The sequence below is a fragment of the Boleophthalmus pectinirostris genome, unplaced genomic scaffold (assembly GCF_026225935.1).
Source record: "Boleophthalmus pectinirostris isolate CB_2022bp ecotype Guang Dong unplaced genomic scaffold, ASM2622593v1 HiC_scaffold_8, whole genome shotgun sequence".
Taxonomy (NCBI): domain Eukaryota; kingdom Metazoa; phylum Chordata; class Actinopteri; order Gobiiformes; family Gobiidae; genus Boleophthalmus; species Boleophthalmus pectinirostris.
Window position 1 is genome coordinate 13,606,278 of NW_026571515.1, and position 144,179 is coordinate 13,750,456.

At 39.8% G+C, this 144,179-nt stretch overlaps 3 protein-coding genes across 3 annotated transcripts; 2 read left to right on the forward strand and 1 right to left on the reverse strand.

Moving 5' to 3' along the window:
* Positions 1–19,705: 19,705 nt before the first annotated feature.
* prdm16 (PR domain containing 16) lies at positions 19,706–85,645 on the forward strand. The gene is made up of 13 exons (XM_055166050.1): positions 19,706–19,830; positions 38,272–38,374; positions 57,331–57,523; positions 58,969–59,116; positions 60,745–60,898; positions 62,364–63,990; positions 65,358–65,445; positions 73,077–73,249; positions 74,974–75,051; positions 76,094–76,263; positions 77,932–78,103; positions 82,586–82,891; positions 85,513–85,645. The coding sequence occupies exons 1-13, from the start codon at positions 19,801–19,803 to the stop codon at positions 85,523–85,525; spliced, it is 3,255 nt and encodes a 1,084-aa protein (XP_055022025.1). The 5' UTR covers positions 19,706–19,800; the 3' UTR covers positions 85,526–85,645.
* A 4,436-nt stretch (positions 85,646–90,081) lies between these two features.
* Positions 90,082–91,415, reverse strand: LOC110174743 (lamin-A-like). The gene is made up of 3 exons (XM_020940844.2): positions 90,674–91,415; positions 90,454–90,572; positions 90,082–90,311 (listed from the first exon to the last, which is right to left on the reverse strand). The coding sequence occupies exons 1-3, from the start codon at positions 91,382–91,384 to the stop codon at positions 90,224–90,226; spliced, it is 918 nt and encodes a 305-aa protein (XP_020796503.2). The 5' UTR covers positions 91,385–91,415; the 3' UTR covers positions 90,082–90,223.
* Positions 91,416–93,013: 1,598 nt separating this feature from the next.
* LOC110174744 (low molecular weight neuronal intermediate filament-like) lies at positions 93,014–94,217 on the forward strand. Its single transcript, XM_020940845.2, has 3 exons — positions 93,014–93,727; positions 93,841–93,965; positions 94,039–94,217. Exons 1-3 carry the CDS (start codon positions 93,014–93,016, stop codon positions 94,121–94,123), a joined length of 924 nt encoding a protein of 307 aa, XP_020796504.2. The 3' UTR covers positions 94,124–94,217.
* Positions 94,218–144,179: the final 49,962 nt, after the last annotated feature.

The window sequence follows — 144,179 nt, forward strand, 5'->3', positions numbered from 1 at the left end:
CTATCTATCTAGTCTATCTATCTATCTATCTATCTATCTATCTAGTATTGATCTATCTAGTATCTATCTATCTATCTATCTATCTATCTATCTATCTATCTATCTATCTATCTATCTATCTAGTATTGATCTATCTAGTCTATCTATCTATCTATCTATCTATCTATCTATCTAGTATTGATCTATCTATCTATCTATCTATCTATCTATCTATCTATCTATCTATCTATCTATGTATTGATCTATCTAGTCTATCTATCTATCTATCTATCTATCTATCTATCTAGTCTATCTATCTATCTATCTATCTATCTGTATTGATCTATCTAGTCTGTCTAGTCTATCTATCTATCTATCTATCTATCTAGTATTGATCTATCTATCTATCTATCTATCTATCTATCTAGTATTGATCTATCTAGTCTATCTATCTATCTATCTATCTATCTATCTATCTATCTAGTATTGATCTATCTAGTCTATCTAGTCTATCTATCTATCTATCTATCTATCTATCTATCTATCTATCTATCTATCTATCTATCTAGTATTGATCTATCTAGTCTGTCTATCTATCTATCTATCTATCTATCTATCTATCTATCTAGTATTGATCTATCTATCTATCTATCTATCTATCTATCTATCTATCTATCTATCTATCTATCTAGTCTATCTATCTATCTATCTAGTATTGATCTATCTATTCTATCTATATCTATCTAGTATTGATCTATCTAGTCTATCTATATCTATCTAGTATTGATCTATCTAGTCTATCTATATCTATCTATCTATCGACTGTAAGGGCCCCAATGTCCTGTACAGTTTGAAGATTATGTTGTCGTTATTAGAGATTAAAGGAGACAAGGCAAATACTTCGATCGATTTTTTCAGAGCTTTTAACAAATACTTTCACTTTCTCATTTATTGTCTCGAAGTTATATTTGAAGTGATTTGCGCAGGTTTGAGCAAACTTTAATCCCTTCTTTTCAAGACGCCTTAAAATTAAATAAGTGATTTAGACTCCTCCGACTCCCCTCAAAAAGACTGTCTCTGCCTTTTGCACTTTTGCACTTTTGCATTTGAGTGAAAAAACACATCATTTTTACCTCAGATTAAGAGAGTTTAGTAGTTTTGTTTATTTGTTTTGGTTTGTTTTGTCGCAGATGAACCATGCGTGCTCCTGATTGGCTAATCCACCTGTCAATCACACCCACCTGACCAGACTCTAGTACGAGATATTAGTAAAGTACTGACGAAGTGTGTATTCTGGATCCCAGTCAGAAAATGGTGTATAGTAGCGTGATGGGGATTGCCTGTTTAAAGAGCATAGGTGCGCTTTGTCATTAGAGAGCCGGCCGACATTCTCACACTCGCACACCAGACCAGACCAGGCGCGCTGCACATGGTTTTTATAAGGCCCTACGTAGTCCTGGTCTGGTCCCGGTCTGGTCCTGGTCTGGTCTCGTCTACTGCTGCTGCTGCTGCTGCTGCTGCTTTTTAATTATGTCCATGAGCAGCCTGGGACCAAACGGGTCACACTCAACATGGCTCCCCTCACCTCCGCACACACACAAAGACACACACATGGACACACACACACACACACACACACACACACACACCCTCTTATTATGGGATAGATTTATTGGACTAGAACTAGACACACTGCAAATACTTGGTGTTTTAACTGTGGACTATGCTCTCTAACAAAAAAAACTAACAAAAACAAAACGGAATTTATCTTGTTTTTTGATATTTAAAAAAGACATATTGTGTTTGTGTTTGCTTTATAGTTAGAATTTATTAAACCTGTGGATAGTTATGTTATATTTAGCATGTTTTAAATCGCAATATCGTTTCAAAATGGTTTAAGTTCTGCGATTTCCATTAGAAAACTGAGGAGCCCAATGGGAACTATTAAACTAACTCAAAACTACCTTGAAAAACAACATTCTGACTGTGAGCGGGGTCGCCTCTCCACAGATCTGACCTGTAACTTGGTCTGGTTTAGTCTCCATGAAGGTAGAAAGGTTCAGTGCTATACTGTGAAAAAACATCACAACAAAGAGCAGTGTAGCTGTCTGCACCTCAGATGGACAGCTGTAGATTTTTTCATTTGTACCAAAATGAATATGCAACGATGCTGAATCAAAAAACTAGTCGTAAACTAGTCAGGCCACCTAGTTCCTCCGCTTTACGCATGACTTAAATTAAGAAGCTTTTACTTTATTTGAGTAGATTAAACTTGGCAAATAAAATTATCTACCAATGGAATAAGTGTGTTTTTCTTAACTCAAGCAACATTACATTTTGTTTCTTAGTAGTTTTTCTTATCTTTAGTGTAGTAAAAGATGTATTTTCATATTTTAAGTACAAAAAGTCGCAGATAATTTTACTTGTCAAGTGAAATTTACTTACCTAGTGTCTCCGCTCAATTTCATTTCTCTCCAGCGACCTAGGTCAGGAATCAGAATACACTAGACGGTTCGCAAGAATCCCGGAAGTTGTAGTAGACCACACACCGGCCAGTCAGTGAAGAGCTGTGAAGCCATGACGTCAAACTCATCGCGTCTGTCTGGGTCCATTTTGTGGAACAGCACAACAGTAAACAAAGCGTCGAGATGGATGTAGACGAAGACAGACATTCTGTGTTGGCGACAATTCCCAAGATCGAGGATTTAAAGCCGGAACAAAGAGAATGTTTGGTGAATTTTATCAAGAGGAAAGAGATTATTGTCCTTCTTCCTACGGGATTTGGCGCATTACATACGTCACGACCAAATAGCAGCGATTGGTTAAATAAAAAAAGTATCCACCTTTCGTCGAGCGAACGAATCCTAATGCTGCGAGGTCGGACGGTTTCCACAAAGTGAAACCGGCAGATGAATCAGACGATCATTTTGGTTCAAATGAAAAAATCTGCACTTGTCCATTGGAGGTGCAGACGGCTACACTGCTCTTTGCTGTGATGTTAGTGTAAGTGTGTGTAGAAGCTTTGGACAATATCTGGAACCGGCGAGCCAAATTTATAAAACTAGTCTGAGTTACTTGCCACAGAACGACGATAAAATAACAAATTCTCATGTCTAAAATCCGCACAAATTCACCACAGAGTACAAGAACGCTTTAAAAGGTTCATCCAGTTGGTTAAAAATCATTAAAGTTGCATTGTTTTATTTTATGCTGTTCATGTTTTTGATGCGTCTTGAATGTTTCACAGTATGGCATTAAAGTTTTCTATCTTCATGGAGACCAAACCGGACCAAGTTACAGGTCAGATCTGTGGAGAGGCGACCCCGCTCACAGTCAGAATGTTGTTTTTTAAAGTTTTTTTGAGCTATAAAACCACCTGTAATTGAATGAATGCAAAGTAAATGTGTTTAATGTCACACTGTGGAACATTCCAGGCAGAGTGATGACGTATCCGTAGAAACAAGCAGGTATTAATTGTCACGGTGGAGTTTTCTCGAACATTTACCCCTCTCTGTGTGTGTGTGTGTGTGTGTCTGTAGGTATGTGTGTGTGTGTTTAGAGCAGTGTTAGAGCGGCAGTGTCAGGGCCTGGACTCCGTTTCCCAGAATCCCGTTTCCTCACACGACGACGCACACGTCTTTATTTCTCCTTCCACAGACTTCATTTGCGACACCTTTAACAAGCCGCTCTGCACTCGTCCACTCACACACTCTATCTGTCACTGACGCCCGCCACATGTCCAGAGAGAAGAGAAGGAGGGAGAAGAGAAGAGAGGAAATGGAAAGAGAGAGAAGGGGAGGGAAAGGATGGGGGGGGGGTAGAGAGAGAGAGAGAGAGGAGGGGGGAAAGAAGAAGGAGAGAGAGAGAAAGAGAGGAGGTGATCAGAGAGAAGAGGAAGAAAGGGGGAGAGAAGGAGGGAGAGGGGGGTGTCGACAGAGAGAAGGAAAGAGAGAGGGAGAAGGGGGGCTGGAGAAGAGAGAGGGAGAGGAAAGGAGAGAGAGAAAGGGGGGAAGAGAGAGAGAGAAAAAGAGAGAGAGGAGGGGGCAGAGAGAGAGAGAAAGAGAGAGAGAGAGGAGGAGGAGCAGAGAGAGAGAGAGAGAGAGAGAGAGGGGCAGAGAGAGAGAAGAGAGAGAGAGAGAGAGAGAGAGGAGAGGGCAGAGAGAGAGAGAGAGAGAGAGAGAGAGAGGAGGAGAGCAGAGAGAGAGAGAAGAGAGAGAGAGAGAGAGGGGCAGAGAGAGAGAGGAGAGAGAGGAGGGGAGGTAGAGAGAGAGAGAGAGAGAGAGGGGCAGAGAGAGAGAGAAAGAGAGAGAGAGGAGAGGGGCAGAGAGAAGAGAAAGAGAGAGAGGGAGAGGGGAGAGAGAGAGAAAGAGAGAGAGAGAGAGAGAGAGCAGAGAGAGAGAAAGAGAGAGAGAAGAGGGGGCAGAGAGAAAGAGAGAGAGAGAGGAGGGGGCAGAGAAAGAGAGAGTGGAGGGGGTAGAGAGAGAAGAGAGAGAGGAGGAGGGGGCAAAGAGAGAGAAGAGAGAGGAGAGAGGAGAGGAGAGAGAGAGAAGAGAGAGAGAGGGGGGGCAGAGAGAGAAGAAAGAGAGAGAGAGGAGGGGAGAGAGAGAGAGAAAGAGAGAGAGAGGAGGGGGCAGAGAGAGAGAAAGAGAGAGAGAGGAGGGGCAGAGAGAAAGAGAGAGAGAGGAGGGTGGCAGAAGAAAAGAAGAAGAGAGAAAGAGGGAGAGAAGGGAAGGCAGAGGAAAAGAGAGGGGAGCAAGAGAGGACAGAAAGAAAGAAAGAAAGAAAGAAAGAGAGAGAGTGGGCAGAGAGAAAAGGAGAGAAAAATAGAGAGAGAATTAGAGAGGGAGCGAGAGGGGACAGAAAGCAGGAGAGAGAGAGTCGGATGAGAAAGAGAGCAACGAACGGGGGCTAAAGAGACACGAAAAAGGTTAGAATGATAAAAGGAGAGAAACGGAGGGAGAGAGAAAAGGAGCGCGGGGAAGAGAGAACAAACACTGGCATTAGAGGGGTTTGCATTTCCTTTAATTCTCTTCTGTACCTGCGGAGCTCTCGTGCCACACTGCCCCCTACCTCCACCACGAGTAACTGCAGTCTGCAAACTCCACACGTTTTTATTTTAAATCGTTTCTCGTTTTTAATGATTACTTCAAATTTAAAGGTGCACTATGTAACATTTTCGGGTTATGGCATCTGTCACCTTCTTGTTTCTATGGATACATCACTGCTCGGCTTTAAATGTTCCGCAGCATGACTTTAAACAGCACTACTTTACTACTTTACTTTACTTTTTATTCATATATTTTGGTTTTATAGCTCAAAAATACCTACAAAAACAACATTCTGACTGCGAGCGGCGTCGCCTTTCCATAGATTTGACCTGTAACTTTTGCCCTGGTTTGGTCTCCATGATGATAGAAAGGATTAATGCCATATTGTGGAACATTTTAGACAAAGCCAAAACTTGAAAACTATCAAAAATAGTGCAACTTTAACAATTTTTAACAAACTGGATGGAAACTTTTAAAATTATTTTGTAATTTATAGTGAATTTGTGCTGATTTTAGACATTATTTTATCAGTTTATTGTCGTTCCGTGGCAAGAAACTCAGACTAGTTTTATAAATGTGGCTTTTCGTGTCATTTTATTTGAGATATTGTCCAAAGAGTCACTTCCCCTACGTTATATTTTGTGAATTTGTGTCAATTTTAGCCACGAGAAATTTGTTATTTTATCAGTTTATTGTCGTTCTGTGGCAAGAAACTCAGACTAGTTTTACAAATTTGGCTTTTCGAGTCAGTTTTATTTGAGATATTGTCCAAAGGGTTACTTCCTCTATGATATATTTTGTGAATTTGTGTTGATTTTAGCCACGAGAAATTTGTTATTTTATCAGTTTATTGTCGTTCAGTGGCAAGAAACTCAGACTAGTTTTATAAATTTGGCTTTTCGATTCATTTTATTTCAGATATTGTCCAAAGAGTCACTTCCACTGCGATATATTTTGTGTTTAGAGGGCTCCACGTTACACAAACAGGCCTCCATTGTTCTCAGTCTAATGAAGAGAAGTGTGTTGTGCGTCTGGGCGTATGTGTTCACACTTCGGAGACTGGCCAGCGCAACACAAAGCCCCAGAATCACACTTCATAAAAATATTCCCCCCACACGGCCGTACGCAGCTGCGAGCGGGCTGCAGGCGAGCGCTGGGGGCCTGCGATCCAGCACGATCAACGGTACAAAAAAAAACAAAAATAATGATAATATGTTGGTTTTAAATAACGTTTTTTAAGGTAACGCAAAGACGGTTCATGATAAAGTAACACGAAAACAAAAACGGGACAAACAGTAATGAGGAAAATGTGTTTGTTTTGTTTGTTTGTTTTTCAGAATAAAATCAAAAATAAAACCAGGACTGAACGGGTGATCAGGACTGAGACCAGGATCAGACCGGGACTGAGAATAGGACTGAGACCAGTTTAGTCCTGGTTCAGTCCTGTTTTAGTCCTGTTTTAGTCCTAGTTTAGTCTTGTTTTAGTCTTGTTTTAGTCCTGGTTTAGTCCTGTTTTAGTCATGGTTTAGTCCTGTTTTAGTCCTGGTTCAGTCCTGGTTTAGTCCTGGTTTAGTCCTGGTTTAGTCTGTTTAGTCCTGGTTTAGTCCTGTTTTTAGTCCTGGTTCAGTCCTGTTTTAGTCCTGGTTTAGTCCTGGTTTAGTCCTGGTTTAGTCTTGTTGTAGTCCTGGTTTAGTCCTGTTTTAGTCCTGGTTCAGTCCTGGTTTAGTCCTGTTTTAGTCCTGGTTCAGTCCTGGTTTAGTTCTGGTTTAGTCCTGGTTTAGTCCTGTTTAGTCCTGGTTTAGTCCTGTTTTAGTCCTGGTTCAGTCCTGTTTTAGTCCTGGTTCAGTCCTGTTTTAGTCCTGGTTTAGTTCTGGTTTAGTCCTGGTTTAGTCTTGTTGTAGTCCTGGTTTAGTCCTGTTTTAGTCCTGGTTCAGTCCTGGTTTAGTCCTGTTTTAGTCCTGGTTCAGTCCTGGTTTAGTTCTGGTTTAGTCCTGGTTTAGTCCTGTTTTAGTCCTGGTTTAGTCCTGTTTTAGTCCTGGTTCAGTCCTGTTTTAGTCCTGGTTTAGTTCTGGTTCAGTCCTGTTTTAGTCCTGGTTCAGTCCTGGTTTAGTCCTGGTTTAGTCTTGTTGTAGTCCTGGTTTAGTCCTGTTTAGTCCTGGTTCAGTCCTGTTTTAGTCCTGGTTTAGTTCTGGTTTTAGTCCTGGTTTAGTCCTGGTTTAGTCTTGTTGTAGTCCTGGTTTAGTCCTGTTTTAGTCCTGGTTCAGTCCTGGTTTAGTCCTGTTTTAGTCCTGGTTCAGTCCTGGTTTAGTTCTGGTTTAGTCCTGGTTTAGTCCTGTTTTAGTCCTGGTTTAGTCCTGTTTTAGTCCTGGTTCAGTCCTGTTTTAGTCCTGGTTTAGTCCTGGTTTAGTCCTGTTTTAGTCCTGGTTCAGTCCTGTTTTAGTCCTGGTTTAGTTCTGGTTTAGTCCTGGTTTAGTCCTGGTTTAGTCTTGTTGTAGTCCTGGTTTAGTCCTGTTTTAGTCCTGGTTCAGTCCTGGTTTAGTCCTGTTTTAGTCCTGGTTCAGTCCTGGTTTTAGTTCTGGTTTAGTCCTGGTTTAGTCTTGTTTAAGTCTTGTTTTAGTCCTGGTTCAGTCCTGGTTTCAGTCCTGTTTTAGTCCTGGTTCAGTCCTGGTTTAGTTTTGGTTTAGTCCTGGTTTAGTCTTGTTTAAGTCTTGTTTTAGTCCTGGTTCAGTCCTGGTTCAGTCCACATGCGGCACAAAAGTCCGTCATCGCAGTTTAAGTCCAGTAAACAGGAATTTAACAGTATTATTTTCCTCTGCATTTTATTTTAATTAAGTATATTTACATTTTTTTCCTCTTGTATAACAGATTTTTGTAAATTGCCCTATATATATTGTATTTTTGTATCATTTTTACATCCCTAGTCATCATATGCCTTGGTATCTGTATATTTGATTATGTTAAATAAAATAAAAAAAAAAAGAAAACTAAAAACACATCCAAGTACTAAGCAGCTTTTGACGAGAAGATTTGGTTGAATAAGTTTAATCAGGACGATTTTAGCTTGAGGATTTTACCACTTTAATAGAGTTTAATAGTTTTTTTGTAGATCATTGTGCCGTTGCAGATTAATAAATATTATTCACGTCAACTCTATTTTGCATCAGGCCCCTTTTATCTCTAAAACCGGCCCTGACCCTCCCCCCCATGCACATAAAGCTCTCCTCTCTATTCTATCGCTCCAATCACCTCTCCTCCACTTCCATTTTCTTCCCCGCGTCAAACACAAAATAATATGTACCTTGTCACTGACGTCTATCCCTACAAGCAACTCTCTTTTTTTTTTTTTCTCGAGTAATTCAGGAGCGCGACACACACATCCGTCAGATAGAAGCGGCAAAAGGAGGAGGCCTGCCGAGACATCCATTAAAGGTTCCTAGCTGTCAAAGGTTCCCCTTTGTGTTGTGAGGAGCGATATAAGTGTCGCGCTCTTATCAGTGCTTCCTGTGGAGTTGACTCGGCATCCTGTCCACTCCGCTCCTCTGCTCCCATTGTGTCTGCCGTTTTGTGCGGGTGTGTACGTGTGTGTGTATGAGTGTGTGTGTGTTGGTGTGTGTGTGTGTGTGTGTGTGTGTGGGTGTGTGCTAAACTTGACAGTCTCAGGCTTTCAGACAGTTCAATAATAGACCCTATAGACATTCAATGGAATAAAGTTGTTATAGGTTTACTGCACTGCACTGTGTCTACATATATATATTTCACATACACTTTTACCGTATTTTTTGGACTATAAGACGCACTTAAAATCCTTAATTTTCTCAACAATCTAAATCAAAAAAGCGCCTATTAATTCTGGTTGTGTTTACTGACCTCGAACTGTTTTTATGTGGTACACGGCGCTCAAAAATCTGTCAAAATGTTTTAGCACGACTTTGATAAACTACGAACCCGCACCGCTTGATGGATTATCAGAGCATTATGGCTTTGCGACCATAGTCAGGAGCCTCGCGGAGTTAGTCGCGTCCTTTAGTCCAACAAAAGCTAAACCGCATCAGCGCACAAGGAGCGAGCTGTTTTTTGTTGTTGTTTTTTTCAGTGCTTATAGTTTATGCAAATGAGCCATGTGGTTTTAAGTTTTGTTTCTGTAAAACGTGGTGTTATAGTGGGATTGTGACAGGCCTGTAGGTAACAGTAGGCTTATTCATCACATGGTTTCACTTCGTGGAAACCGTCTGACCTCGCAGCATTAGGATTCATTCATTTGTTGGTAGGAGGGTACTTTTTTTATTTTAACCAAATCGCTGCTATTTGATCGTGATGTATGTAATGTGCCGCTAACAGGGCTGACTTATATCTTAAGCTTTTCCCACATCCCGTAGGAAGAAGGACATTAACGTCTTTCCCCTTGATAAAATTCACCAAACATTCTCTTTGTTCCGACTTTAAATCCTCGATCTTGGGAATTGTTGCCAACACAGAATGTCTGTCTCTTCACTGATTGGCTGGTGCCCGAACTCGCACTTCTGGGATTCTTGCAAACCGTCTAGTGTAGACATGTCAAACTCAGGCCTGGGGTCCAAATTTGGCCCACGATATAATTATATTTGGCCTGCGAGATCATATCAAATTTGTATTTGAGCTGCCCGTCGACTATAGATTGACTATAGAGACATTATTTATTTAAAATGTTGTTATTTTTTTATATGATGCTTGTTTTGGATTTAATGTTTAAGCAAAACTATTATTAAACATTTATTTTAATAAAGAAAAGGTTTAACACAGGGGTGGGCAAACTACGGCCCGGGGGCCATATGCGGCCCTCCTATCTTTATAATTCGGCCCGCCAAACTTGAATAAAAATAATCATCATCTTCAGTCATTTCAATAAATAGTAAATACTGTGGGATTTGAAACACAGATATTTTGTTGTAATGCTTTGTGATGATTTAACAATAACATGGGATATGTTTTCTACATATTATTTTCTATATTATATTATCCCATGTTATTTTTTTTTTAATGCAGTGGATTACCAAAAAGCTCCACCCATCTGCTCCTGGTCCGGCCCTTCTGTCAAATTTTAGAACCCCTCTGTGGCCCACAAGTCAAAAAGTTTGCCCACTCCTGGTTTAACATTACACATCTCAAAAGAAGAGAAAATATGCAGATGTTGTTTAAATTTTTTCAATACATTTAGTTTGGCCCAGTTTTTAATTTTGGCCTTTGTGAGTTTGAGTTTGACACCTCTGGTCTAGCGTATTGTGATTCCTGACTTAGTCGCTGGAGAGAAATTAAATTGAGCGGAGGCACTAGGCGGCGTCACCCTGGCTACGGTAACCTCCACCAGAAAAGTTACACAGTGCACCTTTAACCCAAGTGCAAAAAAAAAACAAAAAAAACATTGACAATCCTTGTTTTCTTTGTACGCCGGTGAAAAACCCTGTGCACGTGCGTTTGATGACTCCCAGCCGGGGTCCCCCTCCCGTCCCCTCGCCCCTCGCCCCTCGTGAAGCGACGGGGGCAGAGGGGAGTGGGGCGAGTGTGGGGGGGTCGGAACTCAAAACAGGTAAATAAACAAACAATCAGCTGTGGGCTTGTTGCGCTCTGGTCCCCCCGCGCTGCTCCTCCTCCTCATCGTCGTTGCGCGTTGCACCTCATCGGGGGTCTTATAAATCAGGGGTCCCTCCAGGAGACAGGGGGGGGGGACCGAGTGTATATAAGGAAGGGGGGGGGGGGGCAACACGAGGGGGAGGGGGGAGGGTGCTCTGTGACTGTTCCCAGCCCCGGTGTGGTGTGTAGGCATGCCACTACTCATTCTGTCACCCAGCCCGCCCCGACACCCAAGGGCGACTGCACAACAACGGCCGCTTCACCCGGAGAGCACGATAACGAGGAAAATCTCAATAAGCTTGGGTTTGATTTTGATGAATTCTTTGATGAAATGCAATATTTAAAGCAGCTGTACGTAGTTTTAAGTGTTTTACTTAAAGGTGCACTGTGTAACTTTTACGGAGGGGGTCAGGAATGTGTTCGTTTCCATGGAGATGTTAATTCTTTGGTCTAAATTGTCCACAGTACGGCATTAAACTAAATCTAAAATCTGTCTTGTATTTTTTTTTCTTCACAAATCTAACCTGTAATCTGGTTTCCGAGTCTCCATGGAGATTCATGAATTCTTGGCCGTACTGTGGAATATTCTAGGTACTACATCTCCATGGAGACAAGCAGGAGACGGACCTTCCACCAGACAAGTTACACAGTGTGACTTTAATTTGAGCTTTTTATGTGATACTTTTAGGTTTACTTGAGTATTTTTATTACTTTGGGTGTGTGATGAAACAGTATCAATATATCAAGTCAAGAGTATCTTTTTTTGGTATATTTTAGTCTTTACTTTAATTATTTTGTTACAGTGCTACAGTTTTGTTGCTTATTCAGAGGAAGGAAACTGGTTAAAGTGACACATTTGACATTTTCACTGTTTTGATGATTAAAATGTTTGTGTTTCATATGAACTCTGCACAAGAAGTGGTTTAACAAAGACTTTCAGTATCATGATGATTTTTTATTGAACCGTATCGAATTGATTTGAAATGTACTGAATTGAAAGTGCACTGTATCGAGATATGTATCGTATCGGCAGCTTTTTAAAGATACCCGGCTCTGCTCTGGTGTCAGTACTTTTACCTAAAGGTGCATTGCGTGACTTTGCTGTTGGAGAGTCTGTGAAAGGCTTGTCTCCATGGAGATGTTAGTTTGAAGATGAAGTTTATTTGGATGTTTCCATAAACGATATATTAATAAGCAGTAGGGGTGTAACGATATCCAAGTCTTACAATACGATATCGTCATGGTACGAACCTCACGGTAGGATGTTTATTGCGATATCATGGGAAAGCTCACGATTAGGGATGTAACAATATCCAAATCTATTTTCACGATGCACATCTCATGGTACGATGTTTATTGAGATATTTTGTGGAGACTAAACAGCTAAAACTGTTCATATGCTACTTTTTCCTCTTAAAATGCTTTGACAAGACTTAATCCAAAGAACTAAGACTTAAAAGTGTTAGAACTGTTATTTCTTCTTGTAGTCTGCACTGAAATGGAGCAAAGGATCATGGTCTATGTAGTTCCCTCTGTCTTTTTTAACTATTGCTGCACCATAACTCTTCATTTAAGCAAAGAGACTTATAATTCGATATATTGTGATGGTCAGCGATATTATTGAGAGAACTTTGACGATACGATACCATGATATTTTGGTTATTGTTACATCCCTATTAAGCAGTAATCAACAGATACATAAAGGTGATTATTTTGCATCGCTCCCCACAACTATAATCTCCAAAATTAAATAAAAATTAAATAAAAGAAAAAATCAATGTGTGTTTCGCTCAAACCAGACCAAGTTACAGGCCAGATTTGTGGAGAGGCGACCCCGCTCACAGTCAGAAGGCATTTTTTTTTTTTCTCTCTCTCTCCAATATATTGTTTATTTGGTTTCCATTTTGTCAGTTGAAAAAACATATTCACAAACACTGCCAGTGCACATATGTACAAAAAATAAAAAGTTTGAAGTTTGAGGTCAAGTCCTCTGTTTAATATGATCTATAAAAGGTTCCCAAATTTTCATAAATTTATCTTGTTGGTCTGACAGATTGTCCCGAATCTCTTGAAGATAAAGACAAGACATCATATCATTCAAACTTTCATGGATTTTCTAGGGGCGGTTTTTGAACTAAAAAATTTAAAATTGCAATTGAATAAATGTAAGGTAGAGCCTTTTAATGTCATACTGTGGAACATTCCAGGCCGAGCAATGACGTATCCATGGAAACAAGCAGGTGACGGACTCCCAACCAAAAAGTTACACAGTGTACCTGCTTGTTTCCATGGAGATGTTATTGCTTTGCTGGTGTTTCTATTATGCAAAAATACAATAACTCTGTCTGTGAATAGTGTCGCCTCTGCACAGATCTGACCTCTAACCTCAAAAGTTACACAATGCCTCTTTAAGAACCAAACTGGAGCACTTCTTCCACCTCTGTTAAACCTCTTCGGCTTTTTCCTTTTTGAAATTTCACATGCTGAAACATCTCCTGCCAGCTGTAGTCTCTTACGCTCATACGCCCCATAAATTTAGCAGCCATCAGTTCGCAGCTCACCTCCGAACACGTTTTGACAAATTATTTTTACCTCGCCAACATGCAGCCATTGTTATTTTAAAAACGGGCGTAGTTAGTCAAAATCACACCTCCAACCAACAGCAACACGACATTGTTACCTCAGCTTTCAGTGCGCGGCCCGCTCCAAAAACGTGTTGTGTTAGCAGCGAGCTACAGCGCACTTTTTCCACACCTCTGGCCAGAGCCGTGCGCGTGTTTACTCCCCAAACTTGGCACCTGCGCCCTCCTCTCACGAAAATACACGCTCACAAACCAGAACATGGTCACTGCCGCTTTACGAGAGCTGTGTTTTTTAGGGGAAGAGGAGGCCAGATGCCAGTTAGAAGGTTCATGAACTTTGCACATGTAGAAACGTTGGCTTGTTGGTTGTTTCTCGGACTAAATCACGGCTAAAGCAGGACTTAAAGGTGCGCTGTGTACCTGCTCTGGTCCAGACGACATGTTGGGAATATTCCACAGTGTGCCAAGCCTTAAATGTGTAATCGGGATGTAACAGAAACCGAAATGTTGTGATATCGTCAAAAGTCTCACAGTAATATCATGGGCTGTCACAATATATCAAATCACAACTTCTTTTGCTTAAATGCAGGTTTTATAGTAGCAGCTTGTAAACATCAGGAACTACATATCCCATGATTCATTTCAGTGCAAACATGAAGAATTATGTTTTTACTTTAAACTATCGGGATTATGATGGAAATAATTCATGTCAGGGTATTTTAAAAGTAAAAAAGTGTCCCATCTACAAGTATATCAGCCTCTTCAAAATATCGTAATAAATATCTTACAGTGAGATGTATATCGTGATAATATCGTACCGAGAGATTGGATATCATTACATTCCGACTGTGTAACTTTTTTCGATGGATAGGGTGACCAGATTTTCCAAATTCAAAACTAGAACACACCCAAGTTTGGATGGTTTAATAAAAATAATAATGAAATTGTGAAAAAAGTGCTAAACATTGTCCTTAATTGATTCATGTCTGTCAGTAATCTGAAGAACTTCTGTTTTTTTTTTTTTTTTTTTTTTTTTTTGTTTCTTAAAGGACTTAAATGTGCACTATGTGATGTATTTGCCTGGAATATTTCACAGTGTGTGGAGCTGTGCTTAAAGGTGCACCGTGTAACTTTTGTTGGATAGAGTGACCAGGTTTTCAAAATTCTAAACTGGGACCCACCCAGGTTGGGATGTTTGGTAGAAATTAAACTATGAAAAGCGCGTGTGAAACATTGTGCATTTTCGTGTCATTATCATAATCTGAGGATTTCTGACGCTGCTTTTTTTTTTTTTTTTTTGCTTTATGTTCGTTCGAAAACAGTTTTCTTTTATTTTGGATAAACAAATGACAATTTATCAATGGAATTCCTGGAAAAGTCATGGAAATTGAAAATGTCATTCTCCAGGCCTGGAAAAGTCATAGAATTTTAGTATCTCTTTCACGCAACTACAGAGTTCTGATAAGTTCTCATTAGGCTATTATGATTATTTCTGAACGTCTGCGCCTTTTGTTTAAAAGAGATGAGAATAAATGCACTAACAGTATTTTGATTGTTAAAAAACTATAAAACCAAACCATAACGTGAGTGGAAAAAGTGGAAACATTTCATATTTAGCCCTAAAAGTCTGATCAGTTCTACACATGTAGGTGCCATCATGGAAAATTCACTTTAGGTCATGGAAAAGTCATAGAAAAGTTTGGAAGTTTCGTCAGTGAAAAAGAGTCAGAACTGTGTATTTTTCTATTTTATTTTGACTTTTACATATACATTTATATAATTATGACTTATTTGACACTTGTCTCTTGCTTTTTAAAATATTTTTCTACTTATTTTTTTATTTTTTACTCTTTGTTATTATATTATATTGATGTGTGAGCTTCTGTGTCCAAATCATTTCCCTCGTGGATCATTAAAGTTTAAGTCTAAGTCTAAAACAATGAGCTCAAGATCTAAACCTGGTCTGTACTCGGACTAAACCAGCTCTAAACCTCTTCTACACCGTCAGCATTCCCGCTTCTAAACCTGGTGTCACGCTCGTCCATTCTGCCGCTCCGACTCTCACAGGCCGTTAGCGTCGCTCCAGACCCGTGTCCGTGTAAAAACGTCAACTCCAGGCTTGGTTCTGCTCCCTCACACCTCTCCTCCGCGGCAGACTTTTCCAGGTGGGACAGCGGGGTGTTCGGGGGGGTTTGGAGGGTTTTTCTGGGGGTCAGGAATGGGAGCATAGACCTCTGATTGGGGCGAGTAATTAGAGGACTTTCCCCGTCCCCGGAGAATGGGGCGCAGATCGGTGTCGGAGCACGGGGGGGAGGTGAAATCGGAAGCTCGACGTTAGCCCGGCGCACAGGGTTTGTTTGTGTGGAAGTTCTGCAAACTTACGGCTCACCCAATTATCAATGGGCTGGGTTTTTTTGTTTTTCTTTGTGTATTTATTTCATTCATAAAGTATAAAAAGGTGTCACAGCATCAAAGACACAAGAAATGAATGAAAAGGAGCAGAAAGAAGAGTTTTTTCGGACTATAAGTCACACTTTTTTCATGGTTTGGGTGTTTCCTGCGACTTATACTCCGGTGTGACTTATATATTAAAATGTTCACACTGAAGTCTCTGCTGCTCCTGTTCCTCCTGTACCACTGTCACTTGGCTCTACTGCGCATGTCTCCTGCAGAAAGAGCCACTGTCCTGCTGCAAAAAGTGAAATATTCAGCCAAAAACAGTAATCGAGCAGCAGAAAGAAAGTTTGGGAGGAGCGAGAAGCTTGTGAGGGATTAGCGGAAAGCGAGGATGGAGAAAACAGCTTCATGGCAACCGAGACTTTTCTGGAATTGACAAAACCTGGACTTCATTGACACCGAAACCATCCTGTCGGGATTCAGAAAGGCCAGAATAATTCTAACTGGAACTGACGCTGAGTCTGACAACAGCTACACAGAAGACAAAGCGGCACTCCTTTTACCTCCAGAGGTCAGCGAGTTGCTCAGAAGTGACACCAAGGATGAAGAATTGAATGGATTTAATAATTTGGAGTGAGATGAGAGTTTGATCAACTTGTTCTGTTTTGTTGTTTATGTTATAGTTTAATCTGAAGAACTGTTCATATGTGACGTTAACAGTCTGTTGTTCTCTCTTCTATTGTTTTTACTAGAATTTGACTTACAAGATGACATGTCAGTTCCTGGTCTCTGACTTTATAAAAATAAATTTCCCCAAAAAAGTGCAACTTATATATGTTTTTTCCTTCTTTATTATGCATTTTTTGGTTGGTGCGACTTATACTCCAGAGTGACTTATTTGTGGTTTTAGATAAGTTAAAATGACTTAAGTCAGTTGTTTATGGTCAGATTGTGTTAAAATAAAACTCAGATTAAAGTCTAACAACGCAGCTTCAGACCGAGCAGTGCCTCCAGATAGCAAAGACTGAATATGCCACTATAGAAAAATTATTCATTTACATACAAATATCCAGACAGACCAAAACATTTCACAAACTTTTCTTTTTTATTGACTTGCAAGAATTGTATATATTCGTAGCGATTACTTAAAGGTGCATTGCACAACTTTGCTGGAGGAGAGTCCTATCACCTGCTTGTTTCCATGGAGATGTTATTGCTTTGCCTGAAATGTTCCATGGTATGACATTAAACACATCCATTCAGCATTTATTTGTTTTATTCGTTTCAAGTGTTTCTATTGGTCAAAAATACAATAATTCTCTCTGTGAGTAGGTCGCCTCTCCACAGATCTGACCTGTAAGGCAGCCTATAGCTGTCTCCATGGAGATAGACAGGTTTAATCTCTAATGTGGAACATTCCAGACAAAGCAATAACATCTCCATGGAGACAAGCAGGTGACAGATCCTCCACCAGCAACTTGAAACTTTTCTTACTCCATGGAAGATTTTTTGCCTCCTCTCTTCCTCCGCTCTTATCTGTCCATCCTCCTTCTCTCTTATCCCTCCATCCTCTTCCTCCTCCCTCTCTCTTATCCATCCTCCCTCTCTCTTCTTCCTCCTCCTCCTCTCTTATCCCTCCATCCTCTTCCTCCTCCCTCTCTCTTATCCCTCCTCCTTCTCTCTTATCCATCCTCCTTCTCTCTTATTCCTCCATCCTCTCTCTTATCCCTCCATCCTCTTCCTCCTCCCTCTCTCTTATCCCTCCATCCTCTTCTCTCCCTTCTCTCTTATCCCTCCTCCCTCTCTCTTATCCCTCCATCCTCTTCCTCCTCCTCCTCTCTTATCCCTCCATCCTCCTCCCTCTCTCTTTTCCCTCCATTCTCCGCCCTCTCTCTTATCCCCTCATCTCCTCTCCTCTCTTATCCCTCCATCCTCTCCTCCTCCTCTCTCTTTATCCCTCCATCCTCCTCCCTCTCTCTTATCCCTCCATCCTCTCCCTCCTCCTCTCTTATCCCTCCATTCTCCTCCCTCTCTCTTATCCCTCCATCCTCTCCTCTCTCTCTTATCCCTCCATCCTCTTCCTCCTCCTCTCTTATCCCTCCATCCTCCTCCCTCTCTCTTATCCCTCCATCCTCCTCCCTCTCTCTTATCCCTCCATTCCTCCTCCCTCTCTCTTATCCCTCCATCCTCCTCCCTCTCTCTTATCCCTCCATTCTCCTCCCTCTCTCTTATCCCTCCATCCTCCTTCTCCTCTCTTATCGCACCATCTTCCTCCCTCTCTCTTATCCCTCCATCCTCTTCCTCCTCCTCTCTTATCCCTCCGTCCTCCTCCCTCTCTCTTATCCCTCCGTCCTTCTCCCTCTCTCTTATCCCTCCATTCTCCTCCTCCTCTCTTATCCCTCCATCCTCCTCCCTCTCTCTTATCCCTCCATCCTCCTCCTCTCTCTCTTATCCCTCCATCCTCTCCTCCTCCTCTCTCTTATCCCTCCATCCTCCTCCCTCTCTCTTATCCCTCCATCCTCCTCCCTCTCTCTTATCCCTCCATCCTCCTCCCTCTCTCTTATCCCTCCATCCTCTTCCTCCTCCTTATCTCTTATCCTCCATCCTCCTCCTCTCTCTCTCTCTTCCCTCCATCCTCCTCCTCCTCTCCTTTATCCCTCCGTCCTCCTCCCTCTCTCTATCCCTCCGTCCTCCTCCCTCTCTCTTATCCCTCCATTCTCCTCCTCCTCTCTTATCCCTCCATCCTCTCCCTCTCTCTTATCCCTCCATCCTCCTCCTCTCTCTTATCCCTCCATCCTCCTCCTCTCTCTCTTATCCCTCCATCCTCTCCTCCTCCTCTCTCTTATCCCTCCATCCTCCTCCCTCTCTCTTATCCCTCCATTCTCCTCCTCCTCTCTCTTATCCCTCCATCCCTCTTCCCTCTCTCTTATCCCTCCATCCTCCTCCCTCTCTCTTATCCCTCCATCCTCCTCCCTCTCTCTTATCCCTCCATTCTCCTCCTCCTCTCTTATCCCTCCATCCTCTTCCCTCTCTCTTTTCCCTCCATTCTCCTCCCTCTCTCTTATCCCTCCATCCTCTTCCTCCTCCTCCTCTCTTATCCCTCCATCCTCTTCCTCCTCCTCCTCTCTTATCCCTCCATCCTCCTCCTCTCTTATTCCTCCTTTTATCCTTCATCCTCCTCCACTTTTCTCACCCCTCCTCCTCTCTTATCCCTCTATCTTCCTACTTCCTCTTCTATTCTCCTCCCTTATCCTTGCTCCTCCTCCTCCCTCCTCCTCTCTCATCCCTCCATCCTCCTACTCCTCCTCCTTCTCCTCCTCTCTCATCCCTCCGTCCTCCTCCTCCTCCTCCTCTGTGAATCGTAGTAACATAATCCCTCAGGTCTGAGTCTCAGGAGGCTCTGGGGTCACACCGGGTCTTCGGTTTGTGGCAAAGAAAGTCCAAAGGCCAATCTGAGAAAAAATATCCTCCTCTCTTTCTTTCTCCTCTCTCCGATTTCTCCAGTTTACTCTTTTTGGTGGGATAAAACTTTTACTTTATGACACAGAACCTGTATTTCACTTTGGTCAGCGGTGTCTTACGCAACTTTTAATCGACTAATAATAGTATAGCGTGCAGATTCTGAGGATTTAAACTGGACAGCAGAAGAAAGGACAAAAAATTAGAGAGTGTTTAAAAGTAAGTAAGTTTATAAGTCAAAAAAGGGCAGATTAAACTTGGGAAACTCGTGATTCACAAGTGTAATCTGTCCTTATATAAATTCATTGTTTCCTGTCTATAAGGTCACTAAGACATTGTTTTGTCTGAGTAAGTCGAGAGCTTTTGTCACACCCCGTTTTCAGGAGCTTGAGAGGGCACGTCAATTTATTTAGTCGACTGCAGGACTAATGTGTGGTGTCAGTCAAAAATGTGGACACACCCTCTCGTTCTGTAGGTGTGTGTGTGTTTTTTCTTGATGTTTACTCCTCTTCTCATTTTAACTTGATGTAAAGGGTTGTGTAAAAATGTGAGCGTTGTTTTTCGCGTTTCTCCGCACTAAACCTGTGTCTCTTCTCTTCGTTGGGCAGGTGGTGGACGACATGGGGCCTATGCGTTTCTCTCTGGACAGTTCTGGACCGGACCCGTCATCGTCCAACAGCAGCTGGCTCAGATACATCCGCTCGGCACCGTCCTTCCAGCAGCAGAACATGGTGGCCTGTCACCTCACCGGGGACCAGGTGAGAGCCGGGGTCTGGGGTCTTGGAGCTGGGGTTTGGGGTCTGGAGTCTGAAGCTGGAGTCTGGAGCTAGAATCTGGGTTCTGGCCCTGGAGTATGGAGTCTTGGAGCTGGAGTTTGAGGTCTGAGGTCTGGGGTCTTGGAGCTGGGGTCTGGAGCTGTTGTCTTGGAGCTAGGGGGTGGAGATGGGGTCTGGGGTCTGGAGCTGGAGTCTAAGGTCTGGGTCTGGAGCTGGGGTCTGGAAGGTCTGGAGTCTGAGGTCTGGGGTCTTGGAGCTTGGGTCTAGGGTCTGGAGTCTGAGGTCTGGGGTCTTGGAGCTGGGGTCTAGGGTCTGGTCTGAGTCTGGGGGAGCTGGGGTCTAGGGTCCGGAGTCTGGAGTCTGGGGTCTGGGGGCTTGGAGCTGGGGTCTAGGGTCTGGAGTCTGGAGTCTGGGGTCTGTGTTCTGGGATCTTGGAGCTGGGGTCTGGAGTCTGGGGTCTGCGGTCTGGAGCTGTAGTCTTGGAGAAAGGATTTGGGTCTGGAGCTGGGGTCTGGGGTCTTGGAGCTGCGGTCTAAGATCTGGAGTCTGGGGTCTGTGGTCTGGAGATGTAGTCTTGGAGCTAGGGGCTGGAGCTGGAGTCTGGGGTCTTGGAACTGGGGTCTGGACCTGGGATCTGTTGGTCAGGGGTCTTGGAACTGGAGTCTGGGGTCTGGGGTCTTAGGTCTTGGAACAGGGGTCTTTGAGGTGGGGTCTGGGTTTGTGTATTGTGTCGGTAAATGTTAAATGCTGATCATTCTGCCATAGAGATACATGTAGAACACCCCCAGCATGATGAAAACATAAATGATGATCTGCATGTGTTACATTTCAACTCAAAAATGTCTTAAAAATTTTAGCTAGAAATTATAATAACAGCAAGCGGTTTCTCTCTCAAAGACCCTGGTGTCTCTTTGGTAACTGCTGAACTTTCCACCATAGAGACACATGTAGAATAGCCCCAGCATGATGAAAATTTAAACAACGATCTACATGCGTTAATTTTCAATACAAACGTTTCTTCAGAAGTTGAGCCAGAAGTGACTTTAGCAGTGAGCGGTATCTCTCATAAAGACCCTTGTGTTTCCATAGTAACTGCTGAACATTCTACCACCGAGACACATGTAGAACAGTCCCAGTGTGATGAAAACTTAAATGATGACCTGCATGCGCTAAATTTCAATACAAACATTTCTTCAAAAGTTGAGTCAGAAATTGTATTGGCAGTAAGCGATATCTCTCTCAATGACCCTGGTGTCTCTATAGTAACTGCTGAACATTCCACCATAGAGGTATATGTAGAACACCCCCAACGTGATGAAAATGCAAACAATGACCTGCATGTGTTAAATCTCAATATAAAAATTTCTTCAAAAGTTGAGCCAGAAATTTTATCGGCAGTAAGAAGTGTCTCAAAAACCCTCATGTCTCCATGGTAACTGTTGAACATTCTACCATAGACACACATGTAAAACAACCCTAGCGTGATGAAAATTTACATGATGATCTACATGCGTTAAAAAATTTCTTCGAAAAGTTGAGCCACACATGATATTAACTCAAAATCCCTGGCGTCTCCACGGTAACTGCTCGACATTCCGCCCATTGAGACACACGTAGAACACCCCCAGCATGATGAAAAATGAAACAATGATCTGCGTGTTATATTTCAACACAAAAGTTTGTTCAAAAGTGGAGCCAGAAGTGATATTAGCAGTGAGCAGTCTCTCAGTCGGTATGGTCTGGTAAACCACTATTTGATTTTATTGGCATTTCCCGGGCATTCCTCCAAATAATTATTCCTTTTAAACTTCTTTTCTCTCGACCATGTGAACTGTTGATTGGACGGGGCAGCTTCAGAGGTCTGGAAGTTGGGTTGTTTGGACGGGATAATGGTCCTAATGGTTATTGTGGGAGCGTTGTGGAGTGTGGAGCTCATTCTTTAGCGTCTTTAGCTCGGGTCATTTGCTAACAGCATTGGCACGGTGCCCGGGCCCCACGCACAAAGCAGCCATTCGGGGGGCATTAGCGGGCACGCATTTCACCACCACAACAAAACACATGGGCTAGTATACACATCAACGCCATAACAGACCCCCCTCCATCCCTCTCCGTCGGCCAACACGTCACACAAGCTCAAGAGAAAATAAAAAGTGCTGCATGTATGTGAGATTTTGATTTGAAATTTCATAAACATCTGCATCCCTAGATACAAAGTGGACACGGTCAAAATAAATATAACTGTTTACTGATGACAATTCTAATACTGATTTATTCTTAATTACAAAAACATTAGACACCATGACAAAGTTGTTTATGTTATAATTTTGGTTCTCAAGGTTATTATCCAATCAGAAAGCAGAATGAGACTCACATGACTCTCGCTTTTTGTTTTGTATTTATTTTGGGCAAGTCTCTCTACAGAGTTTAAAACATAATCAGAACTCAGCTCGGCATATATTTTATATATTTTAAAATAAATCTTACATATTTTATTTATTTATTTAACTAAATTAATTATTTAAAAAAAACACACAATTAATTTATTTTACTAATATTATTTATTTTACATATTTTATAAATTTTACATATTTTATTTATTTATGTATTTATTTAATTTAACAAATTTATTGTTTAACAAACACGTTATTTATTTTACTAATATAATTAATTTTACATGTTTTATTAATTAATACACATTTTATTTATTTATTTCAATTATGTATTATATTCAATAAACACATGTTAAAAATACATCTTATTTATTTTACTAGTTTTATTTATTTTACATATTTTATTAATTTTATACATTTTATCTGTTTATTTATTTATTTATTTATTAAACCAAATTAAATAAACACTTGTTAAAAAATACATGTTATTTATTTTATTGATATTATTTATTTTACTAGTTTTATTTATTTTACTAATTTAATTAATTTAACATATTTTTATAAATATTTATTATTTATTTGTTTATAATTTTTATTGTTTATCCAAATTAAATAAACACATGTTTAATATGTAATTTTTTTTATTTTACATATTTTATTTATTTATTTAACCAAATTTATTATTAAAATGTTATATAAATAAATGTTATTTATTTTTACTAATATTATTTATTTTACATATTTTATTTTATTATTATTATTATTAACATTTTTGAAAGTAAAATTTTTACATATTTTACTTTTTTCATTTATTATTTTCCATTTTATTTTATCATATTTATTGTATTTATTTTATATTTATTTAATCTAAATATTTGCATATTTATTTTGAAGGGGATTGATAACATTTGCGTAAAGCCATTTTGCCAAAATTTTGTAATTCCAGACTGCTAATACTATGCTATCATGACTGTAACATTAGCTTAAACAAATCAGTCCACCACAAAATTTCCAATAAAATAATTTAATAGTAACCATAGCAACAGCCCGGTAGCCTGTTGCATATAAATTGTTGCACATTCCTGTCACTCTACTGTTACTTGTGCTCTAATCCCCGCTACATGCCCCTGGCCTTAGTGTCTCCTCGTGTCCTTGTCTCCTTGTCTCCTTGTCTCCTTTCCTTGGGGCCGCCTGTTCCCTTAGCCTTTGTGCGTCCTCTCCTCTGTCCTCTGTCCTCACGTCTCGATCGCCCACCTGTCACTGCGCACCCCCCCCCCCCAAAGTGAGACAGGGCCCAAGATAGAGTCCCGTGCACCTGTCCCACGTTGGGTTACACAGACGCTTACGGCCCCCCTGACCCCAAATGTGATTTTTTTTTTACAAATCGTTAAGTTACAACAGAGTATAAGAATGAATTTTGACGACTTTGGACACCAGAAATGCAAAAATAAGCTCTAGATAAACACAAAACTTGAATATGGAGCTTTCAAATACCAAATAAAGCACAGCCCCCAGTACAGTTTTGAAGTGTAAAAAATCTGTTGTGATCACGAGTGCCATTGTGTCCTTTAGCAAGACCCTTCATCCACCGGGCTTCTGATCGGAAAGGTCTTAGGCGCAGATTAACAGCCTGTCAGAACTTGAGAAGCGTGTATGACAAATGTCTAGTTTAACTTACATTGTACTTGTAATTAATCACTGGATTTATATCAGGCAGGGGTCTCCAAACTGTAGCTCTTCACTCCCTTCCAAGTAGTTCGCCAAGGGATTTCTGAATTACACGAATACATAAATCTGATTGATTAAATGCCTTTTACCATTGTACATGTATTATTTTGATTCCTAAGTTTGTGCACTAATAAATGGATAATGGATTATGTTTTGGCATCTAACTGTACCTCATCTAAGGCTTGTATAAACTTAATTTCTTATAACTAGTAGCTCTCTGTCATTTTCGTTTTGTCCACGTAGCTCACCACATAAAAAAGGTTGGAGACCCCTGATATTGGGGTTTTTATGACACCCAAAGTGACACTCGGCAGTGGTAAGACATTATTGTAGCCACAGCTGCCCTGGAATAGACTGATAGAAGCAAGGCTGCCAATCTGTGCCATTGTTTACTCTGTAATGTGAGTGAAGTGTCTTGCCTAAGGACACAATGATAGCTTCTGCCACTGGTGTCCCACTGTGGTAGCCTCGTTCATCTGCCAGTTTCACTTTGTTGAAACTGTCTGACCTCACAGTATTAGGATTTGTTTGCTCGATGGTAGGCGGGTACCTTTTTTATTCAACCAATCGCTGCTATTTGGTCGAGATGTATGTAATGCATGAAAACGCTCAGTGGTGCCCAAGTAAATCCCGGCCTCACAGCTCTGCGCTGGTTGGCTCGGGCGTCGTCCACAACTTCCGGGGTTCTTGCAAACCGTCTAGTGTATTCTGATTCCTGACCTAGTCGCTGGAGAGAAATTAAATTGAGCAAATGCACTAGGTGGCACAGGAGAAAATCAATTTGTCAACTGGACAAAATGTTTATTTAGCCTTTAAACAGAAAGTTACCCTTACTGGAAAATGTAAAAGTCGGCAAGGTACAAACCAGAGGCACTCCGACTGAATACATTAAAAGTCCTTTATTTCACGAAGGGATGCCAACGTGTTTTGACCATCTTACATTTTCCAGTAAGTGTAACTTTCTGTTTAAAGACTACTGTTTTAACCCTTGTAGAGCACCTGTACTGCTATTCTTTACTCTTTTATGACCCAGTGAAGCGCTCTACCTCTTTTTCTTTATCAAACTTTTATTTAGGTCGTAAACGTTTCACAGCTCATCCAAGCTTCTTCTTCAGTTCTGATCAGATGCTGGTGGACACTTTCTTATATCTGCCTGAAGGGAGGAGTACTGAAACTACTCTGAAACTAACATCCTACTTGTTTACAGTTTCTGTTTGTAGCTCGGCCTATTCATCTGTACTGAGTGTGCGGTCATTAGTAGATTTTTAGAATCATTCAGGCCCATAATGACAGTTCAGGCCCATAATGACAGTTTTCACACTTCTGGCCCTGACCTGGCTCCCGCTTATTGTTCTCTCACCAGCGTCTGACCAGAACTGAAGCAGATTGGCTGAGCTGTGAAACATTTTCGACCTAAATAAACATGTGTCCAGTAGACAAATTGAATTTCTCCTTTGCCATGGATTCTACCTGGACAATTGAGGGATTCTACACACTCTGTGGCACCTGTTATTACCCTGTAGTCTCTCATCCATGTCCTAACCAGTACCGGCCCTGTAAAACACATATTAGTAGAATCATTTGGATCATTTCAACTCTAGAATATCCCATCTCTACTGAACAAAAGGTAAAAGACGGCTGAGAACTTAAAAACTTCATGACATCACAAGATGGGACAGAGCATTTTGAGCTTTAGAGATGCAGACAGAATTACTGAAATATGTGTGAATGAAACAAAACACAACTCATAATCAACTTTTTGATAAGATAACAACATTATAACATGACTTAAAGCTCACAAGAGTCAATAACATAATAAATTTCATAACATGGGACGTTTACGCTGGTCCCTCTAGAGACGTGTGCAGAAGAGCAGACTGACAAGCACCAATTGGCCCGGCAACAGCCCCGTAATCCTTCAGAGATTTTCACATGGACTCCCCCTCCCAGTGCCGCACACGTCAACACAAGAACCAGTACTCACAAAAATACTAGGGACTTATCAGCGCTATAAAAAATACACTTTAGGTATTTAGCAAGTAGTATGTGTGTACCAGAGCAGTTGTTTGCAGCAGGTATAAAATTATCGTTTATTTAGAGACAGAGGCCTACTCAAGATGAAAGCAATATGTCCTTTCTCCTTTTTATTTATTTTTTTATTGTTTGAAACCCAAGAATACAACATAATTATCAGCATTGCGAGAGAGGGCCACAGAACATATGAATTTTACCACATGTGTCCAAAATACAGATGCCAAAACTTATGCCATACTTCCAAAATAAGTATCAAACATGACATTTATTTCCTTAAATCACCTTTAACTTATTAAACAGGAATCCAACTGTGTTATGTAACTGTTATTTATCTTTATTTTTCAAATCGCGACTGAGCTGCTTTGGATGAATAAAAGGTCAAATATTACGAGATATTCTAGTCTTATTCTAGTCTTATTACATCCAAATAAAAGCCCGATCACAGCTTAACTGATGTCAAAGAATCGATACTCAATAAATTTTCAGTATTTCCTTAGCTATTAATATTACTAATGCTAATGCTAATGCTAATGCTATGACTGTTATTAATATAAACACTACAAATAGCTACTAATGTTATTACAAATGCTAATGCTGAAGCTATTAATATTACTAATACTAATGCAAATGCTAATATTGTTATAAATATGAATACTACTAATAGCCACTAATGTTAATACTAATACTAAATGCTAAAGCTATTACTATTACAAATACTTATGCTAATGCTAATATTGTTACTAATATGAATATTACTAATAGCTACTAATGCTATTATGATTACTAATACACAGTTTTGTTTTCTTTTTTCTTTTTTCTTGGAATTCTGTCATTGTTTAATAAAGTTAGGCACTATAAGTACCTTTTACTTCAGCCTAAACCATTTCGGTATGGGGTTGTAGTCTATGTTTTGTTTTGTTTTGATTTGTAGTGCTGTAAAATGACCGAATAAACTACTACTTCAACTACTACTACTACTACTACTACTACTACTACTACTACTACTACTACTACTACTACTAATTCATGCTAATGCTAATAGTCTTTATAATATTAATAGGGCCTTCAAATACTAATATTATAACTAATAATAACAATAATAGGAATACTAATACCATTGCTATTATTAATACTAATGCTAATGCTAATACTGTTACTAATATGGATACTACTAATAGCTACTAATGTTATTATAAATACTAATTCATGATAATGCTAATAGTGTTTCTAATATTAATAGGGCCTACAAATACTAATACTATAACTAATACTAAAAACAATTATGAGAATAATAGGAATACTAATACTATTGCTATTACAAATTATTAATGCTAATGTTGTTACTAATATGAATACCACTAATAGCTACTAATGTTATTTTGAATACTAATTAATGGTAATGTTAACAGTGTTTCTAATATTAATAGAGCCTAGTAATACTAATACTGTAACTAATAATAACAGGAAAAAGAATACTAATACTAATTCTATTGCTATTACTATTACTATTACTATTACTATTGCTAATGCTAATGCTAATACTGTTACTAACATGAATATGAATACTACTAATAATACTACTAATAGCTACTAATGTTGTTATAAATACTAATTCATGATAATGCTAATACTGTTTCTAATATTAATAAGGATTTGTAACGCTAATACTATAACTAATAATAATAGGAATAGGAATATTAATTCTATTGCTATTGCTATTAATATTGCTAATGCTAATACTGTTACTAATACTGATATTACTAATAGCTACTAATGTTATTATAAATACTAATTAATGCTAATGCTAATGCTATTTATGTTTATAATGAGTGTTCATAATATTAACAGGGCCTAATAATAATAATACCATAACTAATACTAATACTAATAACAATGAATGAATGAATGAATGTTTATTCGGACCGTAATACATAGAACATGCATAGAGAACATAAAAACATAAAGTAAATATTTCTTTTAAGTAATAATAAGTGAAAATAAATGTCACACAGATTTTACTTGTGTCCAAAAACGGTAATAATAGTTATAGAAATACTAATATTAACAATAAAGCTATTTCTATTGCTTGTACTATTACTATTACTAATGTCAATGCTAAAGTTAATGCTAATGCTCATACTTATACTTGATCCAGTGCGTTTTCCCGTGTCGGTACTTAGCGCGTAGCCCGTGTGTACCGGACCAGTTGCATGTGGCAGGTAAAACCGTATCATTTATTTATAGACACAAACATACTGACCACTCAGCGCTAAAAAAAATGTATAATTCAGCATCACATTTTCCTGATTTTTCCTGTTGTTTTTTGCATCCACATGAAGTATGCATGACTTTATGGAAATAAGTGCACGCGCGGCAGGTCGCTACGCTAGCCGCTAACCTTTTAGCAAAACAAGGGGGTAATTTATTGTTTATTTGTTTGCCATTAATGTTGTAAGAAGGACAAAAGCATGTGCGGTCATGTATAATTCACGCACAATGCACTCGACAATGGAGTTTAGAGCCGGGCGAAGGTTTTCAAGGACAAAGTGGTTGGGGAAGTGTTTGGGCAGAAAGTTGAGGGTTCAATTCTGAGATTAGATGTGTTTTCTCTGGGTGTTTTAAGAGTAATTCAGAAATATGTGCAGTATAGGCTAAACTTCAAGACTTTTTAGGTGATTGCGTTCAAGGTTCAGTGCATTTACTGATTACAAATATAGATTCATCACAAAAAAATAATGATTCATACATCAGCCTATTCACATTCACAGATAACATTCACACTAGGCAACGTGGGCGAAGTGTTTTGCCTAAGGACACAATCTCACGGTGCAATATTTATTGTGATATATTTCGAAGAGGCTGATATAATTATAGATAGGACACTTTTTTGTTTTTAAAATGCCTTGACAAGATTTTGACATGAATTATTTTTGTCATAATCCCAAGAATTCAAGTCAAAAACATGTTTCTTCATGTTCTCTGAGCTGAAATGAATCATGGGATGTGTAGTTCCCGATGTTTATAAGCTGTTGCTGCTATAAAACCACGCATTTAAGCAAAGGAACTTGTAATTTGATATTATTGTGAGACTTTTGATGATACGATATCACGATATTTTGGTTATTTTTACATCCCCAGTTGTTACGTTATACTGTGTGTTATTTTCAAGATGAATTTTTCAATGATGAACGCGTAATTGCATGAAAGTAGAAAGTTAAAACCACACTTCGGAACATTCTTCAAGGGGATAGAACAGTGTTATGCAAAACTGTGGAAGATTATAGCCAATATTTCCATGGAAACTAATAAGAGTTAGGTTTGTGGAGATGCAAGCCAGCTCAGAAAACGCTTTTTTTTCTAGTATTTCAGTGCAATAAACCCAATGCAACTGAAAAATAGTCTGTCTTTTTGTGGTTAGAAAGTTCTGTACTGTGTCTTTAAAGATCTCAGACTTAGACATAGACAAAACTTATTGATCAACAAAGGAAATTATTTGGTCACAGTAGCTCACACATCACAATAAACACAATAACAAAACCCAAAAATATAAATGGTAATAAATTCTAAATAAGCAGCAAAAAAGATCGCAAGAAATGTATACGTACAAGTCAAAATAAAACAAAAAGATGCGTAATAAAATCTAAAACCACAGCTTTATTCAAGAGGATTTCATTTCATTTTCACGCATCAAATCAAATGAAACATTCTGGTTTATTTGGCGTTGGGACAAAAGGCCGGAGCGATGTCTCCCGAGCGTGAATAGGCCGCGGGGAGGTGTAGGAGCATCTATGGAGCCTCACATCACAAAGGGAATAATGAGGACTGAACCATGTCCACCTTCTTGTCACGCTTTCATCTTTTGTGTCGTCAAATAGAGCCATTGTGCGTAGAGGAGGATTCTGCTCTGGTTTAGTCGCCTGGTTAGTTCCTATATGTCCTGAATTAGTGCTGTCATGATACTAAAATGCCAATACTACGGAACAGACTTGACATTTAATACAGATTCCGATACCACAATCATGATAAAAACACTCTTTATTTATGCAAAAGAGTGTGATTTTCAACATTATATTACATAAAATTGACTCTTGTGAGCTTTAAGTCATGTTATAATGTTGTTACCTCTTCAAAAACAGACCTGGAGTTGTGTTTTGTTTCATTCACATGTCTGAGTAATCTTTTATTATTAGTCTGTCTACATCTCCAAAGCTCAAAATGATCTGTTCCACCTTGTGATGTCATGTACTGTATTTTCCGGGCTATTAGGTGCTCTGGATCATAAGACGCACTGTCTTTAAATGGTCTATTTTCAAACTTTTTTCACAAATAAACCGCACTGGACTTTAAAGGAAACACAACAGTTGGATGGGTCGGTGGGACTTTGTTTGTCGCGTTCATGGTGACTCTGGGCTTTGTTCAGTTGTGGCGTGTAGGGAGGGTGGTGTCTGGGACCGCTGGATTGTCGGCGTGTTCGCAGTGACTCAGTTGTTCAGTTGTGTCTAGAAGTGGCACATTGCACTCGCTTTTTTTGGTTCGTTCCTCCGTTCCGTTCCTCGTCGGCGTGGAGTGATGAGTGTGGCTGTGGGTGTTTTTTGCTGTGCGGTCGCTGTCTGCTCCGTGTGTGTTTGCGTGCGCTGCGGGTGATGCGGCTTTGTAGTTTACTGAAGTCGTGCTGGGACACCTGAGTGGATTCGTGTGTAGGGCGCTCTGGATTTTGTCGTTTTTTGATGGGGTTGGAGGCTTAAGAGTGCGCCCTATAGCCCGGAAAATACGGTAGTTGTAGTTTTCAAGTGAACAGCTCCTTTTACCTAGCCGGGTCGGCGCCACCTAGTGCCTCCGCTCAGTTTCATTTCTCTCCAGCAACTAGATCAGGAATCAGAATCCACTAGACAGTTCACAAAAACCCTGGAAGTGCAAGTTCAGGCTCCAGCCAATCAGTGAAGAGTCATATATTCTGTGTTGGCAACGATTCCCGAGATCGAGAATTTAAAGCCGGAACAAAGAGAATGTTTATTTAATTTCATCAAAGAGAAAGACGTTATTGCCCTTCTTCCTTCTGGGAAAAGCTTAATATACCAGTTAGTCCTGTTAGCGATGCATTACATACATCACGACCAAATAGCAGGGCTTGGTTAAATGAGAAAAGTACCCGCCTACCGTCGAGCGAATTAATTCTAATACTGTGAGGTCAGACGGTTTCTACAAAGTGAAACCGGCTGATGAATCAGACTACCTTTTACCTTTAGTTCAGCAGATTTTGGCAATTTCAAGCCTGAAATGATCCACGTGATTCAAGTGAAGGTGTGTGGAGTTTAATCCCTTAACGCCTGAATTTTGTATGTTTTTGCCTTTAAGTAGATGGTAAATTAAATGAGATTATTAATTTGACTACAGCAAAAAAATAAATAAATAGAAGTTTGGGTATGTTGCAAATTTGCGACAACTAAAAACAAGTGCTTGCCAAAAGTTCACTAACCCTGCTATCTCTGCTTGTATCTTGACCCAAACGGTTTCTCGCATATTTGTGACACTCGGCGTTAAGGGGACATAAACACAATGGAGCACTTCCTGTTTAACCACATGGCATCTCAAGGTGGAACAGTGTTTTCAGTTTGAGAGGAGAACTCAGCCTAATTATGTTGAGTTTGTGCGTTAAACATGTGTGAATGAAACAAAACACAAGTCCAGGTCTGAAGAGAAGAGGTCGAGCGCTTCACTGGGTCATAAAAAAGTCAAAAGCAGCAGTGCAGGTGCTCAACGAGGGTTCAGTTTGAAATATTAACAAAATGTAGACCTCACTAAAAAATGTAAAAGTGGGCAAGGTACAAACCCGAGGCAGGCCAACTGAATATATTGACGAAGACCATCTTGACCACTATTCTCAGACAGTGTGCCTGGGGTTTGTACCTTGCCCACTTTTACATTTTTTTAGTAAGAGCTACATTTTGTTAATACAACTCCAACTCATCTGTTTGTGATGAGGAAACAACATTATAACCTACAGTAGACCAGAAAATAGCGTAATGAACCCTTTAAATCAAGCGTCTCCAACCTGTAGCTCGGGAACTTCGAGTTGCTCTCCACACCCTTCCAAGTAGCTCGCCAAGGGGTTTCTGAATTACAAGTATTGTCCTGAATAACTCAGAATTGGTGAATTAAATGTCTATTGCCCATTATTTTTGTAAAACTATCATTTTGATGCCTGACGTTGTGCACTCATAAATAAATAAAGGTTTATGTTTTGTGTTTTATCTAACTGTACCCCATCTTGCCAAGTCTTGCCGTGGCTCTTACGTACGCTTTATTTCCCGTGATCGTTAAAATGAGTAGCTCTCTGGCCTTTTTGTTTTGTAAAGGTAGCTCACCAGAGGAAAAAGGTTGCTTTAAATAACAGTACTTCCTGTGATATTCCCATGTGGTTTTATATCTGTGTAATCCCTCGGTGGTCCAGGAAGGTTCCACAGTGGTTCATGTACGAATACTAGTCTTTGTGCTCTTATATTTGTTTTGATCCAGCTCAAGATCATTCTAAAGCTGTTCAGGAAAGGTTCACTTCCTGCCAATGTGACTTTTTTTTTTAGTATTGATACGTGTAAATAATGAGTAACTAGTTTTGATATTAGTTTTAGTTTCGATTAGTATCAGATTTTCCATGCAGTTGGTTTAATCCTAATGTTCCTTTCTCTGATCTCTACTTAAAACTCATGAGTCAGTGCTAGTGCAGCCTCTGCAGCTCAGAGAGTGAATTCTGGAGGTTCTGAGCTTTCACATGAGGCCTATCCATAAACTAAGAATGAGAAAAACATGAGTGTGTGTCTCTATGAGCAGGTGAAGGCTCTTTAGACACAGTTGTAATTGCGTAGTAAAAGCAGTGAAGCTACTGTACATGCTGTTAGTCCTGGTTTTAGACCTGGTTTAGTTCTGGTTTTAGTTCTGGTTTAGTTCTGGTTTAGTCCTGGTTTTATTCCTGGTTTAGTCCTGGTTCAGTCCTCCTTGGTTCAGTCCAGTTTTAGTCTTGGTTTAGTCCTGGTTAAATCCTGTTTTAGTCCTGGTTTGGACCTGCTTTAGTCCTGGTTTAGTCTTGGTTTAGTCCTAGCTTAGACCTGGTTTTAGTTCTGGTTTAGTTCTTGTTTATCCGTGATTTTAGACCTGGTTTAGATCTGGTTTAGACCTGATTTAGTCCTGGTTAAATCCTATTTTAGTCCTGCTTAGTCCTGGTTTATTTTTGGTTTAGTCTTGGTTTTATGTCTGGTTTAGTCCTGGTTTAGACCTGGTTTAGACCTAGTTTAGTTCTGTTTTAGTTCTGGTTTTATGTCTGGTTTAGACCTGGTTTAGATCTGGTTTAGACCTAGTTTAGTTCTGTTTTAGTTCTGGTTTTATGTCTGGTTTAGACCTGGTTTAGACCTAGTTTTAGTTCTGTTTTAGTTCTGGTTTTATGTCTGGTTTAGACCTGGTTTAGACCTGGTTTAGACCTAGTTTAGTTCTGTTTTAGTTCTGGTTTTATGTCTGGTTTAGACCTGGTTTAGATCTGGTTTAGTCTTGGCTTTAGACCTGGTTTAGTCCTGGTTTAGTTCTGGTTTTATATCTGGTTTAGTCTTGGCTTTAGACCTGGTTTAGTTCTGGTTTTATTTCTGGTTTAGTTCTTGTTTAGACCTGGTTTAGTCCTGGTTTAGTTCTGGTTTAGTCCTTGTTTTTGTTCTGGTTTAGTCCTGGTTCCGACTCAGATATCGTTACACCCCAAGTACATATTGTTCTTTTAATTGTGATTTCTAAATGTTAATGTTTTGTTGAGTTAATGTGGAAGTAACTCGACATGAACTAATAATTAATATGAATAAATCACATGTTGTACGTATTAGTGTTAGTGTTAATATTAGTGTTAGATTGGCATGTATCTTTGCATGTTTTAAATCTGTGCAGGAGCATTTGAATCTTAGGGAAAAGTGAACCCAAGAATCCTTTTATTTCAGGACAAGGTTAGCAGGTTTTGCACTGACTAAGTCTCCATGGAGACTCTGGGAGGGCATCTGACACACAAGGACATTTCAGAACATGTTTGTATATGTCTCAACCTTTTTAGTGCCACAGACCAGTTCTATGTCCAACAATATTTCGTGGACTGGGGGTTGTGGTGGCGCAGTATGGTTTAAACCTGGTTTAGACCTGGTTTAGGGCTGGTTTTATTCTTGGTTTAGTCCTGGTTTAGTCTTGATTTTATTCCTGGTTTAGACCTGGTTTAGTCCTGGTTTAGTCCTGATTTAATCCTGATTTTACTTCTTGTTTAGTTCTTGTTTAGTCCTACTTTAGTCTTGATTTTATTCCTGGTTTAGACCTGGTTTAGTCCTGATTTTTGTTCTTGTTTAGTCCTGGTTTTAGTTCTGGTTAAGTTCGTGATTAGTCCTGGTTTAGACTTGGCTTTAGTCCTGGTTTTAGTTCTCGTTTAGACATGGTTTAGTCCTGGTTTAATCCTGGTTTAGTCTTGATTTTATTCCTGGTTTGGACCTGGTTTAGTCCTGGTTTAGTGCTGGTTTTATTGCTGGTTTAGTCCTGATTTAGACCTGGTTTAGTCCTGGTTTAGTCCTGGTTTAATCCTGGTTTAGTCTTGATTTTATTCCTGGTTTGGACCTGGTTTAGTCCTGGTTTAGTGCTGGTTTTATTGCTGGTTTAGTCCTGATTTAGACCTGGTTTAGTCCTGGTTTAGTCCTGGCTAAAACCTGTTTTATTTCTGGTTTAGACCTGGTTTAATCCTGATTTTAGTTCTGGTTTAGCTCTTGTTTAGTCCTGGTTTTAGCAGTGATTTAGACCTGGTTTAGTTCTGGTTTAGTCCTGGGTTTAGTCCCAATTTAGCTCTTGTTTAGCCCTGGTTTAGTCCTGGTTTAGTCCTGATTTAGCTCCTGTTTAGTCCTGGTTCAGACCTGATTTAGTCCTGGTTTAATCCTGATTTACCTCTTGTTTAGTCCTGGTTTAGTCCCAGGCCGTTAAAAGCGTGTCAACACTGGGAGTTCATCTGACACACGTGAACATTACAGAACACGTTTGTATAAATCTAAACTACAGATTTATCCGCTTTTCACACTGAATGAAACGTCAAGGAGTCACATTTAATTACCGCTTAATTAATTACACCCTCGATACGCAGTAATAATTCTGATTTGATTAGGATTTCTATACTGCACCTACGACCATAATACTCCAGAGTACACACCGAGCCACTGACTATTATAACCGGGACCAGCTTTCTATTGTGAGCCTAATCAAATCCTGTGTCAAGTGTCTGCTGAACACTAACACAAAAAATAAACATAAAGTCAAAAAATTCCTTAAAATATACTTGAAATTATGGCATGGTTTTTATGTTTTTTTGTAATCGATTCAAATGAATAAAAATCTACCTTGTTGTAATTTAAATGTAGCCTAATCTCAAATTGATAGAAGCTTATTGTAGTTTAAAAAAGAAAAAAAAGGTACAAAATGTGGGCCTATATATCCTGGCCTAGTATTAAAAGGCCTTATCACAGTGTAGCTTTAATGCTGACTGAAATTAGTGCACGTGCTGACGTAGACAGGAGCAATAAAGACACGGATCAGCTAATTAACGTGAATTATTTTTATTGGTTTGTTCGGAAACGCTTGGCCTTTGTTTTGGTTGTGTGTTGTCAAAAACGACGCAATTTAATTGTGTATTTGTTTTCAAATAAATACAAAATTAATTATAGGAATTATTAAAAAATGATTTAAAGGTTAAGTTTATTTTGATTCTGTTGCGAAAAAGTTGTTCAGATCGAAAAAAACAAAAACACGGGAAAAATTGTAGTTGCTCGAAATAAAAACATTAATTTAATTTTTGAGGAATTGGCTGATTATTTCCTCCATCTGTTAAAGATAATAAGAAAACACAACCAGAATGAACCTCATTTCAAATCAACTTAACCAAAGAAAAGTCAGAAGAGTAACAGCGCCTTTTACGCGTGCCAAATCTTTCCGGGTTGCGCACCGGCTTCGCTCCTGCGTCCGCGGACATCTCCAGTCTCTCTTGTCCATTCCCCGACATCAATAATAGATTTATCAGGCGGAGAGCGGAGCGGGGATGTTGGGGAGGGGTCTTTGCGATGCTTTTGGCTGGAGATAAGACGGGGAGGCGGGGGAGGAGTGGCCGACGGGGGCGACAGTCGGGAGCGCACTAATGAACGAAGGGCAGGGGCAGGGCATCATCCTCACCGCCGCGGACAAGATCGGAGCAAGGGGGACAGTCGCGTTCAGTTCTGTCTCATCTATCTATCCGTCCGTCCGACCCTCCGTGCGCGCGCTTCGGCTGGTGTGCTGTGGTGTCTCTCCGGAACCGTGCGCCCTGCTCGCTCGCTCCGGGGACCGACCCCTCCGCCGCGTCCCTGCCCGCTCCGAGGCGCCCCGACTATGGGCTGCGTGGCCAACTCCTCCGGGACTGGTGAACTTCTGCTGCCGCTGGAGGCTCTTCGTCTCTCCCAACTGCTCCGTCTCGTCGATAAAACTAAGGTCAGGCTGAACAACAACAACACAAAAAGTAGAATACGAAAAAATATCGCTACTTTTGCTTTGAATTGTGAATTGTGCGCGCTCGCGTCTATCGCCGGTCCCGTGTCGGATGTAACTTTTTTTGGCGAGCTTTCCTCCTGTTTGGGTGAGTGTGTGAGAAAAAAAAAGAGAGAGAGCGGAGTGCGGGGAGCGTGAGGGTTTGGTTTGGCTTGGTGCACAGCGCGACCATGTGGCGTTACGCGGTACTGTGCCGAGTGTGTGAGCGTGTCCAAAAGCGAAACACGAACGCCAGAACGCATTTTTACACTAAAATTATAACATTTTCACAACAATTCTGAATTTCTTGAGCTGTTTTGGATTATTTCTAACATCGTGCCGAATTATTGGTGATGTAACTTCGAAGGGAAGAGTAGATCTATCGTGTCGAACTGCTATCAGGAAATAAAAAGCAAAACTGGACACGACGTGATTACGCACTGATTATTATTTTGTAAACTGTAACAATTAAACAGATTTTTTTTTTGGTGAATTAACTATAATTATCTATCTATTCTTGATGCATTTTGAACATTTTGATGCGCATTTGACTGATTGCGCACGAACAATTAACCGATCGATGTCTGTAAATTACTTTAATCATGTCCAGGTTTACGCGTGTGAAAAAACGGCACACAATTTGTATTTATTAACGCGTAATTGTGAGTTAAAACGCGTTTAATCCATCGCAAATGTCAAAATTTACTTGTATTTTTAAGAAGTGATTTACGTATTATCGTCAACGCGAGAATGCCAACGATTGTAACTCGCTGTTTTATTCAATTTTTTGGCGTTTGGATTTATAATATCGCTTTTTTTTTTTTTTTTTTTTTTTTTGGCCTTGATCCAAACCTGGTGCCGTTCGTGGTTCGTTTTGACGCAAAGCTGTGGGCTGGCGCGCGCAGGGAGGAGATGAAACGCGCTACCGTAATTTATTCAATGTCCCCAGCGCGTTCCACCGGATTTTTTCTGTGATTTTTGACTTCGCACGGCCGCGTCGAAGCGAAAGGCCTTTTGGATCAGCGGCCTCACGTTACACCTTCTACTCCAAAGTGTATTAAACGCGTTTCTGGAGACTATAAATACGTTAAACTGCACGGATGAGTAGCACGGGTTGGATTAGTGGCTGTGAAATTACGCGCAAACGTGCCAAAACATAACTATATATCGTTTTAGGAATCAATACTGTTTTAATTATACTGGATTACGAAACAAAAATACGCTAAAACAAAAAATGTAATCTAAGTTTTCACAATTTATACGAATTTTTGTAAATATTTTGTTTAATATTTTAAGATGAAATGACACAAATATCTCTGTATTTGTTCTATTTAAATTAAAAATAAAGCAACTCCATAAATTATCGTGAAATGAGAGAGTCCTAGAAGGTTTTGCCATAATTGTAGGCCTATAGATAGATAGATAGATAGATAGATAGATAGATAGATAGATAGATAGATAGATAGATAGATAGATAGATAGATAGATAGATAGATAGATAGATGGTATTTAAATAAATTAAAAATAAAATAAACCTATACTTTTTCGTCAAATGAGTGAGTCTTCGTGACGATAGAAAGAAAAAAGAAAAGCAAAAAAAAGAAAATAACTCTCAATCCCAAATAAATCCAAGGATGTCAACTGATCCAATAAAAATATAAACAAATAACTTAATAAAAATAATAAAAAAAATATCTTGACAAATTGAATTGTGTGTTCGCAGATCTACTACAAAACGGTCCGGGACATCGAGGCGGGGGAGGAGCTACTGGTGTATATGAAGGACGGCATTTTCCCCGAGGGATCCATGGCACCCAACCTGCAGGGTAAGACGAATGCGCGTGATTAGAGCGCGGTTTAAACACACACACTCCGGACCGGGGAGAACCGAAGCGCGACGTGCCCGTGCGTCTTTGCGCAGGGGGACGGCACCGCGCCCACTGGTGCCAAGTTACGCATGTAGGCTCCCGGACAAGAGGACAGAGACACGGACGTACAAGAGGACAGAGACACGGACGTACAAGAGGACAGAGACACGGACGTACAAGAGAACAGAGACACGGACGTACAAGAGGACAGAGACACGGACATACAAGAGGACAGAGACACAGACGTACAACAGACGCACAAGAGAACAAATACAGAGACGCACAAGAGAATAAATACACAGACGTACATGAGAACAGCTTCACAGACGCACAACAGACACACAACAGACGTACAACAGACGTACAAGAGAACAAATACACAGACATACAACAGATGCATAACAGAACAGCTCCACAGACGCACAACAGACGCACAACAGACATGAATTTGTAGTTGTGAGGACCCCCTCGAAAACGAGACGGCAGAACATCTCAAGGGGCTTATCCTCCAGATAAATAAAATTCAAAATTCAAATAAGGCACACAACAGATGCACAAGATAACAGCGCACAAACGTACATCAAAACAGCTCCACAGACGTACAACAGACGCACAACTGACGCACAGACGTACAAGAGAACAAATATACAGACGTACAAGAGAACAGAGACACAGACGCACAACAGATGCACAACAGAACAGCTCCACAAATGCACAACAGACACAACAGAACAGCTCACACAGTTGCACAGACGTACAAGAGAACAAATACACAGATGCACAAGAAAACAGCTCCACAGAAGCACATTCATGTCTTACTTATCTTGCAAAAAAGCCATTTCAATAATCAATCATCTTTTCAAAGACTTAATACACAGATGGATTTCCTCCCCCTCCCCAAAATCAGTCACTGTCTCCTTTATTCATTTATGTTTCCATTCTTTTCTCTACGTTGTTATGAATGATTGTGAACATCTGCTTTATGTGTTTATACTCGGCCAAGGATGTTCATTTTGTCTTCGTATGTATTTTAACTTCTTGGGTTCTGTTTAAAGAAAATACACCTTACTGTATTGTCTTTAAAAAGAACCCAAGAAGTTAAAGTGTTTATACTGTATTTATTGTATATATGTGTCATGTGTTAGAGGAGGCTGGGCTGACATTCTGAAACAGTGGAATTATCTGAAAACATGTTGCAAAGTAGCCGTTGTGTAAAGAATATTTTACATTTGTACTTGAGTAAAAGTACAGCTACATTGCTAAATATTCACAGTTACAAGAGCAAGTAGTGCCAACAAATACTTGCTCAAGTATTGTATTAAGTAAAACGTACACAAAGCAGATTCTAAGATCCTATTCCAAATACTCGTCACTAACTAAGCAATTTTTGAAGCATTTTAGATCACGCTTTTGTACAAAATCTGATTCATTTGAAACGCTAAAGGTGAACTCAATTGTTTTAAATCACAATTTGCACATTCTCTGAGCTTTGAGAGATGCAGTGCTGTTATCGTGTGTGTTTAGAGGCCTAGGGACTCGCGGTGACGATACGATACATATCACGATACGCACGTCACGATTCAATACATCACGATACATCCCAATACTAAGACAATGAATGATATATTGTGATTTATCAATAATTTCTTCCAATAATATTGTCACCTACACCTTCACGAGAACCAAACTGTATGAAATTAGAGATGTAACGATATCCAAATCTCGATATTTATACGACATTTATTGCGATATAGAACTGTAGATAGGACACTTTTTTGCTTTTAAAATACCTTGACAAGACTTTGATGCGAATCATTCCATCATAATCCCAAGAATTCAAGTAAAAAAACATATTTCTTCGTTTTCTGCACTGAAATGAATCATGGGATATGTAGTCACTTTGTTTATTAACTGTTGCTACTATAAAACCATGTATTCAAGCACAGGAACTTGTAACTCGATATATTATGACAGCCCACAATATTATTGTGAGACTTTTGACATCATGATATCATGATATTTAGGGTATTGTTACATCCAAATATGAAATATAAATGATTACCTTTTTAAAATCATGAGAACAGTGAATGTAATTGATGAATTTTAGTGAAAATAATTGTTTAAAAGATCGATTCAGAGAATTGTGCAATGACATATCATGATATATCACTGAATCAATGAACAACTAAGACATGTACAGTAGTTAATCAGTAATATCTGATTTAAAATTAAGGTCTAACTCATTACAATTACAGAATTATACTCAAGTATGTGCTTAAAAATACTGAAAAAGTACTTTTACCCAACAAATGTCACTGACAGTAATGTATTTGTAATCATAATCACTGCAATTTAGAGATACTTTTTCAGCATTCACAACCTATATTATTTTAAATGTTTTCAAATAACTATGAAAAAAATGCCACAAAATATTGTGTTCCTAATATTTTCACAGGAACACACAAGCCTCCCCCAAACAATCATAACATTTCTTCCAAAAAATTTCCTGACACACTTGAATTGTCTCAAAACTTGAAGGTTTTATTCTGAAAATGTTTTAACTTCAGATTTGACAACCCCTCGATTTGGAAACCAGCCCCGTACTCTCCCACTAGTCTAGTTTTCTTGTCTCAAATATTTCGCTAACCACCTATTACAGTGTATTAACATTAAAAATTTAAGACTGAGGAACAGACTTGGTATTTAAAACCGATTCTGAAACCACAATCGTAATTTAAAATGTTGTTTTTTAGACAGTTTGCATTAGGACTTTTATGATGATGTATTTTAAAGATGAAATTTTGTATTGTTTATGTTTTGTTTTTGTTTGTTATTTTCAATATTGATATTGTTTCGGTACTAGTTTAAGGGCGCGTTCATGCTTGACATGATTTGGTCCTGTGTTTAAGCCCTGTCTAGTCTTGATGCGGACTTGGTTTGGTCTTGTTCTAGTCTTGGTTTAGACCTGGTCTTGTTCAGGTATTTTAAAATTGCTCAAGTAAAATCAAATTTTGTATTTTTTGTTTTTTTGTCTTTTTTTTTTCAATATTGATACTTTGACCCAGTTTCTTTAGGGCGCGTTCACACTTGTCATGATTTGGACCTTGTTTAATCTTTGGTTTGGTCCCGTTCTAGTCTTGGTTTTGTCTTATGTGGTCTTATAATTGCTCTGATAAATCATAAAGTTATTCTAAAACTGTTCAGGAAAGATCCAATTTTTTATTGTTTGTTTTTGTTTTTTGTTTTTTCAGTATTGATACTTTGACCCAGTTTCAATATTAGTTTTAGGGCTCGTTCACACTTGACATGATTTGGTCAGGGTTCAAGCCCTGTTCTAGTCTTGGTTTAATCCTATGTGGTCTTATGATAGTTCTGATAAATCTTAAAATTATTCTAAAACTGTTCAGGAAAGATCCAATTTTGTATTTTTTTTCAATATTGATACTTTAATCCAGTTTTGATACTAGTTTTAGGGCGCGTTCACACTTGACATGATTTGGTCCTGGTTTAAGCCCTGTTTAGTCCTGATGTGGACTTGGTTTGGTCTCGTTCTAGTCTTGGTTTATTCCTGGTCTAGTTCAGGTATTCTAAAACTAAACAAAAATTTTGTATTATTTGTTTTTGTTTGTTTTCTTCAGTATCAATACTTGGATTTGGTTCTGATACTAGTTTTAGGGTGCGTTCACACTTGACATGATTTGGTCCTGGTCTAACCCCTGTTTCGTCCCTGGTTTGGTCCTGTTCTAGTCTTGGTTTAGTCCTATGTGGTCTCATGATATTTCTGATAAATCCTAAAATTATTCTAAAACTGTTCAGGAAAGATCAAATTTTGTATTTTTTTTAGTATTGATACTTTGATCCAGTTTTGATACTAGTTTCAGGGCGCGTTCACACTTAACATGATTTGGTCCTGGTTTAACCCTTGTTTAGTCCTGATGTGGACTTGGTTCAGGCTCCTGGACTAGTCCAGGTATTCTAAAAGTGTTCAAGAAAGATCAAATTTTGTATTGTTTGTTTTTACAGTATAGATACTTTGATCCAGTTTAGATAGTAGTTTTAGGGCACGTTCACACTTGTCATGATTTGGTCCTGGTTTTAACCCTTGATTTGGTCTCATTCTAATCCTGATTTAGTCCTGGTCTGGTCCAGGTCTAGTTCAAGGTTAAGTCCTGTTTTTTAAGCATGAATGCACTCTTGAATGCACCACAGTTAGTATTTTCGACTTCTACTATTACCTGCTTCTTATGGAATTAAAAATGTGGAAAAACAGAACTAAAAAAAACTTTTAAACAGTTTTCAGCAGCCCAAAATTATTCCTCACTTACCTTACGCATTCTAATTGTTCACCAGATTTGCCACGATGTTAAAAAATAACAACAACTAGCATGCTAACGTGCACTTCCGGACTATCAGACACTGAAACGCCCCCAGACATTAACCTCCGGAGCTGCTTCGATACTTTATCTGTACTTGGGTTCAAATATTTTGGGGGGAAAAAAATCTGTTTGTCAATTGGCGCTGTCACCTTCCATCGGTTTAAGCTCGGAGTTTTGGAGTTCGCAGGAAAGCCGGGATCAGAGCGCGACTTTAAGGAACATATCCGCGTCACATTTTGTAGCGGAGCTGTGAAAATGAGTCTCCGCTTTTATCGCTTCAGAGTCATTTAGCGTCAGCCCCTTGTGTTAAGCCGTAAAAGCCTTCAGGGACGCGGGCCTGAACAGCGGGGCGTTCATGGACCTGCCAGGGAATACGTAAAAAAGGGCTTTGTTAGTAGTGAAAGGACAGGAAAAATGTGTAAAATTGGCCGAGGATGAAGTAGAGTTATAGGAAAGTATGTAAGTATAGTTATTATTTGTACGCAACCAAGCTCAAAGTGGTTTCATAGGTTGAGAGGTTTTTTATTTTTTATGTGAAATGGAAAATTAGCCATTTTTCTGTAAATTTGAAGTCGTTTCTTTGTGGTTTTTCTCCTTCATAATGCATTTTTGCTCCAGCTTTTTCAGTTTTGATACCAATTCCGATACTACAGATTTAAGTATCTACCAATTCCTGCATTTATTCCTGCGTTTATTTCTTTAAAACAAAAATAACATAAGACAAAACTGATCCAAATGTGTTGTTAACTATACTTTGTGTAAATAAAAAGTTCAAACTAGGGATGTAACAATAACCGAAATAGATTTAGATTCGATTTAGATTTATTGTCATTGTACAAAATGTAACAAAACTTCGACAGAGCAAATCTGTGGCAGTAAAAATGAATAAATATAGACACATTCTCACATCCGTACCAATAAAAACCTTAAATAAATAAATAGATTATAGCACTGAGCAAATATTGTGATATTATATTGTCAAAAGTCTCACAATAATATCGTGTTTTTTTATGTTTTTCATTTGAATTCTTGGGATTATGACTGGAATAATTCACACCAAAATCTTGACAAGGTATTTTAAATGTAAAAAAGTGTTACAATAACCAAAATATAATGATATTGTATCATCAAAAGTCTCAGAATAATATCGTAGATTGTCACAATTTATCGAATCACAAGTTCCTTTGCATAAATGCATGGTTTTATAGAATCAACAGCTTATAAACATCAGGAAATACATATCCCATGATTCATTTCAGTGCAGACAACATGATGAAATATGTTTTTACTTGAATTCTTGGGATTGTGACGAGAATAATTCACACCAAAATCTTGTCAAGGTATTTTAAAAGCAAAAAAGTGTCCTATCTACAGTTACATCAGCCTCTTTAAAATATCGCAATAAATATCGTACCGTGAGATTTGGATATCGTTACATCTTTAGTTCAAACATTATGAGACTTTTTGGGCCGGCTCCCACCAGTAAACACTCTCATTACATCAATTTATACAAATATATTCAACCAGAATCGAACCGATATTTGGAAGTCGATATAATTTATAAAGCATTTTCAGAATCTGTGCCGATATCCGATACCAGACATCTTCGAGAGACTTTCATTTTAACATTCTGCAGTCTTTTAAAAGTTATTTATGAAGTGTTAAAGGATCGGTTTATGCTCATGAGCCTAAATAAATACTCACGTTTCATACTGATAAATGAATCCACACCTCTTGCATATTCATGTTGTGTCCTTGGGCAAGGCATTTCACCCACGTTGTTCACATATTAAGACGAAAGACGAAAACCAGACCTCAACTAAGCACTGACTAAAATAAACAATTAACTTTAAGCTGCTTATATTCAGGGATAATTCAGTTATTCACACAAGCAGACTTTAAAATTGGTTAAGAGTCTTGCCAAATGACACAACTACAGTGTATACGAGTGGGAAAGATGAACTGCAAACGATTACGAGAGCAAGAATGACTAAAGCACAGTGGAAGTACTCAAGTAAAAGTAAAAGAACAGATACTAGATACTAGCTACTAAGTTAAAGTATTAAAGTACCTGTTTAAAAATGTACTTAAAGAGTAAAAAGGAATATCAGACAATTATAAAAAGTACTTTTATTTTCAGTCCAGTTCAAAAATGAAGCTGCTACTAATATGGCCAATGCAAATATTTACTTTAAAAAATGTATTAATATTTTAAATATGTCAATAAAACAAAAAGAATGTATGAAACAAATATGAATCCTATGTTGAACCAGGACTAAACCAGGACTGAACCAGGACTAAACCAGGACTAATCTTGGACTTGACCAAGACAAAAAGTGGGACTTAACTTGGACTAAACCAGACGTATAACTGAGATTTAACTTGGACTAGACCAGTGCTTCTCAAATAGTGGGGCGCGCCCCCCTTGGGGGGCGCGAGGCTCCGTCAAGGGGGGCGCGTTTGACCTCGGGGAGCATGCTTTTTTATTTTGATTTTTTTTACTGTCTTAAGGGCCGTTCACACCAAAGCGTCAAAAAACGCCTTGACGCCTCTATTTGAGCGCCTTTGCATTTGAGTTTAGACGCCCCCGACGCGCATCTTTGACGCCGTGGACGAACGGGACAAAAATACTTGACGCGCGTCCGTTGCCCTGGAAACAAGAGCCCGGTCCCGCTCCTTTCCCGAAACAATGTCAGACCAGACTGAGAGAGTGTTTTTATGACATAAAACATCAAAGGAGGAGATCGGGTCGACGGCTGGGGCGTATATATATTTATACTCCGCTAATGACACTGGATCAGTCCCGGTCAAGTCCTGGTCTAATACCGGTCTGGTCCTGGTCTAATCACGGTCTAGTCCCGGTCTAGTCCTGGTCTAATCACGGTCTAGTCCCGGTCTGGTCCCGGTCTAGTCCCGGTCTAGTCCTTGTTTAGTCTCGGTCTAGTCTCGGTCTAGTCTCGGTCTAGTCTCGGTCTAGTCCTGGTTTAGTCCTGGTCCGGTCCTGGTGTATTCCTCGCGATCGGCTCGGTGATTGTGGTGTATATATTTATTCTCCGCTCATGTTTGTGGTTCTCGTTCTGGTTCTCGGGTTTTTCTTCCTGATAATAACGTCGGTGCGTCTCTGGATACTCGTCCCTGATTGGTTGACGCGGCGCGTCTGACACGAAAAGTTCAGAATTTTCAACTTCTTGACGCTGACGCCTTGGACGCGCGTCTTGGCCGCTGACGCCAAAACGCTGAAGACGCGCTGCGCTGACGCCAGATTCGCGCCGCGCTGACGCCGAAAACGCGCCGCAAAAACGCAGGACGCTCTAGTCGCGCGTCCACATAGACTTTACATAGAAAGTGGACGCTTTGACGCTTTGGTCTGAACGGGCCTTTAGAATAAAGTGCAATTGCACTTCCACTACATTAGGGGGCAGTGGCGCTCTCATTGGCAGAGTGTGCGCAGGGAGCATTCGCTCGGTGGTGTAGGTGTTTTGTTTGCACTGAGCATGCGCGCTTTGCACACAGCACAGAGTTTGAGTATGAAGTGTAAACACGAAGTGTAGCAGACCCTCAAGTGACACCATGAAAAATGGGGGGGGGGGGGGGGGGGGCGCGAGATGTTTTATTCATCCTAGGGGGGCATGACAGAAAATAATTGAGAAGCACTGGACTAGACCAAGACTAAAACTAGGACTTAACTTGGACTAAACTAGGAGTAAAACTGTCACTTTACTTGGAATAAAACAGGAATAAAACTTAAACCAGGACAAAAAGTGGGACTTAACTTGGACTAAACTGGGACTTATCTTGGACTAAAACTGGGACTTAACTTGGACTAAACCAGGACTAAAACTGGAACTTACCTTGAACTCGACCCAACATCTTGTAAACATTTCGTCAAATTCACAGTCAAAACCAAGACTAAAACTGGGACTTTACTTGGACTAAAACAGGAATAAAACTGTTAAACCAGGACAAAAAGTGGGACTTAACTTGGACTAAACCAGGACTAAAACTGGGACTTAACTTGGACTAGACCAGGACTAAAACTGGGACTTAACTTGAACTCGACTCAGCATCTCGTAAACATTTGGTTAAATTCACAGTCAAAACCAAGACTAAAACTGGGACTTAACTTGGACTAAAACAGGACTAACATCACGACTTAATTTGGATTTAAACAGGATTAAAACTGTTAAACCAGGAGAAAAAGTAGGACTTAACTTGGACTAAAACCAGGACTTAACTTGGACTAAACCAGGACTAAAACTGGGACTTGACTTAGCTTGGCCTCGACTCAACATCTCGTAAACATTTCGTCAGTCAAAACATCACTGACAAACGTGGTACAGTCACATCTCTTCGTCTCGTTGTCGGTCCCTTGCCTCTGTCTCTCGCTCTGAATCGTTGGCGTTGTGCTCTCGTTTTCGTGTTTCTCTTTTACCGTCCTGGTTCGGGGGGGAGAAACCCGATTCACCTCTTTTCCGCCGCGTCCCTGTACGTCACTCCCAATACGTCCAATATTTTATCTGCAAATCTAAACTCCGAGCTGCACCAAAGCGGAAAAGGGCCCGTAGTTCCTCCAGTTCCTCGCTCACATCTTGGACTCATTTGGTCGTCAGGTATAACAGTGTTTTGTTGTGTTTGCGGATCGAAACGAATCATGTCACGAAGCGATGTCGGACAGCGGTGCTTCGAGTTAAAGTACTGCAAGTGTGTGTAGATGTCAAAAGTACACAGAATACAGACACTAGATACTCATTTGAGGAGGTATCGATACTAAAAGAACTGACCTGGACCACGGAGGATCACACAGATATAAAACCACGTGGGAATAAAAAAGAAAGTACACTGACATTTTATTCTGTAATGAAAAAATGTGTTTTATTTTATTTTATTTTATTCAAGCATGTTTAACATATAAATCCTGAATATTTAGAGTTCTTATTTCAAAGAGAAAACACTTCAGGAGCCAGGACTGAACCAGGACTAAACCAGGACTAAACCAGGACTAAACCAGGAGTGTTGAAACGGGCCCGGAGGTGCGCCAGCGTAGACTGTCGGGATTGAGACCACGACCAAACCCAGACCAGGACCAGGACTGAGACTGGGATCGCATCAGCACTGAGATTGGGATTAAGACCGGGACCAGACCGGGACTGAGACTGGGACTGAGACTGAGACCAGACCAGTACTAAGCCTGGAACCAGACTGAACCCAGACCGGAACTGAAACCAGGACCAGACTGGGACTAAGACTGTGACCACACTAGGACTAAGACCTTGACTGGGACCAGGTCCGGGACCAGGACTGAGATCGGGATCAGACCGAGACCAGGACCAGGACTGAGACCGGGACCAGACCAGGACTGAGATCGGGACTAGACCAGGACTCAGACCGGAACCAGACCAGGACTGAACCCAGGACCAATCCGGGACCAGACCAGAACTGAGACCGGAACTGAGACCAGCACTGAGACTGGGACCAGACTGGGACTGGGACTGAGACTGGGACTGAGACTGGGACTGAGACCAAGATTGAGATCAAGACTGAGATCAAGACTGAGACCGAGACTGAGACCAGGACCAGACCGGGACCAGACCGTGACTAAGACCAGCACCAGGCCAGGACTGAGACCAGGACTGAGACTGGTTTAGTCCTGTTTTAGTCCTGGTTCAGTCCTGGTTCAGTCCGGCATTGCAGTTTAAGTCACTGTTGTTGTTTTTTTTACATTTAAACACAAAACCTAAAACTGAAAAAACAAATCGTTATCTGTTTTTTCATTTTGGTTTTGAAGAAAATCGTTGTTTTTTTCATTTTCTTAATTTTGAAAAACGACTGAACAAATTACACATGGATTCTAAAGGTTGAAAATAGCTGTTTTAACTACTTTAAATCTCCCTCCTCATGACATCACAAGGTGTAACAGCGCAATTGGGTCTGTTTTAGAGCATTAGAACATGTCTTAAGTCTCACAAGAGTCATTTTTGCTCAAGATCGGACCTTTAAAATCTCACTTAACCAAAACCGAACAAGAACTAACCCAGGACTTCACAAGGAAACCCCTCAGCACCTCGTCTGTTTGACTTGGGCTGAAACGGGAGCTGATTGGTGCGTTGCTCGCTGGCATCACGTCACAGCGGCGCAGGGTTTGGTAAATGATTTGTTTGGGCGTCTGTGTGCGTGCATCCATCCATGTTCGATGTGGAAAAGGAAAAAGTCACAGTCCACCTGGCAGAAATGTGCGCCCGCCGGCCAGGACCATTTGCATCTTGATGTACAAAACCAAATGAGAGAGGACAGGCTAAATACGCCGCAGTTCTACAAATATGTGAAGCATTTGTGAATGGAGACGAGGAGGAGAAGGAGGACGGACTAGGACTGGACTCAAACTAGACTAAACCAGGACTAGAACTGGGACTTAACTTGGACTAAACCAGGAGTAAACCAGGACTAGAACTGGGACTTAACTTGTATTTAATCAGGATTAAAACTGTTAAGTCAGGACTAAAACTGGGCCTTAACTTGGACTAAACCAGGACCAAAACTGGGACTTAACCTGGAATAAACCAGGACCAAACCAGGACCAAAACTGGGACTTACCTTGGATTTAACCAGGATTAAAAGTGTTAAACCAGGACTTAAACTGGGATTTAACTTGGACTAAACCAGGACTAAAACTGTTAAAACAAGACCAAAATTGGGACATAATTTGAGCTAAACCAGGACTAAAACTCGGATTTAACTTGGACTAAACCAGGACTAAAACTCGGACTTAACTTGGACTAAACCAGGACTAAAACTCGGACTTAACTTGGACTAAACCAGAACTAAAACTCAGACTTAACTTGGACTTTACCAGGACTAAAACTCGGACTTAACTTGGACTAAACCAGGACTAAAACTGGGACTTGGACTAAACCAGGACTAAAACTGGGACTTAACTCGGACTAAACCAGGACTAAAACTGGGACTTAACTTGGACTAAACCAGGACTAAAACTCGGACTTAACTTGGACTAAACCAGGACTAAAACTGGGACTTGGACTAAACCAGGACTAAACCAGGACTAAAACTGGGACTTAACTCGGACTAAACCAGGACTAAAACTGGGACTTACAGGCGCATTATGCAACTTTTCGCTTGGAGTCTGTCACCTTGTAGTTTCTGTGGAAATGTCTGGAAATGCCTGGAATGTTCCATAGTATGACTTTAAATATGGTCCATATTATACTGTTTTCACACACGTTGGGTGGCTGGGTCCACCTTGTGATGTCATGTGGTTATACAGGAAGTGCTCCATTGTGTTTTTAAAGTCCACACACCTTCAATAGAATCACTTGGATAATTTCAGATCTGGAATTGCCGATCTGTACTGAACTAAAAGTAAAATATAGCTGTTAACTTCATGACATCACAAGGTGGAACAGAGCATTTTGAGGTTTGAAGAAGTAGATAATAATAAAAGGTTAGTTAAAAATGTGTGACTGAAACAAAACACAAGTCCAGGTCTGTTTCTGAGGAGGTAACAACATCCTAACGAAACTAAAAGCCAAAGTTAAAGCCTTGACACAAACAATGTATTCCCATTATCACAATTAAAAATGTAAGGAGAAATTTACTGCCTATAATAAAACAAAACAATTCTTACACTTTTAAAGAGTTCATGGACAAGTATGTGAAGCATTTGTGTGTGGGAATGCCGGGATGAGATACGGAGTGAAAGGGTCCCATGTCTGCAGGACCTGGCAGGGCTCTCCGTCTGGCTTATCGGAGCAGGAATTCAGGGTCTGGAGGAGCTAAGGACTCCCCGGAGACCTCACCCATGCTCCCAGATTAGCCGCTAAACTGCACATAATGGAGCTACTTTGGTCTCCCAGACAGCCATTAGTCCGCCGGCCCTCCTCGAACTCCAGGAACACGAGAACAAGAGAGGTGCAATGGGGCAGCCCTGCCGTGTACCTCTGTTCAGCTGCACTTTTGGAGGAATTGTTTTTGGATTAGTATTTGGATGACTTCAGTAACCCTTTATTTAAAAAACCTGTGCTGTTATATTATTGGTCAAATGTCTGTCTCTATTTTGGGCAGCTTTATATAAGCAACAGTGGACGGTCACATTTTTATAGGGCGCTTTTCCAACTTCAAGACAGTCTTTCCAGCGATTAGGTCAGGAATCAGAATACACTAAACCACGGGTGTCAAACTCAAATTCACAGAGGGCCAAAATTAAAAACTTTGACTAAATTATGGCTAAACTATCCAATCCAATCCATGTGTCATTCGTTCATTCATTTTTCAATATAAAACCAAAATAAAATGAAAAAACAACAGTTTTCTTCATTATTTGTCTCCAAAACCAAAATGAAAAAACATTCATTTTTTTCAGTTTTCAATTTTGTGTTTAAATGAAGAATGGAAAAACAAATAACGGCCCTTTAATTTGTAAATTACCGCCCCACGTCTGTGTTACTTGCAGCACATTCGCACGGGATAAGCGAAGTCAAATAAATTACAATTAATGCAAATTACTCCGTTTTACTGATATGACCAGTACTAGACCAGTACTAGACCAGGACTGAACCAGGACTAAACCAGGCCTAAACCAGGACTGGATCAGGACTGGACCAGGACAAGACCAGGACTGATACAGGACTGGACCGGGACTCATCCAGGACTGGTAGAACTGAACTGAGACTAAACTAGGACTTAACCAGGACTAAACCAGTAGTTACGAGTTACCAGTAGTAGCTAGTTATATTATTTAAAATGTTCCTTACCGCTCGCTGCTACACATTATCCCGGCCATCATCCTGCGAGAATTGGCTCTCTTCTTGGACGTCTTCCAGTTTCTGCAGATCGGTTTACATATATATTTACATACAGGGCCGTAATCAAACTTGCCCCTAAAAAGCTTAAAACTGCTAATCAAAATTTCTACCGCAGTCTCCATATTCAATCCGGAAAAAGATAAAAAAGGTGCAATTACCACAATTTTTGCGCGGGACTAGTATTATCACTGGACGTCTGTGTTTGGCGAAATATAGTCGGTCATTTGCGGCGTAATTTCCACTTTACAAATTACAGACATGGGGCATTCGCACGGGATTAAGATCTCAGGAATTATTACAATTCACCAAAAGGTCCACAGGTTATACTAATCCCATGCGAATAGGGCTGAAGACAGACATTCTGTGTTGGCGACGATTCCCGAGATCGAGGATTTAAAGCCGGAATAAAGATAATGTTTGGTGAATTTTATCAAGGGGAAAAACGTTATTGTCCTTCTTCCTACGGGACTTTGAGCATTACATACGTCACGACCAAATAACAGCGATTGGTTAAATAAAAAAAGTACCCGCCCACCTACTGTTGAGCGAACGAATCCTAATGCTGCGAGGTCAGACGGTTTCCACGATGATGAATCAAGTTACTCGAAGCGCTGTACATCAAGAAACCATTCACCTATTCACATACAAACACGCGGGGTGAGGTGGGTAAAGTGTCTTGCGCAAGGACACAATGACAGCATTTATTTGTTGGAGCTAGAATCGCACCGCCAACCTTCAGATCAGTGGGCAAACACCTTCGAAAAAATCTTGCATTTTGTGATGGTCCATTTAAAAGAAATTACGCAAAATTCTGTTTGTGTTTTGATAAAATTATAACGTGGTTTTCCAGTGTAGGAGTTTGATTTTATTTGTTGCAAGTCACTAATCTTGAGTGAGCTCCTCTGCGTTTTTAAAGTCCAGACACTTTTTTCCAGTCTGTAGTATTTTCAGTGATCAAATGTGACCTCTCTACACCAACCATTTTTAACATTCATCATTTAACGTCTTGTGTTTTATTATTTTTGTCTAATTATTATTAACACAGCTGCCATCCTTTACAAGAACCCTCCACGGCACTGACTAAATATTCCAAAAGTAGTTTCAAATTGATCAACTTTTCCCCCCTAAATCTAAACTTTTTGTTGTAAACAGTCGGTAACTTTGGCCCTGGCTCGCCGGCTCATGCATATTTCCATCAACACTCCCCTTGGACAGTGTCAGAGTAGTTAGCTTCGCATTTGTGTTACAGCTCATTGATCAGAAGGTCATTTACCAGCCTCCCCCCGGTCACTCTGCTCTAATGCCCTTTTAATGTGCCCAAGAAGTTCCAGCTGGATAAACGGTGGCGCGGCGATGCCAAAGGTGAGCCGTGGCACCGTGCACCGTAAGCCGTTTTTGGATAGAGTCACTCAGCGGTGCCGGGAGTGATGGATGGGTGCGGCCAAACCCGGGTCTGTTGGGGCGGCGAGGGGGGGACGGGCGGGGGACTCCGAGGGCTACGCTTGGACCTGCTTACCTCGACGGTTCTTTCAGGAAAACAAAAACACCGAAAAACTGTCAAAAATGAAAATATATTGTCAGCTTTCAGTTTTAATCCACTACAACTACGCAAATTTATCTCGTTTTGTTTTGTATTTTACGACAAACGGCAACGATTTATTAAAACTACTTCACACTATTCTTGCTTTAAAGATGCACTGTGTAACTTTCACGGGGAGCGACCTGAATTAATGTGTCATTCGTTCATTTGTTTTTTCAAAATAAACCAAAAATAAGAAAAGGAAAAAAACAACAATTTTCTTCGTTATTTGTCTCCAAAACCAAAATTAAAAAACAGATAATGATTTGTTTTTTCAATTTTTGATTATGTGTGAATCAGGACTAAACCAGGACTAAATCAGGCCTCAGTACTGGTCCAGTCCCAGTCTTAGTCCTGGTCTCAGTCCTTGTCCTGGTCCCAGTCTCAGTCCTAAAACAGGACTAAACCAGGATTAAACCAGAACTGAACCAGGACTAAATCAGAACTGAACCAGGACTAAACCAGGATTAAACCTGACCTGAATCAGGACTAAATCAGAACTGAACCAGGACTAAACCAGAACTGAACCAGGACTGAACCAGAACTAAACCAGGACTAAATCAGGACTGAACCAGAACTGAACCAGGACTAAACCAAGACTGAACCAGGAGTAAACCAGAACTAAACCAAGACTGAACCAGGACTGAACCAGGAGTAAACCAGGACTAAACCAAGACTGAACCAGGACTGAACCAGGAGTAAACCAGGACTAAACCAGGACCAAACCAGGACTGCCGGGACAGGCCCAGAGATGCAGCAACGTAGACTGTCGGGTGATCAGAACTGAGACCAAGACCAGACCGGGACCAGAGCAGGACTGAGACCAGAACTGAGACCGGTTTAGTCCTGGTAGACCTGGTTTAGACCTGGTTTAGACCTGGTTCAATCCTGGTTCAGTCCTGGTTTAGTCCTGGTTCAGTCTGGCATTGCACTTTAAGTCAAATAATGAAGGAAATAGTTAGAAAACAATAAATAGAAAATAATAGAAAATAGTTTTTTTCGTTTTCCTATTTTTGATTTTATTTTGAAAAACGAATGAACGAATGATACACGGATTCTAAAGATTAACTTTAATACGATCTATTCATGACATCACAAGGTGTAACAGAGCATTTGCGCTTGTTTTTGAGCGTTAGAACATGTGATACACGGATTCACCTGCTTAGTTTGGAATATTCCACACTGCACAATTAAACGTATCCATTTCACATTCATTCAATTGAAGTTGTTTTTATTGATCAAAACTACCTCAAAATACATGCAACATTGAAGATTTAATGCCGGAACAAAGAGAATGTTTGGTGAATTTTATCAAGGGAAAGACGTTATTGCGAGTGAACAAATCCACGAAGTGAAACCGTCTGGTGAATCAGGATAAAGTCTAATACCATATTGCGGAACATTCCAGGCAAAGCAATAACATTTCCATGGAGACAAGGAATGAGCGAACCCTCCACCAGAAAAGTTACACAGTGCACCTTTAGTAAATCTCAAACAAATGTCCAAATAGTTTTATGAAGACTTTATTAAAACCAAATCATCCAAATATATTATGTCCTTTATTATTATTATTATTATTATTATTATTATTATTATTTTAAATGTATTTATTATTTTTTTATTTATTTTATTTTGCAAACTACTAAATCATATTCTTTTCTATTTCATTTTACGATGGACCGAAAAGGATTAAAACTGTCAAATATTGTAGGTTTTGAAACCTACAAAAGGTTTTCATTTTTCATTCCACACCCTTCTCTCTAATTTTAATGTCTCTCTCTTTAAATTATTTTTATGATTATTTATGTTTTGATTAGTTTTTACTGTGATTTTAATGCATTTCCTATCCACTTTGAACTACTTTGTGTACGAATTATTATTTTGTCTTTACTATCCCGCTACTTCTTCTACCTTTTTAGCGGTTAATTTGGTCTTTCACCGTCTTACCTCACCACTCACGCTTCCACAAACGGTCAAACACTGAAATAGTGAAATAGTACACACAAAAAACACCCTTCTCTCCGACCTCTTCCCCGCTCTATTGTACTTGGCGCCCGACACAGGAACCGGCCATTGAAAAAGCTGGCAGGAGTTTTATGCGTTTGACCTTGTTGGTGAGAAGTATTGTAGAAGGTTATCAACATGGAAGGGGAAGGCCAGGCTATTGTATCCCTGGAGTGCGATTACACCCACGCAGGGGCCCCCGAACACTTAGCGTAACAGGCAATTAACTGTGCTAATGACGGCTGCATTTCACCGCTAATTGATTTCCACTTTATGCGAAAGTCGATGGTAGGATCATTGGTTTTAGCGACTGGACGAGACGCGAAATGTAACTAACCCACACTTGACTACGTGGTAATAGATGAGATGGTGTGGAGATGAAATACACACACAAGAAATGAATTAAACAAAAAAATATATAATATAAATACATACATTTTACATTTAGCGCAAATCCAGTTGATGAAATTGTAAAAAAAAGTTCAAAACCAAGAAAAGTGCAAGTTTCAAGAAGCTTCCAAAAGTTTCTCCATAAGTATCACACACAGAGGACTGAAATTTTGTAGACTTGTAGTCCTCTACTTTGTGTTCAAATAACATCTCTCCAAAGTTTGGTATCTCAACTCCTTGTCATTTTATATGAACTTAAAAATGAAAAAAATCTCATTCATTTCCGTGGCGTACCATTTTTAGCCCCCTTTTAAACCTACTTGTAGGTGTAGCAGACCCTTAAATTTTTTTTGAGGATCAAGATATCACCAAATGTTGAAAATTTGAAATAGGTTATGTGTGAGGGTCCTGTTAAAAACAAGAAAATGTAACATGGTCCGATGTTCACATGTAATTTATGGCATGTGGGTATTGATGAAAAAATTTTGAATAATTTGTCTTTGAAAGATCAAAAAAAGACCTTTCATATGGTACCAAACATGTGTATTTTATGAAGCTCCTTCAATTTTTAATTGTATCTTGAACATTCACATTTGACACAATGACACGAGTCTACAATGACCATGTACTGTTTTGTTTTTTGTTATTTGAACACAGAGTAGAGGAGCACAAGCCTACAAAATTTCAGCCCTCTATGCGCGATAGTTAAGGAGATATCAACCTGTGAAAACGGCCGAGAAAAAATGACGCGATTTTGGGCCCGTAATTTGACACATACTCTCCTAATAAAATGAGCTGTAACTTTAAAAGTAACGATCGAAAATCACTAAAACTTCACAGGGTTGGTACATGATAGTAAGGGACCAGCTGGTAATAACTAAACAAGACCTTTCCCTGAATCGTTTTATACAACTACAAGTGGTTTAAAAGGTCAATAAATCTTCAACCAACACTGTGGAAACCTTTAAAAAAAAGAGTATCAAGCTTTATGTTTTGAAAGATATAGAGCTCTAAATTATTTATATTTTATCTCTTATATATACAGTGAGTCGTAAGTGCAGTTGTAAATGCAAACTTGTTGTTCATGCACCGCTTTCTTTCTTGGAATTCTGTCCTTGTTTAATAAGATTTGGTACTTTTGCTTCAACTTGGACCCTTTCTGTTGTGGTCTGTTTTGTTTTTGTTTTGTAGTGCTGCAAAATGACACACTAATTTTAAATTATTGGGTCATTTTGCATTTTGGGTCACACTAAATCTTAAAATTCTCAAAAAAATAAATAAAAATAAAAATAAAATCACGTTTTTGTTATTAAGTATAGGTGCATTGTGTAACTTTTCTAGTGGAGGGTCCGTTATTTTATTTTATTTATTTTTTTATTTTTTTGTCTGGAATGTTTCACAGTATGATATTAAACCTTTCTATCTCCATGCAGACCAAAATAGCCCAAGTTACAGGTCAGATCTGTGGAAAGGCGACCCTTCTTACAAACAGAACGCCTGATTTTCTAGGTATTTTAGAGCTATAAAACCAACTGTAATGGAATAAATGTAAGGTAAATCTGTTTAATGTCATACTGTGGAGCATTCCAAGCAAAGCAATGACATTTCTGTAGAAACAAGAAGGTGACGGACCCACTATTGAAAGTTACACAGTGCACCTTTCACATAAGTAGAACCACAAATAAAATTGCCAAATGTTTCCCCCTGATAATCTGTTTTATGTATGTATTTTTGTGTTTGTGTGTGCAGACGAGCAGATGTACCGCTGCGAGGAGTGCGACGAGCTCTTCTCCTCCACGCTGGAGCTCAGGAGGCATCAGAAGTACTCGTGCTCCGGCTCCTTCGGCTCCCTGCAGGACGACTTCAAACAGGAGAGAGAGGACAGCGACGAGCCCATCCACGAGTGCAAGGACTGTGAGAAGATCTTCCCCAACGAATACAGGTACAGTCTGCTCAGCTTTGGTTTGATGGTTACACAAATACTGATGGTGGAGGCTGAGGAGGCTGATGACGAGGTTAAAGGTGCCTTGTGTAACCTGATTGTCTCTATGTATTTGTCAGTGTTGAGTCTGGAGCCCTGAACCGGTCCATTTTTGGAGACATGAGCAGTACAGCATCACATTCCGAGATTATAGCAAAGTTAAACCCGCACCCGCCCAGACCGGTTCACATTCCACCTGTTACCCGCCCGTGCCCATCATAAATCACACGCAAATTAGAAGCATCCATCAGAAGACAAATTGAAAAGTTACGGCTTCAAGAATTACAATCACGAAATGAAATGGTTACGCTTTCTTCAGTACGAACGCGAATTCACAGACGCGATTCGGCTGTCAAACTTCATAGGCTTTATTTACTGAGCTGAAGAAACACTGATCGAGATGCTAAACCAGGACTAAACCAGGACTGAACCAGAACTGAACCAGGACTGATCCCAGGACTAAAACAGGACTACAACAGGACTAAACCAGGTCTAAACTAGGACTGAACCAGGACTAAACCAGGACTGAACCAGGACTGAACCAGGACTAAACCAGGACTAAACTGGTCAGTCCGGGTCTCTGTCCCAGTCTTAGTCCTGGTGTGGCCCTGGTCTCAGTCTTGGTCTGGTCCGGTCTCAGTCCCAGTCTGGTCCCAGTCTGGTCCTGGTCTCAGTCCTGATCACCCAACAGTCTATGTTGACTCTACACAGACCAAGACTGAGACCAGGACTGAACCAGAAGAGAACCAGGACTGATCCCAGGACTAAAACAGGACTACAACACGACTAAACCAGGTCTAAACTAGGACTGAACCAGGACTAAACCAGGTCTAAACCAGGTCTAAACCAGGACTGAACCAGGACTGAACTAGGACTAAACCAGGACTAAACTTTTCAGTCCGGGTCTCTGTCCCAGTCTCAGTCCTGGTGTGGTCCTGGTCTCAATCTTGGTCTCGTCCCGGTCTCAGTCCCAGTCTGGTCCCGGTCTGGTCCTGGTCTCAGTCCTGATCACCCAACAGTCTATGTGGACTCTACACCTCCTGGCCCATCCCGATACTCGGCCCCTGGTTCAGTCCTGGGTTCAGTCCTGTTTTAGTCCTGTTTTAGTCCTGGTTCAGTCCTGGTTTCCTAGTCCTGGTTCAGTCCTGTTTTAGTCCTGGTTCAGTCCTGGTTCAGTCCCGCAGTTTACCTGATTTTTCCATTTTTCATTTAAACACAAAATCGAAAACTGTAAAAACGAACCATTATCCGTTTTTTCATTTTGGTTTTGGAGACAAATAATGAAGAAAATAGCAGTAAACTACTAAAAAATCAAACATCTCTGTGAAATATGGAGTGTGTGTAATTTTTATTTTTTATTTTTTTATGTATTTTAACTTTAATTGTCTTTATGTTTTATTTTCCAGTTTGGGTCAGCACATGATCGTCCACACCGAGGAGAGAGAGTACAAGTGTGACCAGTGTCCCAAAGCCTTCAACTGGAAGTCCAACCTCATCCGCCACCAGATGTCTCATGACAGTGGCAAGCGCTTTGAGTGTGAAAACTGTGATAAGGTACAGCCTTCCACGCACGTAAGTTGTGCACAGGAAGCACCGACTTTAACTCAAAACAAAGCATTTTCAGGTTGACTTCTAACCTTCATTCCTTTTCCAAGTGTTTTGAACGTATTTACAAACAAAAAGTGCAAATTGACTACATAAATTGGAGTTTTATTTTTCCAAAACTGTAAAATGTGAACTAATTCTTTTTAAATGTGGTGTTTGATTTTGAATTTGGAGTGCTGTTTTATTTTTGAAGGCATAGATGTAAACTAAAAAAGTAGACTGATAATATTTTTATTACATACTAAAGAAATTGATGGAATAACAATGGCACAGTGGAGTATTTGCCCAGTGTACACGCATCAAGAATCTCGGACTTCCGGTCATTGCGCAATACATACTGGGAAGGATTTTCTGAAAAATTGAACATCAAACCTCCATGTTTGTTTTCCCAGTGGGATGTGTCTATTGACAAAGTCGATCTTTTCAAGTCTGTTGAACCATATCGCTTTTGTTTCTGGTTCTGACATTGTTACATTTTAGTTTTGGGATTCGGACATCGTAATTGTGTGGTTGTTGGATCCTAACAGCGGAAAACGGCTCGAGAAATGTGTTTGCGAACTCCATAAATGCAAAAGGGAATCAGATCTGTGTGACTGCAAACCTCTGTTCAAACTGTTTCCCTTCCGAACGGAATTGAAAAATAGTGAAAAGCGAAAGCGATGAGCAGGATTGATCCAAAGAAAACCTTTGACTGCCTAAATCATTCCGAGTTTGCAGCGAACATTTTGTACGTGGAGCGCCATCAAAGCAAAATCCCGATCCCTCACTCAGCCTTGGTTATGAATTTAAAAAGTCAACGCCAAAGCAAAAGGCACCAACTTTTCACCAAGAAACAACTTCCCCTGCAAAGAGACCAAGACGTGATGTTGCTGCAAAACCACAAGAAAGTTTGAGTTCAGTCTGTTTGTCTTCTGCACCTCTCACTTAACAAACGGGATCCTGCTTTGTTGGCGCTCAACATACAAAATGTTCACTGCAAACTCGGGATGATTTAGGCAGTCAAAGGTTTCCTTTTTCGTCCTTCATGTGGATCAATCCTCCCCATCGCCTTCACCTTTCACTATTTTTCAATTCCGTTCGGAAGGGAAACAGTTTGAACAGAGGTTTGCAGTCACACACATCTGATTCCCTTTTGCATTTATGGAGTTCGCAAACACATTTCTCGAGCCGTTTTCCTCTGTTAGGATCCAACAACCACACAATTACAATGTCCGAATCCCAAAACTAAAATATGACAATATCAGAACCAGAAACAAAAACGATATGGTTCAAAAGACTAAAAAGATCGACTTTGTCAATAGGCGCATCCCACTGGGAAAACAAACATGGAGGTTTGATGTTAAATTTTTCGGAAATCCTTCCCAGTATGCATTGCACAATGACCGGAAGTCCGAGATTCTTGACGCGTGTATTTGCCCACTAACTGCATGGTTGGTGCTTCAAACCTTACCCAACTACTACTACTACTCCTAAATCTTCGCAAGTACTTCAGAAATGCTTTGTGCTTTGAGTTGTTCTGCATGTTTCGGCACAAACCGTACCGTCATTCAGTCGTGCTTTGTCCCCGGTGCTTTCAGGTGTTCACGGACCCCAGTAATCTGCAGAGGCACATCCGCTCTCAGCACGTGGGGGCCCGAGCTCACACCTGCCCCGAGTGCGGGAAGACCTTCGCCACATCGTCGGGACTCAAGCAGCACAAGCACATCCACAGCAGCGTCAAGCCCTTTATCTGTAAGTCACAGCACCTTTTCAGCATAGTACATGTTTTCATTCAGTATTAGCATTGTTATAGAAAAAATTAATAGCTTAACATTTCATTCAAGGCGTTTCATATGTATAAACACTAAAACAAACACTACTAAGTCTAAATTTCACATTGTTATTGCTGGATTTCTTATTGCTGGGATGATATCATCACACTTTACGGGCCAATAACATTTAATACAAATAGGAGCAGCTAAAATTAATATGGTTAACATTAATTAAGGGTTTCTAAAATCTGAAAACCATTTATCTAGATTTTATGTGCACAAGACAACATTGCAAACATGCCTGCACTGGAAAAAACAATATCTAGGTCAGTTAAAATGACTTAAATTAAGAATATTTTACTTTGAGTCGGTTCAACTTGACAAGTGAAATTATCTGCCAACAGAGTAACTGTGTTCTTCTAAATTCAAGCAACATTTGAGTTTGTTTCTTATTTCAAGTGCAAAAAGTTGTTGTTTTTCTTATTTTAAGTCAAGGGTCTCCAAACTTTTTCCACTGGTGAGCTACTTTTACAAAAAGAAAATGCTTAAGAGCTACGCATTTTAGGGGTTAGGGCGACCAGATTTTCAAAATGCAAAACTGGGACATTGAGTTTGGGGAAAGGGTGTGTAACAAAATCTGAGGGATTTCTGACACTGCACTTTTTGCTTCATTGTCATTTCCTGTATTGATGATAATTTATGCTTCTCTTTACTGTTGGTTAGGATCTGATTAGTCAAAACTTGTGATAGTCCTGTTTTAGTTTGGGTTTAAACCTGATGTAGTCCTGGTTTAGTCTTTGTTAATCCTGGTTTAGATCAAATTGGTCAAAAATAGGAACTCCTGGGACATTTCCTGTGTAAAATCAGAACAAATCACTGGTTTTGTTTAAATCTGCTATGACGGGGTCACAGGACTCAAAACTGGGCCTGTCCCAGGGAAAAAGGAACATCTGGTCACCTTATTTAGTACAGGAAAGGTTTAGATAGGGAACAGCAAGATATACTTATAAAACATAAACCTTTATCCATTTATTTGTGCACAAAGTTGGGCATTGATTTGTTAGTTTAATTAGTTAATTTAGAAATCCCTTGGTGAGCTACTTGGAAGGAAGTGGAGAGCTACAGATTGGAGACTTCTGTTTTAAGTGTAGCGAGTTGTATTTTCATATTTTACATAGAAAAGTCTTGTTCCACTGGCAGATCATTTTACTTGTCAACTGAAATGTACTCAAATCATGATAAAACTTTCTTAATTCAAGTCATCTTAACTTGGCTAGATTTTGTTTTTTTCAATGGGATTACCTGTAGTACTTCATTAAACAGTGTGTAGTTGTGATATGAGACTGATTGTAGTGTTGTTGTCATTGATTTGTATTTTCGAGTTAGTGACAGTGTTAAATGGGTTTAACCAGGCCCTGATGGGCTGTGTCTCTTCCCTCCTGCAGGCGAGGTGTGCCACAAGTCCTACACCCAGTTCTCAAACCTCTGTCGTCACAAGCGAATGCACGCCGACTGCCGCACTCAGATCAAGTGCAAGGACTGCGGCCAGTTGTTCAGCACTACCTCTTCCCTCAACAAGCACCGGCGCTTCTGTGAGGGCAAAAACCATTACGGTTCCCCAGGGGGCATGTTCAACCCCGGCATCCCCATGAGCTCCAGCCCCATCATGGCCAAGGCCAAATCCCACCACCCCCACCTCCCAGGCCTCAACCAGTCCAGTCTAGGCTTCACTGACTACTTTCCCTCTAGACCTCATCCCCACGCTGGGCTGCCCTTCTCCCCGGGACCCCACGGGTTCCCTTCGCTCCCTCATGGTTTTCCAGGAATCTTCCCCCCATCACTGTACCCCCGTCCAGCATTAATGCCCACTAGTCCTTTACTTAAAAGTCCCATAGGCGGCAACGGTCAGGAGGTAAAACTACCCCGCAGCCCCCTGGACGGCCCCCCGCTGTCTCTGGTCACGTCGACAAACAGCAACGCAGGCAACGGGCACAGTCAACCCGACGACAAAGAGAAGGACCACAAGCTAGACTTATCCTCGAGCGGAGACGTGAAGCCCAAGTCGAAGGTGACGGATATGTCCGACGGCAGCGACCTGGAGGACGTCAACACCACCAGCGGAACGGACCTGGACACAACCACGGGCACGGCGTCCGGGGAAGGGTCGGATCTGGAGAGCGAGGGCGACAGCGAACGGGAACGCAGTAAGAGGAGAAAGCCATCGGGGGCAGCAATGAGCCAGGAGGGCAGCCAGCCGGACGACACGAACAGTACGTTGGCGTCTGCGGTGTCTAGTTCCGGAAACCTCTCCATCGAACGTTCCTTTCTGAATGCCTCCTCTCAGCCGTCCTTCTTCCCTCCTCCCGACGAACAAGCCCTCCCGCCCACATCCACGAACGCCAACGCCGCGGCGACAGACTCCATCAAAGCCATCGCGTCCATCGCAGAGAAATACTTCGGCCCGGGTTTGATCGGTTTGCATCAGGAGAAGAAGATGGGGCCCTTACCTTACCATTCGATGTTCCCGTTCCAGTTCTTGCCCAACTTCCACAACTCGCTATACCCATTTGCAGCGGAGCGTGGCGGACTCAATCCTAGCATGTTCTTCAAGTCTGAGCCCAAATCGCCGCGGGAGCACTTACACAAAATCGGCGGGCATCTTGCATCGTCGGCCGAGTCGCCATTCGATCTCACAACGAAACCCAAGGAGCCCAAACTTCCCCCACCCGCGCCAACAAACCCACCCCACAACAACAGTAGCACCGGCAGCAGTAGCGGACCTCGGGCGCCCTCTACTGGGGACGAACAGCCATTGGATCTTAGCATCGGCACGCGCAGTCGGACGGGGCAGAACGGCGTGGCTGCGGAACTGCCAAATCGCAAAAACCACATCTACAGTGTTGGGAAAAGTTTGTCGGCGAAAGAGGACAGCCTTGCCGCGTTCCCGCACCTTCATCCCCAGTCGCTGCACCAGTCCATGAGCCAGCACCAGCAGCCCCCCTCGCAACCCCCACAACCTCCGCCCCTGCACTACGCCAAGCCCTCGGCCTTCTTCATGGACCCCATATACAGGTATTTCAGCCCGATTAGACCAAAGCAGCACCATAATCTGTGTATTATTCGTTCATTTGAATATGAAAACAAAAGTAAGAAAATGAAAAAAAAAACAGCTACTTTCTTCATTATTTGTCTCCAAAACCAAAATGAAAAAATAGGTAACGATTCATTTTTTCAGTTTTCGATTTTCTGCTTAAATGAATAATGGGAAAAAAGGGATAATGGCCGTTTTCCGTTTACATGACTTAAAAAGCGATGCCGGACTTTTGCACCGCATACGGACAGAATCAGGACTAAACCAGGTCCTGGACCAGGCCCAAACCAGACCGGGACTGTGACCAGGACTTAGACCGGGACCAGACCAGAACTGAGACCAGGACTGAGACCAGGACTGAGGCTGGGACCAGACCAGGACCAGACCAGAACTGAGACCGGGAATAGGACCAGGACTGAGACTAGGACCGAGACTGGACCAGACCGGGGCTGAGACCGGGACTGTGGCCGGGACCAGACTCGGACCAGACTGTGATTGAAACCGGAACTGAGATCGGTGCCAGACCAGGACCAAAAACGGTTTAGTCCTGGTTTAGTCCTGTTTTAGTCCTGTTTAATCCTGGTTCAGGCCTGGTTCAATCCGGCATCGCAGTTTCAGTCACGAAAACGGGAAACGGTCATCATCCGTTTTTTTCCATTTTTCATTTAAACACAAAATCGAAAACTGAATCATTATCTGTTTTTTCATTTTGGGTTTGGAGACAAATAATTAAGAAAATGGTTGTTTTTTCATTTTCTTATTTTTGGTTTTATATTGAAAAACAAATGAATGAATTATACACAGATTCATCATGTTAACAGCATTTTTTAAAAGCTTTGCCCCGATGTAAACTATTAAATTAATATTAGTTTGTAGCTAAAATACATGGAGGGTGGTTTCAGATTTTTGCTCCAAAAACGTCAACGAAAGGGACTACCTATAAAATATTTTGTTGTTTTACCCGCAAGCATTCTCATGTAAACAGGCCCCTAAACGTGAAAAAGGTTTAAGTAGAAGTACAAAATTCACTTAAAATATTAACATGACCTCTTCAAAAATTTTATGTTTAATATTTTTATGATAGATAATCTTAAAATATAAACTGCTTTCATCAACAAAATAGTTAAATGGAAAAGAGCGACATAATAAATAACATGATAATTTAAAATCACAATCAACACTTACATTTATTAGTGTTGGACTCAGTTGTTAGAGCTATATCAAAATATGCTTTTTTAAAATCGAAAGTGGGTACAAAAGTGTTTAATTTAGACTTGACTTAAGAAATGAAAGTGAGTGAAAGTGATGTGGTCGTGGTACGTAACCCTCTGCCTTGCTGTTGGTCCAGCAGGGTGGAGAAGAGGAAGCTGCTGGACCCAGTGGGCGCTCTCAAGGAGAAGTTCCTGCGACCGTCCCCTCCACTTTTCCACACGCAGGTAAAAGAACACACTCGAGTCGGTTCCATTTTGAAGGATTGTTTTATTATTATTTCAGAAGTGTATTTAAGTCAGACAGGGGTATGACAAGAGTTAACCAAATTTAAAACAATTTGCTCGAAATTTGTACCTGTCTGCTGCTCCACTTTTTGACGGCAGTGACATTTACGGCAATGTTGTGACCTACCGCCGTTTTGTTCTTACCTGTGAGTGGGGTTTGCTATCTCGGCAATGAGTTTTACCCACAACTGCAGTGCGGTTTGAGTATTTGCCTATCAGATCATTAGTCGGCAGGTTCATTTCAGCTCCAATCAGTGCACACAGCTGTTGTGTCCTTAGGCAAGACACTTTGGTTGGAGGGTGGAGGCCATGGCACAGGTTGACAGCCTCACTCCAGTCAGAGGAGCTTAAAGTGAGCGTTAGAGTGAATGAGCAATGCCTGTGTGTTGAAAAAAAGCACAATAAAATCTACTTTCAATAAAATATAAAATGCTACCGTCTTAAAAACTTGAAAAACAGAACAAGTTCATTTTCAACGGTTTGCAGTGGTTCAAAATTATTCCTCATTTACCTTATGAGTTCAGAGGCATCCTAATTATTCACTGTGATGAGTTTATAACCACTTTTCAAAACTTTCAGAGAAGAAATCAGAGAAGGGTGACCAGATGTCCCTGTTGACCCAAAATCCACTTTATTTATTGACAAATTTGACCAAAGTGCTGTTCACAAAGTTAAAAAGCATATGTATAATGCAATGAAAAAATATATACAACAATTATTGTAATAACAACAGAGGTGGGACCAAATCGTAGTTTTGCAAGTCTCAAATAAATCTCAAGTCTTTGACCTCAAGTCTGACTCAAGTCCCAAGTTAAATACAGGCAAGTCCAAGTCGAGTCTTGAGTCACTGAAGTCTGCTTTGAGCTTCAAGTCATTTCAAGTCTTTAAACCAAAGTACCAATTTTTTGCAATTTATATGAATTTTAAACTAAATTGTACTTAAAAAAAATCATGGTTTATTTATATATGAATATTTATATAAGAGCTTGTAAAAATTAAATTAGTATTTTTTTTCCATTTTAAATGTCTTGACAAGATCTTAGTATGAATCATTTTGGTCAGAAAGAAGATTTAGATTCAGATTTAAAAGTGCTTCTCAAGTCTTCTCAAATCACAGGCCTCAAGTCCAAGTCAAGTTGCGAGTCATTCACCTTCAAGTCGAGTCCCAAGTCTTAGTCCATTTTATCAAGTCAAGTCTCAAGTCCTAAAAATACTGACTCAAGACTGATTTGAGTCCAAGTCACGACTTGCAAGTCCCCACCTCTGCTGAACAGTAAAAGACCTCAAAACTTGTTAAAAGCCAAAGAAGACAAGTGTGTTTTAAGAACTGATTAAAAAGCACAAAGCGAGTCAGCTTGTCGAATGTGAATAGGCCAGTCATTCCATAATTTAGGCCCAACAACAGAAATTTCTGAGCAGTTTTGAGGCTTGTGTCCTCTGTCCCAGCAGAGACTTAAACCACTCATTTGTCACAGTCACTGTTGGGGAGTAATGGATTACATGTACCAGCGTTACGTAGCAGGTACCAGGTCTAAACTAGGACTAAAACCAGGACTAAACTCGGACTAAAACCAGGACTAAAACCAGGTCTTAACCAGGACTAAACCAGGTCTAAACCAGGATGAAACAGGACTAAACCAGGTCTAAAAAAGGACTAAACTAGGTCTAAACCAGAAGTAAACCAGGATGAAACCAGGACTAAACCAGGTCTAATCCAGGACTAAAACCAGGACTAAACCAGGTCTAAACCAGGACTAAACTAGGTCTTAACCAGGATGAAACCAGGACTAAACCAGGTCTAAACCAGGACTAAAACCAGGACTAAACCAGGACTAAAACCAGGACTAAAACCAGATCTTAACCAGGACTAAACCAGGTCTAAACCAGGATGAAACCAGGACTAAACCAGGTCTAAACCAGGACTAAACTAGGTCTAAACCAGGATAAACCAGGACTAAAACCAGATCTTAACCAGGACTAAACCAGGTCTAAACCAGGATGAAACCAGGACTAAACCAGGTCTAAACCAGGACTAAACTAGGTCTAAACCAGGAGTGAAACCAGGATGAAACCAGGACTAAACCAGGTCTAATCCAGGACTAAAACCAGGACTAAACCAGGTCTAAACCAGGACTAAACTAGGTCTTAACCAGGATGAAACCAGGACTAAACCAGGTCTAAACCAGGACTAAAACCAGGACTAAAACCAGGACTAAACCAAGTCTAAACCACTTTAAGTAATTTAATGGATTCTGTTACAAACTACATTTTGGGGTATGTAATCTGTAATCTGTAGGGGAATACATTTTAAAAGTAACTTTCCCAACACTGGTCCCAGTTTTGTAAAAAAAAATAAAATGTCCCAGATGTCCCTATTTTTGACCAACTTGATGTCCGCCAACAGCAAAGCAGCGAATACATTGCTGCACACAAACCGTGCTTAAAAATGACCTAAAAGCAAAAAAATGTGCAGAACGGACTATGTTCCGCACTCTTTTCTTAGTATCATTTATCCAAACCATCCCAACTCAGGTGTGTCCCAGTTTTGAATTCTGAAAATCTGCTCAGACTGGATCAGAGTAGAGTTTTGCTGTCCAACAACTAGCATGCGAGCGTGAAAAGGAATCAGGTACAGGCCCATTAATGAGTCATGCACATGTTTGTTTTGAATACTTAGCCACAGGATATGGTCCAAAACACACCACAGACAAAAGCTTAGGAGCAACTGACATACGAAGGAAAAGGTAACGCAACAATACGCGTTTAAATTGGCGTCCCTCGTTATATATTTTTGTTTTTTTTATACTTCTCGCAGCCAGTAGGTCCATAAATCTCCCAGTATGTGCTTTTACTGTGGTGGCTGAGCTGGCTGCGTGGATAATAGCAGCATGTCTATCAAGGACTTCCTGTGTTTGTGTCCCAGAGAATGGGGGGCTCTGGGGGGGAAGCGGTTTAATCTGACCTGGAAATCTATGTCCTCTTTCAACCGTGACGCTGCAATGGCCAAACATTCATTAAACCGGTTAATAAATGACGGCGAAACATTTGAAAGTACGAGGAATTGTTATGAAGCCCAGGCCCGGCGGGGTTTGAAGAAAGTATGGTGTGCTCGCTCGGTGTATATGTATATTTGAGGTCTTTCAAAATAAGAGAATGTCAACAATTTTATTTTGAAAGATAAAACTTAAGTGCTGATGTAAGTCACTATTATAATAATTAGTAGTAGTAGTAGTAGTAGTAGTAGTGGTGGTGGTGGTGGTGGTAGTAGTAGTAGTTGTGGTAGTAATAGTAGTAGTAGCGGTAGTAGTAGTGGTAGTAATGGTAGTAGTTGTTGTGGTAGTAGTAGTAGTAGTAGCGGTAGTAGTAGTGGTAGTGGTAGTGGTAAATGTGGTAGTAGTATTAGTAGTAGTAGTAGCAGCAGCAGTAGTAGTAGCAGCAGTAGTAGTAGTAGTAGTAGTAGTAATAATAGTAATAGTAGTAGTAGTAGTACTTGTAGTGGTAATTACTCATAACCAAAAAAAATAACAAAAAAGTACTTCCTCAAAATGCTACTCTACTACTACAGCAAGTACTACTAAAAAGTTCCTGTCACTGCTACTACTTCTATTGCAGCTACTTATAATTTAGACTAATAATTTGCACTAAGTACTTTTAAAAAAAAATATCTACTACTACTGCTTTTGAAAGTGAATACAGCTGCTACTTTGATTACTACTAATACTGCTTTAAAATAATTGCTCGGTGTATGTAACTGTACATACCCGGTAAGTAGCAGTAAAAGTGTTCGTACTGATCACTAAATTACTACAGAGTACACAAAATACTACTCTACTACTGCTATTTGAAAGAGAACGTACGACTACTACTTCTACTACTACTACACACTACTACACTCAATATAATATTATTCAGTATACACCCTTCTCATTCAGCATGTTTGTTTGTTTTTTTCTTTGTTTACCATTTTGTACTTTTTAAATACATACTAAAGGTATGAAAAATATGAAGAAAAATGTGTGGAATTATGTAGTAAAGAAAAAATTAAATAACTCAGCTAAATATGTTTTATATTTTCCATTCAAATCCTCACAGTATCCACCTTTTGTTTTGTTGACAGTGCTGTTTTTTTTTTTTTAATTTAAAAATATTTTTATCAGTCTAAAGCAAGTTTTGACATGTTTTGATTTTATTCTTTGTTTACTACACTCCATATATGTCATTTATAGTTTGAATACTTTTAGATTGTACTTCAATAATAGTTTAAAGAATCAATATAGTATTGATAACCACTTTAAATTTGTTTCACTGCTTTTTAAAGAATGTCTATCATTAAATCTATCACCACAAGAGCAGAGTTTAGTAAAGTAAATTACATAATAAATACCGTAATGTAAGTAGTAGTAGTAGTAGTAGTAGTAGTAGTCGTAGTACATTCTGAGTTAGTAGCAATAAATATATGCTTATTAATAATTGCTACTCTACTTACTGCTATTTAATTAATTTATTCATTAATCATTGCATTTATAAAGCGCCTTTCAAGATACTCAAAGACGCTTTACAGATCATTATTCATTCACTCCACACTCACACACAGACCACTTTCATACTGGGCAATGTGGGTGAAGTGTCTTGCCTAAGGACACAATGACAGTTTTTGCGACTGGCGCCCCCCTGTGGCTCCTGGAATTCCCAGTGTCTGTATGTTAATAATAAAAATACACATTTGAAAGTGATTGTAAGACTTCTAGTACGACTGTTAGGTTAGAATTATATTATTAAGCACATGTAACTTAGTAATAGTACATGTGTTAGTACTAATCACTAAAGTATTTAGTGAAAAGTGACAGTGAATTTAAGATTTCTAATACTACTGTTAGGTCAAAATTATATTATTAAAATATTATTAATAAATTGCCACAAAGTACTTATTGAAAATATACTATTAATATAAATAAAATACCTTAAATACATATACTATATTTTGGTTTAAAGACTTGAAATGACTTGAAGCTCAAAGCAGACGACTTGGACTTGACCAGTAACTCGAGACTCGACATGTACTTGCCTGTATTTGACTCGGACTTGAGGTCAAAGACTTACTTGAGACTTGCAAAACAGTGACTCTGATCCCTAGTATTACTTCTACTTCAAAGTGATTATACGGTTATACTTTTACTACAACTGCCGCGCCTACTTTTAATGGAAATACAAGTAAATATACCTCAGGACTGCTAACCCAACAAATAAATAATGGGCCACATGACGATGAATGAATTCCCAGGCTTCCAGCTGTGATTCTCCCAGCCGATCTAAACAATGCCAGCGCTAATTCAGTGATATGACGACATCCAGCTCCGGGCCTGTCTGTCCCGTCCCGCACTCTTCTGTAATAGAGGAAGGATGTAGGCTGTTTTTCACAAATAAACTCCGTATCAGCCCTCGTCTGTTCCCAAGCTCGTCCGAAGGCTCCGCGCCGCGCAGTCTCTCCCCATTGTCCCCTACGATGCCTTTAATTGTGCTCTTGAATTCTTGGTTTGGTCTGGGAGAGTGCAGGTCCGACGAGAACAAAGTGAGACGGAATGAGGGGAGATGTTTATAGATATAAGTCGCGCTCAGGTGGAATTAAAGCTGCACTGTGTAGCTTTTCTATTGGAGGGGCCGACATCTGCTTCAGTCCAATCCACTTTATTTCTATAGCACATTTTTTAAACATGACAGTTTCCAAAGTGCTGCACAGACAAATTAATACAATAAAATACATTAAATTATAAATAAAAACAATACATTAAAAAGTGATAATGCATAAAGCAAAATAAAAAAAAAAAAAAAATAAATAAAATCATGTTGTGATTTAGGGATATATCATCTTTAAATCGCCAAGAGTATATTGTGGTATATTTAACGAAATTATTTTGTTACTGCGCTACAGTTTTGTTGCTTGTTTAGAGGAAGGAAACTTTTTTATGCAACACATTTGACTGTTTTGATGATTAAAATTAGCGTTTCATATGAACTTTGCACAAGAAGTGGTTTAACAAAGACTTTTAGCATCACAGCCAGGATTTAGTTTTTATTTTTACTGAACTGTATTGAATCGATTTGAAATATATCGTATTGAATTGTATCGAATCGAAAGCTCACTGTATCGAGATATGTATCTTATCTTATCTTATCGTGGCCTATGTATCAAGGTATTGTATGTATTGTATCGCCAACTTCAAAATGATACCCTGCCCTAGTTGGGATGTTATTGCTTTGCCTGGGATGTTCCACAGTATGGCATTAAACAAAGACATCTTGTATTACTTGATTACCAGTGTTTTTATTTCTTAAAACTATCACAAAAAACATGCATTATTATTGTGAGCAGATCCACTTCTCCACAGATCTGACCTGGAAGTTGGCCTGGTGATGTGGGCTGCTTGTCTCCATGGAGACAGTTAAATTAAATACCAGATCATTTTAGAAAAAAAAAAACATGGAACACGCAAAATTGACTCTTGTGAGCTTCAAATCATGTTATCATGTTGTTACCTCATCAAAAACAGACCTGGAGTTGTGTTTTGTTTCATTCACACGTGTTCGAGCAACACTTTATTATTAGTCTGTCAAGCTCAAAATGGTCTGTTCCACCTTGTGATGTCATGAAGAGGTAGTTTTGAGGTTAACAGACACGTTTTATCTTTAGTTCAGTAGAGATCGGCAATTCCAGTGTTAATGTACCTGTTTAAAAATGTACTTAAAGAGTAAAAAGTAAAAGTATTTTGGGTAGATTTTGAAATCTAATAAAGCTTCAAATGTAGTAATCTTCTGTATTATTGTGTATTGTGATTTATTCGATTACCGGTGTTTTTATTTCTTAAAAATATCACAAAAAATCTTGCATTATTATTGTGAGCAGATCCACTTCTCCACAGATCTGACCTGGAACTTGGCCTGGTGATGTGGGATGCTTGTCTCCATGGAGATAGTTCAATTAAATACCATACTGTAGATCATTTCAGAGAAAAACACAGGGTCGCAGTGGTGGACTTTCTACCAGAAAAGTTACACGGTGCATCTTTAAAGGTCCTTTATGATGCAAAATTGAGCTTTAAGTTAAGTTTTAATCTTGTTACTTCATCAAAAAAGACCTGGAGTTATGTTTTGTTCCATTCACACATGTTTGAAATGGTCTGTCTCACCTTTTGATGTCATGAAGTGGTAGTTTTTTGGACTTTCATGGACTTAGAGAATAAAGTCAAATGTAAAGTATTTTGCACAGATTTTCAGATTTAAAAAAGCTTCATGTTGTGATTTTGATACAGATTTGTGCAGAATTTTGTGCAAAGAAACAACTTAAGTGATCTGTTTTGCTCTCATCTGTTTTGATTTGTTTATGTGTTGTTTGTTATTGTAAAGTAAAAGTAAAAAATAATCCACTCAAGTAAACCACAGATACCTAAAAAGTGTAGGAATGTACTACTTTTACTTGTATGTTCTAGTGTTTTTTCTGCTCTCTGTGTCTCTGTGTGCTCCGGTTTCCTCACACTTTGTTGTTGTTGTTTTGTTTTTGTTTTCCCGGTGTGTAGATGTCTGCGATGGAGAACATGACGGAGAAGCTGGAGAGTTTTGGGGCGTTGAAGTTGGACGGTCCTCCGAGCTCCCTGCAGCACTCCTCACACCCGCTCTTCAACTTCCGCTCGCCGCCGCCCTCCCTCTCCGACGCCATCCTGCGCAAGGGCAAGGAGCGCTACGCCTGCAGGTAACACCACCAGTACTACTACTACAAATACTACTAATACTACAAATACAAGGAGCGCTACGCCTGCAGGTAACACCACCAGTACTACTACTACAAATACTACTAATACTACAAATACAAGGAGCGCTACGCCTGCAGGTAACACCACCAGTACTACTACTACAAATACTACTAATACTACAAATACAAGGAGCGCTACGCCTGCAGGTAACACCACCAGTACTACTACTACAAATACTACTAATACTACAAATACAAGGAGCGCTACGCCTGCAGGTAACACCACCAGTACTACTACTACAAATACTACTAATACTACAAATACAAGGAGCGCTACGCCTGCAGGTAACACCACCAGTACTACTACTACAAATACTACTAATACTACAAATACAAGGAGCGCTACGCCTGCAGGTAACACCACCAGTACTACTACTACAAATACTACTAATACTACAAATACAAGGAGCGCTACGCCTGCAGGTAACACCACCAGTACTACTACTACAAATACTACTAATACTACAAATACAAGGAGCGCTACGCCTGCAGGTAACACAGTGAATACTACTATGAATACTACTACTAATACTACAAATACAAGGAGCGCTACGCCTGCAGGTAACACAATGAATACTACTATGAATACTAATACTACAAATACAAGGAGCGCTACGCCTGCAGGTAACACAATGAATACTACTACGAATACTACTACTAATACTACAAATACAAGGAGCGCTACGCCTGCAGGTAACACCACCAGTACTACTACTACAAATACTACTAATACTACAAAGGCAAGGAGCGCTACACCTGCAGGTAACACGACTAATACTAATACAAATACTACTATAAATACTACAGATACAAGGAGCGCTACGCCTGCAGGTAACACCACCAATACTACTACTACTACTACTACTACTACTACAAATACTACTTATACTACTAATACTACAAATACAAGGAGCGCTACGCCTGCAGGTAACACCACCAATACTACTACTACTACTACTACTACTACTACAAATACTACTTATACTACAAATACTGCAAATGCAAGGAGCACTACACCTGCAGGTAACACGATAAATACTACTACTTCTACTACTACTACTACTACAACTACTAATACTACTAATACAAGGAGAGCTACGCCTGTAGGTAACAGCCCTAATGCTGCTGCTACTACTACTACTACTACTACTACTACTACTATTATTACTATTACTACTAAAACTAAGACTAAAACTAATACTACAGCAGATAACAAGACTATTGCTACTACTACTACTACAAATACTACTACTAATGCTGCTACTACTACTACTGTTACTACTATTACTACTAATACAAGGCTACTACTAACACTACGCCTGCAGGTAACACGACTAATGCTACTACTACTATTACTACCACAACTATTTCTGCTACTCTAACTAGTTTGACAACAGTACTACTACTGCTACAACTGCTATAACTACTACTACACTGCTACTCCTATACTAATGCACTACTACTACTACTACTATTACTACTATTACAACTAAACTACTGCAGCTACTATTACCACCACCTCCACCACTACTACTGTTACTGCTTCCAAATTACCTCAGTCCCGTTACTATCATGTCGATGGATGTTTATGTGAACCTGTGTAAAGTTTTTTGTTAGTCATTTCTGTTGTTTTAATCTGTGTTTTGTCTTTCTGATTACTTCAGGTACTGTGGGAAAATCTTCCCTCGATCGGCAAACCTCACCCGGCATCTACGGACGCACACCGGAGAACAGCCCTACAGGTACAGCTCAGAGGGACAGTTATATGGACAGCACGCTGGAGTCTGTATATCTGCATCTATATTTATGATTGTCAACATAATGAAACTATGGCAACATTTAAATTCTAATATTCTAAATTATTATTTTTTAGATATTTTTGATATTATCTTGAATATACAGTAATAGTTCATTGTCTCAGTAGCTTTGTTTACATCACCAAACGTCTGATCATTGTCGGGTTTCTGGAGTTGTCATGGAGTTGTAGTAGTAGTAGTAGTTTATTTTCTTCAGTCATGTACTTAATCATAGAGTGTTACAAACATTTCACATAAAAATATGATCAAAGAAAGTAAAGTCACTTCTGAATGCCTGACCCCGTTTACGATGTGACGATGTGACGGCAAGAATACGACTGTCAGCAGACAACAAACAACAACTTCAATAGCACCGAGAAAAGAGGAAAAAAATTAATAACATTTGGGAACTGGAAACTGTTAAATCTGATGTGTGTAATCCGATTTCCAAGTTTTGCTCGGACAGTTTTGCAAAAAATGGCAAACGAATGTGGCAAAGACGAAAATGAAATTGAAAACGTCAAAGGTGTACTGTGTAACTTTTCTGGTGCAGGGTCCAACACCTGCTCGTCTCCATGGAAATGTCTCGAATTTTGTCTCGAATGTCCCGGTGTGACATTAAACGTATCCATCTTTTTTTGTTTTTATTGATCTTAAAATCTTCCATTCTTGCTTTGAATGACATGTAACTTGACCCATGGAATCATCCGCTGTGTGCATAGAGATAAATAAGTGTAATGCCATACTGTGGAACATTCCAGACCATGGAGAGAAGCACTTGACGGACCCTCCACCAGAAAAATTACACAGTGCACCTTTAAAGCTTGAAAGAGTTATTTGAAAATTCATTGTACTTTGCCGTCGAAATACGACAGTTACACTAAAAACCCGTCAGATTTCTCTTAAACACAAGCACACAAAAATCAGATTACCGGGTTATCTGACTACTCTAGTGATCTGATTTTACTGACCTTGTTGTGTCTCGCAGGTGTAAATACTGTGACCGCTCCTTCAGCATCTCGTCGAACCTCCAGCGTCACGTCCGAAACATCCACAACAAAGAGAAGCCCTTCAAGTGTCACCTGTGCAACCGCTGCTTCGGCCAACAGACCAACCTGGACCGTCACCTCAAGAAGCACGAGCACGAGAACATACCAGGTGCAACTCAAAATCCAAATGCACTTTATTTATATAGCACATTTTACAAGCAAAGCAGTTTCCAAAGAACACAAAATGAAGACAACAAAAGTAAATTGCTAAAAATGTGATCATACCAGTCCTACAACAATAAAACCAGTAAAAAACAAATAAAAGCAAAACCATAAACAATCATAAAATAGAAATAAATAAAATAAAAGACACAAAGAACCAGACAACTCACATGGTGTTAAAAGTCAGAGAATAAAAGTGGGTCTTAAGACGGTACTACAAGAAGATACCACACACGCTCAGCTTTTATTTAATAATAATAATAATAATATTTATTTATAAAACGGTTTTCGTGCTTGTGAACAATTCAAGGTGCTTTCCAGAGGCATCATAAACATTACAACGTTAGAAATAATTTAAAAAACTAGTGTTGCAGTACTCAAGACCGACCTCATGACCGCTTTTTTATGGTCTTGGTCTCATCTTTGGACTCTAGTGCATTTGGACTCGGTCTTGTCTTGGACTCGAGGCTGCAAAATCAGTAAGAGAATGTAACTGTAAATGTTAATAATTTGAAAAAAAACTCACTTGATTCACTTTGAAGTTATTTTCTGTAAAGTTCCAGTGGAAGCGGGATTAAAGAAGAGGTTCTCAAACTGTGGCTCAGGGTCCAAAAAGGGGGGGTTTAAGTGCAGTACAGTTTGCTTGGCCTATTTTAAGCCTAAATGAATATTAATCAGATCAAATGGAGATAAATGGAGATTTATTTAAAAAAAAAAACACTGATATACATGCACCAAAATACAAATAAATGAAGGAAATGACAAAGATGGTCTCGATTTGGTTTTGACCTTTAAAGGTTTCGGTCGTGTCTCAGTCTCGGCCCTCAGAGGTCTTGGTCTTGTCCTGGTCTTGGGACCCTGTGGTCTCAGACTGGTCTTGGTCTCGATTAGTGCAGTCTTGACTACAACACTAAATAAAACAGTGCAATACAGAAGACAATTAATAATAGCAGAAGAACACAATAGCCCATTTAGAGCAAATAAATTAGAATCATCCAGATTAGTTGAATACTGATTTATAAAAATGTTTTTTAAGTTTAGTTTTGAACGATTTCAGAGAGCTGGCTTCTCTGATCTGAGGGGAGCGAGTTTCAAAGAGTTGGGGTGTAAATTATAAAAGCAGCATTCCCAATCTTTTTCCTCTATTCTTACAGATTTGGTTAAATGTTTGGTTTTATCATGCAATTTTAACAACAAAAAATTAACCTGGTATTTGCTTTGCGTTGTACAAATAAATAATTTCTTCAATACTACAAAAAAAATCAGTGCATGAAAAGCAAGATTTAAAGTAATTTTTTATTACTTTATTACTTACTATTTAATATTATGATATACTTAAGGTTTATTTTGTTCAACCCAAATCAACAGACATTGCACCTGGCTGCTGTCACCACTAGGGGGAACTGTTGCTCATCAAACTGCATGTACTACTCCTGAAACTGCAAACTATTATTTTGACCAAAGCTCTTCTCATCTCCTAAATAAAACAAGAGGATTCAAAAATATTCAACCACACATAATTAAGAATTCTTTTTGTGTTGTTCTTTCAGTCATATAGTAGTGTAGTGTAGTTTTTGTGTTTTCTGTCTGACCCTGGTTGTGTTCTTGTCCGCAGTGAGCCAGCAGTCAGGGATGTTGTCCAATTTAGGAACCACCATCTCGTCCCCGAACTCAGAGCCAGACAATCACGCACTTTTAGACGAGAAGGAGGACTCGTACTTCTCTGAAATACGCAACTTCATCTCCAACAGCGAAGTCAACCAGGCCTCCAGCTCCACGGACAAGAGGTAAAACACACACACACGTAATCTGTATATTAAAATGTTACATATTGTGGCTTTAAAAGAGCACTATGTAATGTTTTGGTGCTTTTTCTATGGATATGTCATCGCTCTGCTTGGAATGTTCCACAGTTTGACATTAAACAGCTCTACTTAACATTTATTCAATTACAAATGGTTTTATAGCTCCAAAAAATATAAAAACAGGCATTCTGACTGTGAGCGGGGTCGCCTCTCCACAGATCTGACCTGTAACTTGGTCTGGTTTGGTCTCCATGAAGAGAGAAAGGTTTAATGCCATACTGTGAAACATTCCAGACCAGATCTCCATGAGGAAAAGTTTTAAAAAGTAATAATAATGAGCACGTAAGATTTTTTTATACACAAAAATGACCAGCAGAGGGCACAAGAGCTCCACTCGGATGTGAAGCAGTTCAAATCAACCTAAAGACAATAATAGTAAGAATAAATCTGAGTCTGGTGACAGTGCATCGGTTTAAAAAATAAATGCAGATAAAGTTATTATTGGTTAAACAAAAAGTTGGTGGTTCGAATCCCACCAGTCTCCATACACACACAAAGTTGGGTTTCCATGTATTAGATTGACCTACATTAATTTGCTGGAGCCTAGATCATCTTAATCTAACCCAAACCTTAAAATTCGTCTTCTTATCCTAAATTAACCCATGTATTAACTTTTAAACCACGTCATGGATCTAATAATTCAGGCCCCGTTTATGTATATACAAGTATTTTTAAAAACTGAGACATTTCCCTTCATTTGTACCCCTCTTTTACATGCAAATGGCAAATTTGCCTCTGAAAATCTTTCTAAAAATTCCGGCTAGAGTGGAGATTCTGGAAAAACTACATGTTTTAGGAGCTGACGTGCCAAATGTGTGACCAATGTTTCCCTTTTGCTCTGATGATGATCATGAAGCATCAGAGCATTGGTCACATTTCTTCTGGTGCAAACACTTTTCATGTGTTTGCATTTGCACACACAGCTGATGTTTCATATCCATGACCAGAGACGACTGAGCTCGGAGATTGGCAATATTACCACTTCTTTAACAGATCTGTGGAGAGGTGAACCCGCTCAGTAATGCACGTTTTGTCAAGGTATTTTTGAGTAATACTTACAACTGTAATGAAATAAACGCTACAGGTTTGAACCTAATCCAGGTGTCACCCAGAGACTTGGTGTAGTTATGACAGCACTCGATGACATATTGATGCAAACAAATGGCGTTGATGGCGTTTGATGGTGTTGATGTAAACAAAAACTTTTCTGAAAACAATGCTCACAATGTGCATGATGTTATTTTGGAAAACGGAGGGAGGGAAATATTAGTTTTTCAGTATAATCGTAGACATGCTTTTTACCATGTTTTAACGTTGTTCCCTCATCAACAACACACCTAAAGAGGCTTTAGATGTCGTCAGTGCATGTTTGAGTTATTTAGTGATCTTTGCTGGGCCCTATTCAAACCCTCTTTACATTTAGCTCTAAGATTCTGTCCAGTGTACCACCCATAAACATGACAATTCTCTATAAATTTACAAAAACATGACACACAACTGCACACAACAACTTCGCAAATCTGACTATATATATGGAGTATAAGTCACAACAGCCAAAAAATGCATAATGTTGTCCCAAGTTTCTCGTTCATTTCCAAACTTTTTTTTTTTTTGCTGCTCGATTACCTTTTTCAGCTGCAGATTTCACGACTTGCAGCTTGTAATCTGCAAAATATGATTTTCTTTTTGGGGGCATTTGTGTTCAGTCTTCTCAGTCGTCTTTATAAGTTTGTTTAAATAGTTAAATTGTTCAGTGGTGCAGAAGTAATGGCGCGATCGACTGACATGAAACAGACAGAACAGAGGCTCTTTCTGCAGGAGACATGCACAGTAGAGCCAAATGACATTGGCAGTTTAATATATAAGTCGCAGGATTACCCAAACCATGAAAAAAATTGCAACTTATAGTCCAAAAAATACTGTATTTTCATGAGCAGGAAGCATACCGTTCCCCCCGTGCTCAGAAGGGGGTGTGACTTGGCGTGGAGAGCAACAGGAGTGGAGACTCAGAACGTCAATGAAAGCCAAATTGATAAAGCATTTTCAAAAAAACAATAAAAGGTAACACGGCGATTTGAATATAAGTCAAACGCCACCTTTTTGCCTTATGAGGACCACATTTTTGGACCTCACAATGCACAATGTCCTTTTGAAATGAGTGTGTACAGACTTCAGCCCCCACAAAGTGATGAATACTTTGAGGGTTTTTTTTGTCGTCGAAGTATGCTATGACAACCCATGAAACGTTAGACCCTCCTTTGACTATATAAGTTAAAAGTATTATTTATACATATTTGCTGTCCCCTCATCATTTACCAGCTCTCTGCTCTGTGTCTGGGCCGCCTGTCTGCTCTTAACCCCGGGGGGCATTACATTTGAAGCACACGTTCACTAAGATCCACCAGTACCCCCTCTCGGCTAACCCAAACACCATTCTGACATGTTTAGACTGAATGACACAAGCCAGGGCCCCGCTCGACTTTCCCCACCACCGCGATGGCAATTTGATTACAGTGATATTTAATATAGACCGAAAGAGGAGAACTTTTTCCAGCCAAAAGTCCCCCCCCCCCCCTAATTCACCACCCTGACCCTGTCCCCGTCCCAGAGGTGAGCCTGTCCCCTTTGATGAATGTCCAGTCTGGGCCAAAAACAACACGGAGGGGGCAGATGTGGGGGGGTCCCGGAGGAGGTGAAGTCATGGGGTTTGAAGCAGCGCTGGGCAGAGGGGGTACAGAAGCCAAAAACTGTACACAACGAAGAGTTTTAGAGTAATGTTACTTAAAAATAATAGTACTTCAAACTCTTATATTACACAAAATGGATTCTTGTGAGATTTAAGCTGTGTTATAATGTTGTTAACTCCTCAAAAACACCTAGAGTTGTTTTGTTTCATTCACACGTTTGAGTAATCCTGCATTATTAGTCTGCAGAGGTGGGACCAAGTCGTTGTTTTGCAAGTCTCAAGTAAATCTCAAGTCTTTGACCTCAAGTCCGAGTCAAGTCCCAAGTCAAATACAGCCAAGTCCAAGTCAAGTCTCGAGTCACTGGCGCATAAGTACAAGTCAAGTCCAAGTCGTCTGCTTTGAGCTTCAAGACATTTCAAGTCTTTAAACCAAAGTATTTTTTATTTTTTTATTTTACGTATTTATTTTGGGCAAGTAAAGATTTACATTCTTATACAATGGAACATATAACATAAGTGAAATCATAATAGAAATAAAAATAACCACAACAAAAAATATTTGCCCAAAAAGGAGTGGGAAGAAGAAAACCTATTTAATCCCACCCCCATTAAAGTACCAAAGTACCAAATATAGCTTTGGTCTTTGCAATTTATATGATTTTTAAGATAAATCGTACTTAAAAAAATAATAATAGTATATTTATATATGAGTATTTCTAGAGTATATAAAAGTTATGTTATTATGTTATTTTTTCCTTTTTAAATGTGTTGACAAGATATGTGAATCATTACGGTTAGAACAGAGAGAATTCAGATTTAAAAGTACTTCTCAAGTCACAGGCCTCAAGTCCAAGTCAAATCCCAAGTCTTAGTCCATTTTATCAAGTCAAATCTCAAGTCCTAAAAATACTGACTAAAAATAGTGACTCATGTCTGACTTGAGTCTACATCTAAAGCCCTAAAATTGTTTTTAAGTTAACAGCTTTTTTTTTTTTTTTTTACCTTTTGTTTACTATAGATTGGCAATTCCGGGGCTGCAATCATCCAAATTATTCTAGTGAAGGTGTATGGAGTTTAAAAACACAGTGGAGCACCTACTGCATTACCACATGACATCAGAAAATAGTGTAGCATAGGCCGTTTAAAGGTGCATTATGTAACTTTTCTGACGCAGGGTCCGTCCAGTTCTTGTCTCCGTGAAGATGTTATTGCTTTGTCTCGAATATTCCACAATTTGTCAACTGGACAAATGTTTATTTAGGTCGAAAACGTTTCACAGTTTGGATCAGTTTTGAACTCAGACCTGAAGAAGCAGCTTCGATGAGTTGCAACCTAAATAAACGTTTGTCCAGCTGAAAAACCTGGACGACTGAGGGATTCTACAGACTTTCTATTTTCATGGAGACCGAACCAGACCAAGTTACAGGTCAGATCTGTGGAGAGGCGACCCCGCTCACAGTCAGAATGCCTGTTTGTTTGTTTTTTAGGTATTTTTGTGCTATAAAACCACCTGTAATTGAGTAAATGTAAGGTAGAGCTGTTTAATGTCATACTGTGGAACATTTCAGAGAGCAATGACATATCCATAGAAACAAACAGGTGACGGACCCTCCACCAGAAAAGTTACACCTTTAAATACATCCATGAAATCTACTTTTGTTTGTAATATAATATCAAATTTGCGATAAAAGCAAAACTAAAATTCGTTGTCTTTTCAGGTCGGACACGGCGGAAGAAGAGCGCCCCCATGGCCACGGCGTGAGCACCTCCAAACTGGGCCTGCGGGGGCTGGAGGAGGAAGAGGAGGAGGTGGACGGAGACGACGAGGAGGAAGAGGAGGGCAGCCTGACGGAGCGTTCCCATGACGACGCGCCCGAGTCCCCCTGCCCGCTCACCGCCGGACCGCCCGACTCCCCGTGCCCCCTCACCGCCGGGGCGTCTCCGCTCACGACGGGGGCGTACGAAGAGGACGAAGAGGAGGAGGACCCCGCGCCACTAGCAATGAGCTACGAACACACGCGCAGGTGAGCTTTGGTTCGGTGGTGTTCTCTGAGGTGTCCATGGGGTTCAGAATGATGAAAAAGTAACAACCGTTGCCATAGCGATTAAACATTTTTTTTGGATGGGGGAAAAAGTTCTATAGCCTTAAGCTGCGTTCAGACCGGGGCGTTAAGGCGTCAAGTTTACATGCAAAGTCTATGTGGACGCGCATCTAGGGCGTTCTGCGTTTTGAGCTTTGGCGAGAATCTGTCGTCTACGTGTCGCATTTTGAGCGTTCAGGTGTCAGAAGTAGAAAAAGCTGAACTTTTGGCGTCAGACGTGCCATGTCAGCCAATCAGGGACGACTATCCAGTGACGTTGCGACATTATTATCTGGAAGGAAAAGAAAGAGAAAGAAGAAGACACAAACACCAGAACAAGAAATCTACGCCGTGTCATTAGCAGAGTATAAATATAAATACACACGCCACAACCGCCGAGCCGATCACCTTCTCTGATGGTTTTATGTAATAGATACCATATTTTCCGGGCTATTAGACGCGCTCTTAAGCTTCCAGGCCCCATCAAAAAACGACTGTATGCCCCACAATCCAGTGCGCCTTATACACAAATCCACTCAGGTGTCCCAGCACGACTTCAGTAAACTACAAAGCCGCACCACCCGCAGAACACGCAAACACACACGGAGCAGACAGCGACCGCACAGCGAAAAACACCCACAGCCACACTCATCACTCCGCACTGACGAGGAACTGAACGGAGGAACGAACCGAAAAAGCGAGTGCAATGTCCCACTTCTAGACACAACTGAACAACTGAGTCACTGCGAACACGCCGACAATCCAGCGGTCCCAGACAGCACCTCCCTACACGCCACAACTGAACAAAGCCCAGAGTCACTGTGAACGCACCAAACAAAGTCCCACTGACCCATCCAACTGTTGTGTTTCATTTAAAGTCCGGTGCGATTTATTGTGAAAAAAGTTTGAAAATAGACCATTTAATGACTTATTTTATAATCCAGAGCGCCTAATAACTCGGAAAATATGGTACACTAAAGTCACTCTCTCGAGCGGCAATTGGCATGTCAGATCTTTCCTGCGAATTTTACCCTGCATTCGATTATCCTTTCGAGACGGTTTTCCAAGGAAGTTGCCTAGTGACACATGATGCACCTCTTTTCCTGGGACAACGCGACTCTGAACTCGGCGGCAGAAAAAGTAAACCGAGCAAGAATTACGAGTGAGAATCCAAGATGGTTACAACCACTGTGACGTGTAGATATGAAGTGTTTTCATTGTGTTTGGACACTTTGGTGGTTTAAATGACAATTTCAGTCACTCGTATCACTGCAGTACTTTACCGCGTCCGTATCACTGCCTGTGGGTTTGGTAGTCGGTGTTGTGGTGAGGCCAATATTGAACAAATACTTGATTTAACGGGGTTTAACGTCACTAAGGTTGTAACGGAAGAGAAATCATAACATAAAATGAAGTGCAAATTCCAAAAATTTTATTAATTAAAGTGGCGTTTTCAAAAGACGAGCGAATAGTCATGATCATAATCCACGTAGTCCGACACGAAACATAATAATACACTTCAAGCTCGAACGTGACGTCAAATCCGAGATCCAAGTGGGAGTCGGAAGATAATCGAACGCAGGGTTACACTCTGAATTTTGACTGTCAAACTTGACGGCTTAAAAATATTTGTGCTGAATATTTAAAAGGTGACATTTTATTTTGAATTTTAAACACTTTGAAAATGTACACTTCAAGTAAAATTCAGAATAAAAATAATTCAAACATGCTTTTTGAGAAACTGATGAGGAAATAGCATTATAACAGATCAGAAAATAGCGTAATATGAGCCCTTTAAAAAAAAAAAACAACAATTACAAAACGCCACAATTCTTTCCTCTTATCTATACCTTCTCAAACTAAAATTCCTTTTCTCTGTCTAATAAGTTTTTCCTCTCTTTCCTCTTTGCCCTTCCATCTCATTGCACTGTAACCATCTCTCTCACCCCCCACATACGCCCCTTTCTCCCTGTGCTTGTCTGCTCCCCCTTCATGGCGCGCCCCACATTGCTGCGCAGGTGTTTGGAGGAGGGCTCTGCTGGATTTGGAGGGGCTGCCCAGTTTTCCCAAGGGCCTCCCGGGGCTGAGGAAAGGGCCCAGTGAGGAGCAGCCATTCGATGTTAAAGACATTTTTAACACTTCACTAGAGTCAGAGGCTTTGAAAGAGACTTTGTACAGACAGGCTAAAACACAGGTATGTGGTGGGTCCGAGTCACATAAGAAAAGAGGGATTTTAGCGTCTTGTTGTTGAAGGGGAAATGGTTTAAAGGTCCTATATTTTATGTAAATTTGTCTCTTGTGAGCTTTAACCCATGTTATAATGTTGTTATCTCATCAAAAACATATCTGGAGTTGTGTTTTTGTTTCATTCTCACATATTTGAGTAATCACAAAATGGAACAGAGTGTTTTCTGTTCTGCCTAAATATACAGGGTTTGTGTGTTGAACATGTGAAACAAAACACACCTCCAGGTCTGTTTGTGATGAGGAAACGCCATAGACAGTGTAAATACGGTCCTATTAATATAAAGATGATTCTGAGCCGCTCCTCTGTTGTGTTTCAGGCTTATGCAATGATGCTGTCTCTGTCGGAGAACAACCCTCTGCACGCTCCATCACAGAGCTCGCTGGACGCTTGGCTGAGTATGGGCGGAGGACCATCTGAGACGAGCAGCTTTCACCCACTCAACCACATCTGAGGCCGGGACAGAGGGGGACAGAGGGGGGTAGAGGGGGGTAGAGGGGATAGAGGGGGAGGAACAGAGGGGACAGGGGGACTGAGAGGATACAGGGGTGGGGGGGGGGGCGGGGGGCAGTGAGACGGGGGGACAGACGGACAGAGGACACAGGAGAGAGAGCACAAGTGAAGGAGACGCTGGGGTCTGAGACACAGAGACAGTCTCAGAGACAGAACGTCTCAGACCCTGTCCACATGAAGGACTGCTCTGATGTCCCCGCTCCACACAGACACTTGGAAAGACTGTACAGCCTCCACAAGCACTGCGTTTGTAATGCATGTCCACCAGGTGGCACTGTTTCACTGGAGTCAGCCTGGAGCATCGCATTGGACTGTCTCTCCCCACTGGTCACTGACTTCTCACTGATATTCTTTAAGTTGCAACTGCAGAATCAACATTAGCACCAGACTAATCCGACCATCACATGATTGGAATCATAGCACAGATGAAGCTGAAATGTGACTAAGTGATTTTATTGATCTCCCGTGTGAACATAATTCATTTGAATCAATTCTCATTTGCTTTTTTTTAGTTTAGACACCACAGTATTGTTTCAGCACGTCTGTGCTTCATGTTAATATTTCATTTCAGAGAAGGACCAAATTGTATGATACTGTCATGATGTAAAATAGTGGTAGCTGATCATGTGCCAAATAACCCATGGAATCCTTTGGTTCTCTGACAATCATTTGTTTTTCAGAGCGGCTCGTAGTTTTCACTTCACACAGAAGCATTGATTTTGTGAGTGTGTATTTATTAATTTGTAGATTTGTATTTGAAGTCATGACGTTTATCCCTATGTTGTAGAAGGAACCTTGTGTATCCAAACACAGCAGAGGTTCTGAATCTCTGCGTGCCAAATTGGAGACGCCCTTTAAGTTACTGCTCTTATTTATATTCATTGTTAACTGTAGTTAGCTTTTGTTCATCCCTTCGGCCTCATCAGGTCCTGTTCTGTTTTTACCCAATATGCAAATTGTTAAATATAGTTCGAGTAGTCTTGGGACGTGCTGTTCTGTTGAAACATTGTCCTGGAAAACACCCCATTTGAAGATTTGTTCCACAGCCACTCAATTTCATCAACGTTTGCCCATCATTGAAAACCCAACCGTCTACAGCAAAACTCAAAATACTATTACTAATACTTACCAAACTCCTCCTAAATGGTCAGTAGTCCCTTGTGTCGCTGTGGCTGACTGTAGATAACTGTAGATAGACCAGAATTAAAGCCTCGGTCCTGTCTTGTACTTGAGGTTTTTCTGAATACTCCGAATGCTGTATCTTCAAAACGAGCACTTAAAAACCACACGGGACCAAGCTATGCGCTGATCAGGCTCTGGTCTCACCAACAGTACAAGAATAAAAGCACTGTATTTTTTTCTTTTGACAGCAGGGGGCAGGGTTAAACAATGTCGCAGCATCTTGTCATGTTTTGCATGGATCTACTGAAAAAGGATGTCATTCGCCCAGATATATTGTTTTCCACATATGGTCTACGCCAAATGGACAGGGTTTCGTACAGTTTTAGGGTTTATTAAAGGTTTATGAACTACTTTGCAATAGGATGTCACAGTTTCTATTTTACTTTAATATATGTGTGTTTTTAAAATACTACAATTTGAATCCTAACTTTTATACTAAGGAAAAGGCGTGATATTTGATACAGACTTTGATATTGTGGTGATAATAAAAACACTCTTTTTATTAGGCAATAGACTTTAGTTATCAACACAAATAAAATGTACTTTTTAAATGCAGTTCTGTACAAATTTTTACCTATTTCAAAGCTTCGAAGACACAATTTCTAAAAGACAAGACACGAGATTGGGTCAATTGGGCATGAGAACGAGACAAGATGAGATTTTGACGTAAATTTTAAGATGTAAATAGTCGATTTAGTTCCCAAAGTTTGCATCAGAATTGGTATTTTTAGTTTATTTAATATTTGTGTTGTGATTTTATTAGTGCTTTCGGGAACTACGGCTTCTCAAAAGACATAACTCACCAGCACTTAATGTTTTTTTGTCCAATCCAAATGGAGGAAAAAAATCACAAGATAATTTTTCTAGTATCAGTACTAGTTTTGATCAGAGGTGCTTGCAAGTCGTGACTTGGACTCAAGTTAGACTTGAGTCACTATGTTTAGGACTTGAGACTTGACTTGATAAAGTAAGACTTGGGACTCAACTTGGACTTGAAGGTCAGTGACTTGGTACTTGACTCGGACTTAAGGAGCACTTTCAAATCTGAATTCTTTCTGTTCTGACTGTAATGATTCACACTAAGATCTTGTCAAGACATTTAAAAAAGGAAAAATGTACATTTCTTACATACTCTATAAATACTAAAAATAAAAATATACTATGATTTTTTAAGTACAAGTTATCTTAAAAATCATATGAATTGCAAAAATCTAAGCTTTGGTTTAAAGACTTGAAAAGACCAAGACCCCAATTGTAATTAGGGTCTTGTATGAGTACAGACTTTAAAAACACAAAGGAGCTTCAAAAATTACCACAAGATCATGTAAAAAGATTCATGTTATTGATATTACTGCCATATTTTACATCCACACAATTTCTCTACAAGTCTACAAACTATAACCAAATATTTTCTGAGAATTTCTGTTCTCTAAATTAGTTTCTTATCATTTTTTTAGCAAGTCGATTACTGAAATGCTGGTCACTGTAATTATTAGTTGTTTTTATATGTTTTATTCTCACTGTTACAGGCAAAGGACGTGAAATCCTATTGCAAAGACGTTTAGAATAATGCATAATGTCAACTTGAAATTTCGAGTTGCAAATCGACAAAAGAAATAGAAAAGACATGAAACCCTGTCCATTTTGCTCTAGAGTAAATCCTTCAGCGTGATAAGGCTGACGTTGGTTTTTATGTACTTATTTCATGTCACGGACTACTGTAATACGGATGCGCTGTGTAAAACCGACACACATGGAAGACATTGGAGATTTCCGTCAAAGGCTGCTGTGGTAAGTCAGCAAAAAGAACATGGTTGCTGTACCCAAACTGTTACAGGAGAAAATAAAAGAAACACGTTGTCTCATTTGTATAGTATTTTAAAGAATGAAAAAAAAATGGTGCATTGTCTGAAGAAAAAAAAGAAGCATTGACGATATGGGTTTAATGGATGGTGCTTGTTTGGTTTGAGTTGTATATTGCCTCTGTTATGTTTATGAAAACAAAAAAGATCTTGTGCATGACGTGTTTAGCGGTCATAATGATGTCCATTTGTGAAACGTGTATCAAATCAAAAAACGAAAAAAAAAAAAAAAAAAGAATAAAAATAAATCCGTAGATGCACTTATTGTAAATGTGGTTAGGATAGTACGTTTGACTTCAAGTTTTGGACTGCCTTCTCGATTTTTGGGCAGGGAGCTCTGAGAGACATGGGAGAAGAGATAATTAAAACAAAAAAGATTGTAGAATAATATGGAACAATTCTGAAAATTGCAGTTCTTTTGATGCTTGTGATTATTGAAAATGTACTTTAGAGAAATTTCCTTGAAAAGATATGACTCTGATGTTAATTCTGTAGAATAGCGATGTATACCAAATGTAATCTTTCCAATGCTATGAAGAATTTATACATGAAATTGATATGCAATAAAACCTGTGTGCTTTTTAACACGAGATCCACTCATTGTGTAATTCTACGTGCCATTCATTTTGTGAAAAAGAAACATCCCCCACACCAATCACCATTTCTGAAGAATTATACAAGGGTATGTAGGTCTTCATTAGGAGTAATTATACCAGGCAAGGTCACTGGGTAACAGTTCTTGTTCATTTTGTTTGCTAAATACATTACAGGCGTGACTAAACTCTGAAGAGAAGAAAACAAAGTGTGCATTACCAGCTCTGGGCGTAGGCGACTCAAGCACATTGCAGTCATAAAAAATAAAATAAAAATACAGTTGTTCCACTTGTTTCTACACATTTCAGATGAATTCTTATAATCAACATAAAACGTGAGGACAGGAGTCTGAACAGGTTTTAGACTGGACTGTGACTATTCTCTGTCTGGAACCGGGAGCTCTGTCCACAGTCCAGTGTGAGGCTGCAGCTCACAGGCAGGGGGCGCTCAGTGGACTGTAGCACAGGGGAAGAGCACAGGGGGGCAGCAGAGGGCTGGGTCTGCACACAGAACCACTGACACTTGATTTGGACCCAAAAGACTTGCCCCAAGAGCAAAATGGATTTTTCCCTCAAAATCCTAAACTCACAAATTCAAATATAGCTCTCTAAATAGCTCAAATAAATAAATAAATAAATAAAAACTTCATACATCAGTGACTATTTAATTGATCATTCAAATATAAAAATGCAAACAACATCACTTCATTACAACAACACAACACAACTTGTGTGGTCAATCACTAAAAAAAACAATAATTTGAATAATCACACATTTGAACACTGATTAATTATGATTAAGGACTTTGAAATATTTTATTTAGATATGTAAATTAGGCAATGAATCCACATGTTGGTTCATGTTTATTGGTAAATGGCCCTACAAAGCAGGTTTTGCGGTGTTAGATTTTGGATCCTGAGGTGTTGGACTTGGTTTCATCTTCGGTGCAGCACTCTCCAGTAGCTTGCTATGGAAACAGATCAAATGACAAAAGCTTGTGTTATAAGGCCTTATAATCTAAAGATATATGGGCAGTAAATCTTTATAGGCTGTTCCTACAGTAAATGCAAAATCATTACAAAAAAAAAAAAGGGAAAGTTATTACTTACCTGTATGTTTCAATTTCTTCCTTCACTTTGTCTTTACTGAAAAACGTGTATGATGACAGCGTCATTGCCTTCTTTATCTGGGTTTTGGACAGCTCCAGGTTATATGTAGCTATTTCTTGCTATAAACAAAGGAAGATGTCAGTGAGTTGGCTGATGCAACATACTTTAACAAAATAATATTTTGCTTAAGTGTTTATTATGGCAGAATATATGTACTAACCTCAAAGGTTGTAATCTCAGTTCTGTGCTCCTCCTCCATTTCTATAAGTGTCTTCTCAAGAGATGCTATTTCCCTTTTAAGAGCTGCCCATTCTTTGGTTTTCTCACCCAGGTCTTTCTTTGTTTTATCAGCTGCCTTTTTAACTGTCTCTAGTCTCTCATTGAACACCTTATTCTCTTTTTCTGTCATTTGCAGAGTTTTGGAAAATTCCTCAATGACGTTAACTGATAACTCAGTGCACTTTGTCAAGCCAGATATACTTTGCTGTAGCTTTTTATATTTGTCATTAGCATCAGCTATATCTTTGTCATATTGCTTAATTTGATATTTTGCCCGTTCAAGCTCAATGCATTCTTCATTATAGCGAACCTGGAGCTCATTGTATTTAAGAATAAGTTTGATATACTCAGTCTTTTTGTCTTCAAGTTCTTTTCTCTCTTCTTTCTCAAATTCCTTCACTTTGGAGATGATGTTCCTCTCTTTCTGCAAGTCTTGTTGTAATTTTTTCTTTTTCTGTTCCAAGCTCGCCACTTCCTTAATGTATTCTTCAAGTCGTTTGTTAAGGATTTGCAGTGCCTCCTTTTCATTTTCAATCTCATTTATGGAATCATCGTCGACGCTTTTCAAGGGGTTATCAACTGCATTGAAGTATTTAAGCAGCTTAGGGCGCTGCCCTTCATATTTGCCCAAAATATCATTTTTATTGCTCATCTTGGCTTCTCTGAAGAAAAGCAGGCTGGGAGTTGGCTTTATATTGAGCAGGTGTTCAGCACAGCCCAGGAAACAGAAAACACATGATAAGTACAATAACTTGAATAACTGCTTTGCCCAGATTCTCTACTGGGTTGTGCTTTTGTCCCCCTCCTCCTTGTGTTGTCTCTCACTCCTCCCATCAGAGCTAAATCTAGGTCTGTCTTTCTTTTTAATGAAATGTGCAGCAGTTTGGGCAGTGATGTCTTTGACCAGTAATGTCAATAAACCATTGTCTTGACTTACTAGTACTTTATTTGTTTATTTATTTATCAGGCACAATGCACACATAGAAACATTGACAAACATTAACATAGCAAAACTGCTCATTTTGAGCTGCAGTCCCTGGACAGATTGTGTTTAGAAATTACCTATATGTCAGTAAAATACAGTACAAATTAGATAGTTATTTAAATAAGAGTGATATTTGAATACATTTGAGCAGATATTTCTGACCTGGGTCTCCCCACCCAACCCGAGTCAAAATCCATCCCAACCCACCTGGCAAAAATGGGTTCAGATATTGTGAACCAACCCACAGTAAAACTAAAGTGTTGCACACCACTGCAGCTGGCTCTTGCATCTGCAGGGGAGCACCTTGCAAATGCAGTTACAAAACTGCCTGTGTCTAATGCTCCAAGCTTCGATTTGTTTTACTGTTTACAGTTAAAGCACTATGCTACAGGACACATTTGCTATGGCTTATGAAGATAGAAGCTTTAGGAGAGTTTGGGTCTAAAGCACCTGGATCATGCAGGAGTGAGGAGCCTATACATGACACAGTGTGAGCGAAGTCTGGACGACTTTGTACCCATAGGCAATATGATCCAAGATTGCCTCATTCACACTGTTTTACAGTGGAATCCAGTGTGTACTTACAGTATAAGCAGTGTTGTTGGAAGTAACTGTATGCATTTACAAAGAATACACATTTTGATTAACCAGTACAGTTACTTTAACTTTTTCATTTGGTTAGATTTCTGAAATCAAATCAATACATCGTGGTATTTGATCATGTTATTTAGGCTTCAAACTGCACATAATCAATGAGTGGACAAAAGCTCTCTAGGAGTGTTTTTTCCCTCTACAGTTAGTGATAAGAAATGCTTTGAAAACAGTTAAACAAATATTTAGTTAGTTAGTTATATGAAGCTGTTATTAAAACTGTGTTGCACATTTACACTATAATTTAAATGCATGTACCAGAATATGTTTCAAAATAGATTAAATGCAGGCATTCACTATTCTGTATTGGTGCCCACACCAGCCGTACATAAAGTTAGGCCAGCGTGTTATGATGTTTGTATAAATAGGTTGGAGGACTGCATTCAAATCTTTGAAAATATCTGTTCTTATCAGAAGTGTGCCAAAGAAACAGAAATACTGTAAACAACAAAAAACAACAAACAACTATGAAGAACAAAACTCAAGAAGACTCAAGTATCAGGAAATAAGCTAATGTAAACAAGAACTGTAACAGTGGAATGATAATAGACCAGAATCATTGTGACGAAGCATTTCATTTTTGTGGGCAGTGCCTAAAACACTCCTTATTAACAGAGGATCCAAACCACCCTGTTAACCAACAAGATGAACTTCACAAAGAAACAAACCAGGTATCGACTTTTTACAAAAGAATTATCCTATCACTTGGAACTCATTGAAGCAAATGACACAACAGACCAAGGACAAAGTGTCAATCCACAAGATCTTAAAAGTACTAAGGAAGAGCTGCAAAAACTAAACAAACAGCTTTTTGAATACATTGAGAAAGTAAGGAACTTGGAACAAGAAAACATAGTTACTGAAAATGAGCTGAAACAACTGAAGCAAAGCCACATTCAAGTGGATAAAATTTTTGAAGATGAGAAAATGAGATTGGCTGCTGAACTTAAAGAAGAGAAGAGAAAGTGTGAGCAACTACAAGGAAAGAATGTGGAGCTTGAAGGTAAAACTAAGGAGAACACTACGAACCTTACGAACACAAAAAATCAAGTGGAGGAAAAAGAGAAAGAGTTATCAGAGCTTACAGATAAATATGCAAAGATGGAGGCAACAATAGTTTCTATGGTGGAAAAACTCAAATTCTACGATGAAATAATCCAAGCAATTTCCAAGATCAAGAAGGAACAAGTGCTGAAAGAAGAGCTAGTTAAAGCCTACGAGAAGGAAACAAAAGAAGTCAAAATAAAAATAACAACCATAGAATCTGAGATGAAAATGTTGAAGGACATCAAAACTGAGCTGGTAAAAAGTCAAACAGAGAAAGAAATGCAATACAACGAACAAAAGGAGGAGTATAAGGTAAAGATTACAGTTATTATTATTATCAATTGTAATCAGCATATGTACAGTATGTAACATGTTGCTTCACTGCTGTTCCACACTGGGGAATTTTGTGTTCTTTTTTTTTTTAGAAAACAGTATCAGAGAAGAAGAAAGAGGTGGAGACAGTCAAGACAGACATAAAGAGACAGATCTCACAGTACAGAGGTCTGACAGATGAGAAGATTAAACTGGATGAGGAAATAAAAGAATACAGGTATGATCCTGATCAGCTGCAAGTAATACCACTTATGAACTTTCACTGACAGATTTCCTCCTGTATTTTGTAGGACTGTGCTGGATGAAGGAGAAACTCACATCAAGAGTCAAAAGATGCTAAACTATTTGGTAGTTTGCTATATCAACTATATTTAGCAAATATAACTCTTCTTAATAATAACTTCATAAATGTCATAATCAAACATATAAGATGGTGTGTATGTACCTATAACAAATTAATATAACTGAAATAAAGGGGAATTTCTTCATAAGTTGTGTTTCTATGATTATAATTATCATAATTATTATTATTTAGGCTTTTAAAAAAATATTTTAAACACACATTCAATAATTTGTATATCTATCTCCCAGAGGGGTCTAACTCACTTTATTGCAGTACCCTTTAGAAGGAGCAAAGTGGAGCAAGATGACTGGATTCTAACGAAAACAAAAAGCAGATATACTGTATATGTACAGTCATTTCTCACTAAATGCTGACCTGATCTTGTGATAAACCACCATATTTCGTGATGGACACTGTTGACCCAACTTGTTTCACAAAACAAAGCACATGTACAGTACTCACTTAAAGAATTCTTACATAAAACTTGCGGTGTAGGGACGGACAAAAGTAAATGCAGAAAAAGCTGATGATAAATCAGAAGTATTTTAGTGGCTACACTGGCTTTAGCTTTAGCCACGTGTCACAGTGCCACAAACTTTAGCAATTGGGCCCGGTCAAGGCCAAAAATTCAAGTTAATGCATCCAATATAAAATGTATTCAACAGATAGCATATGTGCTCTAGTTTATGAAACTGTTTACCTTTTTTCTGTACTATTTTTGGTTCTAAAGTTACATACGTTTTAAACAGATCATGTCACAGGTACAATTTTTAGGCCTTGAACAAGAATTACTTCCCAAATTTCAAAGACCTGCAAATCCTCTTCAGGTTAACTTTCAAGCTTCATCTTTGACTAATCTACATCTCTAGGTAGTAAACTTATGAAAATTAAAACTATTAGGTGTTAGTATCTGGTAAAACCTGTGTTTTACAAGTCTAGAAAAAAATGGTAATTTTCCCTCCGTTACTTTTCCCTCCGTTACCGAAAAATGATGTTTTTTAAGTTTTACATGTGTTAAACTTTATATTTCATCATTAAACTTTCGAAAAGCAAGGATATTGGTACTACTAAGCATTTCCTGCAGCAATCTAATGATTTCTAATGTTTCTACATATTTTTTTATTAATTATCCTATTTTTAAAACAGTTCATATAATAAGCACTTTCTACTGCATTCTCCCTGAATTATTCCATACATAGTGTATTGTTTTCATGATTGTATTAGGTTAAGGTGGTCTCTGTTTTAGCATTATCTGTAAAAATATACAGTCCCTGACAAAAGTCTTGTCACTTATCCATTTTGTGGAAACAAAAGCTTATAACCTGACTTTAAATTAATCGATTGGTTTTAGAAATGTCTCATATGAAAACTAAAACCCTCCCAAATTATGCTCAATATACTAAAATAAATTTGCTTCACTGAAGAAAGATTGATCATTTAATGAACACAGAAAGGTCAGATTTTGGCAAGACAGAAATTTTGTCGCCTACAAAAAATTGAACAAATAATTTATTTCAAATACAAAAATATGTTGCATAACGTCAGTGAATGAAGTAGTGGTGCTGTGAGATCCATATTTAATATCTTGTATGACTTCCATGAGCTTGAAGGACGCATCCATGCGGTTCGACAATGATTCATACAATTTGTTGATGAAGTCATCAGGAATAGCAAAGAAAGCGTCTTACATGCCTCCCAGAGTTCATCAAGATTCTTTGGTTTTGCCTTCCATGCTTCCTCTTTCATTCTACCCCAGACATGCTCAATGATGTTCATGTCTGGTGACTGGGCTGGCCAGTCCTGGAGCACCTTGATCTTCTTCGCCTTGAGAAACTTTGATGTAGAGATAGAAGTATGCGATGGAGCACCATCCTGCTGCAAAATTTGACCCCTTTTATGGTTGGGAATGTAAGAGGAGCTAATACTTCTTGATATTTTAGGTTATTGATATTGCCTTCCACCCTGCAAATGTCTCGCACACTCCCATACTGGATGTAACCCCAGACCAGGATTTTTCCGCCACCAAACTTAACTGTTTTCTGGGTGAATCTTGGATCCATGCGGGCTCCAGTAGGTCTCCTGCAATATTTGCGGCGGCTGTGATGTAATTCAACCGAGGATTCATCTGAGAAATCCACCTTCTGCCACTTTTCCATCATCTGCTTTGAGGCAGCACTGACACACTGGCTTTAAATGCTTTTGTGTCTGATCTAAGCTACTGACTATAAATTAACATTAACTTCAGCGCAATTTAGATCAGCAAAAAAACTACTGCTTGTTTTTATCAACGTGCAAATGCGGAGAAGAGAGGACTGTTCCACAGACAGGAAACACACACAGCTGTTGTCAACATGCTGGATTATATTTTTATGGACGATTTTTGAGTCAGGATTAGAAGGAGACTTATTTGTGCAGACTTGTGATCTGAAAGGAGCCTGTGTGAGCAGTGAGTGTTGCAAATGTGTCGGAGTTTTTTTTTTTTTTATCACAGATAAACAGCTTGTTTTCTTATACATTGGCCTAGTGAAAAGTGACATAGTGGCTATACATACATCACTGGACACACATTGATATGTAGGTGAGGTGTGACTAGAGGTGTGAATGGTCCTAATAATTATCGAGGTGGCACGCATTTACTGCTAAAGACTAATAGCGGTGGTTTACTTACTTTCTTTATATGGCTACAATATCAGGCCTACCTACTTTTAAAATTATATATATATATATTTAAGTAAAATCTAAGTTTTAGATCTATCTATCTACTTTTATATCAGCTAAATATTCATATCAGTTGGGCCACAGTTACAAGCATTTTGTAATTCTGTGTTGTTGTTTTTTTTAATCTCTCATTTGTAAAACAAATAACAAAACATGTTGCATAATAATGTTGCCTCTGATATACAGTAGCTGCCTGTAAAAACAAAGGGGGTAAAGAAAAAGAAAAAAAGCTTTCTACAAAGTCTGCTCTCACACTTAGTATAGACTTACTCCACTAGTCCAATTTCTTTTCACATTTGTCTTGTTTCAACTTAATTAGAAGTAATCCTGTCCATCTTTAAAATACTGTATCATACACAATATCAAACCAATGTAGGTATTTGTGAAGCCATTTCCTAGTTTTAAACCTTCAGCTGCACACAAAAAAATCTGTTTACATTTATTAATTTACACTGTGAGCACAATGAGTTGAGAAAAATATAACATTTAAATATATTTTGTATTCATATTATACATTACTCAAGTCATTGAATTCTTCCTCAGTACAATATACCGATGCTCCAATTTCTTTTTTCTCTGTAATACACGTAAACACAAAACAGAAACAAAATGGCAAGTGGAAACAAATGTGAAAAGTGGTAAAGAGATTATTTAAATGATCTCACATTGTTCATTTGTGGTGGAGTGTAAATGAAGGCCTGCATCTAGACACTTAAACAACATCAGCAGCTGCAATGTCTAACCACGCCTTTTCAAAGTGAAACTATTTTATAATTATGACTGATAACAATCTCACAGTGAGGGATTTTGTATTTACCAACTTCCTTATACAGATTATCTTTGTGTCATTTCAAAGCTAGTTATTTCCTTCTCTCATTTTGTAATTCTTCATGGTTTCATTTGCTAAAAAAACAAACATTTACATACATACACTATTACATAAGTCACTCTTAGGGTGTGCTTTTCACATACATAAATACATTGCTTTAAATAATAATATAATAAAGGAACACTTTGAAAACACATCAGATCTCAATGTGAAATAATATGCTGGATATCTATACAAATATGGACAGTGCAATGTCTTAGGAACAAAAGGATGCCACGTTTTTTGATGGAAATAACATATTCATTTTACAGTGGGATTAATTTGATAGAACCCTGAAAATCAGATTAAAATAATAATGTGGCAGGCTAGTCCATTTTGCCAAAATGAAATTTCTGCAACTCAAAATCCTTCTCAATCTCTTGTATGCGCCCCATGTGCTTATGTGCATGTTTGACAAAGTCGTGGGATTCTCCTAATGAGACGACGGATGGTGTCTTGTGGGATGACAGCTGTGGTAACGAAAATGGCCACTGGCAATATTTAAATCAAAAGTTCAATTTGTAGATTTGTATATGTGGTCAAACCTCTTTGTCTAAACCTGATCTCATCACATCTCAGAAGCTACACCTAACCAATATGTAGGATGGCCTAATAATGACCTTGTACTTACTTAAAGGTCTTATATTACATAAAAATAACTCTTGTGAACTTTAAACCATGTTCTGATGTTGTTTCTTCATCACAAACAGACCTGGAGTTGTGTTTTGTTTCATTCACACGTTTGACTAATCCTGCGTTATTAGTCTGTGAACATCTCCAAATCTCAAAATTATGGAAGCCGGGAAGGCTCATAACGAACGCAAACGCCGCAACAAATACAAAAGCCACAACACAAATAAAAACGTCACAACACACCAAAAAAGCCACAATAGAAATGACCGCAGGAACAAGCAAAGCCTTAAAGGAACGGAGAAGTGAACGAAGTTGGAAATGTAAGTAAAAGTAATTTATTGTTTTATAATTATTTGTTTTCCGCCCGCTGATGTCAGGTTTGCTGCTGACTTTGTAGCGGTGGAAGCACGGTATAGTGCAGCTACAGCAATCCATAGATAATAGGCTAAGCTACGTAAGAGTCACTGAGGGATTTATTATTAGTCATTTTCCATCAGGTTTAAGTCTTAAGTTGTGCTTGTGTTTGTTAGCAGGATATGTTTTGTCCATTTTGTGGAGTTATCCTTCAAAACATGGTGTCCTACTGTGGCTCCTGTCGAAGAAATATTCAGTTTTTAAGGGGTCTTCAGTATGAAGGTAGGGTGCACTTTTTATGGACTGTTATTCAGAAAGATTATTATATAATTGTTTGTGCTTTACTTTGCAGATCACTTAGTTGCAACAATATTGATTTGGTGGTCTTACTCCATTTTGTCCCTCTGTATATTTTGCCTAAATTAGATCCTCTAAGTTGGCAATTAGTCTCAGGTTAACTCACAACAGGTCATGAAATCTGCAACTGTACAAATATACACTGTGATGCATTGGTACGCCTTCCCCACTGTCTCCTTGTAATCTTTTCAAGAATGGGGTGTTTGATCCTGGTATATTTTCAATCTTTGAACAATCAGGACATAGCAGAAAGTGGGGACCAGGTGGTACATTTTTATCAAAGGCCTTTAATTTTGTCAGTGCTGCTTTGTGCAGTTATTTGGCATCTGTCCCTGGTTTGACTGAAAGGGGAGTGTCTTTCTTCTCACAGGACACAGGACTCCATCTTTCAGCCTCATAAGGCCAACTGAAATCTACAGAGAAACACAGAAGAAAGCTTCTGTTGACTATCCTAATTCAATTTACACTGGGCTACATATTTGGAATACATGGCCAAGTTGACGATCTGCAAGCTCATTCACCTACATAGCCAGAGTGGTGACCTTCACAGGGGTTTCACCCACAAGGGTTTCCTTGAGCGGTTCTTTTTTTTTAAAAACATAATCGCCTCTAACCAGGCTGGCGCTACCTAGTGCCTCCACTCAATTTCATTTCTCTCCAACGACTAGGTCAGGAATCAGAATACACTAGATGTTTTGCAAGAACCCCGGAAGTGCGAGTTCGGGCACCAGCCAATCAGAGAAGAGTCATACATTCTGTGTTGGCAAGATTCCTGAGATCGAGGATTTAAAGCTGAAACAAAGAGAATGTTTATGCCTCCTGCACCAAATAGAGCCTCATTAGAATGAATTTAAGAATCATTGAGATTTCTGACAGAGGTACAATATAGAACACGTTTGTCTCAAGTTACATAAAATTCAACTGAAACATTACCGTGACTTGTGCTGGGTTTGTCAAAATCTTGCAGGAATTTCATATTTTTAAAACAGGAACTGCAGAATACTGTTTCAGTGGGTAACCCAGAACCACAAAAAGGATAAGACATCATAACCTGTTGGGAGGAGAATGGTTGTCGTTAAGTTCCAATGCACATTTGAATTTCATTACATTAGGTTAAGAACAGCAATCCACAAATTATTTACGACAGTCAGACAGCGCCCCACATTGCTGGGCTCTGCTGGATTTGGAGGGGCTGCCCAATTTTCCTCGGCTCTAGATAAGCCACATCCATTACAGAGACTCAGGGCACACAAGCTCTAAAACATCTTTGGTCACTGACCTCAGACACAGGCCTGTTGGCGTCTGCGAGGGTCTGTCCATCTTCTAAATCGTCCTCACGCTCCCTGGTTTTCTCAGAGTTCAAAGTGTCAGACTGCCCTGGGAGGAGAAAAAAACATGCTGTAAGGTTTTTGGAAACCAAAACGCTAGAGTGAGCTCAAAAGAAAAAAATATATTTTCTTTTTATTGTCATCGCAGATGCAGTTAGAACCAGGGACCACCAGACAGTGTACTGATGGTGCTAAAAATTACCTCGATAATTGTATAGTTGTGATGATGAAGCAGTATTTTGTTTGGATAATAGAATATAAATTTCAACACTTACACAAAGGTTTGCGTGTCCATATTGGAGGGTCTTATAACAGTTCATTGTTCAACTTCCTCCACTCAAACTAGAAAAAAGCCAGAACATTTAATTTAATCTGCTTAATGAGGATGTACTGATGAGTTTCCTGCTTGGCCAATAAAAGGAACTAGAATACAAAGAGTGAGAGAAATTGGTTAATTAATTTTAATTAACTACAAACACAAACCCTGTAGTACACAGTATCTATGACACAGCTTCTCCAAATGCCTAAACACAAAAGCAGAAACAAAAACATTCCACTTTGTGCAATGGGAGAAGGTTCAAATATGAGGATGTGCTTTGAGTTTCCTGGTTTGGGGGCAAATACTTTCTCTTTCACTGCGAACAGGAGTGGTAGTAAATTGCTATGTTGTTTCTTTATGGTATAGTTCTTCAGTCATTTCCTGGAAGAGTTGACAATTCATTTCTGAAATATTTTTGAATAGTTTTGTAAAGATAGAGTTAAAATGGATTGTTTGAATTTTGTTCAATCATATTCATGGAGAATTATTGTAACTCCAGGATTTTCTTGAATCCTCAAACTGTTGTGCTGCACATTTGTTTATATATAGTTTGTCTCTAGGACTGGTATCACCCGAGTACTTTGACCACTATTTGCACAGAGCATCAGATTCATCTTCTTGTTGTTTAAAACCTTTTATAAAATGTTTTGTATTTCCCCTGCAGACTATGTGAGTTTAGTCTCTGCTCTTTGGAATTCTTGAGTGAAATAGTTTCTCTTTCATCCACAATTTCTGATTCTAGTCTTGTTGGATATTTGCCTGTTAAAAATATATGTCGTCTTTATCTTTTGAAAGAGCTTCTTCAAATCTTTTCTCCTCTGCCCACCTCCTCACTCTGCATTTAAACTAATGAATAAAACAAAAACAGTGAACAGGGCACTCACTGTCACCCCAGACTCAGACTGCACACGGTGCGGCTCCAACTGGTTGCGCAATATGAGGATCTTAGAAATGTGAGCGCAAAACTCGACAAAGAAATAACAAAATACAGGTATGTTCATAGAGTTGACTTTTTTATTATTGCTCCATTTTATCAAATCTTTATTAAAAAGTTTTGACAACAGAAGGCTAATTTAATGAATTAAAATCAGATTCATATGAAAACAACAACAGCGCCCAAGATGGAGAGAGTCACATCAAGAGACAAGTCAAAAAATGAGACAAAAAGAAAAGTAGAAGAAAGACAAAAAGATGAACCAAATAAACAAGGAAGGGGAGTAGGAGGAGAAGTAGAAAAAGAGCAAAAGCAGCAGAAGAAGATTAGGGGGGCTCAGGGTGAAGGAGGAGCAGCAGCAGAAGGAAGAGCAGAAGAAGCAGGAGAATTACTTAAACATTTCAGTCAATGTTTCATTTCTATGGTAACCGACATAAATAAGGTGATTGTACATGAGTTAAATGACGCAGAGGTAAGATCTGCACACATACTTATGATCTCTGAAAAGTTTTACATGAACCACCTCCATTGCCATAAAAGCACAGGACAGACTCACCATCAGCAGCACAGCCCTTTGTCACAGAAAGCACACACACAACCACTAAACCACTGAGTCCTGTCCTGTAGTCAGGGCAAGGAGCAAGATGTTTCAGCACTTTTATTTTTCTTTTTAATGCAAATTAGTCATGTGGTTTTAAGATTTGTTCTGTAAAATGTAAACAAATATGTGCAAAGCTGCATTGAACACATAATATCAAATGGGCTAATGCAAGATGTTTATTGTTATGATGGTTCTAAGGTCATCTCAACTGTTTTGAAAACTTAATTGAAAACTAATTGAATTTATTATCCATTTTAAGTATAGATATAACTTTATTTACAGAGTCAGGGTCCAAACCGTGTATAGAAAGACACACACCCACAATACACTACATTCATATATAAACCCACCAGCACATACACACACACACATACACATAAACAACAACAACAAAAACAACAAAAACTAGTGATGTAAAGTCCATAGAATTAAAATACATACAGCTGGCTCTTCCAACATTTCCAGATGTCAGAGTAACATTGGGTGTCACTTTCCTTAATATCAGTCAAGCACGTTATAATTCCATTTCTTGATTCATTTAACCTACACATAAATTTATACATGAGGTTCATCATTAGAGCCTGAAACATGAGAATATTTGCAGTAACAAACAAACTCTCCGAGGTTCACACAGTTAAAAATAAACTTATTTGACAGTTTTGTGGGAGTTATGGCTGTATCTAAAGTTAAAAGCGTGTTACTCACATGTTTTCTCCATCTTCCAGATGGTCGTTTTGCTCTGTGTTTATATGTGCGAACAAATTCCATAACGTAAAAACAATCTTATTTAATAAACATTTAACTGCGGTCAAAATAAATCGTTTCGTCGCCCCATAGGTCTACATAAAAGTAGAGATGACGTCTTCGGTGGAGGTCATGTGTTTCCGGTCTGGAGTGGAGCTCCACTTTCCCCATGTGTCTGCAGCCAGACCCTCTTGCCGAAATCTGTATAAATCAGCTGACCGGACACATCACAGAAACATCACATGACCACTCTGAGGAAGAGCGCTAGTGAGCAGTCGAAACTGTCAGGTATGAAAACAAACTCTTGGTCTGAAAAAAGAACCTAATAACATAAACCCAAAATATTCCTAATTCCTATTCCTTAAATTCAAAATTCATAGAAACCTCGCACTGGGGCGTGCTGGAAAAACAATTATTTTTCTTGTGGTGCAGGGCCTATTTTGATTGTTCAGCAGTGCAAAGCAAAACACTTTCCCCTTTCCAAACATAGTGAAACTGATGTCATTGACTGGTGCCCGGCGACATGGCACAGTGGCATTGCCCAGGGCCGTGATAGCGACCTGAGTGTAATTATGCAAAAACAGAGCATCTATTTTTGTATTTATTATGTTCTTATTGGCATGGATGTGAGAATGTGTTGATATGTATTTTCACTGCTGCAGTTTTGCTCTATCAAAGTTTCGTAGTACAGTGGTCCCTCATTTATCACGGGAGTTGAGTTCTAAAAATAACCCGCAATAGGCAAAATCCACAAAGTAGTCAGCTTTATTTTTTACAATTATTCTATTCGTTTTAAGGCTGTAAAACCCACCATCACACACTTTATACACTTTTCTCAGACAAGACAGTTACAACGCTTTTTGCATCCTTCTTAAAACTTATTGCTGCTGTCATCCTTATGTTATTTTCCTCCTTTTTAATGTAATGAATTGAAGATTAATTTATTCCATAATTCTTCTACTTTCCTTCAGCATGTATAGAAGTCCAACTTTTTGTGCAATGGTTTAGCATCTTCCTCTGCCTTTTGGGTGCGACCGCAGGAGCCTTTGTCGGTGCAGAACGTTTCGTCAACATTGTGGGATTTGTTGGGGAGAAAACTTCACACATACAAAAAAAAAATGACACTGCAAGCAATCGAACATTTATGTAAATTTGGAAAGCTGAAAACATTCTGTACTGTGCAGGAGACACAGCACGGAGGAGACTGATTGACAATAGTCTACAGTCCCTTAACCGATCAGGACGCAGGGGGAGGAACACAAGGCGCTTTCATACGCTGTAAAAAAAAAAAAAAAAAAACATGCAAAATTTCACACACAAAAAAAAATCTGTGAAAGGTGAACCCCGTTACAGTGAGGGACGACTGTATTTTGTACAATGATAATAAAATTGAATCTAACTGATTTCAAAAACACAGTCTGGATGACTACCTCTGAAACCCTTTCTACATTGGACCAGTCCTGGAGGATTGAGGGATTATAACATCTAATAAGAAGCAGAGAGCACACTATATTCTAATTTCGACCCTAAGCTGCTTTTACAACATGAACCAAATTTTATCACATGAAAAAATGAATCATGAACCATTAAATTTACATTAGTACAAATCAAACTGACTGCATCAAACTGACTTTCTTAATGTACAACACAATGAGGTCTTGAGATGGTCAAACTCTGTGCGGTAGTTTCTTCCATTTGAGACGAACATCAGTGACTCCTTTACGCTTAAGTTCTCGACCAACCTGACGAAAACAAAACCACATCTCACACACAGGTTTAGACATTTATCTTTACAAAGACAGTTAAATTAACAATATTTACCTGCTCTATTATTTGGTCGTGAGTTCCAGGCTGTGAAAGGTCAGCAGCAGACTGGAAGGTCGTCAAAAAATCTCTTTTTGTTGTAACGTCTGCAAATCAACCAAAATAACAATAAACTGTTATTGGTATACCTATAAGAAACATTGTGCACCAGTGGAATTTCATAATTTTCTCTCACCTTGATGGCAGATGAATGGAAATGTAGAAGTGCAGGGCATGTCGTTCCATAAATATGTTGTCTCCTCCAGAACACAGGGTTCAGTCCCACTATTAGGACAGGAAGAGCACCAGTTTGCGAAATTACTTTGACTCTCACCTGACCACCTCCAGGGTTTTCTGTACAGACCAATCCACAAATAAACACTTGGATAGAGGGAGGCCACTTCAGAGTTTTCGGCCTCATTTTCAATCATGGCCAGGTCTGTGTAGTACTGTCTGCAGTGGTTCCGAGCATTCTCCCAGTTCATCGGAGTGGTGATGACGGTGAAGCTCTTCTGACCTGGTGCAGCAGATCCTGAAACGCAAAAAAATGCACTACTTAATTATGTAATCTAAAATATCAGAATAAAACTGCAGCAACTGTAATCATCTCATGAGTTTCATACACTTCAATGACATTTCGCTCCCATTGCAATTTGACTTTCGCCCCCTTTATTTAACTTAAAGTGCAAACTGATTTGTCCTAGAACAACTCAAACTGGCAAAAAAAATGTGGAGAACGAGTAGATGTTGTCTTTTGGACGTCAAAAAGTCACTTGCTACCCTGATATCAGCACGCAACATTGCAATGTGTAAATCTACAAAGTGATCTGAATTACTTATTTACCCTTTTATTATTGAAGGCCTCACTCTCCAGACCTGAGTTTGTGCAGCTGCAGTGTTTCCTCTGCTCTGCACCAGGTCAGACTGACGCTTTAGACAGGATCTGAGTGCAGCTGCTTTGGGGCCAATCTGAGACTGGGACTTAAAGTGCTAGGGCCCCTAATATGGGCCTGGTCAAACCTTTTTAGGAATCATTCTAAAACATGCCCCAATTGTTTTTAAAGTAATAATATCTGTGTTTTCATTGGTAATATTACATCTAAAATACAGCAGAATACAGACTGTTGCTAATGGTAACCTGACTCTTGGATAAACAATACTATTCATGACCTCAGTCTGTCGCTGAATACCTTGCATGAGCTTGTCACTCATACGAAGACCTCATCATTTGCCAACTAGCTTTTTGAAAAAAAAGTATTGCTGTCCATTGGTGCAGCTCTACTTTACATTAATTACAGCTTTTTACAAGCACTCTATTGTTTATCCTCTACTCAAAGATGCAGTCTTGACCCCCTTGTACCCTGTAGCTGCAGGTCAATTTCAAAATTGCCTTTCATTATGGGCTGATAGAGGAACTGTGGGTAATCGGTGGCCTTGTGGACACCAGTTTGTTTGTGCAAAACAATATGCAATATCTTGTGATATTTCCACCAGGATCTAAGTGATTTTGCATCTTAAATATTGTTTTTGCAACGTGGTGGTGCAACTTTCTAAGGAGATTTTGGCATGTAACACTGCAACGCTGAACTGTATTAGCACCGGAGTTTCACAAGTCTGAAATATCACCTAAATGCAACACACTCATCTGATGCCCGCAAATCATTCAGTGAAACAAGTGGGGCGAGGCTTTGGCCGATGACGTGAGATGCAGCGTGTCAGAGCCGTCACTCTGCACATGCACATTTTATGCATAGCAAGTAGAGCTTTCGGGGGCAACCACCATGCAGTCGATCACTCTTTGTCGCAACCCCCACCTCCAGTCTCACTTTTCTTCCACAAGAAACCAGTGCCAGTGATCGCATTTTTTAACCTGTTACCACCCACCTCATTTTGGTGTGTACACAATAGCACTACATACCCAAATGCCATAGCTTATTAAAAGAAAACCTTAGAACCCACATGCTTGTGTGAGGCACCATTTTAAAGCTTAGGCCTTCTAGTTTCTGTAGATATGTATATGAAGACTGTGAGTGCTGCCTAACCTACAGTACAGTCAATTAAAATTGAAAAAAATTGTATTTTTTTGCTTCGAAAAAAAATAAAAAATAAATAAAGGCCTTAGCTTGGGCATACTTCATGCTAGGCATTTGTGACTCACTACACTCATTGTTCAAGTTGTTGGCAACAACTGTGTAGAATTTCAGATCTCTAGGACAAAGGGTTTTGATGCTGTGAGCCTTTGTGTATACAAAATGACAATTCGGCACAAGATTGCCAAATTTGTGCCAAAATCATAATAATAATAATAATAATATAATTGTTATTATTATAATACTAATTCTTCTGAGCTTTAGGCATGTTTTCTCAAGAAAAAAAACTAAAAGTAGCCAAAATTGTCCTCCAAGTGGAAGATCTGCCTTCTATGGCACCTCCCACACTGCTCCCTGTCTCCCTCGCTCTTACGCTTATAAACACAGGGTCCGTTTCCAATACTATCTGAATGTCCCACCCACCGTTTGAAAGCTCTGGTGATAGGCTAAAACAATATGCCAATCCATCGATTCATATGGACGAGGGTTTTCTGGATTATTTCCCCACATGGAATTATTTTATGGAAAAAACAACTTGATATTCTTTTTCTGTGGATTATTACGGATTTATTGAGTACAACTTTTCATGGATTAAACGCGTTTAGGACCGACAGAACCGGCTCAAAGATAAGAAACGCGTATTTTATTCTTTGATTATGATGTGAATTTTTAAGTTATAGCGTTTTGGGCTCGTTGTACGGCTTAAAATGAATGATATGGTTGTTTTATTGAGAAATTAAGCTTTCAAACGATGTATGGCATGCCAGTAGTGAAAACAATAATGAAGGTGAAAATACAGAGTGAAAATTTTTTTTTTGGGAAAATCGCCCGCCGGCAGGTGGATGGTAAGTGGCTTTAATAATAATAATAATAATAATAATAATAATAATAATAATAATAATAATAATAATAATAATATTCTTGTATGCCTTAGCAACTTGCTTTGTCCAAAAAAGTAAAAAAAAAAAAAGGTCTAGGACTTGACAAAATTTTCTGGTTAGGTGTACTGTTTTCTGGTGATTATTTTTGACTGAGATTCTCATTTTTATATCAAACAGGAAATATTAAAGCTCTGGCAGTGGAAATACATGTCAGTTTTGTACTTGGTTTGATTACATTTTTTTCAGTTGAGATTTACAGTGAATCCTTTATTTTACTGCTGCTGATCACTTGTACTTCACTTTTTAATTCAGTTCATTAAGTGAAATTCTAGTAATTGACAAACTGCACTGAAATTGGTTCTTTTTTAGTAAGATTCTCCAAAGGAAGAACAATAAACATGGACTTTACAGACTAGTGCTCTGCTATAAAGAAATGCTATTTGTGCAACAGATGTATGGCACTTATGTTTACATTTCTAATAAATGTGCACTACATGCTAATTCATTTATTGGTTTTGTGTATAACACGCGATTAATGCGATAAATATTTTTTTAAATTTTTGCCCAGTCCTAATAAATGTACATTGGTCCTTTTGCTCTCTGTGCCCTTTGGTTGTTGGTGTGTGTTATGGCCCTTTATTATTGTAGATCTTGGTCTCTGACCAGTGACCCACCTCTCTTATATGAATGACACCTACATATCCACCATCTACACACCCACTCTTGTAAAGTGGCTAATGAACAAGTGGAATATAAAAAAAAATGCTTTTACCTGTGAAACAAGCAAATCGGTACAAATTTATACAGGGATAGTCATACCAATATCCACTGTATAGCATGACGCACATATCTTTCCCTGCATAATAGTCTGGCTGACCAGTTTTCCACTTCTGGTATCCTCCAGGGTTGGTGTTCCCGGTGGCAGACCATCTCCAGGAGTTGGAGTCATTACCCATGACTCCTTGCCATGAAGCAGGGTCATCGAACAGTCCGATCCAGGCATACCCTCCATAACCGCTGGGTCTCTTCACCCGATAGATATCGTCCAGGCTCCAAAAGGTGGCCAGGTCTTTGTAGTGCTCTCTGCAGTAGTTCCGAGCTTCATTCCAGGTTAATGCAATGTTGATTAATTGATAGTCATAGGGAGGAGTGTGGTAGCATGATACCACGCTGGCACCTTAGGCAAGAGAAATTATAAATACTTTACACTGGGCAGATTTAAACTCAGCTTTTTAATTCCAATTTGTTTACAATAAAAGTGTAAAATCTTACCACAGAGCAGGAAGGTCAAAATAATGATATCCATCCAACCTTTTAAAATTATAATGTAAAACAATATTAGAAACAGCGTTAGTCCTACTGTTCTCTTCAGCACCCACAAATTGAATAACCACCCACCTCTAAAGTTCACCTGCATGATCTAGTTGAGGAGAAACATTTAAATAGTATTTGCCACACAAATCAGCCCTCCGAGGGCTTCTGAGGAAATCCTACACACTTTATACTTACCCCTTTATTCTCACATTGAATAAAATCAAATTTTACACTAAGAAGACATGACTCCACATGAGTAAACATCTGTTCATCCTGACAAAAAACAATACTTAACAAAAGTCATGCTGTAAGAACACAGATGTGCAATGAATATATATGTTTTATATGTCTTCCTGAGCATGTGAGACGATCCAGGCTCAAAACAGCTCTGTTTAGCTCCATATGACTGAAAGGTTTTTATGAGGCACTCTCCTCTCTCATTTAATGTCTCTCTCTTTTAATTTTATGATGATTATTTATGTTTTGAATTGTTTGTGTTGTGATTTGAATGTATTTCTTATTCTGTAAAGCACTTTGTAATACTTTGTGTACAAATTGTGCTATGCAAGTAAACTTGCCTTGTCTTGCTTTGCTTAATGAATGGTCAGGATGGATCTTTTTAAAAGAGAGCTCCACCCCAGTTAAAGCATGTGGTTTGGAGGAGAGTTCCAGCTTTAAAGGAAAATACACTCGTTTGTTAAATGGCACCCATGAATCTATAATAAGAACTGGATAAGACATTCTCCTTCTCTGGAACTTCAACACAAAAATAATTCTCCCATAGGGAACAATGCATTTTTGTGAAATCAAACTGCTCATGTTTGACTGACATCTACAGCTTCTAGAGAGGTTGGATTCTGTAGGGATCCTTCTCTATTTTCACAATATGAACTAACATTTTTAAATCATTAACTCATAAAAGTTGGCTTGGTAAGATTTAGCCGAGCTCCACTCTGAGCCTGTGTTCACTCTGCTCTAGCAGCTATAGCCCTGAAAAGAGTCTGAAAAGAATTATGTGGTGCATGTTTCTTTTGTCACATGGGTAGGCGCCAATGAGCACAGCCATTGAAAACAATACAACAAAATATTTGGTTCATCTTCTAGATCATATTATTCTTCCATGATTGCACCATATTGTACTGTTTATGTTCAGGAAATAAATACTGAAAGCAATTTTAATTTGTTTTTATTGAGATAATATTAAATTTAAAATGTAATTATTAAATTAAAATTATTATAGATAAATGTGAGAAAATACAATTTGAAGACTGTTTTTTTCCATATTGGAAAGTGTATAGTAATGTCAATGATCATGAATTTGGTTTGTCATGTCGCTGTATTTGGAAAACTCACAAGTTGCTGTTCTCTGATTGGTTGACTCTACTCCTGTAAACCTCACTATAAAAGGGTGCTGTACTAGATTTGTAGTGTCTACTTTGCATTGCTTGTTCCTAATTTTGCTATTACTTTTCTTGCCTTTTACGAATTGGATTTTGACAGCACACAGTGGTGTCTATTTTGACTTAACATGAAAAAACTGGTAGAACCCCTTACATTTCTACAAATCACCACCAAACTGATATACAGGAGTGAAACAGCCAAGCTGCAATATTCTTCCTGTTGGAGATATCTAGAGACTGTAGAATGTGTCCTGGACAGTTCATCCAAACAATACTCTGGTCAGAGATTAAATTAGGACACAGAAGCGTATTTTGGAGCTTTAATATCCTGTCTTTAATCTCTTAAACTGATATATACAACAGTTTGAATCATATTACTAAGTGAAATGTACACAAATGTAATCAGTCTATTCATAAACGTTAAAACATTTTATCTTAACAATCAGCCCAAATATGCAAATTAATAGAGTTAATCAAGTTAATTATTATCAGAATCACATTTAAAAGTCAAACAATGAACGAACAATTGAATAAACATTCCCAACCCACCTCTGTCACAGGAAATTTACAACAGCTGCCCCCATAATAGTACAGCTATTATGTAAATGTAATTCCCTAAGGTTCAAATTGTCCATGGAGTGGGATGGTCATCAGGAATGGCAAGCCGCACGTAAGTTCACACTCTCTCTGTCGCCCTGTCAAGAGCGTGTTTGCGATCAACAGCTTGGCACTTGCAGATATGTCCCCACTTCTTCCTTCAGAGTCAAATAAACATGGCAACATGGATTGGGTCAGAGGCACACTCCATCCATGGAGTGAGCATGCTAGACCTGTTGCTAGATGATAGTGGCTTGCTGGATTTGGACTTTAGACCACCTGGAGAAAGTTCAGATATGTGAACTTGAACTGGCGAATTGTAGACTTGGGAGAATCAGTTGAAGTTAGAGTGGCAGCCGCCCCATGGAGCAACTGGTGGGTGCCCTTCACTACTTCATCCTGGGTGTGCTTAGAATTGTCAGTGGTAGCTGCACAGAACCCATCACTGTGTGAACTGTAGATAGATGGAAGCCCTTGGTTTGGCTGGTTTGGAACAATCAGCTCTGTGCTGCAGGCTGGGGGCATGATGATGTCAGTGATCGCATCAAACAACGTCGTATCTGTGGAGTGGTGCAAAGGTGTGTCACTGATCTTGACTCCTTGATTGGGTGTCTCACTCTCAGCAGGGCTCATGGCCTCTTGGTGTTTTAAATGCTGGTCAAGGTTGTAGAGAGCTGGGGAGAGGGAAGTGAAGTATCATGTGGACATGGTGGAGGCCTTACCATCCAGACCTTAGAGTGTCCATCCTAGCGCAGTGCAAATAGCCGCCGGGCTGCCTCCTTTGCCATGTCTCACTAACTCTGTAGGCGTGATTAAATTAGGGGTGTCAAAATATTGGGTTAATTGCGATTAATTAATTACAGTCATATTTAGTACGTATGTTTTTAATCGCGTTACTCTCATTTATAATCTCTAATTTTACTGTTTGTGTATGTAAGTTTCCTTATTATAAAATCTGTTTTTATGTGTTGGGCTCCTTGTGCTTGAGTTGTTGGGGGTGGAACAACGGTCAGTCACACCCTGTTTGGAGGGGAAGGTGAGGAGCGGAGATAAAAGAGAGGAGAGGAGATGTGACAATGGAGGAACATGTGAGAGTCGGCCCAATGTCGTTTAGACTGTCATTAAAAGATCAGATACAGGTCACATAGGGGCCAAAAAATCGGATTTGGGTCACTTCAGGCTGCAGTCTGAACGCAGCCTATGTGACCTGTATCTGATCTTTTAATGACAGTCTGAACGACACAGATCCTATTTTTTCAAATGTGACCCAGGCCACTTGGATATGTGCTCCTGAAACCGATACATATCTGATCTTTTGACATGCGACTTCAGTCTGAACGGCCAAAGCGCATTCATTCGACCTACACGTTATCAACAAGCCACAAACGTCACTATTCTGCGCTGAAGTAGGCGAAAATTGTTAATGAACTCTGTGTCACTAAAGCGAAGCACATCACCACTCACCACTCTTGGCTACGTTTCCACATCCACATGTTCCTTTCAACAGACGTCGCTGCCGCTGTCCAACAAAACCACGGCCAAAAACCTCATCCTTCTCCTTCTTAATCTCCTCCTTAAAATAAGTAAGTTGTTCATGTTCTGGCTCCAGTACGAGAGGAACTTTAAAATCTCCAGGTGCTCAATGCTCGCGTCCATGTTTGGACAACTTCCGTAAACACAGAGCATGCTCACTGCCGTTGACGTCGTCATGTCCTCCAGTGCACATGTGGGACACTTTCGGGCCGTTTAACGTTCACACAGGGCATCACATACAAGTCGCATTTAATTGGAAATGTGAACGACCTCGAAAAAACATCGGATTTCACAAAAAATCGGAATTGAACGTTAAGCCCTGCAGTCTGAACGTAGCCTAACAGAATGTAAAAGGGACTTGCTGGTCAAACAAGGACAGGAAGAGCACTCGCGGGATCATTCTGGTCCAGACGTAAATGTCTTCAGTTACTCCGCCAAACTGCATGACGATGTAATCCGGCTCATTTCCATGGACCATTTAGAAGATTTTAAATGAAGTTTGCGTAACGCGGTTTAACACATAAGACTGAGTATCGTGATTCCACACCAGGGCCTTATTGTGCAGCTCTGAGGTTTTCTCTTGAGCACTTTTACCATTGGCTAAATAGTCTCTCCTGCTCACTTTGAGGACTCCCCGGCTTTCTTTCAATGTTCATATTCATGCGTGGTATTTTAACGGTCATTATGTGGGCATTATGTTTAATGCAAATTAGCCATGTAGTTTTAAGCTTTGCTCTGTAAAATGTAAACAAATATGTGCTTTACTGTTATGATGGTCCTAAGGTCATCTCAACTGTTTTTTTTGTTTTTGTTTTTGTTATGTTACACAATGCAATACGTGAAAACTTGAATTTGAAATTGAATTTATTATCCATTTTAAGTATATATAACTTTATTTACAAACTTTTATTTACAAATTCAGGGTCCAAATGTGTACAGAAAGAGACACAACCACAATACACTACATTCATATATAAACACACCAGCACACACACACAATACACTACATTCATATATAAACACACACACACACACACACAATACACTACATTCATATATAAACACACACACACACACACAATACACTACATTCATATATAAACACATACACTTCATATATAAACACACACACACACACACAATACACACATTCACACACATACACTACATTCATATATATAAACACACACACACACACACACACACACACACAATACACTACATTCATATATAAACACACACACACACACAATACACTACATTCATATATAAACACACACACACACACACACACATACACACTACATTCATATATAACACACACACACACACACACACACACACACACACACAATACACTACATTCATATATAAACACACACACACACACACAATACACTACATTCATATATAAACACACACACACACACACACACACACACACACACACACACACACACAATACACTACATTCATATATAAACACACACACACACACACACAATACACTACATTCATATATAAACACACACACACACACACACACACATACACTACATTTCATATATAAACACACACACACACACACAATACACTACATTCATATATAAACACACACACACACACAATACACTACATTCATATATAAACACACACACACACACACACACACAAGTGACGTAACGTTTGGTAGAATTAAAATACATACAGCTGGCTCTTCCAACATTTCCAGATGTCAGAGTAACATTGGGTGTCACTTTCCTTAATATCAGTCAAGCACGTTATAATTCCATTTCTTGATTTATTTAACCTACACATAAATTTATACATGAGGTTCCTCATCAGAGCCTGAAACATGAGAATATTTGCAGTAACAAACAAAGCACTAGCACTTTCCCACCTTGGAGTCTTCAGCAAAATTCTGAGAGCATCATTATACGCCACCTTAATCTTATTCATTTGCTTTGCTGTAATAACACCATAGGTGAGCTGTGAACAGTGGGATATAGTAGCATGAGACATAAGTATATTTATGTCTCATGCTATGATCAGTCGGTGAACCTGTGTGCCTACAGTGTGCGGGAAACTACTGTGTTCTAGCGCTGCTGATTATTTTACTAAATTATTCCAAGCTCTATAGAAAACAATCCACTAAAATAGACCACTCTGCTCCAGGTAGATCATCTGGTTTTGCCAAATGTAAAAGTAGCTCATGAGCAGACAAAATGTGGGCACCCTTGAATGAAGTAGTGAAATGGCCAAGCTGCAATATTCTTCCCAAGTGGATTGCAAACTATTATCCAGACAGTGTCCAGTGGTCAAACTCTGTGTGGTGGACTCTTCCATGTGAGACGGACATCAGTGATTCTGCTGCGCTCAAGTTCTGCCTCAACCTGATGATAACAAAACCAAATCTCACACACAGGTTTAAAAAAATACAGATTTATCTTTACAAAGAAAGTCAAGTGAATAATGTTCACCTGCTCTTTTATTTGGTTGAAAGTTCCAGGCTCTGTAAGTTTAGCAGCAGACAGGAATTTCATCAAAATCCTGCTTTCTTTTTTCTTCATGGCTGCAAATCAATTAAAATAAAAATAAACATGCAGTTGGTGGTATCCACTATTGGGCAAGTTACTTCAAAACTGTGAGTGTATGTGTTATTTACACATGTTTCTGTCATTTCAAAGAAATTTGTTACATTACAATATATTACAATATTATGCAGTACATGGACTGAACCAAGACTAAACCAGGTCTAAACCAGGACTAAACCAGGACCAAACCAGGACTAATCTTGGATTAGGACTTGGAATCTAGGACCGCCCCCTGAGAGAATCCTGAGCCTGTGGAGCAGGATGTCCGCAAAGTGTGATCATGCATTAATTGCGTTTAGCCCCGTGGGGCGCAGAGCTCTGCACCAGTCCTTTCATCCACAGTCACCCGCTGGTCTACGTGGGCGCACCTCCGGGCCTGTCCTGACATTTGGAACCGTAACGATAGCGTTTCACCGCTGCTGATATCGCCGTGATTTTAGTGAATTTGTATGAAGAAAAAGGAAAAACCCACCACTTCAGTCTAGGTTAAAAATGCATTGTGACGTGCGTTACTCACATTTATACAGAGTAAAATATTAAAATATTTTCCCTGTAATGCCTTAAATTACTGCGTTATAGCAAAAAGCGACGCATTACAGTAATTTGTTACTTTTATAACACGTTACTCCCAACACTGGTGGTATCTATATTATACATTGTACAACACTGAAATTTCATAAATGTCTCTCACCTCGATGGCAGATGAACGGTATTACATCAGTGCACGGTCTATCATTCCATAAATATGTCGATTGCTCCCGAGCACAGTGTTGGGTCCCACTATCAGGAGCTGTAGAGTACCAGTTTGTGAAATTACTTTTACCCCCGTCGGACCACCTCCAGGGCTCTCTGTACAGACCAATCCAAACTGCGTCTGGGGAGAGGGAAGCCACTTCAGAGTTTTCAGTCTCATCTAGGATCATGGCCAGGTCTGTGTAGTGCTGTCTGCAGTAGCTCCGAGCATCCTCCCAGGTCATTGCAGTGGTGATGAGGGTGTAGTTCTTCTGTCCTGGTGCAATAGAACCTGAAATGGAATTTTAAAAAAACACCTACACTACCGGTCAAAAGTTTTAGAACCCCAAATTTTTTCCAGTTTTTTACTGTTGAGCAAAACGTATTCTAAACTTTTGATTCATGAAAGTGTCCATCTTTGGCAGATATAACAGCTGAACGTGGCTCGTTCTTTTTACAACAGAAATCAAATTTTCATCAGAAAGTTCTTCCACAGTCTGTTGCAGAAGTTTCCATAAATATGTGGTACTGCGTCCGACCGCCCCTCCTCCCTCCCCTACACCACGTGGACCGTCCCTCCTCCCGTATGTCGTGCAGGCTGTGCCACTAAACCAGAACTAAACCAGAACTAAACCACGTTTAAAACAGGTCTAAAACAGGTCTAAAACCAGGACTAAAACAGGACTATAACAGGATTTAGCCAGGACTTAAATATGCCGCCGGACCGCACACCGCACCTCCTCTTCCTTCCCCCGAACTCCTTCCAGTCCACGAAATATTGTCTGATATAAAACCGGTCCGTGGCTCAAAAAAGGTTGGGGACCACTGTTTTAGACAATTCCTTTCTGCTTCTCCATGTTTGATAGAGCTTAAGAAAGGGAACGTCCCCATCTTGCGGGACTTGTGGGTGGGAGCGGGACTGAAAATTACAATTCTCTGCGGGAGCAGGCAGGAGCGGTACTGAAAATTCTGTCCCTCACAGACCTCTACTTAGTACCATTTCAAGCTCTTCATTGGACTTGCATGACTTGAATTGCAATAAATAACTGGAAAAAAGTGTTCTAAAACTTTTGACAAGTAGTGTAAAGCTAGACTCGGTACATAATGCACAAGTGCCGGACAAAAAAGTTACCTTACCTGTGAAACAAACAGCTGGGGACAGACTTGTGCAGACGCTGTCTTGCCAATATCCATTCAGTATTGTTACACACTTAGGTTTCCCTCTATAATAGTCCGGCTGACCAGCTACCCAGTTCTGGTATCCTCCAGGGTTGGTGCTCTCGGTGGCAGACCATCTCCAGGAGTTGGAGTCATTACCCATGACTCCTTGCCATGAATCAGGGTCATCGAACAGTCCGATCCAGGCTGCTCCCCCATAAGCACTCGGTCTTACCACCCTATTGACATCGTCCAGGCTCCAAAATGTGGCCAGGTCTGTGTAGTGCTCTCTGCAGTAGTTCCGAGCATCAGTCCAGATTAATCCAGTGTTGATGAAGTGATACTCGTAGAGAACATTGTGGTAGCATGAGACCACTCTGGCACCTTAGAGAAGAGAAATTCTGAATACTTTACACTGTGCACTGGACACTTGGCATCTTTTTAATTTCACTCTGTTTAAAATAGAAGCTTGAAATGTCTTACCACAGAGCAGAAAGGTCAAAATAATGATATCCATCCAACTTTTTAAAATGACAACATAAGAATATTAGAAATTGTATCAGGCCTACTGTTCTCTTAAGCGTCCACAAATTGAATAACCACCTACCTCTAAAGTTCACGTGCATGATCCAATTGACATAACATATTTACATGATATTTCCCATACAAATCAGTCCTCGGAGCACCAACATGTTTTGAGGATTGACCTACACTACTTTTACATATCACTTTAATCACAAGAAAGAGACAGACTTTATGAATCCAGAGGGAAATCCAAGTTTGCGCGTCTCAAGTTTGCGCATCTTAATGGTCTTTATGTCTCAGTCAAAGGGCTCAGGGCAGTTTAACAGGAGGACTGTGTCACAAGAGTCAAAAGTGTCTCTCCTCTGTGGCCTGCAGCATCTCAGCAGTGTCCACGTGCGAACCAGATAAGGCCTCGTTCTGACTCCGCTCTGGTGTTTCAGTTGGTGACGAAATGGTCCAGTCGCTTGTGTTCATTCCCTCAAAGTATTTCCTCTGAAGGTATTCTGCCACATTTGCTGCCACTTATGGTGGCTGTAGGAACCACAGAAGTATAATAAAATCAGGAAGATGAATCCAAGATGGCGTACTGTTTTCAATGGCTTGTGCTCATTGGTGAACCGTGACAAAAAAGATTTTTCCTTCCGCGTTACCTCCTGAATACTGGGCTTACGCAACAAAATGTGTGACTTAGAAACATGCAGTTCTGACCAATCAGAGCTCTAGCTGTTAGTGTGGGCCATGAATCTATTACAATAACTGGATAGGGTATCCTCATAAGGTTGACGTAGTGGTCACTCACTGGAACTTCAGCAGAAAAAACCCATTGGCTGAGAGAGGATTTTACTCATAGAGTGCAATGTAATCACCAACTGCCTGTCTTTGGCTTTCAAAAATATCAGATTTGTTGGTGATTTTGTGGTGATTTTTACCTATTTTTAGATTATAAACTTTTTCTCAGCTCAAATCCCTTCAGTTATCTTAAAAAACATTTTATAATCGTCCGCTCTGCTCCGCTCTAGCTCCTCTCGCTCCAGTTGGTCAAAGCAATCACATGATACATGAGCCCGCACTGCTCACAGCCACTGGAAGTACCTCGCTGGGCTAGGCTAATCTGGAATCATGCGCCATTGAGCTCGGCCCATTGACTTTAATGGGCAGCCATTTTGAAACCTGAGGCTTGGCGTGGGCTCAGATCAGGGCTAAGCTACCTCTTACAAAATTGACTTTTAGGCACTTTGACAAGTAAGATTTTTTGTTGAAGTTCATATTGTAAAAATAGCTGTCGATGCCCCGACAGCCAAACATGGGCAGTTTGATTTCACAAAAAATGCATTGTGCTCTATGGGACATTTCTTTATGGGCTGAAGCTCCAGGAAAAAGCAGTACCTATAGAGTGGCCACTGATCGATCTCGCTCCCAGACAGAGGGGGAGTGTCTTATCCATTTCTTAGTTCTTATTATAGATCCATGAACTCAATTGCCCATAGCTCCCCCTGATCCCATGATATGCTGTTAAAAACTGAGCTCAACAAACAAAAAATGAAAAAACTGCTCAGTGTGTAACGCAGGCAGACACAAAAATCAACAGCCACAGAAATCAACCACTCTGTTGCCATGGTTACATACAAAGAGGGCTTGATTAACGAGAATCAACAACTCTATCAAAATAACGACTATAACGACATGACTCCATGAGAGAAACATTTCATCTGTGCAACCATGGCCATGGTCAGCTTAAGTCTTTTTAATTGAGAGATCTCATTATTACTTTTATTTATTACTATTTATTTTATTTTATTATTACTCATTATTATTATTATAGGGCGGCAGTAGCTCAGTTGGTAGAGCATTGAAGATCTGAAGGTTGGCGGTTTGAATCCCGTTCTCAACATAAACATCACAGGTTGAGCGGTCAGATCCACTGACCCACAGGTTGGCTGGTGTGATTCCAGCTCCCACAGATGAATGCTGCCGTTGTGTCCTTGGGCAAGACACTTAACTCACCTTGCCCACAGTGTCTGCGTACACTGGTGTGTGAATGGGTGAGTGGTTCCTTGTTGTAAAGCGCTTTGAGTGCCTTGAAGGTGGAAAAGCGCTACAAAATTTTTTTTACCATTTACCATTAAACACATTTAAATATATTTTTCCTAACCAAATGAATGTTCTCTGAATCTCAGCCTGTTTGCAAATAAACTGGTATCAAGGCATTGACATCTCATTAAACCATCTCACACTTTGAGGAGCTCACGGACCGACCTCCTGCTGGAGCCCAGAGTCAGGACTAAACACGGGGAGTCCGCGTTTTAGGTTTTTTTTTTATGCAGCTAAAACCTGGAACAGTCCTGAACACGTGAGACAAGCCTCTGCTCTGACAGTTTTGTTTAGCTCAATATGATTGAAAGGTCATTCTGCTCTCTTCTTTTGTAATGTTCATTTTAATATGATTATTTATGTTTTGATTTGTTTTATTGTGATGTTAAAGTCTTTCTTATTCTCTAAAACATTCTGAATTACTTTGTGTATGAAAATCTTGCCATTCAAATCAGATCAATTTGCCTTGCCTTGACGGTGCTGTGCAGGAAATGGGAAGACTGAGATCAGTGCTGCCATTGGACTTATTTTATTTTACGTATTAAGTTAGATCAGTATACTTTAAAATGCAGAAAATAAATAAATACACAGACTAACTAACTAAAAAGAAAAAAATATATAATCCACATGTACATAGATTATAATTATAGCCACATAATACCTGTATATTTTCTTTAAATCAACATTCCAAGCAGTAAACAAAGTAAAACAGGCGCGGCTGTCACCTGGCGGCCGCACGCAGCGATACGAACGGAGAGAAAATAGCACCAAGAAATTTTGAGGTCTGACTTTTTCTTTGACAAAGGTTTTGTGATCCAAATGTATCACTCTTTTGAACACGTATTGTTTTGAAAAGAAAAACGCTTTATTTCCATGTCCCAGCCAACTTGCCGGACTACTTTCATCAGCACCAAAACTGGTGAGGATCTCGGCTCACTAGACGCTGTCGGGGGTAAGTCAGTGTGGATGCACGACACTGCTGACTGGGATGCCATTCAGACCCATGTCAAAAAACCCAAATTATTAGTCCAATGAGGGTTCATTTGGTCTTCCAATAATTTATGTTATTAGGTTCTTTTTTCAGACCAAGAGTTTGTTTTCATACCTGACAGTTTCGACTGCTCACTAGCGCTCTTCCTCAGAGTGGTCACGTGATGTTTCTGTGACGTGTCCGATCAGCTGATTTATACAGGTTTTGGCGCTGTCTTCCTACCGGTGGAGGCAGGACGACAGCGCCATCTACAGTCAGACTTCCTCAGGACAGTATCCCAGGTGTGTGAGAGTAAAGAAGCCCCCTCGTCCCGGTTTACAGTCCCGTGGGCATGTTTCTGTATTTCGATTGCCTCTTTAATCCAGCAACGATGTTTGTTTTCCTCTGTCCCAATAATGTTTGCTCCATCCCAATCCATAATGTGGTTCTCTCTTTTACAGTGGTCAGAAATGGCCGATTTGAGTTGTTCCTGTTCTGCTTTGTTGCGCTTGTTAGATTATTTTGTTCTTCAGACATGCTTGAATCAGGCAAAGACACGTTTTGTCTTCTTTGTGTCTTTTATTTTTAACATATGCGACATAAACTTAACAGCAGCAAGATCCCGCGATTTTATCCAACAAGACAGCGGAAGTGAACTCAACAGGAAATGAAAAAAATAAAAACATTCACAGTACAAAATAAAGTGCATAATAAAGTTATAATAAAATAATATGAGAACACAAATCTAACATGCTTTGTGTTTTGTAGCTCGTGTGCACGCCTTCACTGTTTCCTTCTCACATTCTGTTCTATGTTCCTTTTTTCGTGTATTGAACGCCCTCCCCATTTCCTCGGGGAAACAGGGCTTTTTTTTTTTCTGCCTCCACCGGTAGGACGACAGCGCCAAAATCTGTATAAATCAGCTGATCGGACACATCACAGAAACATCACATGACCACTCTGAGGAACAGCGCTAGTGAGCAGTCGAAACTGTCAGGTATGAAAACAAACTCTTGGTCTGAAAAAAGAACCTAATAACATAAACCCAAACTATTCCTAATTCCTATTCCTGCAGGGCCTATTTTGATTGTTCAGCAGTGCAAAGCAAAACACTTTCCCCTTTCCAAACATAGTGAAACTGATGTCATTGACTGGTGCCCGGCGACATGGCACGGTGGCATTGCCCAGGGCCGTGATAGCGACCTGAGTGTAATTATGCAAAAACAGAGCATCTATTTTTGTATTTATTATGTTCTTATTGGCATGGATGTGAGAATGTGTTGATATGTATTTTCACTGCTGCAGTTTTGCTCTATCAAAGTTTCGTAGTACAGTGGTCCCTCATTTATCACGGGAGTTGAGTTCTAAAAATAACCCGCAATAGGCAAAATCCACAAAGTAGTCAGCTTTATTTTTTACAATTATTCTATTCGTTTTAAGGCTGTAAAACCCACCATCACACACTTTATACACTTTTCTCAGACAAGACAGTTACAACGCTTTTTGCATCCTTCTTAAAACTTATTGCTGCTGTCATCCTTATGTTATTTTCCTCCTTTTTAATGTAACGAACTGAAGATTAATTTATTCCATAATTCTTCTACTTTCCTTCAGCATGTATAGAAGTCCAACTTTTTGTGCAATGGTTTAGCATCTTCCTCTGCCTTTTGGGTGCGACCGCAGGAGCCTTTGTCGGTGCAGAACGTTTCGTCAACATTGTGGGATTTGTTGGGGAGAAAACTTCACACATACAAAAAAAAAAATGACACTGCTAGCAATCGAACATTTATGTAAATTTGGAAAGCTGAAAACATTCTGTACTGTGCAGGAGACACAGCACGGAGGAGACAGATTGACAATAGTCTACAGTCCCTTAACCGATCAGGACGCAGGGGGAGGAACACAAGGCGCTTTCATACGCTGTAAAAAAAAAAAAAAAAAAAACATGCAAAATTTCACACACAAAAAATCTGTGAAAGGTGAACCCCGTTACAGTGAGGGACGACTGTATTTTGTACAATGATAATAAAACTGAATCGAACTGATTTCAAAAACACAGTCTGGATGACTACCTCTGAAACCCTTTCTACATTGGACCAGTCCTGGAGGATTGAGGGATTTTACCATCTAATAAGAAGCAGAGAGCACACTATATTCTAATTTCGACCCTAAGCTGCTTTTACAACATGTCTGTGCTGAACCAAATTTTATCACATGAAAAAATGAATCATGAACCTGACTGCATCAAACTGACTTCCTCAATGTACAACACAATGAGGTCTTGAGATGGTCAAACTCTGTGCGGTGGTTTCTTCCATTTGAGACGGAAATCAGTGACTCCTTTACGCTTAAGTTCTCGACCAACCTGACGAAAACAAAACCACATCTCACACACAGGTTTAGACATTTATCTTTACAAAGACAGTTAAATTAACAATATTTACCTGCTCTATTATTTGGTCGTGAGTTCCAGGCTGTGAAAGGTCAGCAGCAGACTGGAAGGTCGTCAAAAAATCTCTTTTTGTTGTAACGTCTGCAAATCAACCAAAATAACAATAAACAGTTGGTGGTGTACATATAAGAAACATTGTGCACCAGTGGAATTTCATAATTTTCTCTCACCTTGATGGCAGATGAATGGAAATGTATTAGTGCAGCGTTCGTCGTTCCATAAATATGTTGTCTCCTCCAGAACACAGGGTTCAGTCCCACTATTAGGACAGGAAGAGCACCAGTTTGCAAAATTACTTTGTCTCTCACCTGACCACCTCCAGGGTTTTCTGTACAGACCAATCCATAAATTAACGCCCGAAAAGAGGGAGGCCACTTCAGAGTTTTCAGTCTCATTTTCGATCATGGCCAGGTCTGTGTAGTACTGTCTGCAGTGGTTCCGAGCATTCTCCCAGTTCATCGGAGTGGTGATGACGGTGAAGCTCTTCTGACCTGGTGCAGCAGATCCTGAAACGCAAAAAAATGCACTACTTAATTATGTAATCTAAAATATCAGAATAAAACTGCAGCAACTGTAATCATCTCATGAGTTTCATACACTTCAATGACATTTCGCTCCCATTGCAATTTGACTTTCGCCCCCTTTATTTAACTTAAAGTGCAAACTGATTTGTCCTAGAACAACTCAAACTGGCAAAAAAAATGTGGAGAACGAGTAGATGTTGTCTTTTGGACGTCAAAAAGTCACTTGCTACCCTGATATCAGCACGCAACATTGCAATGTGTAAATCTACAAAGTGATCTGAATTACTTATTTACCCTTTTATTATTGAAGGCCTCACTCTCCAGACCTGAGTTTGTGCAGCTGCAGTGTTTCCTCTGCTCTGCACCAGGTCAGACTGATGCTTTAGACAGGATCTGAGTGCAGCTGCTTTGGGGCCAATCTGAGACTGGGACTTAAAGTGCTAGGGCCCCTAATATGGGCCTGGTCAAATCTTTTTAGGAATCATTCTAAAACATGCCCCAATTGTTTTTAAAGTAATAATATCTGTGTTTTCATTGGTAATATTACATCTAAAATATGGCAGAATACAGACTGTTGCTAATGGTAACCTGACTCTTGGATAAACAATACTATTCATGACCTCAGTCTGTCGCTGAATACCTTGCATGAGCTTGTCACTCATACGAAGACCTCATCATTTGCCAACTAGCTTTTTGAAAAAAAAGTATTGCTGTCCATTGGTCCAGCTCTACTTTACATTATAATTACAGCTTTTTACAAGCACTCTATTGTTTATCCTCTACTCAAAGATGCAGTCTTGACCCCCTTGTACCCTGTAGCTGCAGGTCAATTTAAAAATTGCCTTTCATTATGGGCTGATAGAGGAACTGTGGGTAATCGGTGGCCTTGTGGACACCAGTTTGTTTGTGCAAAACAATATGCAATATCTTGTGATATTTCCACCAGGATCTAAGTGATTTTGCATCTTAAATATTGTTTTTGCAACGTGGTGGTGCAACTTTCTAAGGAGATTTTGGCATGTAACACTGCAACGCTGAACTGTATTAGCACCGGAGTTTCACAAGTCTGAAATATCACCTAAATGCAACACACTCATCTGATGCCCGCAAATCATTCAGTGAAACAAGTGGGGCGAGGCTTTGGCCGATGACGTGAGATGCAGCGTGTCAGAGCCGTCACTCTGCACATGCACATTTTACGCATAGCAAGTAGAGCTTTCGGGGGCAACCACCATGCAGTCGATCACTCTTTGTCGCAACCCCCACCTCCAGTCTCACTTTTCTTCCACAAGAAACCAGTGCCAGTGATCGCATTTTTAATAGTAATAATAATAATAATAATAATAATAATAATAATATGCTTGTATGCCTTAGCAACTTGCTTTGTCCAAAAAAGTAAAAAAAAAAAAAAAAATTGACAAAATTTTCTGGTTAGGTGTACTGTTTTCTGGTGATTATTTTTGACTGACATTCTCATTTTTATATCAAACATCAAACATTAAAGCCCTGGCAGTGGAAATACATGTCAGTTTTGTACTTGGTTTGATTACATTTTTTTTCAGTTGAGATTTACAGTGAATCCTTTATTTTACTGCTGCTGATCACTTGTACTTCACTTTTTAATTCAGTTCATTAAGTGAAATTCTAGTAATTGACAAACTGCACTGAAATTGGTTCTTTTTTAGTAAGATTCTCCAAAGGAAGAACAATAAACATGGACTTTACAGACTAGTGCTCTGCTATAAAGAAATGCTATTTGTGCAACAGATGTATGGCACTTATGTTTACATTTCTAATAAATGTGCACTACATGCTAATTCATTTATTGGTTTTGTGTATAACACGCGATTAATGCGATACATTTTTTTTTTTTTTTTTTTGCCCAGTCCTAATAAATGTACATTGGTCCTTTTGCTCTCTGTGCCCTTTGGTTGTTGGTGTGTGTTATGGCCCTTTATTATTGTAGATCTTGGTCTCTGACCAGTGACCCACCTCTCTTATATGAATGACACCTACATATCCACCATCTACACACCCACTCTTGTAAAGTGGCTAATGAACAAGTGGAATATAAAAAAAAAATGCTTTTACCTGTGAAACAAGCAAATCGGTACAAATTTATACAGGGATAGTCATACCAATATCCACTGTATAGCATGACGCACATATCTTTCCCTGCATAATAGTCTGGCTGACCAGTTTTCCACTTCTGGTATCCTCCAGGGTTGGTGTTCCCGGTGGCAGACCATCTCCAGGAGTTGGAGTCATTACCCATGACTCCTTGCCATGAAGCAGGGTCATCGAACAGTCCGATCCAGGCATACCCTCCATAACCGCTGGGTCTCTTCACCCGATAGATATCGTCCAGGCTCCAAAAGGTGGCCAGGTCTTTGTAGTGCTCTCTGCAGTAGTTCCGAGCTTCATTCCAGGTTAATGCAATGTTGATTAATTGATAGTCATAGGGAGGAGTGTGGTAGCATGATACCACGCTGGCACCTTAGGCAAGAGAAATACTTTACACTGGGCAGATTTAAAACTCAGCTTTTTAATTCCAATGTGTTTACAATAAAAGTGTAAAATCTTACCACAGAGCAGGAAGGTCAAAATAATGATATCCATCCAACCTTTTAAAATTATAATGTAAAACAATATTAGAAACAGCGTTAGTCCTACTGTTCTCTTCAGCACCCACAAATTGAATAACCACCCACCTCTAAAGTTCACCTGCATGATCTAATTGAGGAGAAACATTTAAATAGTATTTGCCACACAAATCAGCCCTCCGAGGGCTTCTGAGGAAATCCTACACACTTTATACTTACCCCTTTATTCTCACACTGAATAAAATCTAATTTTACACTAAGAAGACATGACTCCACATGAGTAAACATCTGTTCATCCTGACAAAAAACAATACTTAACAAAAGTCATGCTGTAAGAACACAGATGTGCAATGAATATATATGTTTTATATGTCTTCCTGAGCATGTGAGACGATCCAGGCTCAAAACAGCTCTGTTTAGCTCCATATGACTGAAAGGTTTTTATGAGGCACTCTCCTCTCTCATTTAATGTCTCTCTCTTTTAATTTTATGATGATTATTTATGTTTTGATTTGTTTGTGTTGTGATTTGAATGTATTTCTTATTCTGTAAAGCACTTTAAATTACTTTGTGTACAAATTGCGCTATGCAAATAAACTTGCCTTGTCTTGCTTTGCTTAATGAATGGTCAGGATGGATCTTCTTAAAAGCTTCCCAGTTAAAACATGTGGTTTGGAGGAGAGTTCCAGCTTTAAAGGAAAATACACTTGTTTGTTAAATGGCACCCATGAATCTATAATAAGAACTGGATAAGACATTCTCCTTCTCTGGAACTTCAACACAAAAATAATTCTCCCATAGGGAACAATGCATTTTTTGTGAAATCAAACTGCTCATGTTTGACTGACATCTACAGCTTCTAGAGAGGTTGGATTTTGTAGGGATCCTTCTCTATTTTCACAATATGAACTAACATTTTTAAATCATTAACTCATAAAAGTTGGCTTGGTAAGATTTAGCCGAGCTCCACTCTGAGCCTGTGTTCACTCTGCTCTAGCAGCTATAGCCCTGAAAAGAGTCTGAAAAGAATTATGTGGTGCATGTTTCTTTTGTCACATGGGTAGGCGCCAATGAGCACAGCCATTGAAAACAATACAACTAAATATTTGGTTCATCTTCTAGATCATATTATTCTTCCATGATTGCACCATATTGTACTGTTTATGTTCAGGAAATAAATACTGAAAGCAATTTTTATTTGTTTTTATTGAGATAATATTAAATTTAAATAGATAAATGTGTTTTTCCATATTGGAAAGTGTATAGTAATGTCAGTGATCATGAATTTGGTTTGTCATGTCGCTGTATTTGGAAAACTCACAGGTTGCTGTTCTCTGATTGGTTGACTCTACTCCTGTAAACCTCACTATAAAAGGGTGCTGTACTAGATTTGTAGTGTCTACTTTGCATTGCTTGTTCCTAATTTTGCTATTACTTTTCTTGCATTTTACGAATTGGATTTTGACAGCACACAGTGGTGTCTATTTTGACTTAACATGAAAAAACTGGTAGAACCCCTTACATTTCTACAAATCACCACCAAACTGATATACAGGAGTGAAACAGCCAAGCTGCAATATTCTTCCTGTTGGAGATATCTAGAGACTGTAGAATGTGTCCTGGACAGTTCATCCAAACAATACTCTTGTCAGAGATTAAATTAGGACACAGAAACGTATTTTGGAGCTTTAATATCTTGTCTTTAATCTCTTAAACTGATATCTAACAGTTTGAATCATATTACTAAGTGAAATGTACACAAATGTAATCAGTCTATTCATAAACGTTAAAACATTTTATCTTAACAATCAGCCCAAATATGCAAATTAAACTCAGTGAAGGGTTTAGATCGTCTCTCCTCCCTGTGTCTCCTCTGTGGGTGGGAATTCCTCACCCATTTCCTGCAGAATCGAGGCGAGGAAATAAAGGAGAAGGAAGCGAGGAAAGAGAAATGAGACAGGATCAGTGAGATATTCAGATGTGTGGTGGTGTCTTCCATTTGAGACGGAAATCAGTGATTCCTTTATGCTCAAGTTCTGCTCGAACCTGATGGAAACAAAATAAAATCTCACACACAGGTTCAGACATTTATCTTAACAAAGACAGTTACGTAAAGATTATTTACCTGCTCTATTATTTGGTCGTGAGTTCCAGGCTGTGAAAGGTCAGCAGCAGACTGGAAGGTCATCAAAAAATCTCTTTTTGTTGTAACGTCTGCAAATGAACCAAAATAACAATAAACTGTTGGTGGTGTACATATAAGAAACATTGTGCACCAATGGAATTTCATAATTGTCTCTCACCTTGATGGCAGATGAATGGAAATGTATAAGTGCAGGGCATGTCATTCCATAAATATGTTGTTTCCTCCAGAGCACAGGGTTCAGTCCCACTATCAGGACAGGAAGAGCACCAGTTTGTGTAATTACTTTGACTTTCATCTGACCACCTCCAGGCCTTTCTGTACAGACCAATCCACAGATAAGCGCCTGGATAGAGGGAGGCCACGTCAGAGTTTTCAGTTTCATTTTCGATCATGGCCAGGTCTGTGTAGTACTGTCTGCAGTGGTTCCGAGCATTCTCCCAGGTCATCAGAGTGGTGACGACAGTGAAGTTCTTCTGACCTGGTGCAGCAGTTCCTGAAATGCAATAAAATGTATTACTTAATTATGTAATCCAATATAACAGAATATAACTGCCAACCCACCTGCCTATGTTTGCAAACATGCTCAAGAAAATAATATGTAATCAACTCATGAGTTTTGTACAGTTAAATGGTATTTCACTCCCATTACAAATTGAAATTAGTCCCCATTATTTAACCTAAAATGCAAACAGTTTTGTCCTGGAACAACTCAAACTGGCAATAAACAGTGGAGAACTAGTAGGTGCCGTCTTTTGAACCTCAGAAAGTCACTTGATACCCATATATCAGCATGTAACATTGCAATGTGTAAATCTGCCAAGTGATCTGCTTTCACACCAACAGCAGTTGGGGCGCACCGGTGTGAAAGCATCAATCAGACTTTGAGCCGCACTAAAACAAGCGCATGATTCCGCACCAAATGCCAAACTCTGGTGTGGTCCCTCTGGTGTGAATGCGAATTCGGGTCCAAATCATAGACAGTAGGTCCAAACGAACTATTCGAAATGCATCATGGGAACGCATGAACGCATCTCCTCTGCCTGAAATGACACACTATACGACTCCAGTGCAATAAGAGATTGTTCTACAGACACAGCCACGATTCATTGTCGATTTGGATATTTTGTCAACAATGGCCAATATAGAGAATGTAACGCACAATAATCAGAGCTAATCAGAGCAAGTACCAACGTGCGAACGTGTGGCTCTATAGTGAGTCAAAATTGGGGGTGCGTGCCGAACACCAGGACCTGCACACACAGAGAGGTCGTGTTCCTCGTGTTCAAGTAGCAACCAGCATTCGTTATGTTTGGCTATTAATTACCCATATAATTTTATGGCAATAGGCAATAGTCTATTCAATTGATTCAATCTGAAAATGCCATGCTTTTAGCTTAGTGTGAAAATGCTACAGTTGGACTAGATTCAAACCAGACTCCCAAACCAGCAGGAGCAGCTCCGGTTCAGGCTGGGCTCAGATGAGCTGGAGTGGGGAGTGGTGTTAGGTGTCTCAGCTTGAGAAGCGTTTTCCCTGGAAAGAACCAAGAGCACAGAAGATGGATGCTCAGAACAACATATAAGCCTCAGTCCTCAAGTACGGAGGACAGGGACAAACAGCCGGACCTGCTGTAGATCTGTGAAAATGCTCTATCTCCACAGCACATGCGTATTTTGTGTTTTAGACAAAAACAATAAGATGAAATTAGGTTGTATCCAAATGTACGCATAAAGTAATTCCAAGTGAGATAGGCTTGTGTCTAAGAATAAATGGAGAGTTATTGAACCATGAACATGATTTGTTAATCTTTGCTGTATATATTTCCCCATATAACTCAAGGTATTCCAATACTGGTATGTTTGATGAGTTAGCCCGACTCATTCTTGAATCCGATCCTGAAAGAAATACCATTTTAATCTGTGGGGACTTGAATGCACATACAAGTGAAGAAGATGATGATGTTCAGTTAAACTCTGAGGAGTTGGGATGAATGCTCTTCAGGGATCATCTGAAGAACACCTCTTGAACATTTTGTTTGGGTTCACCAGACACCACCAGGCGGCTCCTCAGACTCTACAGGTGCTCAGTGATGCCCTCACACAGATCTGGGAGAACATTTCACAAGACGCCATCCGTCATCTCATTAGGAGAATGCCACGACGTCAAACATGCACACAAGAACATGGAGTCTACACAAGATACTGAGAAGCATTTTGAGGTGCAGAAATTAAATTTTGGTAAAATGGACTAGCCTGCCCCATCATTATTTCACTGAAAATCAGACACTGCTTTTAAATTGTTATTCAACAGAATAATTTTTTTTTTTTTTTAAACTAATGAAACTGGCCTGGACAAAAATGACGGTAACCCTAGAAAAAAAAAAAGACTGTAAGTAATTGGGCTATAGGGACATGTTAAACTTAGGTATGTCTCTAATCTGCATCACAGGTGTCATCAAACTTGTCCTCAGTCAGGTTGCCTGTTTAAAGGGGGACATGTGTCATTGTGCTGTTTGGAAATATGATGGAGACAACACTGAACATGGACCAGAGAAAGTGAAGAAGAGAACTGTGTCAGGAGACTAGAAAGAAAATGATGGACAAGCAGGTTAATGATAAAGAAAATCAGACAATCTCCAAGCAGTTTGATGTTCCTGTGATTACAGTTACACATGTTCTTCAGAAGTTTAAGGTCCACAGGACTGAAGCCAACCTCCCTGGACGCGCCCGCAAGAGGAAAACCGATGACAAATTGAAGAGATGGATCATACGAATGGAACCAAAGAGCCCAGAACAACCTCCAAACAAATTAAATGTGAATTCAAAGGGCAAGGTACATCAGTGTCAGATCGCACCATCCATCACCGTTTGAGCCAAAGTGGACTTCATGTGAGGGCACCACTGCTGAGAGAAAATCATAAAAAAGTGAAACTGGAATTTCCCACAATGCATATTGACAAGCCACAAAGCTTCTGGGAAACTGTCCTTTGGACAGATGAGACAAAAATGGAGCTCTTTGGCAAGACACTTCAGCTCTATGTTCACAGACGCAAAAATGAAGCAGACCAAGAAAAGAACACTGTCCCTACTGTGAAGCCTGGAGGAGGCTTGATTTTGTTCTGGGGCTGTTTTGCTGCATCTGGCACAGGGTGTCTTGAATCTGTGCAAAATACAACAGAATCTCAAAACTTGTTGCTTAGTGTCAGAAAGCTTGGTCTCAGTCATAGACCATGGGTCTTCCAACAGGATAATGACCCAAAACACAAAGCTAAAAACACAAGAATGACTAAGAACAAAACATTGGACTGTTCTGAAGTGTTCTTCTGTGAGCCCAGATCTTGGTTCTACTGAACATCTGTGAAAGGAGCTGAAAGCTGCTGTCTGGAGAAGGAACCTTCAAATAGACAACCAGAGCATTTTGCTCACGAGAAATGGGTCAAAATACCTGTTGACCAGTGCAGAAGTTTCATTGACAGTTACAGAAATCATTTGCTTGCAGAGTTTTCCTCAAAAGGTTGTGCAACAAAATATTAAGTTAAGGGTACCATCATCTTTGTCCAGGCCAGTTTCATTATTTAGTTTTTTCTATTAATACTGTTGAACCATAGGTGAAAAGGATTGTTTGATTTTTGTTGGACAATTTTCAGTAATTTTTTCTTTCATTGCCAGAGGGGTACCAACAATTTTGTCCACGTGTGTATGCAAGACGCTGTTTACTCAACCAACACAGCAGTTCTTAGCGGCTTTTTAACTGTAGCTTCCTTGCAGTTTGCACAGAGTTTGTTGCAATGGCAAACAAGAATCCACGACCAGTTCGCATCAAAAGAAAGTCAGTTTTTAAGGTCGCTGAAAGAAGAGAAGGAGAAAAAGAGTGAAGCCAAACAAAGGTGATTCTTGGAGATTTCCAGCAATGGTGCGACTGAAGCAGACGGAGGGTCTAAACACTGACGCGTTGGCCTCTAAATTACGTCTGGACAAGAAACTTCAATAGCAATTTGTTCAGCAATTCTGAACACGCCCTGGTTGTAAACAAGCATGATTTCTAGCGCATGGTGTCAAAATAAATTTTACGATGCCCTTTCAAAATACATTCTCAAAAACCACTACAGTCGTGTAAACACCGTGCGTCGCATCCAGGCAATATCATCCAGCTGTGGACACAAATGGCCGTTCCTGTTCTATGGGCATTCCCGTATGGGTGGGGGCTCCATTTAGGGTGACCATTCGTCCGGATTTCGGCCGGACAGTCCGGTTTTAGAGCCTTCTGTCCGGACCTCTGTTGTGCGTCCTCATTTTTGACATTTTGTCCTCATTTTGGATCCTCAGCCGCCACCGTTTCACGCATCACCCAAAACATGCTACAGGTCTCCAGAACTGTTGATAGTCAAGGTCAGTTAAATACAATCAATCAGTGAACCTGTCCAGGGACTACAGGTGGAAATTAGCACTGATGCTACAACCTGATGTACAATGCATCTCTCCTGTCAAGGTTAATGCGAAAATTGTGTGCTGTCCCTGTCTCAAATAAATAAATAAATAAAATAAATAAATAAATCCCCGCATTCAACATACTATCTGGCAACAACACGAGCCACCAGCGCACACACCATCACTGCATGCGTCATTGAAATAAGGGCCTGGCTCCCCTACATGCGTATTTTGCCCTACACAAGCTTATAAACTGCAACTTTTGGACACGTAACTTTTAGAATGCATTGAAAGTGAACGAGGGCGGCTCCACTGCACGCGATTTAAGAAAATGGCATCCATCCTATTTTTTGATGTCCTACGTGAGTGTATGCGCGTATCCCCATCAAAATCACGGTCAACATCCGGCTCTCTCAACATCACCATCTGGTTCAACAGCTTTCAGGTTAGTTAAGTTTTCTCAAAGAGAAATTTCAAAATAACATCCAGTGATAGAGTAAATGTTAAGCCAAAAACATGTGTCCAATTACTTAATCGACTCGATTTACGTTAAGGACCAAGCACAGCCAGACTTCAACTAAGGGTTAGGCAGGTGTCGAGTAATCATCCTCATTGTCACGTGGCTATAGAAGGGTTAGCCTAATACATTTTATAAAGTTTAGAGAAAGAGGAGGGGAAAGAGAGAGAGGAATAGTGAGTGCAGGGGGAGGGAGAGATATGGCTACAACCACAGACTACATGAGCCCGAGCTAGCCCCCAATCTTAGCACTAGTGCTGGCGCTAAGGAGTGGCTGTACTTTGCTGCTGGAGGCTGCAGTGGGACGGTATAAGTACATATATGGTGACGGCATCTGAACCAATCTGTGACCGCTGTGACAGTTAAAAGCACTGCCAGTGTGGATAAAGTCTGCAATCTTTGCCTCATTACAGGCAGCAAAGAGGAGTGTGGGGAAAAGTTATATAAGTGTACAATAAAATGGCTTCAGAGCCCCACAAAACAAGTACACATCAGAGGCACCAGGAATATAGAATTTTGTATGGGCCATGACGGAACTGATATGACTGTTGGTTTGTGGAGTTTCTGAACACTCCGCATGCACTTGTGCCCCTCACATGCACGCACACCGCTGTAAGCCCGTGCACACACGTGCACATCAACCTTTTATAGTTTTTTTTGTTCCTTTTCTCTCATTAGCAGCAGACCAGTGTATATCTCATGCGCTCCCCATCCCATAGCAGCTTTCTCGCTCCCGCTCCCGGCCGTCCGCTACCAGGGACTCACCTGAGGTACGAGTGTTCACCACTGTGACCGCTGATCGCTCACACTCTCGTCTCTCAAGTCCACTGCATTTGGTCCCACACAGGCGGATGTCTCACAGACTATGGAATATGTTTATTGTCATATAAATGTTTCTGATGTTACTGCTTTGTGCACAGTTACGTGCGTCTGCTCCGCTGTCACAGCCTCGAGCTGTCAGTGAATGCGCTGATCCCTGAGTCCGGCCGCAAGAATGTGAGAAAATCGACATCGCAGCATTAGGACCACAAACAGGTTAAGAAAACACACTTTAGGACATCACTGTTAACAGCCTCATGTGAATGAGCAGCTTTTGTACAGATAGACAATTATAGAGCAGAGCTGAGCTGATACAGGGAGCAGGCAAGGGGCTGTGCTCTGCTGCGGGAGGGCATCTGGACGGCTCGCACAGCACACGATCATGTTATGAATGTTAAGCATTTATCATCCTAATATATTTCCAAATAAAAGAAGCCTTGAGCATGTTACATGTTGTTTTTCAGTGGACTGGTTTAATATTTATTTTTATGATTCTGGCAATTCACTGAATGCGCCACACCACGCCCTCAGTCTGCTCCTCAGCACCTGATATTCAGGCACGGCACACCTCCTGTTTAGAGCTCCACACTTCACACTTGCTCTAAATGCTAAGATTGGGAGCAAGATCGGGCCCTATGTATTTAGACTACAACACGATAATTTCACAGAGGCTCCATGATGTTGGATATTTGTTTCAACAACATTAACTGAGAAGTGTTCTTATGTTGTCTGTATCACTGATACAGCTGCTGTTTTATCTTAATTGTATCCGAATCTGATACTAACATTAGCGACACACATTGGGTAGCAGCTAAACTCGTGTTATCTCATATATTAACAGTGAGCCAGAAGAAAGCTACGTGTTCTATTGTTTACCACCAAAACAAAGCATCAGATCCACCAATGTTCTGGCTGCTCTTTCCAGCGAACATGATCACATCCAACTTAAATGTATTGTACTAATACTGCCTACACCGTAAAATAATGGACAAAAACTCTGCTGCAAATTATAGTGTGTAACTAAAAACAGTATAACATGTAGTTTTCTTCTGGCTGAGATTAGTTACTACCAAATGTGTGTCACTAATGTTAGTATCAAATTTGGATACAATTAAGATGAAACAGCAGCTCTATCAGTGATACAGACAACATAAGAACACTTCTTAATTAATGTTGTCGAAATAAACAGCCAACTTACTGACATCATGGTCTTTCATTGAAGACAAAGCTGCTCCAATGCCATATGAAAAATTCCCAGGCAAATGACGTTATACCTTAGCCAGGCTGGCACCACCTAGTGCCTCCGCTCAATTTCATTTCTCTCCAGTGACTAGATCAGGAATTGGAATACACTACACGGTTTGCAAGAACCCCAGAAGTGCCAGTTTGGGCACCAGCCAATCAGCGAAGAGGCATATATTCTGTGTTGTTAACGATTCCCGAGATCGAGGATTTAAAGCCGGAACAAAGAGAATGTTTGGTGAATTTTATCAAGGGGAAAGACACTATTGCCCTTCTTCCTACGGGATTTGGGAAAAGCTTAATATACCAGTTAGCCCTGTTAGTGGCACATTACATACGTCACAACCAAATAGCAGTGATTGGTTAAATAAAAAAATGTACCTGCCTACACCGGCTTTATACTGCCTACATCAGGCTAGTTATACCCAGTATCCCTTGTGAAACTGTGCTACCTGGAACTGCCAATGAGTGTTCATGTATCAAGTGGAATACAAAAACAGTCTTAATGCTTTTACCTGTGAAACAAACAAATTGGTATTGGTATGCACAGGGTACGTCATTCCAGGATCCACCAATTACTATAACACACACTTCTCTCCCGTAATAAAAGTCTGGCTGACCAGTTTTCCACTTCTGGTATCCTCCAGGGTTGGTGTTCCCGGTGGCAGACCATCTCCAGGAGTTGGAGTCATTACCCATGACTCCTTGCCATGAAGCAGGGTCATCGAACAGTCCGATCCAGGCATACCCTCCATAACCGCTGGGTCTCTTCACCCGATAGATATCGTCCAGGCTCCAAAAGGTGGCCAGGTCTTTGTAGTGCTCTCTGCAGTAGTTCCGAGCTTCATTCCAGGTTAATGCAATGTTGATTAATTGATAGTCATAGGGAGGAGTGTGGTAGCATGATACCACGCTGGCACCTTAGGCAAGAGAAATTATAAATACTTTACACTGGGCAGATTTAAACTCAGCTTTTTAATTCCAATGTGTTTACAATAAAAGTGTAAAATCTTACCACAGAGCAGGAAGGTCAAAATAATGATATCCATCCAACCTTTTAAAATTATAATGTAAAACAATATTAGAAACAGCGTTAGTCCTACTGTTCTCTTCAGCACCCACAAATTGAATAACCACCCACCTCTAAACTTCACCTGCATGATCTAATTGAGGAGAAACATTTAAATAGTATTTGCCACACAAATCAGCCCTCCGAGGGCTTCTGAGGAAATCCTACACACTTTATACTTTATTCTCACACTGAATAAAATCTAATTTTACACTAAGAAGACATGACTCCACATGAGTAAACATCTGTTCATCCTGACAAAAAACAATACTTAACAAAAGTCATGCTGTAAGAACACAGATGTGCAATGAATATATATGTTTTATATGTCTTCCTGAGCATGTGAGACGATCCAGGCTCAAAACAGCTCTGTTTAGCTCCATATGACTGAAAGGTTTTTCTCTCTCATTTAATGTCTCTATCTTTTTTAAATTTTATGATGATTTATGTTTTTGATTTGTTTGTGTTGTGATTTGAATGTATTTCTTATTCTGTAAAGCACTTTTGAACTTTGTGTAGAAATTGTGCTATGCAAATAAACTTGCCGTGTCTTGCTTTGCCTAATGAATGGTCAGTCTGGATCTTAATAGAGAAATTTACAACCAATCCGCCTCAGTGAAAGCATGTGGTTTGGAGGAGAGTTCCAACTTTAAAGGAAAATACACTTCTTTGTTAAATGGCACCCATGGCACAATGCATTTGTTGTGAAATCAAATTGCTCCGTGTTCGACTGACACCCACAGCTTCTAGTGAATTCGGATTTTGTATGGACTCTTCTCTATCATCACAGTATGAACTTTTTTAGAATTTTTGAATCATCAAAGCGCCTAAAAGTTGGCTTTGTAGCAGCTATAGCTCTGATTAGCCTGAAAAAAATAAGGTGGTGCACGTTTCTTTTGTCACATGGGTGGGCACCGGTGAGCACAGCCAGTGAAAACAATACAACAAATTATTTGGTTCATCTTCTAGATCGTATTATTCTTCCATGATTGCACCATGTTGTACTGTTTATGTTCAGAAAATGAATATTGAAAGGTGTTTCTAATTGTGTTTAATAAGACTGATAAAATAATAAATCATTAAAGATAAATTTGCCATGTACGTGATTCTCTTTACACCCATGCTTACTCAGCTCTGATTGGTCTGTGCTGCTCATGTGTAGGTGCTGGACTGGCTTTCAGGCAGGAAGTAATGACATTTGCATTTCAAAGAAGTGAACACAGGCTACTGCAAACAACTCACCATCGTTTATTTACACTACCGGTCAAAAGTTTTAGAACATCACACTTTTTCCAGTTTTTTTTACTGTTTACTGTTGACCAAAACATATTCTAAACTTCTGATTTGGCTCGTTCTCTCTACATAAAAAATCTAATATTCTTCATAAAGTTCTTCCCAAGTCTGTTGCAGAAGTTCCCATAAATGTGTGGCACTTGTAGGTTGCTTCACTCTTCTGTCCAGTTCATCACAAACCAGCTCAATGGGGTTTAAGTCTGGACACTGTGCTGGACACTCCAGGTTTTCAAGCTTTACCATCTTGTTCTTTTTTCTTGAGGTTTGGTCTTGTGTTTTGTATGTTTTTTTTTGTTTATTTTAACCTAATAACTGAACCTGTCTGTTCAGTTCTTACCTTTGTACCATTTCAAACTTTTGTTTGAAATGGTCAGAGTTCCCTACCTATGTTTCCTGTCTACAGTAGAACCACTTGCTCTGAGACTCTTAAGTGTTCAAAAGTTCAGAGCAAGTGGACAGAGGATGGACCGCTCAGAAAAACATAAACCAGGTTTGCGCTTTTGTCTGGATGCTTTGCACCGCCTCATAGTTCAGTCGCAGGATGACCGGAGCAGCCTGCCCAAACCTGTGGTACACAGCTCATTCTCGATTTCCCTGCATGGATCCAGCGCACAGACGACAGCACAGACCCACCCAGATCCAGTAAATTAGGCACTGGTCTTACTACCCCCGTCTGGAACCAGGACATGGAGGACGGAGCCTCTGGACCCATCTGACCGACCCACTCGGAGGATGGCACAAGACCAAGGACCGGACCCCCAGGCCTGCGTGCTACGGTGAGTGCTCCCGTGTCATTATCGCTGTTGCCTTAACTCAGTGTTTCTGCTCGGGGCTGATGTGCGGTGGGCTACATGCTACTGTTTTATGAGTTCAAATGTAACCAAAACTTTATTTTAACAATCTGGAGTACGAAAGATTTCAGAAATATACCAGAATAAACCAGATCTAAACCAGGACTAAAACAGGACTAAAGCAGAAGTGAACCAGGACTGAACCAGAACTGAACCGGGACTGAGTGTCAGGTCAGGAGGAGCAACTGTGTAGACCGTCAGGTGACCAAGATTAGTCCTGGCTTAGTCCTGGTTCATCGGCTTCGGAATAGCGGCATCAAAAAGTGTCGGAATGGGGGCATGTTGGTGTGGAGAGTTGTCGGAATGATGGTATGTCGGAACAAAAATTGTACCCCATCTTCTAGATCTTATTACACTTCCATGATAGCGCTGTATTTTATGTTCAGGAAATTAATGTTGAAAGCAATCTTTGTTTGTTTTTATTGTGACAAAATTAAATCAAATTAAATGATTACAGATAAATGCGAGCATGTTAATGAATTTGGTTTGTCATGTCACTGTATTTGGAAATCTCTAAAGAAAAAGAAATGGGTTACTCTGATTGGTTGACTCTGCTCCTGTAAACCTCACCATAAAAAGGTGTTGTACCAGATTTGTAGTGTATAAGTCCTGTGCTCAGGTCTCTGCACTGGTTTCCTGTGCCTCAGAGAATAGACTTTAAAGCATTAACTTCTTAGGTTCTTTTTAAAGACAATGCAGTAAAGTGTATTTACCTTGTTGACATGTTTCGGCTGGCAGCTAGCAGCCGAAACATGTCAACAAGGTAAATACACTTTACTGCATTGTCTTTAAAAAGAACCTAAGAAGTTAAAGTATATAAGAAGACATAATGAACATCATTGGCTTAAGACTTTAAAGCAGCTCTGCTTGTGTACAAGTCTCTCCATGGCCGAGCACCAAAGTACATCTGTGACATGTTAGGGTGTTTTCACACCGACAGTATTTGGTGCGCACCAAACGGTCCATTCAAACCAAAAGTGGTTAGTTCGGTTCGTTTGCGTTGGTGTGAAAGCGTCAATCGGACTCGGACCCTGGTGTGAACGTGAACCCGGGTCCAAACCATAGACAGTATGGACAAACGGACTATTCGAAATGCATCATGGGAGGGACACGCGTCTGCTCTGCCTGAAATGTCGCGCTGTACGACTCCAGCGCAGTAACAGATTGTTGTCCAGACGCAGATGCAATTCATTTTCGAATCATTTTACCAACAATGGCCATTACTGAGAACGTAATACACGAAGATCAGAGCAAGTATCAGTGTGCGAACGTGTGGCTCCAGAGTGAGTCAAAATTGGGGGTGCGTACCCCTGTTCGGGACCTACACGCACAGAGAAGTCCCGGTGTTCCCCGTGATCACGCAGCAACCAACATTTGTTATTTTAGGCTTTAATTAACCAAATAATTTTATGGCAATAGGCAATCGCCCATTCAATTGATACAACTTAAAAAAGTCCCTGCTTTTAGCCTAGTGTGAGAAATACAGTTGGACTAGATCCAAACCAGAGTCCCGAACCAGCGGGGGCAGCTCCGGTTCAGGCCGGGCTCAGAGGAGCTGGAGCGGGGAGCCTCGACCTGAGGAAGCCCCTGGGAAGAACCAAATGCGCGGAGGACGGACGCTCAGAACAACATATAACAAACCAAACTGGACTCACGCTTCTGTCCGGATGCTGCACCACCTCGGAACCAGCCGTGGTTCTTGAGCGCGGAGGACAGGAGCAGCCTGCCCGGACCTGTAGTCCACAGCACATTCTCGCTTTCCCGCACAGAACCAGCGCGCAGACGACGGAACGTACCCGCTCAGACCCAGTCATTGCGCACTGGTCTTGCTTGCCACCGTTTGGAACCAGCACATGGAGGATGAAGCCTCCGGACCATCTGACCAACGCGCTTGTAACAGAAGACAAAGGACCAGACCCCAGCCCCGTCCTGAGGAGCTGCGCGCTACTTTGAGCACTGTTGGCTGCTGCTGTTACCCGAGCTCTGGGCTGATGCGGTGAGTTTGTACAAAGTTCTTCATGTTGCTGTTTTATAAGTTCATGGTGATAATTTGAGATGAGGACGGCCCGTGGTTTTAACAGGAACATCGGTGTTGATAACTGGAGTATCGCTGTTTTACCGGGGAAACAGAGACACGTGAATCGAACCAGTTTTGGTTTGTTTGCCGGTGTGAACGCGGACCACACTGGAGTGTATTTGCTACATAATAACAATTTTATTGCCTGGTGCGGACCAAATAATCAAACTAGCGGCGTGAAAACGACCTTAGTGTCATATGAACCATCTCGCACTCTGAGGACCTCAGGGACCGGCCTCCTGCTGGTGCCCAGAGTCAGGACTAAACAAGGGGAGTCAGCGTTTCAGGTTAATGCAGCTAAAACCTGGAACAGTCTTCCTGAACATGTGAGACAGACTCTTCTGTGACGCTGTTTAAATCCAGGCTCAAAATATTTCTGTTTAACTGTGATATAACTGAAAGGTTTTCATTGCGCACTCTTCTCTCCAATTTATGTCTCTCTTTTTTAATTTTAATCTTCATGATTATTTATGTTTTGGTTAGTTTTTATTAGGATTTAAATGTATTTCTTATTCTGTAAAGCACTTTGAATTACATTGTGTACGAATTGTGCTATACAAATAAACTTGCCTTGCCTAGTGTCTAGTTTGCATTGCTTTTCCCTAATTTTCCTATTACTTTGCTTGCTTTTCACGAATTGGATTTAGACAGCACACAGTGATGTCTATTTTTACTTTACATGAAAAATCTGGCAGAGCCCCTTTTATTACATTACTACTAGGGATGGGCATTCGATTAAATTTTCGATTGTCGGGAGAATTAACGATCAATTATCGATTAATCATTAACGTTTTTATATTAAAATTATCATCATTATTCTTACTATTTGCACTACTTATCTGCATGAATAAATTCAACTTTATGACATATAAACCGTAACGACTCTAGAGCCACATAAGCCCGTTTGACATTATAATGTGTTTAATGCAGCTTTGCGCAAGTCTCACAGAAACTAAACTTAAATTTGCATAAACTAAGTAAAGAGAAAAAAAACGTTGCGTTTGTCAAAACCAGGACACCGTACAGGGGGTGGGAGGTGGGGCCTCGTCATCGACATTGAGCGACTCTCACCTGGCAAAGCTTTTTCATGTTTTTGATGTCCTGGTGAGCTTTTTCCCACTGGACACCGAAACATATGTGCTTCTTTGTACACTGTGCACATGGCCTCACACTTGTCCCGACCAGAACGGAAAGCGTGGAATTTCTTGTACAAGTCATCGTTAAATACGCATTTGCGCTTCAGCACGTTGCAGACTGACCGACTGTCTGTGTCTGCTTGCTCCTTCTGAGTTACAGAGAGCTACATGTACGGACCCCTGTTTGTCCCCGGACACGGACATTTGGTCACGTTTGGTCAATGATCATTTATCGATTAATCGACTAATCATGCCCATCCCTAATTACTACAAAGCACCACCAAACCGATATACAGTAGTGAAACAGCCAAGCTGCAATATTCTTCCCAAGTGGATTGCAATCTTTTATCCTGACAGCGTCCAGTGATTAAACTCTGCGTGGCGCTCTCTTCCACGTGAGACGGACGTCAGTGACTCTGCTATGCTCGAGTTCTGCTCCAACCTGATGATAACAAAACCAAATCTCACACACTTAAAGTATCTTTATCACACATTTATCTTTACAAAGACAGTTAAGTAAAGAATATTTACCTGCTTTATTATTTGGTTGTGAGTTTCAGGCTTCGAAAGGTTAACAGCAGACAGGAATTTCATCAAAATCCTTCTTGCTTTTGTAGTAACATCTGCAAATCAATAAAAATAAAAAGAAAACAGTTGGTGGGATACCTGTAGGAAACATTGGCAATATCATCCAGCTGCGGACACAAATGGGTGTTCCCGTGTGGGAGGGGGGGCCGTTCCTCGTTACTGTCATCAAATCCAACAGTCTGATTACTCATGCGTAATCGTAATTGAGTTTCTTATACATGCACATCAGAATCCAGGTTATTATCCATATCCCGGTTATGTCAGAATTCGGGATACTGCGTTTACATGCGCACTGAGAAACCGGGACACTCATATTCGTGTATACATGATCAAATGGAGTATCCCGGTTTCTTGACATAATCTTACAAATGCGCAAGCACAAAAATTAACTTAATATAAAGGTTGTATAGGGGATTTTTTAAGGGAAGAGAAATACAGCGACAGTCCTTGTGCATGCGTGACCTTCTTCCTCCAAAGATCCCTCAGTAGAAAAACCTCCTCCCGCCTCCTTACTCAAGAAATCACGCTTGTTTACAGCCAGTGCGTGTTCAGAATTACTGTTGAAGTGACCTGTCTAGAAATAATTTCGCAACCGATGCATCAGTTTTTAAACCCTTCTTCTGCTTCAGTCGCGTAATCGCTGGAAGGAATCTCTAAGAATCACCTCAGTTTGGCTTCCCTCTTTGCCCCTTTTCTTCTTTCAGCGACCTCAAAAACAGACGTGGATTCTTGTCCGTCATCGCAACAAAGTTTGTGCGAAAAGCGAGGAAGCTACAGTTTGAAAAAGCCTCTAAGAACCGTTGCATAAACCACGTAATCCCCGCACACCAGCGAGTCAGTTACACTAGGGAGTTTGATTGACGACCTAACAGCCAATAGAAAATGAGGGAGCCTCGTTATCTATTGGCTGATGTTTATTTGGCCTCACTATGTCCACAGTTGATAGATTTTCTTCTTTTTTTTTTTTTTTTTTTGTGGTCATCATAATAACAAGGCTGCTGTGTCTCTCTAATGGTATTTTAAACTTTCACTGACAATTTCAAACTTAAAAAAAAATCCTCCACACAACCTTGTCATCAATACCCCCTCGGCCTCAGCAGGGCTCACCCAGATCGGTTGAAAAGAAAATTAAGGTTTTGGCGTAATTCCATTGAGGGGCTCTTGATATTCAGATGAAGATGTTAAGAATGTTTTATCTCATCAAATAAACGGCGTTTAGAGAATTAGTGATTTAAAATGATTATTTTTAGCTGATAGAGGCATTTTTGTGATTTATATTAACATGAGTTACTTGTTTTATTTTGATTTTAACCTGACTTGTTTCTTTTAATTGATTTATTTGATTTATTTGACTTAATCTTTGTGTTGATTTATCTGACTTTATTTTTGTAACATTATGTGATATGCTTGTGTACAGGAAACATGCAAACAAACCAGGTGCGAGTTTCCGGCTCTTTTTGAAGTCAACCCTCGCACCGGGGCTTGAAGAGGCGGCTTGCCTGCGGAGCAATGTTTGCAGTTTCCAAAGCGTTGCCTGTTCTCAGAAATTGTATGCTATATGTGACGTCTTAATCGCTCTGCATGTACCTGGGTGGAGCTCTGTGACCTTAAGAGACCTGAAGGATATAAATACTGGAAAAATCTGCGTAGAAGTGTGATCCTGGTTTGGCCCCTCCAGTGTAATTCTGCTAGGAGGTCAAGATCCCAAATTTCGAACTAGGCAGCGCTTTACAGCTTACCTGGTCACAGGGTAATTTCTCCAAAAGGGTACTTGCATAGTGATTTGTCCTAATTGTTTTGGG

Bases quoted from the DNA above. Each gene is read 5' to 3' on its own strand.
- LOC110174743 (XM_020940844.2), bottom strand. From the start codon at position 91,384: ATGAGCAATAAAAATGATATTTTGGGCAAATATGAAGGGCAGCGCCCT. The intron at 90,573-90,673 runs GTTAGTACATAT...CTTTGTTTATAG, and splicing joins CTGAGATTACAACCTTTGAG to CAAGAAATAGCTACATATAA. The intron at 90,312-90,453 runs GTAAGTAATAAC...CTGTTTCCATAG, and splicing joins GAAGAAATTGAAACATACAG to CAAGCTACTGGAGAGTGCTG.
- LOC110174744 (XM_020940845.2), top strand. From the start codon at position 93,014: ATGAACTTCACAAAGAAACAAACCAGGTATCGACTTTTTACAAAAGAA. The intron at 93,728-93,840 runs GTAAAGATTACA...TTTTTTTTTTAG, and splicing joins AACAAAAGGAGGAGTATAAG to AAAACAGTATCAGAGAAGAA. The intron at 93,966-94,038 runs GTATGATCCTGA...TGTATTTTGTAG, and splicing joins GAGGAAATAAAAGAATACAG to GACTGTGCTGGATGAAGGAG.
- prdm16 (XM_055166050.1), top strand. From the start codon at position 19,801: ATGGTGGCCTGTCACCTCACCGGGGACCAG. The intron at 60,899-62,363 runs GTAAGTCACAGC...TCCCTCCTGCAG, and splicing joins CAGCGTCAAGCCCTTTATCT to GCGAGGTGTGCCACAAGTCC. The intron at 75,052-76,093 runs GTACAGCTCAGA...TGTGTCTCGCAG, and splicing joins ACCGGAGAACAGCCCTACAG to GTGTAAATACTGTGACCGCT.